The sequence below is a fragment of the Carassius gibelio genome, chromosome B3 (genome assembly GCF_023724105.1).
Source record: "Carassius gibelio isolate Cgi1373 ecotype wild population from Czech Republic chromosome B3, carGib1.2-hapl.c, whole genome shotgun sequence".
Taxonomy (NCBI): Eukaryota; Metazoa; Chordata; class Actinopteri; order Cypriniformes; family Cyprinidae; genus Carassius; species Carassius gibelio.
The window spans coordinates 28,893,720-29,004,570 of NC_068398.1; the positions used below are offsets into that span (position 1 = coordinate 28,893,720).

A 110,851-nucleotide genomic window follows, 5' to 3' on the forward strand; every position below is an offset into this window, starting at 1 on the left:
ATGTGCAGCATGACGTCAAAAAGTAATTAGAAGATCTGTGATGCTCAGGGCTGGCAGTCAGAACCCACTTGTGACCTTATGGTATATGGAAGCAAATAAAATACGTACTTAGTTTACTTCCCTGTAGATCAATATACAGCAAGTAACTTTGAATAAAAGGGCACATCTCCAAAACATGTATTAAAAATAAAATAAAAAAATGTTTCGGTCTCAAAAGGAAACATCAAATTGAAATAACACAAAAGATATAAATAAAACCAAACTAAATAAAACAAATGTTAAAAGTAAAACAAAACTATATATATGTATATATATATATATATATTTTTTTTTTTTTTTTTTACTTTTAAATAAAACAAATGTCAAATGTAAAAACACAAAATAAAAAAAAAGTTAAAAGTAAACTAGAAAAGTAAATTTCAAACTAAAAAATTTAATGTAAAATGAAACTAAATAAAACAAAAAGTTACATTTTAATTCATTTTGACACAAAATAAAATTATACTTTTTAATAAACATAAAACAAACAATGCAAAACACATTCTTTTAACCTTTTTACAAAAACATTAAGGTATTAAAATAATGAAAATGAATTCTTTTATTTTTTTAAATTGTGCTTAATTGTCAAAATAAACAAATAATGGTCTTCATTATTAATACAAAAATTTGGTTTGCATTTATTTTGATTTTGTGGATCTGTTATCCTTTTGCTGGCTATAATATAGGGGTAAAAATTCAAAAACAAAACCAGTATCTTAAAAAACGCATTGCATAGTACAAGAAGACCCTTAATAATCCTATTTAATATCACTCTGAAACTTGTCAAACCAGAGGGTACACGTTTTCTTAATGGATCATTTGCAAGCCAGGTCAGGGATTTAATTATAGCAGAAAATAACAGAAACATGCCATTATATATGGGCATATGTGACGGCCTGAAGGGGCAAAGCACTCCAGCATGTGTGCTGATGAGCTGATGGGATAGTGAAGGTGACCAGAGCTTCATGATGCCCCCGATCTGCCAAAATAATGTGTCTCCCACCTCGATCAACCGCTGACTGAAAAAATACACTGGATATAAGAAAAATACATCAACCTCAAGCTTGCAAACTCTCAAGAATATATAACCCATGTGGCTTTATAGACTGAAACACACACTGCATCAATCACAAGCTCAATCTTTTGAACTCTTGATTTCTTTCAAAAAATACTGAAAAAAAAGCACCGCCCTCTGCAAGAGATCAACTCCTGCTTCTACGTCACGTCTATTCAAACAGAGCTTTCTGATGAAGGGGTTAAAAACAGGACAGAAAACAGCCTATTACTTCTAAAGCATTATGTTTTTGATGTAAAAATATTGATAACATTATATAAGTAGACCTTAGAGAACAGTACAAAACAAAAAACAGAGGCAGTTCATGACTCCTTTAAATAAGCAAAAATGTCCTGTTACAAACTTACAATGGCCCTAAACATTAAAATACACTTTGAAATGTGTCTGCCACTTCTTATATGGTGAATTACACACATTAATATGGTCACCACAGTGCGTATTAAAAAAACGCGTATTAACCTCAATGGGCAAAAATATTTCCGGACTCCTGTTAGGAACATAAACAACGAAACATCAAAAAACGCGCAGGAAATATGTCAGTAAGTTATAACTGAAAGTTCATGGAAAGTTCTACTGAAAAAGCACATCTATACTTTTATATTCAGCATACAGGTGCTGGTCGTATAATTAGAGAATTAGAAATAAAAGTTGATTTATTTCACTAATTCCATTCAAAAAGTGAAACATGTATATTATATTATATTCATTACACACAGACTGATATATTCCAAATGTGTATTTCTTTTAATTTTGATGATTATAACTGAAAACTAAGGAAAATCCCAAATTCAGTATCTCAGAAAATTAGAATATTGTGAAAAGGTTCAATATTGAAGACACCTGGTGCCACACACTAATCAGATAAATAACTCAAAACACCTGCAAAGGCCTTTAAATGGTCTCTTAGTCTAGTTCTGTAGGCTACACAATCATGGGGAAGACTGCTGACTTGACAGTTGTCCGAAAGACGACCATCGACACCTTGCACAAGGAGGGCAAGACACAAAAGGTCATTGCAAAAGAGGCTGGCTATTCACAGAGTTCTGTGTCCAAGTACATTAATAGAGAGGCGAAGGGGAGGAAAAGATGTGGTAGAAAAAAAGTGTACAAGCGATAGTGATAACCGCACCCTGGAGAGGATTGCAAAACAAAACCCATTCAAAAATGTGGGGGCGATTCACAAAGAGTGGACTGCAGCTAGAGACAGTGCTTCAAGAACCACTACACACAGACGTATGAGAGACATGGGTTTCATCGGTCGCATTCCTTGTGTCAAGCCACTCCTGAACAACAGACAACGTCAGAAGAGTCTCTGTCATCTGCTGGTGTTGGTCCACTGTGTTTTGTGAGGTCCAAGGTCAACACAGCCGTATACCAGGAAGTTTTAGAGCACTTCATGCTTCCTGCTGCTGACCAACTTTATATAGTTGCAGATTTCATTTTCCAACAGGACTTGGCACCTGCACACAGTACAAAAGCTACCAGTACCTGGTTTAAGGACCATGGTATCCCTGTTCTTAATTGGCCAGCAAACTCACCTGACCTTAACCACATAGAAAATCTATACAGACCCAACAAGTATTTCAGGCAAAAGGAGCCCCAACTAAGAATTGAATGCTGTATATGCTCATACTTTTCATTTTCATACTTTTTAGTTGGCCAAGATTTCTAAAAATCCTTTCTTTGTATTGGTCTTAAGTGATATTCTAAATTTCTGAGATACTGAATTTGGGATTTTCCTTCGTTGTCAGTTATAAACATTTGAAACATATCAGTCTGTGTGTAATTAATGAATATAATATACAAGTTTCACTTTTTGAATGGAATCAGTGAAATAAATCAACTTTTTGATGATATTCTAATTATATGACCAGCACCTGTATATTAATCTGTTTTTAAACCCTCCAGAAAGTCTTGCTCCATAGACTCCCATTTGATTTTGGTTTGTTTTTACAAACTGAGGGATGGAGTTATGGATTACTAAGAATGCTAAAATGAGAACTGATCAATGAATGAAGAAAAACAGAGGTACAAAAAATATATATTTAATGTTTCATACTTTCGTTTCCTGCCAGTTGTTTAATGGGCTCTGTTATTGGTGTGAACAAGTCATGTTACATATTCATGATGAGTAGATGAAAGACGTTTATGATTTTACGCCATGCAGCAGAGAAAAAAAAACTAAAAAAAAAAAAAAATGGCATCAGTTCTTTAGTATAACGTGCAGCTTGAAAACAATGGGTTTAAACCCCAAAACACAAATTTTTAACAGTTTTCATAAGCAAAAGTTATGAATCCACCTTGCAGTGCAAAAATTGAAATGAAATGCTATGCCACGGCTGTTCATGTAATAAAAGAAACATATTAAATGAACAGATCCTGCATCTTAAACTACTACCATGGTCTGGATTTCCACTTCGTCGGGGGAAGTGATGACATACTGCTCCTCTTGCTCCATCGTCTCAATGTTCTCCGCTGTTACCATGGTCACTGTCTCCACGGCGCCCTCTGATGTCGTGGTGAGGATGGTGCCGTCGCTCAAGGCGTTTGCGAGTGTCATGGCCACCTGCTCGGTCAGGCTCTCAGGCGTGGCGATGGTGATGGTGTCTCCACAGTCTGAGATGCCTGGGGTCTCGTCTGCGGCCACGTTACGCACGATGATCTGGTGGCCTCCGTGTGATTGGCTGACGATCTGCTGCACCACCTTCATGATGTGACTGTCCATCTGAGGTCAGACACATCGAGCACATCAGTTACTCCATTTAGATCTTGCTAATATTTGCTATAAGTTGACATTGATGCAAGGGAGATTGTAAAAATGAAGAAAAATTGAATTATAGCCACCTCCTCCGCTTGAGCTGCTTCCTCAGCTGGTGCCTGAAAGAAAAAAATGATAAAATCTGTATTTTAAACTAAATTATAGTCACTGTGTTGCAACAACTATCTTTATTGTATATATTTTTTAATCTTTAGTTTTGGCCATCCATATTATTTAGTATAAAATATAATTAAATGTACACTAGTGTTTGGAAGTCTGGGGTCAGAATGTCAAAAATATGAAGCAGCACAATTGTTTTCAACACTGATAATAATCAAAATGTTTTCTGAGCATCAAATTACTATATTAGAGTGATTTCTGAAGGATCATGTGACACTGAAGACTGGAGTAATGATGCTGAAAATTCAGCTTTACATCAAAGAAATCTATTACATTAAAACAAAAATGCAATAATATTCCACTGTATTTCTGAGCAAAGACATGCAGCTTTGGTGAGTTTAAGAGACTTATTTAAAAGAAAATTACTCCAGCTTTTAAATGATAATGTAACAAGTGGTGAGAGATTACGATTAAAAGACATTAAACTGGTTAGACTTTCCTTCATTATCAATTACACCAATTTTAATAATTGTATTGATCTTTTCTGTTTAATGTATATGTTGTTCATATAATCATTTTCATATCATTATATCTACACACACACGATCGACAACATATTAGTCCCCTCAGCACATCAAGTCACATGACAAGCAAACACAGCCCAGCGTGCATCGGTTTACCCCTATGATGTATTCCTGAGTGTCGGCCACCACTGAGGAGAACTCCACCAGCACTGCATGAGGGTCGTCTGATACGACCTCCTCAGAGACCCCCGACCCCTCAGAGTCCTTCTGCTGCACCGCAAAACAGCCTCCTGACACACACACACACTGTAAGACTTCATCATGTCTGAAAATAGCTTAAATGAGTCTCTCGAGTGTATTTCAGAGAAGAATTCCAGAATGATATGTGTAAAAGTTTTGCTAGACTTTTTCATTATTTTTATTATGCTCAACAAGGCTGTATTTATAGGATCAAAAACGCAGTAAAAACTGTAAAATTGTAAACTATTACTTTAATTTAAAATAAGTTTTCTATTTGAATATATTTTAAAATGTAATTTATTCCTGTGATTCAAAGCTGTATTTTCAGCATCATTACTGCAGTCTTCAGTGTCACATGATCCTTCAGACAATAAGGTGCTTTCAACAAAAGCGTCTTCTAAATAAATGCATGAATGTACATTTTCAATTACTTGACAGAAAATATTTTTAAAAATGCTATAGTTACAATTATTTAGTAAGAATTCAAATTTATATATTAATAACTACAACTAAATAATAATAAATACTATATACTGTAGACAACTAAAGAAAAAAAATGAAAATTTACAAATGAAATCTAATTCAAAATATTAACAAAAACAACAAAACTATATGAACCATACACTGGTTTACAGTCCATTTTGTCATTTCACATTTCAAGAGAGGCCTTAAAAATTAGTTCAATTCAATACAAAATACTTTCTGATATTAATATTCTCCATTATAAACAAAACAATTTTTTAACGTACAAAACGTTCATTTTTTAATTAATAATAATAAATGTTAATTGTGCAGCAAATCAGTATATCAGAATGATTTCAGAAGGATCATGTGACTCTGAAGACTGGAGTAATGATGCTTAAAACTCAGCTTTGCATCAAAGAAATAAATGTCAAAATATATTGAAATACAAAACTGGTATTTTAAATTGTAATAATATTTCACAACATTACTGTTTTTTTTTTTGGTGAGCTTAGATTTTCATAATTATTAACTACTATCAATTTTAATAATTTTATTAATAATCAAATTAATAATCATTTAATCATTCCAAATATCCACATTCTGGATATCATAAAAAATAAAAAATAAAATTTTAGGATATCCATATAGCTAATCTTTTCTTTATCACCTTGTATGTAGGACTTTTTAATATGCCAGAAAACACATTATAAGTCCTCCTTATGTTTACCAGTTGTTTTCTAACATTCACTTCAGTTGAGACATGTTTTAAAATGATTAATTCATGCATTATTTTAGTGAATCATGTTAATGAACCTTTAGCTCGCATGTGACGGTTGAGCGTGCCATGCTCGGCAAAGCCCCGGCCGCATTTGGAGCACTTAAAGGGCTTTTCTCCCGTGTGATGTCGGATGTGCCGCACCAAAGCACTCTTTTCCCGAAAGCCACGGGAGCAGTGCGGACACACGTATGGCTTTTCCTCGCCATGAGTGCGGTGGTGGACCTGCAGAGCATTCTGGAACACAACAGACATGCGGTGGTTTAACAACCGAAGGACTGTGTTCGCATATTGCTTTTGCATTTTGACCTCACCTTGGTCTTGTAGCTCTTGTCACAGAAGCTGCAGTGGTACGGCCTCTCGTCTGAATGCGCTCTCATGTGTTCCCGCACGTGTCCGATGGCTTTAAACTGCTTGCCGCACTCTCCGCATTTGTAGCGCCGCTCGCTGATGTGCGTCTCCATGTGTTTCTTCAGCACGTGGCCCGTCAGGAACTCCTTCTGACATGTTAGGCACTTAAACGGCTTGTAACCTGAGGAAGGAAACAAACATTCAGAGACTCAGCTATTCCACAAACATTAGAGATTGTTAAGGAATAAACTGCTTTGAATGGGGCGCACCGACATGCCCTTTGACATGGAGCCTCAGGTAGGTTAGTGTCTTGAACATACGCTCGCAGTGAGGACATTTGTATAATTTTGACTCCACAGGTTCGTCCTCCTTCACAGACGAATCCTACAGTGGATAAAAAAAATAGTTGGAAGTCTCATTTGTGCTGTTTTATGGAAATAAAACATGCCGTCACAATCTAAGAAACTCACTTGTGTTTCCTCGGCCACGGTCTCCACACATTCCTCCGTCACCTGGATCTCAGTGAGTCGGGCGTCAGTCTCAGGAGTCTGCAGGACTGCTTTAGGTGACCGTGCCTCTGCCTGCTCGGCCGCCTCGGTGGCTTCGGTCTCCAGCGCGATGCCAGAGTTTATGATGGCCTGGCAGATCAGATTGTCGGCTTCAACCAGTGTCGCAGTTTGAGGCTGAGACACGACCTGTTACGGACAGAGGAGCTTCAATAACGCTAGTGTGAAACGAGACACAACTTCTGAACTTATAAACAAATGTCCTTGTACTTGTCCGAACAGCTACATTTGTACAAGTTACTTCTTACAAAGATTATTTTTGGGGGGGCTTTTAGTTTAGCATGTTAGCCATTTTAATAATATTACGTATGTAACACTTAATAAGGTTAAAATTTTTTAACATTTGTTATTGTTTTAGATGTTAACATTAGTAATGATTTGGGCAGCCTTAACTAAAAATGAATAACATTTTTCACAGCATTTATCTAGATTTATCAGTGTTGGGAAGTTTACTTTGGAAATGTAATAGATTACAGATTACATGTAACCCTATTCAAGATGTAACGGGTAGTGTAACGATTTCAATTTCTTTATTAATGTAACTGATTACATTTGATTACTTTTCAAAATTTCTAATGAACGTTTTTCAGCTCATTGTGAAACATTTAAGGCAGGCAGGGTTAACCTTACAGTAGTGCTCAGCACTGATTATTGTCAGACTTTCAAATCCTTCATCACTTCATCAGTTTTAAAGCACAGCCACCACAAAATTAGACTTTAGCGCCTTGTTACTTTGAGATTATTCTGAGGTTAAATACAGATTTAAAAGCATAAGATATAGTTTAATAACTATGATACTGTTTTTGAAATCAAATCAGACAGGAAATACTGGCATCTAACAATGACTTGAAAAAAAGTCTTAAAAATTATTTTTAAAATAAAGCATATACATAAACTAAAAATAGAAATTAAGAGTTGTCAAATAGTTCAATTCTGTATACTACACTCCTAAAACATTGGTCGCTCATATTTTAGAGTAGGGCTGCCCCCTAGTAGTCGACTATACATTAGTCAACCAAAACTATATTAGTCACAGAATTTGTTTTCTTAAAATTCACATTGGTGAAGTGACGGACAGATCGTTAACGGCTGGTCTTTGTGGTAATACAGTGCATTGTGCAGGACATCCAAACTCTCGCCTATCATTCTTCGACCTCAAATATGGCTTATCGTCTGAAATATTTATTAGCAACTTTACATGGCTGTTCAATCAGAAAAATGTGCACTGTTCAAGTGTCCGCGTGGAGTGTGGAGCTGTACAGTAATTCGCAGCAAAGCCTATATAGCATCAAAACATGCTTTTGTAAAATAAAGCCACCAGGATGTGCTTTCTGCCATCTCGGTCTCTGTGAACTTGAGCGCGAAACTCTGTGTATATCTTTGCCTTACAGATATTGAAAAACTATATCTATGTTAAGTGAAATGTTTACTTTAAAATGAACCAGTTAAAATGGAAAACAAATATACTCCGATTATGTAATCTGAATGAAACATGCATACAGGCGCATCACTGCTGCGGAAACGATGAGTCAGTGTCGCCGACTTCATCTCTTAAACCTAAAGCGAAGAAAGCACTAATTTATCAAATTATTAAAAATGTTAATGCAGCGTCCTTACTGTTTTTCCCTGACACATTCATAATCATTACTTCTGCCGGAGTGCTGTGGCAAGCTTTATGCGTGCGCTTGAGCCCTTATTAGGCTATGTAGCCAATCAAAGGCTCATTATAATGATTGTAATGTTTTATTAATAAACATGCGATTAGTCGACTAATGGTCAAAATGAACAACTACTAGTCAACAAAAAAATCCTTAGCTGAGGGCAGCCCTAATTTAGAGCAGTCAATGCAATTTGGGAAAGAAATCAAATCAAATCTGTATGTGAAAATATTCAGATCTAACCACCTTTGTAATGGTTAACATTTTCATAAGTAACTGTAATTTACCATAATTATACATTTTTCCATTTATTCTGTAATTAAATTACATACCTCTGTTACATGTAACTAGTTACTCCCCGACATGGTTTAGAAAGATACTTTTGTTATTTGTTGAATTATATTTTCTCATAATTTATTCAACCTGAAATACAAAAAATTGCAAGAAAATTGCAAAAAATTGCTTCTTGTTAGTTCATGGAAATCCAATAGATTTGTTTACAACCATGGCACAATTTCGACACAGAATTTTCAGAAATATTAAAACGGTGCTGTGGCGACTGTATTGGATCTGATTTCACACCACAGAAGTGTGAGTAACTGTTTTTATTACATGCTCAATATAGCTTTGTCTTATCAATGTTGGGAAGGCAAAAAGAAATATCAACTTTTGGTCCTATTGTTGAGACTTGCTTAAATGCATAAAACATTTTTCTTTAAATTCCAGCTCCCTAAAATACAATAGAACCGTTATGTTTTTTTTATTAATTAGTGACACTAACATGCTTTTCTGCACCATGAATATTTGTAATCAACATGCTAGTTTTGTTAGTGTCTTACCTGTTGCACTTGTCCTACCACCTGGATCTGGATGATTTCCTGACCAGCTTCCACAACCCTCACGACAGGAATTTGCTCCTTCTCAGGTTCAGGAGGCGACGGCTGAACTTCTAGAATGATAACAGCAAATCAATCAGAAAGCCTCTTGCGAAAAATTTATCTCTATCATGGTATGAACAAACCAGCTAAAAATGTCAGCCTGAAATGAACATTCACCATCAATTTCTGGATGCACGTTATAGATTTGATCTATTCATGCATTTTTTGACCTTGCAATACTAAATAAAAGGTGGTCATAACTGATCTTCCCATGAAAAAATAGACACATGCAACACTTAACCAATCATTTAATCCACTTGAACCCTGCAAAGTCCCGTTCATCCGTCACATCTCAACCCCCCCATTTTCTATTCAATCATCCATTACACTCTTAAGGCGGTCGCACACCGGACGAGAAGCGCCGCATCGCGCCAAATGTAGGACAACTCGAGGTATCGCACACCGGACGCGCACATTCTATATCGCGAGCTCAATTTCGCAGCAAGATGGGTGAGTTTTAGCTTCATCTATTATTATTATTTTAAATATAATTTTTTAATTGATAAAAGCTTAATTGACAGGCAAATGTTACACAGGCCAATACTTTAATATTTCGCGTATGTAAAAATGTCTCAAGAGAAAAATAAAATATTAAAAGCACTACGTTTATTATACATTTAATTATATATGTTTACATTTTAATTAAGCTGTACAACTAATATAAGTAGTATTTTGCAGCAGTGGTATCTTGGTGTAATGTATGAACAACGATTTGAAACAAATATGATGTTTTTTTTAATATAAAACTATGCAGATGGCGCTCTGTGGCGCGGCAGAAATTTGAACAGCGTTCTCAGTCGTAGCTGGGCACCGCGGACAGACGCCGAATGGCGCCGCCGGTGTGTGTACACTCATAGAGAATAATGTGTTCGAATTTTAAAGACGTGGCGCGACGCGGCGCGGCGCTTCTCGTCCGGTGTGCAACCCCCTTTAGGCTATGTTTACACAACAACTATGTAGTCAAAAACTGATAAGTTTTTCCCTTGCATTTTTTAAAGGTTTCACATATACACAGCAACATATTTTCAAAAATGACCAAAAACGCTGTATTACATGTGCCAAGCCAGTAGTTGGCGCTGTGTGGCTTGTGGCCGCTATTGGTTGTAATGTTGTTGCAGTAAATCCTCACTATTAGCAAACTCTTAATCAGCAACAACAGTACTATGTACTCCGCCATTGCTGTGTATGTATGTTCGCTCTTGCCTTTAAAATTGACACGAACTGTGCATGTCTACATTCCTAACACGTACTACACACGCACATGACGTCACCGTTTTTAAAGATTCCCATACTGGGTGTTTATACGGAAATGATAATGGTGGCGTTTTCAAAAACTTGTACTTTCAAACCCGTTTTCATAAATATGTATTTTCAGTGCCCAAAACGTTGTTGTCGTATAAACGAACAGGCAAAAGGCATTCAAATTTTCCCCTTTTTGGCTGAAAAAGATGTCGTGCAATGGCCCCTTAAAAGAAAACATCCATTGCAACTTTCCTTTTTTGTGACTTTAAGCTTGTAGCAACTGTTAAATGACACCCACCTATCACTGAAAAGGTAATTATGAAAATACCTTTCCGAACGCCATCCTTGCTGACAAGTATCTCTTTACACTGACTGTAGCGAATCTTCTCAGTGCAGGGCGTAAGAGACTTCAGATGTCTGGTTAGAGCTCCGGACTCTCTGAACGCCAGGCCACACTGACTGCAGCGGTACGGACGCTCATCTGCCAGAGGAAATGATGGCAAAATAGTCGCTGTGAAAGACTTGCATAAATAACTTTCCCAACTCAGCAGAGTCCAATACAAGAACACTAAGTTTTACCTGTGTGCCGACGTTTGTGTCGGATCAACGAACCCTTGGTCCTAAAAGCAGTCTGGCATATTTCACACTTAAAGTCCTTCTGGTCAGTGTGTGTGAACATGTGGGTTCTCAGAATATTTGTCTATAAATGGATCGAATGTATAACTGGAGTGAGTTTTCCTTGCATATTCGCAGACTGGGTAAGTATTCAAATGCATAAAAATGATCTAATGTTGTACCGTTTTAAAGGTCTTCTCACATATGTCGCAGATGTATCGTCCCTCTGCGTTTAACTTCCAAACCAATTTTGCAGAACTGGTACTGTCATCCTCGCTTGCAGAACGGCTTCTCTTTTTTCCTCCAGCTGCTGCTTTTTCTCTCTTGTCTAAAGAACAAAGCGACTTCATTTAGTACCCAAACAAAGACAGATGGATTGGTAAATTACGTTCTTTTCAGACCCAAATCTTCCCATTGTACAGTTTGTATATAGATGTCTTGTTTGGCCCTGGTCCTGTTCAGTTAAAATGGGGACATCTAGTCCCTCAATACAATGAAATTGATATTATATTGACTTTAGTGCGGTACCTGCTTTCGATGTGCCCCCTTCATCAGATGAACTATCATTTTCACTCAGTTTGACATCAGTGGAAGCCCCTTCATTTGGGACAACATTTGCCTGAGGGAAGAGGCAGACAGAGGAGCACTGATGTATCCTTAGATTACATTTTACACAGCTTCTTGGGTCTATGATGCAGATACACAACTGTTCAAAAGTTTGAAATATTCTCACTATCTGAAATGGATATCTTCTATCGTAATACATTTTAAAATATAATTAATTTTTGTGATGCAAAGCTGCATTTTCAGCATCATTACTCCAGTCTTTAGTGTCACATGATCAATCACTCTGGATATAAAATGATGCAATAAAAAGAGGAATGATATGATAAGACACAAACCTGATGGTCCTGCTGAGGATGCTTGCAGCTCCTGCTGAGTTTATGTTGGATGAAAGCATCCAGAGCGGAGAACTCCTCCAGACATCTCCCACATTTATGAATATCCTCATCTGAGAGGGAAGGCAAAAAAATGTATCTCACTTCAGCTTGACAGATCATGCATATTGCAAAAGTATCTGCATGAAATGTACAAATATTTATCAGTCTAAAACTATAAAATTTCCCCACAATCGTGGCATCAATTTTGCATCCAATATTTTGTATTTTATTATATATATATATATATATATATATATATATATATATATATATATATATATATATATATATATATATACAGTATATATACAGTATATAGAAAGATTTTCATTACAGTTTAAAATAAGTGTTTTCAATTATATATTTTTTGCATCCAATATTTTAAAATAAAAAATAAATGTATAAAAAATAAATGTTAACATTTTAATTGTTAAATATTATTATTTATTAATAATAATAATATAAATTAATGTTATAATACAAATGCTATTATAGATTTATTAATGAAATATAAATAAACTATAATGTTTTTATTAATATCTCGGATTCATTTTTAGTTTTATATTTTCCATTATGACTTTTTGTATTATTATAAATTCTGTTTATTATTATTATTTATTTCATATACTTATATATTACATATTTTATTTCATTTACTTGTTTAAAATGCCTTTTACAAAGAGAAAGCAGTTATCAATAAATATTTAAAACGTCATTTCGATCACAGAGTATGCTATTATTAATATAATAAAATATATATTTAATTTGAGGTGCAAAGGACTTTGATGTGTTTGCACATTGTTTTGTTGGACAAAGATTTTATTTTAAATATACATAAAAGTAGCGTCTGCTAAATTAAATTAAACTTTAAAAGTACATTATGCATTTAGCAGACGCTTTTATCCCAATAAAATAAAAATGTATTCAGGCTAAAAAAAATTTACCTAACTTTTTTTTTTTTTTTTTTTGCTAAATGACTAAATGTAAATGTAAAAGTGAAATTCCAGAGTGGGCCAGAGTGTCCGTACGTAAATAAACGCCAAAATTCTGTTAAAAACGGTAACATTTGACAGTGTTGGTGTTGTGAGCTCTCCATCAGGTACAGATCGATGCTGAGCAGCATTAGCAGCAGCACAAACATGCTTGTCAAATCTAACATCGCGGCTCCAGCAGACTCTTCTAGAGTGACTGAACGAGCCGAAGTCAGGCCCACACATTTAATCTCGCTCTCGCTTCATGGGGCCGTGTCCAATCGCACTGTTTCTACCTTCGTCTCCGAGTGTGGTCTGGATGGTGATGATGTTGCTATGCTCCGTTTGGTCGGTCTCTGTTGCTGCCGTATTATTATTTTCTTCAGTCATGTCGTTCCAGATCTCCGTCTTCTGTCGCAACGCTTCAACAGGGAAAACATGGCGGATTTACGACCTCGTCGTCATAACAACTGAAGGGCGGAGAGGGGAGGGAGAACGAGCACGTCATAAGAGATTCAAAATAAAGGCGCGCTCATCTTCTCCAGTCAAATCGGTTCTTTTGAATGGATCGTTTCAAAGAGTCGGATCAGCGATTGGCATCCATAATCTAAAAACACTGCTATTAATAACGCATTATTTTATTATATTTGTAAGTTTTAAATGTAATTTCATGTGTTCCAGAATTAGTTTGTGTAGTTATATCTTGTAAACCGATGAGGGGAAATTAAAAGTTACAACAACGTGTTATTTACGACTTGATTATAGTTTTATCAAGCACAAATGAAACAGAGATAGCTTTAATAAAAATGATTAGTTTGTAAATCTTAACAAGACCGAACACGAATCGGACTGGGTTTGTGAACATGTTGAACTATTCAGAAGATCTGAATGGGAAAGAATGATTCGATCGCGAGTCTGACTATACAACAGTAAATATTCTTATATTTACATTCATTAAATACGGTAACTTAATCTCACACCACAGAGTAATATATCTGATTAGGCAAAAACTTGTATAACCGATGATAATCACTTGTTGAATGTATTATCTGAATTATACTGAAAGCATAGACACCAATCAAAGAGTTAGCAATAATAAAACAGTACAAAAAACATTACCCTTTATTTTTTTTAATGTTGTAAACACACACACACACACACACAAAAATTAAATATAGCTAATTATGTTGCATAATTGGCATTGTGATAAAGCTCCTTAACCACTTAGTCACTTAACCAGCAGGTTTCCAGTTTTAATGTTTTCTGAGGTAAATGCTTCTATAGCTACTTTAGGACTTTATGTGTAACAGTGATAAAAACACTAAATATACTTTACTCAAGGCTCTCAGTTGTAACCTGATTCCACATTCTGCAATTGTACAAATTTTAAAACCACATTTTAAACATTTCTGCATGTCAAAGACATGAAGTTTGGTCATGTTCCATCCCTAGACATATGCACTGAAAAAAGAAAGAGAAAAACATTAGCTCTACCAGTGTAGTAAGTGCAAAGGCAAATCACTTTCATTATTTTGAGTCAACTCAAAACCAGATTAAATAAATTCATAGATGCAGTTTAGTGAGTCCACTTCTTCAAAAAGTGCATGCCCAGTGTAATTAGAGAACATTTATGCAACATTTCATTATCTTTTCATCACTTCCAGCGAAGCCTTCAGGAAACAAGGAAGATCCCTGAGGTAGAAAAACTGTAGGATGTGTGAATGCCACATTTTGGAACGTCTTTCCTGTTGGTCCTCTTGTCTGTTTCACCTCTCTTTCGAAGGATCAACCTTTGGCTGTCCGTTGAGTTTAATGATTCGTTCTACATCAACCACCATCTCATGAAGTCTGTCTATGTGTTCGTTGACATTCTCCTCCAACCACTCCTCTAAAGTGTCTGGGTAGAAGATTGCCTCCATATTTTGCCGGAAAGTCAGTAAAAAGGAATCCCATTCATCCATCAGTCTGACAAGATGGAAAAAAACACAAAATATTTAGGTTACTATATTTCCGTTTATGTACCTAACAGCATAATCAAGCTTAACCAGAAATTCTAGTTCATGGTTTATAATAATCACCTGCACAAACCTGCAAACATTCAATGTTCATCACTAATAAATGTTTATAATTTGTTTTACTATATCTCGGATTAGCTTTTAATTTTCTATTTTCTGTTCTCATTATAATTTCATTTAAAATTTTCAGTTTTTTTTTATGTCTACACAAGTTTTAATTTTGTTTCAGTACTTAACTTAAAGTAGTAGTTAAACTTTAGCTAAAACGAACAAAATAGTTCTAATGGTTTTAATTTCAGTTATCATTTTTGAAAATTTCCATGAATTTTACAAGACTTCTTGAGTCAGACTGATGTATTTATTTATTTTTCTGATATAAACTAATACATAAATGAATTTTTTAGACATTATTGATGAAAAATCTCTGACGAATTCATTGACACAAAGTGGCTCACTATGACTGTGGGAACCCTGTCTCCAAAAAATAATAACCAATGTTTTATGAGAAATATAACAACAATACTTTTGCCAGTAAATGCATCAAATAATATGCCAGTGCTAAAAAGAAAAAGCGTACTTTTTCAGTCCATCTTTGAAAAATGCAAGATTTCGAGGGTTTCCAAAGCTACGTTTGCGATGATATGGACTGAAGGATCCCTTGACGTGGCTGCAAAACACAGGACAAACAAAATGTTAGCACAAGCTACAAGATGTTCAAGACAAAGGATTGAAAGCTTATGCTCATTTGAGCTCAGGTTAGGTCACTCACTAGTTCTGCATGATCTTTTTAACTGAACTCTCGAGGTCATCCTTGATCTTCTTCACCATGTCATAAACATCTGAGCCAGGAAAGGATGCACCCTTACTGCAGAACGGTCAAGACAGTATCCATTACATACCTCACAATCGATTCACATAGGTCTATATATGAACTAGTTCATACCACTCATTTTTGCTCAGCTCAATCTGACACCCAAGGAGACGCTCTACCTCCTTCTTTGCCTCCGAATCAAATGAACCTAATGCAAACAAAACCCTTTGTAGTATATCACATATGATGTGATTCAACTCATTTATGAAACAGCATGTTAGACACTCAATAAAACCCGTTGCTTCAGACACTCACCGTTTTTCAGCGTCTGAAGACAGACAGACAGAGAAGGGATGGCCACAGGGAGAAGCTCACACAGCACAGTGTGATGCTCATACCTTCAACACACATACGTTTATTAATGCTCTAGGTTGAGAAGTTGGTATAATGGCATTGCATGTTCGATGGCACAAAGTATTTGAAGAAACAGTTCTGTAAAACTGCAGGCTCACCTCTGCCAGCCAGTCAGAGCAATGCCTTGGTATCCCACAGACTTGTACTGCGGCATGGATTGAATGACTTTCTGCCACTGAAGGTGGTTTTTTAAATGGTGACTGATTGGGGTCCATTTCTGGTCAATTCCAGAGGCTCCTTTGAAAGCGCTAGCAAACCACACACCCTTGAATCCAGCCTGTTCATACTTAGAGATATAGTTGCCTACAAACAATATTTAAACACAATGTTTTTAAATGATTACTACGTTTTTCTATACAGATTTTGTATAAAATTATATGTTTATTAAATATTCAGTGTTTTTTTTATAAAATGGATACACCTCTTTGTTTACGTCAGAGCATTCATCAGAGTTTTGATCCAGTGTAAGGTTACTAAAGCGTGTCACGAAGCAGCCAATTGTTCCAAACATCCCATTCATTTCAGGGCTTCTCAAGCACACTCGCCAGAAAGTTAAAGAAATTACAGCAGTTTTGGGCAAGAATTGGGCAAAAATTTTGTAATTAATGACTCACCCTCAGGTCGTTCATGACATCAGAGGGTCAGTTAGAATTTGTTGAAGCATCGAATATACATTTTGGTCCAAAAATAACTGTCTTCTCTTTCGATTCTGTTCTAACTGACCATCTGGTGTCACATGGACATGATGTCACTTCAGTCTAGTGTTATTGATAGTTTCGTGACAGAGCCCTGATACTCTCCTCAAGTGTTGTCTTGTATTGTTGCACGCAGCTCGAGTTATCAGCTACGTGCTTTCTTGTTCTACTTTGTCTTGTGCTGTTGCACGCAGCTTAGTTTTCGTTGGCTTATGGGTATGCTCATTAGCTGCTGTTTGTGTCTAATTCAAGCACACGGCTTGTGATTGGTTTGCTGACCATGTGCTTGTGTTTTTGTTTTGTGTGAGCAAATGGCTTTTGTCCTAGTTTCGATCTGCCATGTGCTCTCGTCAATTGTCTTGACCCCACCCATCTTGTTACCTGATTATTGATGTATTTTCCCTCGCTACCCTCCTCATCAGCACCCTATTTATTGTCCTTGTGTTTGCAGTCTGGTTGCTAGTTCGTTGTCAAATATTTGTCTGTGCACATCGTGCCTTGACTTTCCTTGCCTGTCAAGTTTTCTCTGTTTCCCTACGGGGTAGTTTATCTTTGTTTATTTTATTATTTTTACAATGAAAGAACCCCTTCTCTCTGCATCATTGAGTCCACGCCTCATCCCTCTAACTGAACCCTGACAATGGACTACTTTGTTTTTCTTATCCTTTCTGGACATGGACAGTAGACCGTACACACAGCTTCAATGGAGGGACTGAGATCTCTCGGACTAAATCTGAAATATCTTAAACAATGTTCCAAAGATAAATGGAGGTCTTAGTTATTAATGACATTCAATTTTGGGTGAACTAACCCTTTAAAGTTTAGTTTTAGATGATAGGCAGTTATGCTATATTTGTAGTTCGATAGCGTGAGAAACACCTTAATAGCGTATTGTCCTATATTAAAGTTTTTAGTCTTTCTGCAATCTTTCTCTCCCTGCAGGAACTTGAATGAGTTTCAGTGAAGACTGCTCATTAAAGGAATACAAGAAAGAGTTTGTCTGAATGCAGTTGGTTGCCTTGTGCTTTTTAAACATTACTTAAAATTTTTATTGGGTTAAATTCCATCTTTACTGGCCTTTTTTAACATTACCTTATATTTCCTTCTCACATAAATGTCATAAAATAATACTGGGATATGAGTAATTGATATTTTTAAATTCAACGTAAAAAAAAAAAAGACAATATATGAAATGACCGTTTTCTTGGGGCTTATTGCTTTAGTAATTTATTTTGCAATACCTTTTTCAGGATTCTTTGATTAATAAAGTTCAAAGAATGATTTTCCCTGTCACATTAATTTAATGCATCCCTGTTGAATAAAATTCTAATTTATTTCTAATTTATTTAATACAAAAAAACAAATATATTTTATATATTTAAAAACATAACTCCAAAACTTTGAACCATAATGTACATGTTTAATTGGTCATATGGCCTATGAGTGTACTGATAAGTAATGATGTGTGCTGTATTTAAAAAATACAATTCTTAAGTCAAACATTTAAAAAATGTTTTATAATATATTCAAAACTGATCTCTGAAACGATTTTGATTGAAAGATTACCAAGGGAAACCTATTTCCTCTGAATAATTTGCACAGATGACTCTTTCACTGTAAGTACGATGTTTTAAGCGAATGAATCGGGTCGCTATTTTCATACGAGAAGCAGAACAGGGCCTTACCGATCTCTTTCACATCCATGTTTGGGGTGTACTTCCATATCATTGGTGATGCAAGGTCCTGCAAACCTGATTCTAAAATGTAAAAACCCACATCATGACCAAAAAGCACTACTTTGTTATTGCCACTGTATTTTTGAAAGTTTGAAAGTCTTTGTCCTGCCATGTTAAGTTACCTCTCACTGTATATTAGTACCCCCCCACCTAAAACTTTACAGAAAAAAACGTTAGATGTCACTGTAACCCTAACCCTAACCCTAACCCTAAGTCTTAAAAATTACAGCGCACCTGTAACAAATCCTAACACTAATATCAAGTACTGTACATTACAGTAAAAGTGAGTTTTACTTGTAATAGCTGGTATTTAAATGGCAAACATACGTTCACTGGCTTGCAGACTCTCTCAGTGTACCTTTGATTGTGTCGGAGCTAACTTTCCGAAACATGTCGTCCCACAAGATCAGCTTGATTCCTCGCTTCAGTTTGTTCATGAATCTCCCAACTGCGGTCACATGATTGAGAAACAGCTTTCCCAAGTCTCCTTTGTTGGTTTCCAGCCAGCGCTTCGAATCTTCACTTTCGCCCAGGCCACGTACCTACATGTATTTCATCCACAGTAGTAGATATGAGCTTACATTTGAAAGGAATAGCTCAATCAAAAACGAAATGAAATACAACTATTTTCAATGATCCGTAGGGAATAAAGCTCCACCGACCTCATCAGCACCGATGTGGAACCACTTTGCTTCTGGGTGCTTCTTCATGACCTGCGTTAACATGTCTTGAACCAGATCCATGCTTCCTTGGGCCTGGGGGTTCAGGCTGTTGGGAAACGTTTCCACTTCTCTTAATTTGAAGTACTTCTCGTGTTTTAAGACAAACTGTGAAATGTGAACAGAAAGACATCAACATAACCACCATCACTGGTTGTTCCTTCTACTGCTTTCCTAAAGTGAAAAAAGCTACAGTTTCTGTGAGAGTGAGCTTCTTCTGCACTTGCCTCCAAGTGTCCGAACACCTGCACCAGAGGAATCAGTTCAAGCTTGTGCCGTTTGGCCAGAGACCTCATTTCCTCGATATCTTCCACACTTTCCCAGAAACAATTAAAATAAGCAAGAGAAATAAGGATTAACAAATCATCACCTTATGATCTTGGACTATAATAAAGCAATAGTTCACCTAGATGTCAATCTGTTCCTCGTGTAAGTTACTGTAATTAGCTTCAGTGGACTGCTTTTAAATGTTTTGACTATTTCTATGGTATTTATATTATATTTCATTTCTTTTTTGGTTCTCTTTGAGGCTTGGCATGCGTGCTAATGTTCTTTAGTAATTAAAATGAACCTGAAATAAAATTAAATGTAAATATAATATATATAAAAAATTGGTTAAAGCTAAATGAGATTATTTAAAATAAACAAACAAAACATAAAAATGAAAACTCAAAATATTATATAAACTTAAAATATTCAGAAGTACTAAAATTCTAATAATATACTTAAAACATTAAAATATATATATATTTTTAAATGAGAACATGCAACAGAATAATTTAAGAAGAATATAAAACAATACATAAATGGTACTCTGAGTTTGAAGAGAAGATTAAAAAACATATATAACATATTTATAACAGCATTTATAATAGGAAATAATTCAAATTAAGTATATAAATAATACTGGTGATTATTATTCACCGTCATTCTTTGGAAAAATGTTGCATACGGTAAATATTCTTCAAATATCTCCTTTTGTTTGCAGCAGAAATAACAGCGTACAGGTGTAGAATGACACGAGGCTGAGTACATAATACCAGACCTTTCATTTGTGGGCAAACTGAGTCGAATTAAGCCAGGTTTAGTTAATCAGATGCTCAGAATCACCTGTATGCAAAGCTTGATTTGAGAATGCTGAGCTCCCCCTCGTAAGGAAACATATCCTCATATTCCAGCAATATCCCAGTAGCACCCAGAGTTGACAATAGAGGGAATATCTACAAAAGAACATCAAAGCAAACTTTGAAAAAACAAACTATTATTACGATTTACCACTTGTCTGCACACATTCCTACCTTTTCGAGGTATTTGACTTTAGGTGCGGCACCTTTCAGATCTAAGTGCACAATTTTTAATGGAGCCACGGGTGTATCATCGGGAACTTCTGGTTCTAACTCCTCTTGGTTTGAATGGATCATCTCTTTTTCCTCCGGCTGAACCTCTTTTTTGTCTTTTTTGACAGGATCCTCCTCATTGTGACCCAATTTCAGCTGTGGGATATGCTGGTTAGCCCAGAAAGGACCACCTTGTATGATTTGGTGGGAGTCTGAACTCGTGCCTTTGCTTGAGCTATGAATAGAGGGTAAGTAAAGTTTAATCACAAGCTTGTTTGGGACAGTGAAGCATGGCTTGATGCTGAAGCACGTGTACAAGGAGAGCCCACGAGAACTGCAAACCTCACCTGGGACGAAGGAACATTTTCGCCATGGCAACAATCACCAAGCAGCCCACGATCAACCTCATACACCTCTGAGTGTTCATGTCTGCTTCTGTGCAGGCGAAGGCGATAAACCATAGAAATGAAGACAGGTGCTGAACTCCGGTGACCTTCAAAACTAAATTTGCATTGGAAATCAAGAGACGTAACGAAAAACTTTAGAATCTTTCCCTGTTTAAATGACAATGGAAAAGCCTGCACCTCTAAACACATCAGGGGTCAGTTGCATAAACTTAACCTCTATATTAAGAGAGCGCCTCAAGTCCGACTAGCAGTTGCTTTTATGTAACTGAATAACTTATAAGACCAGTCTAAACCTTTCATGCAAATGGCCCTAGTTTATGCATTTAAAGAAATCTATTTAATGCTAAAGAGTACGACAAATAATAATAATAAAACACTTTACAAATGCAAATGAAAACTTGGTCTTTTTAAATAATAATAATAATAATAATAATGTGGGAATGCATCAATAATCAAAATAGATCAATGACATAGCATGCATTTAATATATTTTCTCACAATTCGTACTCTTTAGCAGTAAAATAGATTTTGTTTTTATCTTGCTCAAACAGCTGACACGACTCTTTATAAATAAATGAATGTTATCGTAATGTTTAAGAAACAGTGAAATGTATACTTACTCTATTGATGACCATTAATCTTTAGGTAAAAGACTTGATGAACTTATGAAGCATATAAGCGGACATAGATTTACTTCCGTATGAAGTGCATTAGTGTGGTTGAAAAACGCGACCAGTTCAACCTGTTTAACGTGACTTGCTTTCAAGAGGTTATTTGAATTGATAATTTGGTGACAGATAGTCGGCAGACATCTTTTCGTACTTGACCGAGCGAGCACCTGGATGATGACAGCATGATAGTGAAAGTGTGCGCGTCACGTCGACGCTTTACGGCGCCCGGTGTCCAGAGCATCAAACAACGAGGGACCGTAACATCACGAGTAAAGGCGCACTTAAATAAAGACAGTGGATACAGTCTAAGGTTGTTATATCATATTACTTAATTTGGTTTAAAAAACAATTACATCTGGTTAGTTGCCATAACATGTCAAGAAGTGACAGCAGAGTCCTGTTGTGTTACAACATATATTTATTTTAAAACAGCCTTGTATAATTATTAATTTTACATGCAGTTTTTTATGTTTTCATAATTAAAGGACTACTATATATAAATGCTTTCTTACCATATGATATATGCTTACTTTTCAAGACAAAACACATATAAATAATATATTTTACCAGTTATATTTTCTTATATTGCAGATCCAATGCATTATTTTAATTTTAAATACGATTTCTCTCTCGCTCTCTCTCTCTTTCAGGATTTTAAAATAAGGTGTCTTTAAATTTGAGTCTTATATGAAGATATGGAAATCTTAAAATGAGACATATTCAAATTTCTCTATCCTATCTTTTGAATGCAAAAAAAAACCTTCGAAATGAAAAATCTTCGATGTTGAATCGATTTCAGCAGCAGTAAGACATGTGACACCTTTCATATTTGCCTTTATCTTTAAGTCCCGCCCTTAGCCTCTCACTGTTTGCTTCGATTGGTCAGAGACACTTTCAAGCGGCCTACGATTGGACGGTTCAGAAGTCATTCACAGACCCCAGCCAACCGCTTCACAGGAATACGGGTCGCAGCAAACAACAATGGCGTCCCATTTCAGTGGAGTGCTTCAGCTCACGGATCTGGATGATTTTATCACTCCGTCTCAGGTTTTAACCATGTTTCTGCATGTAACATTTGAAACAGACACATTATTATCAGTTCGTTTACTTTATATCGATATGATGGGCAAATAACACCGGTCAGCTGACCATAAGCTAAACGCATGTAACATCGTGTAGATAACGACACAAATTACAAAATGTTTCTGACAAGTTTTTTTGATAACGTTAAGTTGTGTAAATACCATAGATGCTAATTATCAAGGACATTCATTTAATTAGATCTCCCAAGTTCAGGCTCACTTTATTTGCAAAGTCAGATACTGGAAGCTACTGGAATGTTACACTTCAGCCACGTTGAAATGTCTGGATGTCACTGCATTGGATAACAAAACAGCGAACCACATTATTTATATGTATTAAATAATATATTATATCATTATTATAGACTACTCAAAATGTTTTTAACACTAATAATTACTGCTAACGCAGCAGTTAATTAAGAGTCATTGCTGATGTAAGATTTTGTTTTTAAAATGTAAGTCTCTTATGCTCAACAAATCTGTATTATTTGATAAAAAAAATACAGTGAAATAATAATTATATAAAAAAAACTGTTTTCTATTTAAACATGTTTTAAATGTAATTTATTCCTGAGATCAAAGCTGAATTTCCATCATCATTACTCCAGTCTTCAGTGTCACATGATCCTTCAGAAATCACTCGGATTTGATTTGCTGCTCAATAAACATTTCTGATTATATATTGCAAACAGTTGTACTTTTTGTGGAAATGATGACACTTTCCAGGGTCTTTTGATAAAAGAGAAAAAACGTATCGAATAGAATTTTGCAACATTATTAATTTATTTACTTTCACATTTGTTAAATTCAATTATCGACTAGGCTAAAAGTGTTGACTTCCCCCATCTTTCGAACAGTCGTGCTGAAATATAATTTCACTGGTGTCCATTTGTCCAATTTATCAGGAATGCGTGAAGCCTGTAAAAGTGGAAAAGAAGCAGGGCAGATCTGTGGCTAAAATCCAGATTGAAGATGATGGCAGTTACTTCCAGGTCCATCAGGCGAGTACAAACGATGCGACTTTGATTTTCAGCCTGCATTGTGGAAGCCCTGTCTGTGTTTCAATCGTCCGATATGATAAATGAATGCTTGTTCCCCAGGATGGTCAAAGGGAAAAGTTGGAGAAAGCGAAGATAACTCTAAACGACTGTCTGGCCTGCAGTGGCTGCATCACGTCTGCGGAGAGCGTCCTGATCACCCAGCAGAGTCACGAGGAGCTGAACCGCGTGCTGCGTCAAAATAAGGTGCGCGTTTACACTAATGCAGCTTCACTCCGAATGAACGTTCCCCCTTCAGCGTGTTTGTGTCTGTGTGAGCAGCAGGTCAGCAGTAGCGAGCAGAAGGTGGTGGTGGTGTCCGTGTCTCCTCAGTCCAGAGCCTCTCTAGCAGCACACTACGCTCTCAGCAGCAGCGAAGTGGCTCGTAGACTCACCAGCTTCCTGAAGAACTTGGGTGAGATTGAGCCCACCAGTCAAAGACACCGTCCTGTCTGTATTGAGATCAAGGAAACAGCATGTTGCTCTTTCAGGTGTCCATCACGTGTTTGACACCAGCTTCAGTCGCTCCTTCAGCCTGTTAGAAAGCCAGAGGGAGTTTCTAGAGCGATTCAGACGGAGGGAAGTAGACAAGAAGGCTCTACCGATGCTGGCGTCTGCCTGTCCAGGTAGATGCATCGGTTTTATTATGGGTCCGATATGGATTCATTCTTGTTAAATGATCGTTTGTGATTGGTTCAGGCTGGATTTGCTATGCTGAGAAGACTCACGGTGACTTCATCCTGCCGTACATCAGCACGACCCGCTCGCCGCAGCAGATGATGGGGTCTCTGGTCAAGGGCTATTTTGCCTCTCAGCAGGTACTGAACAATAAACATCTGTCAGAGAGGGAGAAACGGCCCACGATGCTTTGTGGCAAACACAAAGTCTCACATTAAAAACAAGTATTTTTAGACTTGATTAGAGACCGCTTCATGCGTTATAGTTGTTTTTGTGTAGTTTAAATATATAGTTATTTTATTTGTTATTATAAATCCTTTTTGGTCTACTCACACAAAGCTAATTTACTAGTAAACATACTTTTAATTTACATCAGATATTAATGCATTAAATTTAGAGACCCTTATCGCATTCAAAATAGTTGAATAATTGAAAAATGTTTACATAATATATGTGTGTGTACTGAGTATATTTATTATTTTTATATAAATACACACACATACAGTATATAATAAGGAAATATATGTTAGATTTATATACAAAATATTTAAATTTGTATGTAATATAAATTACATACGAGTATAAATGTAAATACAAATATTTAAAAAATGTATACGTGTGCATATAAATAATACATACACGCATATAACTTTTATTTTGAATGTAATTAAGCCCTATATGAATTAAATTATTATTCCAGTAAACGGCCAATAATCAAGCACATAGAAATCAATTAAGATCAAATGTATTTATTTCTTTTATTTATTGTTTGATTTAATATTAACAACATAACATAGACTATTTTTCAGGTCATTTTTTTATTAAATTAGTAATAAGGTTTAATTATGATGCATTATTTGAAGGATATTTTTTATTAAAATATATGTAAATGCAGTTTTATATAAGTAAAAGTTAATTAAATGTTATTTAACGCCCCCTCACACACACACATACTTATTACATTTACATGTCAAATCAAGATCAAGATGCATTCTGAATCATGAGAGATATCAGTGCATTAGAATGAGACTTTGACTCTCCTTCTTTTGCTTTGACAGGGCGTCTCCCCACAGCAGATCTACCATGTGACCGTGATGCCCTGCTATGACAAGAAACTCGAGGCTTCCAGACCTGACTTCTACCTCAGCGAGAACGAGACCAGAGAGGTGGACTGTGTCATCACTTCAGGTGAGGGAATCCAACAGGGTCAGAATCAGGAACTGAAGGAAAACGGGTTAGATTAGAGCCATAAGACCTCAGTGTTTATGTGTCTGCTTCACAGGTGAAGTGCTGAAGATGCTGGAAGAGGAGAAAGTGTCCTTGAGGGACGTGCAAGTGGCACCTTTAGACACGATGTAAGTTCTTCTGTTTGGCAGGGAAACCCGGCTAGCACTCGTGACTCATCTGACTGTGAATGTGTTTCAGGTTCAGTAACATATGTGGAGAGGAGCTGCTGCGTCACGCAGGAAGTGGATCGGGAGGATACCTTCATCACATCTACAAACATGCCGCCCAACAGCTGTTCGGGATTGAAGTAGATGAACTCACTTACAAGACGATGAAGTATGTCTGAACACAGCAGTATTGTTACAAAGATCCCAGATCTCTTGTTTCTCCACCACTGTTAAAAAGAAACTTTTGGGTCAGTAGATTTTATTTTAAAGAAATTCAAACCTTTATTTAACAAAGTCGCATTAAATGTATCTAAAAGACTTTCATGTTGTTACAGAAGATCTCCATTTCAAATAATAAAAATGCAGATCTTTTAAACTATCTATTAATCAAAGAATACTGGAAAAAATCTTTCAGCATTGATAATAATCAGATTTTTACGTTTGTATCAAATCAGTATATTAGGATGATTTCTGAAGGGTCATGTGACACTGAAGACTGGAATAATGATACTGGAAATTCGGCTCTACCATCACAGGAATAAACTTAATAAATAAAGTTTTTCCACATTAAAATAGGCGACTTTTATGTAATTTAGTATTACAGTTTTTTCTGTATTTTTGATCAAATAAATGCAGCCTTGGCGAGACTTCTTTCAGAAATATAAAAAAAAAAATCTTACTGACCTAAACTAGTGTAAAGAATTTATTGATATTTACTGTAAATAGTTAATATTCATTTTATTAAATCATTTTAAAAGTATTAAATCATGCTACTATAATTTCTAAAGCCAATATAATTTTTCATTAATGCTTAGTTCTTCTAAAGAATTGTTTTGACTAGAAATTCCTAGAAAGTAGTTTTGAAACGACTGATTATATGAATTATATGACAGTATAATAACTAATAAGACAGTCGTTTGGCTTGTAGTATTAACATCTAATAAATGACTCAACCATGATGATACCGCAGTACTGGTGATTTAAGGAATAATGCATCACTTTTCACATTTTATTTAAAGAGAATAAAAAAATTCTTAAAAAGAATCAATGTTTTTGTTCACCGTAACACTTCCAGAAATACCTATAGTGCTACTATAGTTTATTGGTCACGTCTCATTTTTTGATTTGTCTCTGTTCCCTCCCCCTAAAAAAAAAAAAAAAAGGAACAAAGACTTCCAGGAAGTCACCCTAGAGAAGGACGGTGAGGTTCTGCTGCGGTTCGCTGCCGTCTACGGCTTCAGGAACATCCAGAACCTGGTGCAGAAGCTGAAACGTGGAAAGTCGCCTTACCACTTTGTGGAAGTGATGGCATGTCCGTCAGGTCAGAAGTGACACCCATAAGTGCTTAAAAACCTTCTTTCTGTAAACTTCCTGCTACCTCTCAACACATGCCATGTGATGCCTCCATGTGAGAAAAAGTGTTGCTTTTTAACATCACTGAAGGAAAATATGATTATTTCACTTTTGTATTACATGTTGTAGAATTAGAGGTTTTTCGTAAGCATAGAGTGAAATTCTGTGGGCCACGGTTTTGTCACTGTTGAATTTGGATAATATTCTGATCCCGTTCTCTAGAATGATATCTGTTCTACATGTGCTTAACCTATTAATGGTAGAGCGTAATGAGACTTTGGGTTGTGTTCTGCAGGATGTCTGAACGGTGGCGGTCAGCTGAAGCCTTCATCAGGTCAAACTAACAAAGAGCTGCTGCAGCAGGTGGAGGAGCTGTACCACGGTGAACGTGCCTCGGTGCCAGAGCAGGACTCACGAGTGGCTGAACTCTACCAGAGCTGGATCGAGAGTGTGGGACGGGAGAGAGCCAGACAGCTGCTGCACACGCAGTACCACGCCATAGAGAAAAACACCAGTGGACTCAGTATAAAGTGGTGAGGAGCCACGAGACACTGTTTCTTTGCCTTCTGATAAATGTTTGACGAAGTCGAGTTAAACTTTAACAAGTCAAGGTGCATTTGACACTACACCAGCTAAACACTTATAGACAGGCCATTAGCAAATGTGATTATGTTTGATAAAACAGATGAAGTTATATTTCCTTCAAGTATGCTTCTATAAAGTATCCGCTGAAAAAGGTTGAGGTCAAACTGGTCTTTGTGTGTCTTATAGCAGGAGGCAATTTTTCTGCGTCCATGAGTGTTGCCTTGTGTTGTTTCTTTCTTTCGTGTATTTGTGAGTTTGTTTCTTTCAAAGTGTTGAAGGCAAAGAAAATACAGTAGATGTTACTATGTAGTATGCACTGAAAATTATACCTTTTCTTCTTTTTTAAATATTCTTTGCTTTATGATGATAATAAATATATAAGTCATTCCATGAATGTAATTCTATTTATGGAGAAAATAAACTATAAATATATTTTAATTCTATTGATTTATACACACACACACACACACACATATATATATATATATATACTGTAAATGAGATGGTTTTACTTTTTTCATTAATATAGGTATCTTGATTGCTTTTTTTATGAACAAAACAAAAAAACGTATTGCATATTAAATTGGAAGTATTTAATTAGTCTGGATACTGCTTTTTTTTTTCATTGATACGTGACATTTAAAACAGTAATTTCATACTTTGAATTCTTATAATTTTATTATGCACAATTGTATTTAAATCTTTTGGTAATTCAACCGATTCAAGAAGGTTGGAAGACTTTTATTGCAACAAGAAAATTCATACTTAATATTGTTTTATACAAAATAAGGTAATAAAACAACACATCATTAATCAAGATTGTAGCTGGATTTATGAAAAAAACAAACAAAAACAAAACAGCTATGTCAGTTTACATTAAGACTTTATTTTTTTCGAGCACTATAATTATAATTAATAATATCTGTTATTTTTCATGACAAAAAGTGCAAGTTCAGCTGAAACAATAACTGGATAAGCTAAAACAAGACGAAAAGCTGAAACCAGTCTACAGTGTTCAATCATTTCTACATTCAAAATCATTCAGGGACTTCAGAATATATAATATAATCTTGCTGGAACACCTCGCTTTGTTCATAACATCTTAAAAATAATTACTTTTGATTTACAAAATAAATTGCACATTTAGACAAACACTTTTCGAAACAGAACTAGAATTGAACCACATTACATTGGTTCATGGCCAGTATCTTCCCAAAAGCTGAAAATGTCCAAAACAAAACCTGCGTCATCTTACGTAAATAAAACTGCCTACAAAACGTTTTCTCTAAATGCGAATCAATGGCATAAATGTATTCATAAACATCTTTGTCTGATCTATTGCTTGCAGCAATGTTTTAAACAACATTGTTTTACAGGTTAACAATCCCGTGTATTGCTCACTGAAGACGATACGCTTCCTTAAAGAAAAGACATGGAAGAGACAAACCAGCTCAATGATTGTGCTTTTGCTTTTTTTTAGTTTCTGCATGTCCAGCTATTGTTAGTCAAGTGATGAGCAGATATAAGCGTAGTGCTGATGATGACCATCGCAAAGCTCAATTCTTGGGGACTTTAAAGGCGTCCTTCTCCTTACGGATGCTTCTCATGGCTTCAATCGGGTCACTGGTCCCAGCATGCTCTTGTACTGACTTCTCTCTGAAGTACAAACACAAAGTATTGATTTTAAGTTAATTTGTGTAGATGGAGCAAGACGGCTTATAATATAATATGATGTACAGTCAGGAATTATTTCTCATACCTCACTCTCATGAAGGGGTTAAATGTGAACTCCTCCGCCACCGTAGAGGGAATGGTTGGCTCTCCGTTATCATATTTTTCCTAAGCAGTGTAAGAAAAGGTAATTCAAACACTAGCGCTATGATCATATTAGTGAATGCATGTTAAAGAAGAGTTAATAACCTTAGCCCATGATAACTTTTTCAGGATGGCCTCGTTATTTGGCTCAACATGCCGTGCAAACTTCAGATTATTGATGGTGTACTCGTGACCGCAGTATACACGCTGAAACAAAAGCCCACTGTGACTTCAGAACAAGGGACTTTTGATGACCTAAAACAACTATTTCAGTGACTGAGAGGTGTTTAAAGAGTTCAATAGCGTTTACGATTTAAGAATCGGTAACTTTTTATAGCACTAGGGCAGAGATTTTCTGTTTACCGTCTCTGGAGGAAGACGGCCTAAAACATCGATCAGGTTTTTGTACATCTCATCAGCGGTACCCTCGAAAAACTTCCCACAGCCGGCCACGAACAGAGTATCGCCTGTTTATAATGTGAAGAACATAACGAAAAACAAATGTCAGACTGTCGAATTATTGCTTTATTTATTATGGACACACTGATCAAACGTCACATTAAAGACACTTATAATGCTACAAAAAAAAAAACTTTTCTGATTCAAAGAAAAGCTGTTCTTTTGATCTTTCTATATCAAAGAGTCCTGAATGGATCCCGCTTTCCACAAACATATGAAGCAGCACAACTGTTTTCAACATTGATAATAATAAAAAAAATCAGCATATGAGAGTGATTTCTGTAGGATCATGTGACTCCTGGAATAAAGATGCTAAAAAGAATCCATCACAGGCATTACATTTGAAAATATATTAACACAGAACACAATTATTTTACAGTTTAATGCATCCTTGATGAATAAAAGTGTTAGCTTCTTTTAGAATTATTATATTTTTAATTCAAATTAAAATCGTACAACTTTTAATTAGTGGTGTGTATAAACGATGTCTCACCTGTAAACACAGCTGGGGGTTCAGTGCTGTTTTCTTTAGTTACAAAATAGCAGATGTGACCTCTGGTGTGACACGGCGTGGACAGACACTTCACATTCAGAGAGCCCACCTGCAATAATCACAACAATAACTGACAGCATTTCTTTGAAATAGAAATCTTTTATAACATTATAAATGTCACTTCATTTGATCATTTGAATCCATCCTTGCTGAATAGAAACATCAATCACACTAAAAAAAAATCCACACTAACCAGTAGTATATATATGATATTAATCAGCCTTACTTTGAAAGTGTTGTAGTGAGTGACTTTCTGAGTTAAAGCTCCCACTCGGTCATCTCCGCCGTACACTGTCAGTCCCGGCATGAGCTTCACCAGCTTCTCATTACCTCCTGCATGATCCCTGCAAGTTACAGAACAACTTCTGTCATATCAGTGCATATAGACTACATACGTACATACAGACACACATATATAAAACATAGAATGACTGTGGTTTGCTCCAGGTGTGACTCACCAGTGATGGTGGGTTGTCAGGACTGTTTTGAGCTTCACGCCATGCTTTTTGACTGCATCTACAACCTGAGACGGATGACAATTATAAATCTATTGTACAGTTAGTAATGTGTGATGCGCACAGTGACATTTTCTTACTTTCTGAGGCTCCACTGGATCGACTATGGCTGCTTCCTTCGTGTCTTCATCGATGAGGAGGTACATGTAGTTGTCGGTGAGCGCGGGCAGCAGTTCTACCTTCATGTTGCTCTGTTCCACCAGAGAGGATTTCCTGAGAGAGGAGTCAAACAAGGCTGTGGGAACTAGAAAACAGAGGTCCACGATCAGTAAATGCTCCAGCGTGAATAACAGATACAGTGTTTTTTTTTGAATAATTTCATTTTTAAATAAACAGTTTTAAAAGAAGAGCATTCATTTGAAATATAAATACTGTGTGACATGATAAATATCTGCACTGTAATGAACGGTAGTGCATCTACAATTAAATTTTATAACATGTATTCGTTTAATAATCGTCTAAATGCAAACTCGTGCCCACTTGGTGTGCGTTTTGATCTTAACATCAAAACATGTAGGGATCAAATCATAATCTGCCTAATTGATCTCTGAAAATAAATACATATCTATTATGCCCAATGTTTTAATGCTGGGTCATTCTCTCCATATTGCATCTATGCAATACCGTAAAAGATTATGCATGGCATATTATTGCAATACACCCCTATTAACATCACACAAGTGAGAATTAAGAAATCTTTGATAAATTGTTCGGAACTATCAATTGCACGTACAACGCTAAAAAAAAAAAGAAAGCCCGCAGTGTTTACAATTGCTTCTCTCCTCCTAACGCACGACATGTAAAGTGTTGCATTCTGTATAATGTGTATATAATGCGATCATTGTAATCGTGCATCGCATACATGCAACATGTCGTGCTCGATGACGTATTTCAACAGCCAAGATGATGTAACTCTACTCTCTGACTCAAAACTCAACTAGATCTTTACTAGATAAAAACATTGACTCCAATCGTTCTTTGACAGCGCTGACATATCGTTACATATCGACAGGCAGGTCATTATGATCATGCACGAGAAAAGATCCTCGTGTAAACATACCGAATTTGCGCGTGACAGCTCCGAGGACACCGAGAGCGCAGGCACTCGCCGCCAGCGACCTGAACCACATATCAGGACTACAGCTGTCTGACACTACAGTCAGCAGCACGGGGAGGAGGAGGTGCAAAGTCTGATTTACCGTGCAAATCAGCCCACTTTTTAACTTTGACCTCTCGTTTTAACCAATCCAAAACTGGCGAGTGTCGCGCGTGCTGCTGTAATGCGCGATGTATTTATGGTTATTTACGACTTCTACTATAGTGAAGGCTACCCTTCATATTCATTCCCTTTTTTTATTTTTATGAATATTCCATTACAGTTAAGTGCAAGGTAATTACAGCATTCATCTACATACTACAGCTCTATAAAAGTAAAATTAGAACAAAATGAGGGACGAAACATGTCGCAAATATATTATTGAAATAGATTTTTTACCAGCTGTTTTTGTTTTGTTTACTTTCCCCCATTTTTTCAAATAGTTTTGTTAACGGTCCTTGAAACTGGAGTCCCAAACAAAACAAAAACAAACAAACAACATAGGAGACATTGTAAAGTAAATCGAAATAAACCGTATGACTAGTTATAAATCGAAACTTTGCCATTGGAGAGTCTACTAGTGGCGTCAGAACAAATTCATTAATATTCAATAACGCAGCTCTTGCCATTGGGCAGGTTTCAAGAACGTTAGCGAGACGTAATTAATATTCATAAGCTAAGCCTTCTCCGTAGTAGAATTTTTAATTTCGCTTTCGGGTTTAGCCATAGACAGTAAAAGTTTTAATAGTTTTTGTAAAAAAGTTCAGAACGAATAATGTCTTCTGGTCTGAATTACACACAAGTGTTTCTTGTTCGTTTTATTTGCACTAGGTAATTCGCCCTGTTCTAACCGCCCTTCGTAATCGAGCGACCAAAGGTCATTTTATTTCCGGTTGCAGGTCTCACTGCATGGTGTTGGTCTCTAAAATGAGCACAAGGAATATCGCTCGCTTTTGGGAATGGGGAAAGAAAATAATATGCGTCGGGAGAAATTATAAAGATCACGCCATCGAACTCAAAAATGCGATTCCTAGCGAACCCGTGCTTTTCCTGAAGCCCCCGTCTGCTTACGTCAGGGAAGGGTCTCCTATCCTGCTTCCCTTCTACACCAGCAGCCTCCACCATGAAGTCGAGCTGGGGGTGCTGATTGGTCAAGGAGGAACTGCCATTCCTCAGTCTTCAGCCATGGACCATGTGGCTGGATACGTGTTATGCCTGGACATGACAGCTCGGGACGTTCAGGACGAATGCAAGTCCAAAGGTCTTCCATGGACCCTGGCCAAAGCTTTTAACACCTCATGTCCCATCAGTGACTTCATTCCCAAGGAGAAGATCCCAGACCCGGGGAACATCAACCTGTGGTTGAAGGTGAATAATATTGTGAAACAGAATGGAAGCACATCCCAGATGATCTTTTCCATCCCGTATCTCATCAACTACATCAGCCAGATCATATCTTTGGAGGAAGGTGATCTCATTCTCACTGGGACCCCTAAAGGAGTGTCAAGTGTCCAGGAACAAGATGAACTTCAAGCTGGGATTGATGGCATTGTGACTATGACGTTCAAAGTGGATCGAAAAAGAAAGTTGATTTAAATTAGAATTGAAGACAATTTGCTGCAAAGCACAGCCATTGCAATAGAAGCGACACAGTGATTTTAAAGTCAGTTGAACTGGAAACATTGTATGATGTTTTTTTATTTTCTAAATAATTTTTTGTATATTTTTTTGGAGATCTTGTGCCATTGTCTTTCTGTAAAATTATTTGAGGTTGATTGGCTTTATTTGACCCGCTGGTCTTATAAGTTATGACAGGTCACATTTACATTTTATAAGGTCTAAATGTTCTTTAATCAGAGCAGCTTTGTTTTACTCACCTCAGATTGACTAGGTTATTGACATATGTGACCCTGGACCACAAAACCAGTCATAAGGGTCTTTTTTATTGAATAAATAAGCTTTCCATTAGTATATGGTTTGTTAGGATAGGAACATATTTTTGGCCAAGACAGAACTCTTTGAAAAACTAGAATCTGAGAGTGCAAATATTGAGAAAATTGTCTTTAAAGTTGTCCAAATGAAGTTCTTAATTTTTTACTAATCAAAAATTAAGTTTTGATATATATACAGTAGGAAATTTACTAAATGTCTTCATGGAACATGATCTTTACTTATTATCCTAATGATTTTTGGCATAAAAGAAAAATAAATAATTTTGACCCATACAATGTATTGTTGGCTATTGCTTTGAATATACCTGTGCTGTGGTCCAGGGTCACATATATGGTTTATCAGTTAAAGAAAGAAACATGAAAACAGCAGCCCCAGTCTCACATTATGTAGAAAAATCTGCATGTGGTTGCACTTTTCTCGAGTAATGATACTTGAATAATGACACGGTGCATGGTTTAAGCTCAAGGAGGTCTATAATAGTAGCCAAAAATTGTTAACTATTAATAGCCATTTGTAATTGTTATACAGTTTTACAACATTCAGGCTGTTTTTAAAATCAAATGTGGTTTCACTAGGAGTAAATCAGTGTTCAGAATTAACATTAAATGTTTATAGCTAATGTTTTTTTCTTAGTTAACCCATAAAATGCAAATAAAATACCACATACAAACACAAATATTTCATTTGCAGTCCTGGCATAGGTTGCTTTTATTGACCTCTATAGAGATCTTCACTGAGGAGTTTAGACTTTGTACATCTCTTGGGTTTAATATGTAACAGCAGAAATATCCAAAAGTTTACATGCAGGCAATATTTAGTGATTGAAATCTCTGCAGTGACTGAAACGGTGATCTACAGTACAGTCGTTTGCATCTTTTTATTGTTCTAAATATGCTATTGGATGAATTATTTCAAGAGGTAAATGTGCTAAACAATATCTAAAAGATTATCTCTACATGACCAAGTGGGGCTGCAGAAATGATTCAATCAGCACTTGTGATTCTCATGTTATCAACTAACCAAATGATTTTCTTTAAAAGGTAACTACTGATCTATAACTAAGATCAAATGTACCTTTAAAAGTTTGGGGTCAGTAAGTTTTTATTTATTTAATTTTTTTAATATAATTCTATTCAGCATACAAATCAATACTCTTCTTTTGAACTCTAAAGAAGAAGGATCATGGCTTTCCAGAAGAATATGAAGCAGCACAACTGTTTTCAACATTGATAATAATAAGAAATGTTTTTTTGAGCATCAAATCAGCATATTAGAATAAAATGATTTCTGAAGGATCATGGAGTAATGATGCTGAATATTCAGCTTTGCATCACAGGAATAAATTACATTTTAAAATATTATTATTATTATTTTTTACTGTACTGTATTTTTCTATCAAATAAACACAGCCTTGGTGAGCATAAAAAGATACTTCTTTCAAAAACATTAAAACACCTTACTGACCCCAGACTTCTGTACAATTGAGTAAATCATGAATATTATAAAAGATCTCATCTTGCATTGTGAGTATTTATTGGGAGTGATCTTCTTCGTGTTCCCCACGAGGCTGTTTACACATCATTGCTCTCTGATCTTTCCTCTGTGGGCTTTTCATCAGAGCCTTTCACACGCCATCCACACACAAAACACATCCGAGCTTCTCCATGCGCTCTCACTGAAACATCCTCACATGCTTATCCAACATCTAGCTCTTCTGTTCTTCATTCTTGACTGTGGAAGAAAACAAGAGGGTCACGCACAAATCAAACATATTAAAATATTTGTATTTATATTTTATAAATCAATTTATTATTATTATTTTAGTTTTATAATGTACAGTACAACTTTTATGTATCCAATATCATATGAGTGCAAAGACGACATCTACTTGTAGAAAGATAAAACAGCATCTATAACCTTTCACCTTCAACCTGGCTGTTTACAAACGAATCGTGGAGATAAAATACTATTTTTAACGGATTAATGACATATTTGTTTTATCAAAACGATTAGAATTCAATCAAATCAAAGTCATTTTCGCTCGGTTTATTCCATAGACAGTAGGTTTATTCGTCACAGTTTGGTGACCTTTCTCGCCATGTTGTGAGAAGCGCGCATGCGCACTGTGGAGGAGAACGACGGCAGCTTGAGGTCGATTAAAGGATTTTTGAGACTTCCTTTCCAATTAATGGTCGAAAATGCCGAAAGATCACGATAAAGATGTGTATCCAGAGCCTTCCAGTCGGACCCCGCTGGAGGATAGAAAGTCGCTTCTGCCGAATCCAGCTTTAATACTGTCGAAGCTCTTCTACTACTCGGTGGATCTGCCAGTGACTACATTCAGAGGTGAAGCGCCTCCACACCAGTGCATCTGATACTGCTTGTTTACACATGCTTATTCATCCAGGCTAAGATATAGTAACCCTTGAATTGTCAAAGTGAAATTATGGACATGCATTTGTATTTTAACCTTTGTATTAGGGGACGTAATTTCTGAAAACTCACACTTTACGGCATGTGCAAGTGTCCATGAGTCCATGTTGTTTGATATTAAACACAAACGTTTAACCCTTATGTTAAGTTGCATCAGTTTGAGTTATGAGTATTGGAAATATTCGCTAATCTATTTAGATTTTCTTGGAGTTTTTATTTTTATTTTTATCGGTTGCGTGTGTTTTTGTAATGGCAATGCATGTTAGTTTAGTTTCATTTATTGTCTTATCAGAATTAAATAAATAGTTTATTGAAGAAATAGTCTACCCCAAAATATTCTGAAAATTTACTCCCGCTCAGAACCATCCAAGGAACAGATTTGGAGAAATGTACCAATGCATCACTTGTTCACCAATGGATCCTCTGCAGTGAATGGGTGCCATCAGAATGAGAGTCCAAACATCTTATAAAAACATCTACAAGTAATCCACATGACTCCAGTCCATCATATTGTCAAGTGGAAAGCTGTGTTTTTTTAAGAACTAAATCCATTGAGGAGTTTTTGACTCCATAATCCTTAATAATTTTTCTTGTAGTGAAAAAGTTAATACCCTGTTGTCCTCCCACATCAAAATCCACCAACACATTTGTTTAGATCTGTTTTGCACTGTTATCTGTTCTTATAGACGGTGCATGATCTGTGCATATTTTTCTCCTGATTCAGACAAGACACATTTTACACCAGAGAAAGCAAAATTTTAGCTGGTGTTAAGTTAAAAACATCTTGATGAATTTGTTTGATATAAACAAAGCTTTTTGCTTCATTAGACATTAATTTATTATCTGGAGTCATGTAGATTAATAAAGTTTATTTTAATCAGATGTTTAATCATCTCTCATTCTGACGGCACCCATTCACTCCAGAGGATCCGTTGGTGAGCAAGTGATGTAATGCTGTATTTCTCCAAATCTGTTCCCATGAAGAAACAATCTCTTGGATGGCCTGAGAGTTTCCAGCTTATTTAAAGTTTTTAGAGTACCATTCCTTTAATGACTCAAACGAAATGGCAACCAAAGTCTGCTTGGCTTGTAATTCACCAGCCTTATTTAATTGCCCTGCTTCTTGATGTACCAGAGGCCGTCGAAGGCATCCAGAGCGGGAAGAAGTCTCACTACTACCACCAGAAGTTTCGCCGTGTTCCTGAGCTGACCCAGTGCCAGGAGGGAGATTACGTGTGCTATTATGAGGCCGAGATGCAGTGGAGAAGAGACTAGTATGTTGCTTCAGAAGGACTTGTAGTACTATATCATTAAGCACTGCATTACATAATAAAGTATTTTTCTTTGTCTGCAGTAAGGTGGATCAGGAGATCGTGAAGGTGATCCAGGAGCGTCTTCGGGCCTGCCAGCAGCGTGAGGGTCCCAGTTACAGACAAAACTGTTATAAAGAATTGCAGCAGTTTGAGCAAGTTTCCAAGGCCTTTCAGTCACGCTGTGAGTATCATGTCTGCCAGAAATCTTTTTCATTTGTTATTAGCAGTGTCATTTAAATACATTCAATATATAACACCATGGGAGCAGGTAAGTTGTACTAGATGTTGCCTACAGTGCTTTTAAGTTGACAAGGAAATCAAAAGCGTTTATAGAAATGTCCACGAGTTATTTTCTGGCTCTTAATATCTTTAATTCTTCTAGATGGGGATCTTGGTGCGTACGCTAGCGGACGAAAGTGTCTGATGAAACAGAAGGAGAGAATGATGGCAGAGCAACAGCAGGAATAAACCTATACAGCTCTCCTTGGGCTTTCTATGTCAGTCTCTCTCACCGGTGTATCAAAGTGTACAATAAAGCTTATTGGAAAGAGACTTCTCAGTAGCTGTTCTTATCTAATGAACAAGTCCGTTTCAGAGTGGTTATTACTACTTGTATGACTTTTCTGTACATTTATTCACATTTATGCTTCTGTTTAATATCAATTGTGTTATGTATAAATGTTTCCAACATTTTAAAAAACGTATTATAGTTTATTTGATATGTAATGGCTTATTGGCATTTGCGGCTCAAAGTCTATAAATCCACGATACACTTTTCTATAAATATCATTTGTTCCAGCCAATTTCAGATTTGGTTTCTGATTTACTGAAATCAGGGGCAGCTACTGGACAGCAGGTACACATTAAAGGGATAATTCACCCCAAAATAGATAAAAAAAAAGATTTGATCTGTTTACCCCCAGAGCATCCAAGATGTAGGTGACTGTTTTATCAGCAGAAGACAAATGAAGATTTCTAATTCAAACCGCTGCAGTCTGTCAGTCACATAAGGGCAGTCAATGGGTGTTTATAAAACCGATAATCTGAGTTAAAGTTATAACTCTAGTTAAAAATCTTAGTTTGTGTTCTACGGAAGAAACAAATTCACCTACATCTTGGATGCCTTTGGGGTAAGCAGATAAACATCAGATTAATTTTTTTGGATGAACTATCCTTTTAACATTGTACAAAGAGGGTTAACTTAACCCATTTAATCCCAAATTTTTCCCAGACATGAAAATATCCAAATGATGTTTCAATAGTAACCCTTTGAAATAATAATAATTTTTATTAATTATTTTTGGAAAAGTGTGTGAAAAAAATGTGTTTTTTGTCCGGTCACAATTGGGATACTGTGTGTACTGAAATAACATATTTCTGCAGTCATAAAAGTAAGAGTTCGATATCTAGATAGCGATTTTAAACTGTATGATCACATTCTAGGGTTACTATTATGCATAAAAAAACTTGGGAAACATGGACAGGAACACTGAGTTTAAAGAAAAAATTGGTTACTTTTTTTTTTGTAAAATATATATTTTTTATATCAATACTTGGAGTATTACAACATCATTTTTTTCATTTATTGTAACATTTGAATTTTTAATTTATTATATTTTGTCACTGAAACATTTTATTGTCATTTTCACTAGCAACTGCAATTAGATTGATATAAGTCCCACCGGCCACCATTGTGACCATCATAGTTTTTACTCATTCTATGATCACTCAGCAAAACTAAATATATGTGAACGCATACATTTATACTAGACACCCTAAAAATCATGTGTACCAAACAGCTGTCATTTTTATGTTCAGACACTTTACTAGCCTTTAGCTTTGATGCAGCCCTCATCTTCTCAAGGTGCAAACAGGAAGTAAACTGCTCTGGTCATGTGACAATTTGCACTAATCACTTGAAACTGCACATATTTGAGACCCTTAATTTTTTCCATGTTTTGCAGGAAGTACACGAACACAAGGTTTTTAGAGCTTTATAAATTAAAACCTTTTTACCATCACCATAGTGACCAGTGGGATTAAACCCAGTCTTTTTTTTTTAAGGTCTATGGATTAAACTAGTTAAGCAAACAAACAGTAGAACAAATATTGAATTAACAATCATTCCTTTGTGTATATATTAAGGGTTTAATGTCTTTCAGTAATAAACTCAAAAGGCAATCAAAGCTATGCTTTGCTGCATTGTCACTACAAAGGTTTAAAACCCCTTCAGCTATAGACAACATCGCAAATCTCTTGGTAATTATAAAACACCTGATAACACCGGAGAACTTTCATTTGCCCACTTTGTTGGGACAGTTTTGGGCACGTAAATCAAAGAGTTCTTAAATCATTTGCTTTCACAATGTCAAACAACAGACCACAGACTGAAAGTTGGTTCTTTTTCTGGACTTTTATTTCAATCCATTGTACAAAGTTTAGGAGGCTGGCTGTGGAGCTCCCGCAGTCCTCTGAACAGAGACCCTGGTGTGAGTCTTGGCCAGATGATCAGTGAATTCCTGAAACAGACAAACACTTCAGTTTCAACAACACCATGATGCATTTGTGAACAGGAACATTGTGTGAAAACACACATTACCTGGTACGGAGACTTGGTAAACACTGTCTCCTTCCAGAGATCAGGGGTCAGGTAGCTGTACGTCTTTGAGATCGCGTCGAAGGTGGCCTTGGCTGCGATGAGAAAAGACATTGTCGAAATGCTCAAGCATGGACTTTTATCCTGAAACACTGGTGTTCAAATGAAAGACCCTTACCAAAGTTGCCCAGAGTGGCGGTGCAGCCCCTGGCCGAGGTGTAGCAGTCGTCGATACCGGCCATCATCAGCAGTTTCTTGGGCACGGGAGCGGACACAATGCCAGTACCACGGGGAGCGGGAATGAGACGCACCAGGACCGAACCACAGCGACCGGTCACCTGAGCAGACACACACTCGGCCATTAAAAACCTTCCAAAACAAAGTCAAACGGAGCGAGAAACCATGTTTGAAGACTCACTTTGCATGGCACGGTGTGTGGTTTTCCGATCTTGTTCCCCCAGTATCCTCTTCTGACGGGAATGATGGACAGCTTGGCCAGGATGATGGCGCCCCGGATAGCGGTCGCTACCTCTTTGGAGCACTTCACTCCCAGACCAACATGGCCATTGTAGTCACCAATAGCAACAAAGGCCTAAAGGATTGAGAAACATGAACCATTAACAAGGATAGTTAAAATTAAAGGGAATCGGACTAGTATATAACCCTCAGGAAGTAGGAAGTGTCACCTTAAACCTGGTGCGCTGACCAGCCCTGGTCTGTTTCTGGACAGGCATGATCTTCAGCACCTCATCTTTCAGCGCTGAGCCCAGGAAGAAGTCGATGATCTCGGACTCCTACAGGACAGAAACCCAACAGGTTTTACAAAAACCAAAGTCACCTTGTGGAGGTTTTTTGGTAACTTTAAAGTCACAATGAACTAAGTAACAGCTATTCTTTCCTAGTGAATATATTATTTTGCCAACTTTACCTTGATGGGCAGAGAATACAGGTAGATCTCCTCCAGGGTCTTGATCTTCATGTCCTTCACCAAACGACCGAGTTTGGTCACAGGCACCCACTATATGAAACAGAAATCGTCCATTAGTTAATGAACACAGACCACACTACTTACAACAGTATTGAGAGAACATGCAGTAAAGCCATTATAAAAGTCCAACATAACAGTACATGGTGTATGATAGAAATTAGAATGCATTTATTTAATAGAATACTGTTTGATGCACATCTAGAAACCGTCACAGAGCAGGAGCTGGGTTTGGCTGTACCTCCTTGTCCTCAGACTTTCCTCCGCGGGCCCCGCGTCCTCTTCCGCGGCCCCTGCCTCGACCACGACCGCGACCCCGGCCACCGGTGCCGAAACCCCCACGAAAACCTCCTCTACCACCGGCGTCGTCCGCCATTTGCTGTAAGACACGAAAAAAACCGTCAATTCACGAACAAGTGACTAGAATGTCAGAAACATGATAAAGACAAACGCACGTGTATCTCACAACTCCCTTTTACAATCGCCTAACATGACATTAAGCCAACATGGACTTAATAGCCAAAGTGTGTATATGAAATTGAGTAATTAATAAGAATCGTATAATACAGTTAAGTACATTAAGAATAAATTGCTAGCTACATCAGTGCCCCGCCATTTTTGAGACCATCTAACGCTACTTAAAATTGCTCTAAAAATAACCCATTCGCTTAATTCACAAGATTCATTTCGCGATCATAGTGTTACTAAGACCCACACAGACGTCTTCTACACAAATGAAGAGTTTTTATCTCGCGATGTCGGTGATGTTGACAGATGTTGTTCGGCAAAGACAGACGCCCGTGCTCACTTACGTGATGTGTATGCAGGAAGAAGAAGGCCCTACGAGAGTTCGCGGAGTATTTATTCAAGTGCAAACATCGCGATATTTGATCGCAGCCATGATAATGGCGACCACTAGCGGCAGTCGAGACGTCTGTTCTAGCAGAGACTTTGGACAATATTAGAAACAGAAAAGCTAAAAAGACGTATGAAGCACTATGTTACTTTAATTTTATATGATTTTATCTAATTATATAATTGTATATATATAAAATATTAGATTCAACTTTGTCACTGCACATGTAAGGCACAAGGCAACGGAATGCTGTTAGCATCTCAGAAGTGCAATAAGCAGTGACTACAGAATATACAAGGGCTACAGTATGTACAATAACTATACAGATATTTATTATGGACATAATTCACAGATTTTAAATACTATCTGTATGATATACAGATAGGTGCACTATGAACATACTATACAGATGGATTATATAAAAGTGTATATACATGATAGGCAGAAACTATGAACATATGAACATCATTTACACTATTGCAATGGACAGTACAGTATAGAAAATATTTGCAAAGTGTGCAAATGGATTACTTAGTGTTCCTGAATGAACAAACAGTAGTGCAAGTAGAGTGCACAGTTTTTTGCTTGTTGTAAATAAATAAATCAGTCAGATGTAGTTATGAGAGGGGGAGGAGTATGTGTGAATGGTGTGTGTGTATGGTCAATCACTGTGGTGTCGTCTGCAAATTTAATGATAGAGTTGACTTTTTTAAAGCAAGAACATCCTGAAACGTGTAAATTATGATGGTCTAAGGTTGTGCTGAATCTTCTGCTAGTTCTTACCTGAGACTTTTAAAATGGTTCCCTATCCGATTGCCTGCGCCCACATCCAGCAGAGCTGCTGCACGGTTATGAACCCCAGAGTCTGCTTCTGACAAAAAGAGCTGATGATCAGGTCCTGGTTCTACAGTGTGTATTTCCATAAGTGGCTTTTCAAATCAAGCTGGTAGTGAAAGTCTTTATTAGAAATTGCAAAAAAAAAAAAAAAAAAAAAAAAACTAAAACAAACATTGATTTAAATGTGAAACTTTATTTATTTCACAACAGTTTTTACGATGTATAAGAAGTTACGATAGCTTTAAAAATGCATCCTCTAGTCTAGACTAAAACAATCCAGTTTCTGTTGACCTGTGCTAAATAGAAGAAATGCGATGTTGAAGAGGAAAACAAAGTTCATCTATCTATTAAAAAAAACTATATAATATTATTTTGATTAGCATTTTTTTATGTTTGTAAGGAGCCTCAGTGGGCACGGCCAGAGTCGCATGAACTACTATTCCCAGAATTCATAGTGGTTTCAGTTGGCCACGTCACGTCCAGCGGCCACGTCGCCCCTCGTTCGCCATATTTCGTGGAGGAATGCTCTGGAGGAGAGCGGCATTGAGCCGGTTCACAGATATCGCACTCGCCCCGAGCTTTCTTTCACACCACTAAACCCAGCCAGAGAGAGAAAGACATCATGAACATCTTCAGGCTGACCGGAGACCTGTCTCATCTGGCTGCCATCATCATCCTGCTGCTCAAGATCTGGAAGACCAGGTCCTGCGCAGGTGAGCTAACGTTAAACTCGCACGAGAACACACTTTCCTCATACGTGTCGTTCTCAATATGTGTATTTACGAATGATAGAGGAGACTTTAGACTGGGTTGAGCTGTCGGAAAAGTCTTGTGAGTTTATAATTCAAGCATGAAGCATAACATGAAGTGCAGTTCGTGTAGCCTTCAAGCTAGTCGGTTAGCTTGACTTGAAAGCTGTTGAAGGCTCGGTTTTTGTTGAAATTGACAATGAAAGTTATGTTTAAATGGACCGATCAGTATGTTTTTAACATGTTGTGATCGTTAATGTTTTGCATACTGATTCAAAGGGTATCAAACATCACAGGCTTGTTCTGAGTGACTGAAATATGTGAAACTTGTGGCCTAGTTACTAACTACAGTTTAATAATAGTTAAAAGGTATTTTTTTCTTATGCTTGAAGTTATTCGTTTTAAATTCGTTCTCCTTTTATTTGCCATACGTTCCTAAAATGCACTGCATTCCTTGGTTTGACGTGGCAGTGCATGTAGTTGTGTGTGGGTCATCTGGGTAGACTAGATACATTGACATCAGACTTTTGATTTACAAAGATCTAGAGGACCTAGATTCAACTCTTTTGCACCGTTTATGAGTTTGATATTCTGCTGCTGTGTTCTCTTGTTTACTTGTAAGTTGCAGTTGTCTGAGTGCAAATATTTCTGCCCTCAGGTATCTCTGGGAAGAGCCAGATACTCTTTGCCTTGGTGTTCACCACTCGGTACCTGGATCTCCTGACATCCTTCATTTCTCTGTACAACACTTGCATGAAGGTAAAGGCATAGAATGAACTCTTACATGCACACATCAATGGATTTTTCAATCTTAGATATCAGCGATCGCACAATCAATGTTTTGCCACATCGGCGTAAATGGGTTTATATGTCCTCTGACCACTTGTAGTCAAACAGTTTCTTTGTTTCTGTTCTGTGAAAACAGATAATTTACGTCGGATGTGCGTATGCCACAGTCTACCTGATCTATGCAAAGTTCAGGGCAACTTATGATGGAAACCATGACACTTTCAGAATTGAGTTTCTTGTGGTTCCTGTGGGAGGTCTTGCCTTTCTGGTCAACCACGACTTCTCTCCTTTGGAGGTGAGTATTGGAGTCTTCACGGCACAGTTGGGCATTCGACCATCATAAATGTTATTCTCGTCAGTTTTGATTTGGACCTTTATAAGACATCTGCAAGTAACGACAATCATAATAATTCCAAACACTATACACAGAAAGAGAAATATACATATACACACACACAAATAAAGTGTATTTAAAAATGAATAAGAGCAATTAGTTGCAATTAATAGATACTGAAATAAGCAAATTACAGTTTGTTGTAAATTAAGTTTAAAAGAGACGGTTTGTTTAAAAATGAAAATTCTCTCATTATTTATTTTTAGTTTCAAACCTGTATGAATTTTTCATTTCTTATCAGATTCTGTGGACCTTTTCCATCTACCTTGAGTCTGTGGCCATCCTGCCTCAGCTGTTTATGATCAGCAAGACCGGTGAGGCGGAGACCATCACTACCCACTATCTGTTCTGTCTGGGGGTCTACCGTGCCCTCTACCTCTTCAACTGGATCTGGAGGTTCTACTTCGAGGGCTTCTTTGACATGATTGCCATCGTGGCTGGGGTGGTCCAGACTATCCTCTATTGTGACTTCTTCTACCTTTACATCACAAAGGGTGAGTTTTAACCTTTTTAAGGATTGTGGGTATGAGCGACATCTACTTTGTGTGGTCCTGAAGTTAAAGTCTTAAAGTCAGTGTGATTTTTCTTGAAACGCACAGTGAATGGGTGCCGTCTAAATGAGTTTCCCAATAGCTGATAAAAGCATCACAATAATGTAATCCACATGACTCCAGTTCAACAGTTAATTTGCATATTTGTAAGAAACAAATCCATAATATTGCTTTCTCCAGTAAAAAAAGTTGTCAGTTGTCTTGTCTGAATCAGAAGAGAAATATGCATAGATCAAGCAGCAATGCAATACATGCAAAAATGGTCCCAAACAGTGTGTGCTCCTATATTTTGAGAGAACAATAGGTTATGGACATTTACAACTGAGGAAGAGTTATGGATTGCAGTTTCCATATTTTGACCAGACTTAACAGTTAAAAGTTGAAACGCATTAATAATTTTTTTTTTTTTTTACAAACATGCAGCTTTTCACTTTATAATACATTTATTACTGGACTGGAGTCATGTGGATTATCGTGATGTTTTAACCAGTTGTTTTGATGGCACCCATTCAACTTCATTTGTGAGGAAGTGATGTAAATGTCTAATTTTCATTTTAAGGTGAACTATTACTTTAGGAAAGGTACCTATGTGTATCCCTCAACAGTAATGCATGTATTAATTAAAGTATTAGCACTTGTTTGGCCTCCGTTTTTAGGATTTGGCATGTTTTAATAGAAGAAGAAAAAAAATCATCTTCCTGCTTAATTTTTCTGACTTTCTTTCGTCTGCTCCACAGTGCTGAAAGGAAAGAAGCTGAGTCTACCAGCTTAAGTGCCAAAGAACAGAGAGCTGTGTCTCCATCAGACTTCTAGAGGGGCACAAGCCAATGATGCCACCGCAAGATGCCCAAGACAAAGACCGCATAACGCCAGTTCAATCACTGTTTTATTTCTCTCCGCCTGGATGCCAACCACCCCCTTACAGAAACGAGGACGTTTTTGCAAACTTTTCTTCTGTCTTTAGCATCTTGCAATACTTTTTTATTGCCATTGAAAAGAAAAAGAAGAAAAAAAACACTTTTCTATATGCAAGCTGTATTGAAATATTGAACAGTGTATTGTACACATTAACAGTTAAATGCATAATTGTAAATTTGTCCATGATTATAAAATAGTTCCCAGTGTCGAATAAGTTTGTGGTTCTTTCCTGATTTAAGGGGGGAGGGGGGATTCATGAAATGTGTGTTCATGAATTCAAATGATTATATCCCTTTTTTTATTTCCCCACATTTGTACATGTGGTAAAATCATACTTTGTTTCAATGAACAGTTTTGCCACCAATGAAAATTGTGCTCAAAAAGAAAGCCCTTTTCATTTTTTTTTTTATCTACATAAATGCCTTATTTGTATTTTAGTTTATGTACTCAACCATTCTTGCTGATTCCCCCATAGCAACGAGTCAACTGTAAATAAGAGCGTGTTTCATTTAGCACAGTTCTCTTTGTGTGACTCGTATTTTTTTTAGGATGTCAACATTTATCAATGATATGTGATATTTAAACAACCTTGCTGTAATATTCAGTTATTACCTGCAAACATCAGCTTGTTGAAATGCAGTAATGTATGGTAAGATCATTAAATCTAGTGATGTGGATTCTGTCAAAGCACATTTTGGAGTGAGTTTTGTAGTGTAGATTTTTTTTTTTTTTATACATGGACAACAACTTGTTTTCTTTAAGTTCAACACCCCCAATGTTTTCCCCTCTCCAGGCATTGCTGTAGGGTTTACAGTTATTTTTCTAGTTTTTACATGTCTTCAATAAATATTTTAAGGAACATGATCTGTGTGTTATTCCTTTTATTCCACTTTTTCCATGACTTTGAATAATTAAGGTCATATAAACTGCATGAATAATTATGAATAAATGTTGAACATGCTGTGGAGCAGCATATTACATAAGTTTAAATTCTTAAAAAACATATTTTTAAATTTAAAAAAATATATATTTGTACATTTATCATATAATCTATATTAAATTTGAATGAAAGATGGTAGATTGCATAACCCATTTAATGGCAGAATGATATTGAATTAATTAACAGTATGTTGTGGTCAAGCATACGATTTATTACATCACAGTTCATTTGAAACAAATATTGAGTTCAAAATGTGTCTAATGCCTCTTAATGTGTATTTTTCATTGTAATTTTATTTTCAGTAGCCTGCTTTGTACAATGCATTAAAATACATAAATACGCTCTTTTTTTTGCACATATTTGACAGTTCAGGTGTATCATTTGAAATTATTAAATAAAAATAAAAATAAAAAAATGAAACGTGCCACCAGTAACTGACACTTGCCTATAATGAGTTACATTTAAATATAAACTGTCATGAGAAAATGCCACAAACCATTATAAAGTGATGTCTACCATTCTAATGTGCTTTATGAAACTCACAACCGTTCAGAAGACACTATAGCCTTTTCACAACTCAAGTAATGTAAGTCTGCAACGTAATGTAAGGTTAGATGCTCTTGCTCTATTAAACAAAGTTTACTTATTCCAGCTTAAAGTGGGGAAGATATTTATTTGATCCTCTGCTGATTTTGTAATTTTTATAGTAGGATTATTTTAACAGCTAGAGACTGAATACTAAGCAAAAAATCCATTGAAAACATTATATAAAGGTCAGAAATTGATTTGCATTTTAGTGAGTGAAATAAGTATTTGATCCCCAGCCAACCAGAACGATTTTTTGCTCCCACAGACAGGTCATGTGCCCCTGTGGAACACAGATTAGTCCTGTCACTTTAAGAACTAATGTCAGCTCAGCCCAGAAATACACGGGAGGAGCTTGTTAATGATCTTAAGGCAGTTGGGACAACAGTTACGAAGCAAAACATTGGTAGACATTGGCTTAGGAGAAAGGTCTGTGGTCAGATGAGACCAAAATTTAGCTCTTTGGCATTAACTCGACTTGCCATGTTGGGGGGAGATAAATGCTGACTATGTCCCCAAGAATACCATCCCTACAGTTAAGCATTGAGGTGGATACATTATGTTTTGGGGCTGTTTTTCTGCTAAGGGTACAGGACGACCTCACTGCATTGAGGGGCCATTGAATGGGGCATGTAAAATATTGGATGAGAACCTCCTTTCCTCAGCCAGAACACTGGAGATGGGTCATGGATGGGTGTTCCAGCATGAGAATGATCCGAAACATACCACCAAGGCATCAAAGGAGTAGCTCAAGAAGCAGCACATTAAGGTCATCGAGTGGTCTAGCCAGTCTCCAGACCTCAATCCTGTAAAAAAATCTGTGGAGGGAGCTGAAACTTTGAGTTGCCAAATGACAGCCAAGAAACCTTAAGGATTTAGAGATGATCTGTACAGAGGAGTGGATCAAAATCCCTCCTGAGATGTGTGCAAACCTGCGATCAACTACAAAAAACATCTTACCTGTGTGCTTGTCAACAAGGGTTTCTTGCTTGGCGATCAAATACTTATTTCACACTAAAATTAAACCCATTAGTGCACAATTTTCCACACCACAATCAGTCAAGCTCATATCACCAGCAAACTTACACTCATTTACATCCTTCTCTTCACTCTCTGAGGCAGAAGTGTCAGAACTCATCCTTTCTAATCACCCTACAACTTGCCCGCTTGATCCAATTCCATCTCATCTCCTTCAAGCCATTTCTCCTGAAGTTGTACCTGCACTCACTCACATCATCAACACTTCCCTCCACACTGGTGTTTTTCCCTCATCATTTAGACAGGCACGTATAACTCCACTACTTAAGAAACCCAACCTCAACCCATCTCTTTTAGAGAACTACAGACCAGTTTCCCTTCTTCCATTTATTGCAAAAACACTTGAACAAGCTGTGTTCAAACAAGTCTCTACATTTCTCACACACAACAATCTCCTTGACAGCAACCAATCTGGCTTCAGAAGTGGACATTTAACTGAGACGGCCTTGCTCTCAGTTGTTGAAGCTCTAAGACTGGCAAGAGCAGAATCCAAATCTTCAGTACTTATCTTGCTTGATCTGTCCGCTGCTTTTGACGCGGTTAACCACCAGATCCTCCTATCAACGCTACTGGCGAAAGGCATCTCAGGAACAACACTTCAATGGTTTGAGTCTTACCTATCAGATAGGTCCTTCAAAGTATCTTGGAGAGGTGAGGTGTCCAAGTCTCAACATCTAACTACTGGGGTGCCTCAGGGCTCAGTTCTTGGACCACTTCTCTTCTCTGTCTACATGGCATCATTAGGTTCTGTCATTCAGAAACATGGCTTTTCATACCACTGCTATGCTGATGACACTCAACTCTAAATCTCATTCCATCCTGATGATCCGACGGTAGCTATTCGCATCTCAGCTTGTCTAACTGACATTTCTTCCTGGATGATGGACCATCACCTTCAACTCAACCTTGCCAAGACAGAACTGCTTGTGATTCCAGCAAACCCATCGTTTCATCACAATTTCACCATCAAGTTAGGCACATCAACCAAAACTCCTTCAAAAACAGCTAGAAGCCTTGGAGTTATGATTGATGATCAGCTGACTTTCTCAGACCACATTGATAAAACTGTCCGATCCTGCAGATTTGCTTTATTCAACATCAAGAAGATCAAGCCCTTTCTTTCGGAACATGCTGCACAACTCCTTGTTCAAGCTCTTGTTCTGTCCAGGCTGGACTATTGCAATGCCCTCTTGGCAGGTCTTCCAGCCAGTTCTATCAAACCTTTACAATTAATTCAGAACGCGGCAGCAAGATTAATTTTTAATGAGCCAAAAAGAATACATGTCACACCTCTGTTTATCAATTTGCACTGGCTTCCGATAGCTGCTCGCATAAAATTCAAGGCATTGATGTTTGCCTACAAAACTACCACTGGCTCTGCACCCATTTACCTAAATTCGTTACTTCAGACTTATGTGCCCTCTAGAAGCTTGCGTTCTGTAAGTGAACGTCGCTTGATTGTGCCATCCCAAAGAAGCACAAAGTCACTTTTACGGACTTTTAAATTAAATGTTCCCTTCTGGTGGAATGAACTCCCCAACTCAATCCGAGCAGCTGAGTCCTTAGCTATCTTCAAGAATCGGCTTAAAACCCATTTCTTCCATCTTTATTTGACCCTCTAAGTTTAACACTCACTATTCTAATTCTATTCTTTTAAAAAATCTAACTACCTTTCTAATCTTTTTGTATTCTATTTTCTTTTCATTTATTATGCAATTGTATATGTATGTGTGTGTGTATGTGTAAAGACCTCTAACTAGCTTGCTCTATTCTTTTATTTTTTTATTCTATCCGTTTTCTTTTTATTTATTATATTAGTTAAAATCCCATGCTACGTGTACTGTGTTAACCTAACTGAGACTTGTTATAGCACTTATATATCATTGCTCTTTTTGTTGTTTTTGATTGCTTCCACTGTCTTCATCTGTAAGTCGCTTTGGATAAAAGCGTCTGCTAAATGAATAAATGTAAATGTATGTAATGTAAAATGCGAATCAATTCCTAACCTTTTATATAATGTTTTTCTTTTCCCTGTATTTTTTTGGTCTCTAAACATTAAAATAAACCTACCATAAAAATCACAGACCCTTCATTTCTTTGTAAGTAGGTAAACTTAAAAATTCAGTAGTGGATCAAATATATATTCCCCCACTGTATTGCCACTTGAGGCAACCTGACGCAATTTTGACGCAACATGACGCAATTTTTTTATGCGACTATTTATTACTATTTTTTTAATTAACTTGTAGTTCCTTTGTGGACTGAATATTAATCCCCATAATTCGTATCTTGCCATTTTGTCTAGTTCTTAATTCATTATTATCAATTATTAATTGATTCATTCCAAAGTGGGATCTGTGCTATTATATATAACATTATATATGAAACAAACAAACAAAAAAAAGTAAAATAATATAATGTCAGGTAATGTTGTGGGACAGGTTTTGCCCTATCATGTCTCACGGTACCGAGCGTGACGTCAGCGCGCGATTGTCTAGTCAACAGCTCAGCTGTTGTATGCGACCGCGGGAAGAAAAAAGAAAAAAAACATACTCCACGTAATACATCGGCCGGGTCCAGGGAGGGACTCTGGACTTCCGTGGGGCCATTGTGGCCGTGTTTTGGAGAACAGAACATAACGGGAATACAGCTATCATTCTTCAGATATAAACCGAGACACGTTGGTGTGAAATAGCGGAGGTTTAACGTCAGATCTAGGACAGTCTCTCTGGAGAGGAAGCAATATGGAGCTGGATGACGGAGTTGTGTACCAGGACGATCCGGGCACGTCGGCGATCATGTCGGAGCGGGTCTCGGGCCTGGCCAACTCCATCTACCGCGAGTTCGAGAGGCTCATCTGCAAATACGACGAGGACGTGGTGAAGGAGCTGATGCCGCTGGTCGTGGCGGTGCTGGAGAACCTCGACTCGGTGTTCGCCGAGAATCAGGAGCACGAGGTGGACCTGGAGCTCCTCAAGGAGGACAACGAGCAGTTGGTCACTCAGTACGAGCGCGAGAAAGCGCTCAGGAAACACGCCGAGGAGGTGAGTGCACGAGGAGGCTGAAGTTAGCGCCAAACATCATCACCGGGAGCCTGGCATCTTTGTTTTCTTGCAGCATCATCACAGCTGCAGCCGCCACGTATCACCACCACCACCATCATCATCATGGTTTTGTCATGCCTTGTTTAGCCAGTTCTGACCTTTGAGGGTGAATCAGCCTTAGTTGGACCTCAAGTGAATGAAGATATAAATATGCATTAAGGTGCTTCGGGTCATTATTATGCCCTCTGAGGGTCTGTCTGGTCCGTGCTGATGGCTAGAACTTAATGTACAGACATTTCGTTTAATAGAACTGGCGCAGTCATGTTGTTTGCTTGCTCGTAAGTAAAGACCAGAGATCGAAAACAACGTAAACAAGCAAGCAAACAGCATGTAACTACAGAACAACATGCATGCTACAGAGACAGATGCTTTCCTCTGTGTCATACGGGAGGAGAGACCGGGGCAAGTTGTCACAGTGTTCTGCCAATGTTATGAACAAACGTACTTTTCCAGAATGTTCAAGTTATCTGGTCTAATTATGTTGTGAAAACATTGACACAAGGGCGTTATTTATTCGTTGTTCATAAAAAGTATTTTCCGAAACATTTCAGTTGGATGCTCATCCGTTTTTTTACCTGTTTCAGAACGTTCTGAGAACGCTAATAGAATGTTCGTTCAAAGTTATCTGCTATTTAATAACATTAGCACAAAAACGTTATTTTATAAGTTTTTCATAGAACGCTTTTTAGGAAACATTTTAGTTTGATGTTCTTCTATCACTTTAAGTTACCTGTGTGAGGTAATGTCCCCATAAAGTTAGCTAAATTATAAAATGAAATGTTTGCATAACCAAGAAGTTTTTTTATTTTATTAAAAACTGGACATTTCAAACATTCAGAGACCATCCAGAAATAAAGTTTTCAGAACATTAGCAGAGTGTTCTTAGAATATAGTTTTTTGTTTGTTGGCTAGCTGTAGGTTTTGATTCAAAAGTCTTATAGTTTTAAGCAGTGGTTTTGTATGTGGATTTAAAAACATCCCATTATTATACTTATCATTTTGGTGTCTGCGTGTTTTCAAATTAGCCAGGCTGTCACAAGCTTATTCATTTCTAAAAATGGCAGTATTTTAATGATCACAACATTTGTTGACCATGAATTGCGCTATTCCATTAATTTTAGGCTAATAAGCTAAAAATAGGATTCGCTTTGACCTCTTACCCCATCTCATGTGACAGAATGTTCAGTGAGTGTAATTTAGTCCAAGTAGTCCATATATGGCATGGGTTTGACTGATGTAATAGTCTGTCATCATGAACAGAAACACATGTGCACTGCTTTTTTAGGTGACTTTTTCCACATTAAACTGTTGAAATAGTATTGGGTGTGTCATTAGTTTTAAGTTATGAACCTTTCACAGTTGAAGTGTGTGAGTAAATGTGACTCTAATCTGTTTTGGAAATAAGAGTATACTACATTGTAAAGTTCTCTTCTCAACGTGTGTTAGCCTGAATTTGGACAGATTAAGGCTGCCCAATGGCTTTATGTGTTCCTGACACAGCAACAGTTAACTGGGATTATGAGCAATATGTCTGAGCTATGAGCTGCATTAATCCGTGAGTGTACTGATACAGGATCTGGATGCATCTCATTATGACCGACAGACTGCACTACCAACAGCAGAGTGACAGAAGGCTCAGATCAATATTCAGTTGTGCTGAAAACACTGAACTTTCTCTCATGTCTCAGTTCACTGGTATACTAGAGAAACCTTTAAGACCATGTGGGATCTTAATCGGGTTTCAGGAATAATGTGGTAAATTTTTACACTGTAATAATTGTTAAAATAACACATTGAACTATTATGTTATCTCAAACCAGTGTAGTTTTTCTATTAAAATATTTATTTCATATGTTACATTAGCTTTATATTTGTAGTTTTCATTTTAATTTGTATAAAAATTTTAGTGTTTTTGGTGCTTTGTGATTTTGTAATTTTTATTAGCTTTTTAAACATTTCTATTCAGCTTTTATTTTAATTTATATTTTAGTTTTAGCTATTTTAATAATTGAACTTACACATTTATTTTATCACTTATAATTTTCTTTAAGAAAAAAATTAAGCTTCCGCAGGTCCCCCAAGGTCTAGAATCGGTCCTTCTCCACAATCTTCCTCAGGGTCCGGTCACCTCTTCTCGTTGTGCAGCATTTTTGCCAAACTTTTTCCTTCCCACAGACTTCCCACTGAGGTGCCTTGATACAGCACTCTGGGAACAGCCTATTCGTTCAGAAATGTCTTTCTGTGTCTTACCCTCTCGCTTGAGGGTGTCAGTCATGTCGGCAGTCTTACCCATGATTGCGGTTTTGAGTAATGAACCAGGCTGGGAGTTTTTAAAAGCCTCAGGAATCTTTTTCAGGTGTTTAGAGTTAATTAGTTGATTCAGATGATTAGGTTAATAGCTCGTTTAGAGAACCTTTTCATGATATGCTAATTTTTTGAGATTGAGAATTTTGGGTTTTCATGAGCTGTATGCCCAAATCATCAGTATTAAAACAATTAAAGACCTGAAATATTTCAGTTGGTGTGCAATGAATCTACAATATATGAAAGTTTAAATTTTATCATTACATTATGGAAAATAATGAACTTTTTCACAATATGAAAATTTTTTGAGAAGGACCTGTATACTGTCATTCCTTGATAATTCAATTGAATTTAGTGAATTGATTTAATTTGAGTTTTTCCATGGATGATGATGATATTTTTGATATCTAGAGAGAACAGTGTCTGATATAATGCAGATATATATAGTACAGTTTATTGACTTAAGATGACATGACCCCATGTTTTACAGAATATTTACTCAGATAACAGAAACTGTATATATTATCATGTCATTGTAGTGTATGTCTTGTCTTAAACTTTGCAACTAAAACTGTGTTTGTGAGAGCTTTGTGTGTCACTGAAAATGAAGGGGAATTGAATGTGACTTGAACCTTATGTTTGTTGATCTCTGCGCTCAGGGGGCCACTGAATGAGTTTTTTCGTGCCAGTGTGACAGGAACCTGAAGTGACACTGAAACAGCTCCCCTTTGTAAGATACTCACACTGCACCAGGCTCTCCGGGAGACCCCTGTACTCCCGAGACGGAGCATGTGTTCTTTTGGGATTTGCAGGAGAGAGATTCCAATTGGGGAAAATGCCTCAAAATATGACTCTCAGGTCAAGGGGTCTTTTCCTGCGACCAGCTATAAAAACTCTTGCTGGATTCACACAGTGTTTTGCTTGAGAAACTTACAGTTTTGTCAATAGATGATGCACCTTTTGCCATTTTCTTACACTGTGCCACTCAAAAGTTTGTGGTCAGTAAGAGTTTTTGAAAGCAATTCCTATTTTTATGCCGCAAATATGCATTAAATTGATCAAAAGTGACAGGAAATGCATTTATAAAATTACAAAAGATTTCTATTTCAAATAAATGCTGTTTGTTTGAACTTTCTATTAATTTACTGTAAGCAGCAAATCAGCATGTTAGAAAGATTTCTGAAGGATCATACGACACCGAAGACTGGAGTAATGATGCTGAAAATTATTGTGTTTTTGATCAAATAAATGTAGCATAGATAAGCAAACTTCTTTCACTAACAAAAAAAAAAATGTTGCTGACCTCGAGGTTTTGAATTTGGTTAGTGAATTTTTACACTTAATTGTTAAGCACATTTTCGTACGTTAAACAATGTTGTAAATTTGTTGTCATTCAGTCATTTATCTGCAGTCATTATATCAACTTCTGTACTTTATATATTTCAGCATCAGCTTTTGAAAAAGCATCAGCCACTTTGGTCAACCATGTATCCATATTTCACATAATAGATTATTGTTTTTATTATTTGCACATGTTGGATGTAGTTTAATAAAATGAATCCTTAGAACTTTTCTGCCTTGTTTGTGTGAGTTTTAATAGATTTGACATTTTAATTTTGGTCCTCAGCTCATAAAAAGGCATGAAGTGCTGAAATATCCATAAAACTGAAGATAATGTGACTTCACATTTAAACTATTCCTGATCCTATTTTTGATGCATTCTACTAATTTGCAGAAATCCTTAAGTGCCTTTTCCGCTTGAAGTTTTGTAGCTTTTAGTCTGTTTAGTGTATAATCATTATGCTAGCTTACTAAAGTTCATTTTAGCAGACACACACAAGACCAGAAATATTGATGACTCATCCTTGAAGACTGAAAATGTCCCCTTCCTTTAAATGACAAATACCACTTACCGTTGATTTTAATGATGTAACAAAACAAAATCCTTTAAGGCCTGTTTGTTATTTGAAAAATAAATGTATTCTGCAATATTTAATTTGTTCTTTGTGTTTTCTGTGAGCAGAAGTTCATTGAATTGGAAGATTCCCAAGAGCAAGAGAAGAAGGATCTGCAGACCCATCTGGAAAGCCTTTCATCACATTCCCGTCAGCTGGAGCTGAAGATCAAGAACTATGCAGACCAGAGTAAGAATCGCCTGATTTATTCCCTCTTCTCATTCAATCTGACACTTCCATGATCTGACAGTATTTTAAACCTTCACATATGTCTTCTACATGTAATATGTCCATGCATCTGCTCTTGAAGTCCTTCTGTTTTAGTATAAAATAGCTAATGTCCATAGTTCTGTGCAGATTTCCATTAAAGTGAAGTAGTTGGGTGCTAGTTATCTTACACAGATATGATTTTCAAGGTATATTGCTATGCATTTGTGTCAGCATTCAACAGATTAATTCAAAATCATAGTCTAATTTGCTTCTGGCATGGATATGAATGTAAAACCTGCTGTAATGGTTTCTGTGCATAGTCCACTAGTGTAGCTCATATCTCCATTTACATTTGTTCATTAAAGGTACTGGATGTTTTTGACTCTACTAAAGCATAAAAATACTATAAGACACCATTTAAGAAACATGCTAACATACTTGTTTATTTGAAAAACAATGTTACAGTTAGTTATTCTACTTTGTGTGTTCCAGGCCTGAATGTCGATCTTTGTTTTGGTTTATGAAACCTGCCAGTTTACCCAGTTTACACAGCACACCTCATTTAAAATTCACTGTCAAGTGCACTAGTTTCTGTTTGTGTCATCAATCTGGCAACCTGCATGTGTCAAGTCTGAGGAGGAGGGGCCGTGTGAAAAAACCCTCTCCAATATTTTGAATTTGGACTGCAATACCTAAATCAACCACTCAGTGTCAATCCTACATACAGCACCTTTAATCTAAAGGAACCGGTCACCCAAAAATGAACATTTGCTGAGAATGTACTCATCTTCAGGCCACCCTAGATGTAAATGAGTTTGTTTGTTCATCAGAACAGATTTGGAGAAATTTAGCATTACATCACTTGCTCACCTGCAGTGAATGGGTGCCGTCAGAATGAGAGTCCAAACAGCTGACAAACACATCACCATAATGCACAAGTAACTCCACACCTCTCCAGTCAAAAAAATATTATCTTAAGAAGTAAAAAGCTAGTTTTATAAATGAATTTGTCATTTAAGCTTTAATCTGTTATTTTATGCATTCCATAATAAAAAAGACTCTGAATTGGGAGAGAAATATGCACATATTGAGCGATGTTTACATGTACTATAGTGCTGTGGATTATTGTGATGTTGTTATCAGCTGTCTGAACTCTCATTCTGACGGCACCCATTCACTTCATTGGTGAGCAAGTGATGTAATGCTACATTTCTCCAAATCGGTTCTGATGAAGAAACATGGAAGCCTGAAGGGGAGTACATTTTCAGCAAATATTTGGGTTGAACTACCCCTTTTTGAAGAGTCATTTACTGTGTACAGGTAACAGTAGCTGAGTGTGTTTGTGCATGCACGGTTTAAAACAGTACGTACAACAACTTAAAAAAGTACAACAACCTTTATTAATGTAACTTTAAAAAGCAGTAATTTTCTTTCCAGATCACATGCATACAGAAACTCTCCTCTCCGTATTTTAGAAAAAAATTATGAATCACATCAGAATAGCCAAATGAAAGTTGTGACCAAATTTAGTGATGCATTGCATCTTTTCCAAAAGAATCAAAAACAGAATTTGCTTGTAGTATTCTGACTTTGAGTTAGGGAGTTTTGTTCATGTGATTTATCTCTTAATTCTTATTAAATGCAGTGTTTTCTGTGGCCCTGAATAGCATTAATTGTGTTCTCTCGCTGGAAAGTAAATCTAAACCAGAGTCATTTCAGACTGCGTGTGTGCTGGAATAGGCCAGTGGGTGATAATGATATTAGTCAAGCACCAAAACGTGCTAATTATGGATGTCTGACACTAATGAATTAATTCTGCAACTAATTAATAGTGCGTTTCCAGCAAAGCCTTTTCTGAGATTTGAAATGGATATCAGTTCTACTAGAAATCATGGTGCTGAAATGAAGTCTGTACAAAGTGAATTAGCCGGTGTGATTGTGGGACACATTGGGCAGATCTGCTGCAGGCTTAGATTTAAACCTGACAGCTAAAAGTGGATTACGTCTTTGTGCCACCTCTTAAATCAAGCCTGTTTAATATCCTCTGTGGATATTCTCTCTACAGAACTGCAAGTATTTGTAAAGGCCTCACTGAAAGCATCAGCTTTGCCTGATCAAACTAGATTTAAATCTGGCCAGAGGGAGGCTGGCTCGCATGGTTTTTGAGAGCTGTACAGTGAACTTGGGGTCGTCATCGGTCATTTGGGAGTTTTCTAACCTGTTACGACAATGGCTGTGATAATTAGCCTCGTTTCTCTGTCCTCATTTATCTCAAGGCCCTTGTTCCAAGCTTGTACTTTGTGTTTACAAGACATCGCAGACTAACATTTTGCATGCAAAAAAAAGCCAAAATATTGCCTTTCAAAGTTTTTAAAAGCAGTTTATTTAGACATTATAAGAAGACATCACTAAAGTCTTTGCAAATTACTCTTGTACTGTTGAACAAGTTAATCTTTCCGGATTTATTTAATATATTTCTTACTCCTCTTTTCTCAGTAAGTCGATTAGAGGAGCGAGAGGCTGAACTGAAGCGCGAGTATAATTCCCTTCACCTGCGCCACACAGAGGTAAGAAAGAGAGCAAATGATAATAAATGTTTTTGATCACCAAATCAGCAGATTAGATTAATTTTTCTGAACGATCATGTGACTCTGAAGACTGGAGTAATGATGCTAATAGGCAGCTTGGGTTCCCAGGAATTATATGAAATAGAAGTTATTTTAATAAGAGTTCACAATATTAATGTTTTTACTTTATTAATTAAATGCAGCCTTGGTGAGCATTACAGACTACCTGCAACTCTTTAAGGGCAATTAATATGCCTACTTTTTGTTCATTTGTTCTTCAGATGATCCACAACTACATGGAGCATGTGGAGCGGATCCGGATGCAGCAGACGGGAGGAGATACCTCTGACACCGGGACACTTGGCCGAGTTCGGTAAGATCAACTTGATCCTATTATCTGTGCTAAAAAAAACACCAGACACCATCAGGTAGTTGTTTCAAGTTTTCATGATTGTTATGTAAACTTAAATTACATCAGAACAAAGATCGATTGAATTCCACATTTATGTTAATACATGATACATTAGTTTCGATCCTTTTCTCATTAAATTAAATAAATAAATTAAATAAATGTATGCATTTAGCAGATGCTTTTATATTTAGTGACTTACAGTGCATTCAGGGCTGACATTTTTTACCTAACACGTGTTCCCTGGGAATCGAACCCACAACCTTTCGCCGCTAACATTAAACAGGAAAGAGCGTCCCAAGTCTTTGGGAGTCTTCCCCATGTCCGGCGGTGGCTCTTCACTGACGCCTGACATCCAGAGCAGAGCCGAGACTCCTGGGACGGAGGGCTGGAGATTCAATAACCTCAGTCATCAGCGCTCTAACGCCAGCCTCAAGGTACAGGAACATCACAACTTCATCAGAGTTCATTGTTTTATCACCAAAACATATTTCGAGGGAATTTACACCAGGCCATGAGAAGAAAATAACTGATATAATAGATAGATGATATGAAAGAACTCTGGGGAGAGAAGATGATAGATAGACATTTGATGTCTTTGTTTTGTGGGGATATCCTCTGCTTTTGTAAAGGTACATAAAATATGAATATAAAATATGAGCAGTGGTTGGTTGAAAGATGTTGCCATGGAAACATTAAGCATTGATGACGCATTTTTAAACATCCTTGAACGTCTGCAGTGACCTATTTTATCAAATTTACTACCAAAATACAAGTTTAAATTAGAATTTAGGGCTTGCGATTACAGTTCATTGACTTGAGGGTCAAAGTTACTATGTTAACACACACACACACACACACACATATATATATATATATATATATATATATATTAGGGGTGTAACGGTTCACAAAATTCACGGTTCGGTTCGATACGATACACTGATGTCACGGTTCGGTTCGGTTCGGTTCGATACGTTTTAGATACAGCAAAATGTAAAAACATCTCAACTTTTCAGAATGCCGCAAGCGCACCGCGGGTCATGTGACAAGAACCAACCAATCAGCTTCATCCTTTCCCGTAACAACGTTGAGAGCTCAGCCAAGATGAAGGAACAGCTGATCATAGTTGTATATGGATTGCAATTTTGAAATAAATTCAGTAGCAGAGCTACTGCAAGCGATTTTTAGAGCTGCAAATCCATTTATCCTTCGCTGAAATTTCCACGTCTCATGGAGAGAGCACGTCATTGTTGCTTAGCAAAGACAGACGCCTCATGAGCGCTTCTGCCCGAGCGCTTTGGAAAGGAGGAGAAAGACGCGCTTAGCGTTTTCCATGCGTTTTTAGGAGCGATATGTGAACGGCCCCTAAGGCGCTCGCTCACTCAGCACGCGCTGAAGGCTCGTTGCTAAATGTCTAATGCATTTAACAGACCAGAAATATAAGATCCTAAAATAACCAACAGGTCTGGTGTTTGGGTTGGATTCCCTGTAAGCTATAGTGTCTAAATGCTGCAGGGATAGTTTGCTGCGTGCATGTTTCTCCTTTTTTTCGTCTTTTCCCAGATAGTACTGACGCATATATCCCAGATATTCCCGCTGTTTTTTTTTTTTTTTTTTTTTGTAATCCCGCTGGTGTACCCTGTCATGTTGCAGATGCGACATACCGTTGTTTTTTTATCCACCACTCTCTTGCCATCACCATTATAGCTTAAAGGGAATCCAAAGTGCACCCAAACACCAGACCTGTTGGTTATTGGAGGATCTTCTCATTTCTAGTCTGTTAAACGCATTGGCTATTTTGCAACGAGCCTTCAGCGCGTACTGAGTGAGCGAGCGCCTGCTGAGTAGCCTAACATAAACATATAAGATGGTGTTTTTTTCTTCTTCCGGAGTGTCAGGGGCGTTGCCTGTTACGTTGTTTGGGTTATTGGGCTACCTTGTTGAACGCATATCATTATATTTCTTTCTCTCTCTTTTTTTTTTTTTTTCAAATATAATTAATTACTCCAACGAACCGTTCGGTATACATAATGCGTACCGCGTACCGAACCGAAAGCGTCGTACCGAACGGTTCAATACGAATACGCGTATCGTTACACCCCTAATATATATATATATATATATATATATATATATGTGTGTGTGTAATATGCAGTAATATGCAGTGTAATATGCAGTAATTCTGAAAATATTTAGCAGTTCATCATATGAATGGTTTGAAATGGATTCAATGCTTACTCACTTTTAGCTTAGCTTAGCATAGATCATTGAATCTGATTAGACCGTTAGCATCTCACAAAAAAATGACCAAAGAAATTCAATATTTTTTCTATTTAAAACTCTTCTGTAGTTACATCGTGTACTAAGACCGGCAGAAAAGGAAAAGTTTCAATTTCCGAGGCTGATATGGCTAGGACCTATACTCTCATTCTGGCATAATAATCAATCAACTTTGGGTGTACCAGGCGCAGAGAAATTAAGCAGCGCCTGAAAATAGGCTTATTGTAAGTGACCTAGCTGGGACTATTTTCAGGTGCTGCGTAATATCATTGCACCTGCTGTACCCATGGTACGGCAGAAGTAAAGGTTCTTCTGCCAGCCGTGGAGATCAGCTGAATGGATTCAAAAACTGTAGAACTCAACTGTTCAACTCTAGGGCAGTTGGAAAATGAGTCTACCGTATTTTTCGGACTATAAGTCGCACCTGAGTATTAGTCGCATCAGTCCAATAATACGTCATGATGAGGAAAAAAACACATAAGTCGCACTGGACTAAAAGTCGCATTAATTTAGAACCAAGAGACATTACCATCTACAGCCGCGAGAGGGCGCTCTATGTCTTCAGCGCCCTTTCGCGGCTGGAGACAGTAATGTTTTCTCTTGGTTCATGTCTCTTAGTTCATTTCTCTCGATATATGTCAAATTAATTTTGATAAATAAGTCGCACCTGACTATAAGTCGCAGGACCAGCCAAAGTATGAAAAAAAGTGTGACTTATAGTCCGGAAAATACAGTATAAAAAAAAAAAAAAAAAAAAAAGTGTAGTGTCAAATGGACCCTTTTCACATTTCCAGGTTTCTCAGAACTAGGTGTGTGCAATACTGACAACAATTTTTTTAATCTCTTTTTGTTTTTATTGGGATTCTTTCAGTAACAATAACTAAACAATTTGATATTATTGAGGGTGATTTGTGCTGGTACCTTGGCTGGTTTAGGCCTTTCATGGATGAATAAATAGGACACTAAAACCGCCAGTAGGAGGCAGTAAGTCCCTGTCGTAATGAGCAATTCATTGACTCATTCATTCAAATGATTCATTCATTACGGCTGAGTCTTTTTTTAGAAATGAAGCAAGTTACTAGGTTATTACCAATGGGTTATTAAATCATGGACTCAAATAATCTGTTCAAAAATAGATACATTCAGGAATAAAACACTATTAATATTACACATTTGCGATCACACTCACTGTTGCTTGTGTGATATTACTTAACTATACAAATACAAACACAAACACATACAGCGATACTTTTTGCTTTCACCACTTTAATTATATGGGCATTTTAACTGCATTTAATATGCTTCATGCATATAGGCTTTGAGATTTTCAAGACATATTTTGTTTATTTTATGCAAAGTAAGTGGTGCACTCGATAATGTCAGCTAGCATTTCATTAACACAACAATTACAATATTATTGCAGATGATTAATATTGCACAGCCCTACTTAGAACAGGAAGTTCTTCTATAGAGGGTAAGAACATTTGCTCCAATAGTAAAAAAAAAAAAAAACATAATATTTTTGACTATGACTTTCCAAAAGAAATGCATCATGTGAAAAGAGTCAATTAAGCAGAACATTCATTCCATTAATGTTACAGCCCTCTTTACGTGAACTGATTTGATGCTTTGACATCCACATTCACCTGCATGAAACATGGCAACATTAAGAATCTCAAGCTCTCTTGTATGGATCGCTGCTTTAAATGTTCTCATGCATAATAATGTTACATTAGAGTTGTGTTTTCCCAACCACCAATGCTAGATCACAGCACAAACACATGAGAGCGCTGTTGTGTTTTGTGTTTCAAACAAATATAAGATGCCACATCCCAATTTTCTTGTCCAAGCAGTTGGAGGCGGAGGACACTCCAAAGAAAAGGGATGGTAAGGATGTTCTGGATGCTTGGGACTCGCTGGCAGACGATTGCAAGGTAGCAAGGCTGTGTGCCGGCGGACAGTGTGTACTGCAAATCACTGTTGTCCTCTAATAGTCCGAAAGTTTATTCACAGAACGTGGTTTGGTGTCTTAACTGCATGCAACTACAGAGATGTAGAAAGTCCAGATTAGTAGTCGACCGATATTGTTTTTTTTTTTGACAGCCGATGCTGATATCTTGGAAAGCAGGGAGGCAGATATAATTATATATTTTTTATTATTATTAATATTAAAAACATTTTTAAATCATTTGACAGTGTATTAAAAAATGTGTCCCACAAAACCAGTCTTAAGTTGCTGGGGTATATCTTTAGCAATAGCCCAAAAAACATTGTATTGGTCAAACTTATAGATTTCTCTTTTATGCAAAAAATCTTTTTTCATCTCATAAATCGTTAGAATGTTAAGTAAAGATCATGTTCCATGAAGATAATTTGTAAATTTCTTACCATAAATATATCCAAACTTAAGTTTTGATTAGTAATATACATTGCTAAGAACTTCATTTGGACAACTTTAAATGCAATATTCTCAGTATTTAGATTTTTTTTGCACTCATTCATTCAGCTTTCAGATGATGTATAAATCTCAATTTTAAAAAAATTACACTTAACACTGGTTTTGTGGCCCAGGATCACAAATAAATGTGTAAAATAAACATACTTGTACATTAGATGACTAATTAATTTTCACAGACAAATAGATATTTAATAAAAATATAATTAAAAGGGAAGTAAACACAGGGCGCTCAGTATTCTGGCAAGTTTGTGTGCATTGGGAATCATATTTTTCAAATAATGCAAAGGCAACGTTCATTTTACATGCGTTACACAGTGAAAATGACATGAATATGACAGTGGGCAAATGCATAAAGTGCAGCATAATTTGAAATAAAAAGTTGCTATCAACGGCGTCAAAATAAATGTCTGGAGTGCCGTCAAAATAACACATTAACCAAGAAGAAAACTTATCGGCTGATGCCGATATTTGAAAAATGCCAAATATCGGCCGATATATTGGCTTTGGTGATATATCGGTCAACCACTAGTCCAGATTAGTAATAAATCCTAAAAACAAAAAAAGAGCATGTTACCATGGAGTAATGCACAAATATTTTTTGTTATCTAGCATATAGTTGCATACAGCTAATGCATGGTGTTAATTTAGCTTTTTCACAGCATGTCATTTCATTTTCTCCCTGTTTTAGATTTCATTTATCATTTGCACATTTCTAATATGGTGCTCAGCTGACAATGTAATGTCTGTAGTTGTAACACATACTGTCGTTATGAATTGGTTTTAACCAGGGTTGGGGAATGTTACTTTTACAGGGGACATGAACTGCCTTTTTTTAATATTGTTTGTACTGTTCTCTGAGGTCTACTTATAATGCTATCAATATTTTTACATCAAAAACATCATGATTTAGAAGTAATAGGCTGTTTTTTTCTGTCCTGATTGATGATGGATTGATTGTCTAACAGTTGTGTATGTTTGACAGCCTACATCCTTCACAGATGGACGCTGCTGTGATTTAGGTTAAAAATGTCTAAATACTCAGTACATATCATACGATAACGTACAAAGCAATAGTGCCTATGTAATGAAAACAGTTACTCACACTTGTGTGGTGCGACATTACTTTCAGATTCAATATATTCGGCACAGCATAGTCTTTTAGTTTCAATCTTTCTGAAAATCCTGTAGCAAACTGTGCCTTGTTTGTATATGAATCCGCATTGAAATAAACGAAGGACCAAGTTCCAACTGACACGGTCTGGAACTTCCTCAAAAATAAAGTTCATCAAAAAAAATAAAAATAAAATAACTCTTTAAGAATAAAGTTGATCAAATAAAGTTTATTGTTTACTGCATAGACCTGCGTTCGCCTCACTTGTTATTCACACTACATGTGTGAATCGGTGGGCGGGGCTAAACTGGCAGTGATGTAGAAGCAGGCTTTGATGATCTTCTGTGGAGGCGGTGCTTATTCACACTATTACATCATGAAGCAGAGCATTACCCAAGCTGTGATTTTGGCAGACTGGCTTGAATATAAGCTGTTTTTAGACTAACAAGAAAGTTTAAAGTTCTGAAACCTACAGTACAATGACCTCTTACGTCAATTTTGGTTTCTCAGTTCATGAACCCCTTTAAAAGAAATGTTACGTTATTTCTTCACTCCTAATAAATGTAACTGTTGATTTTTGTATAGTGGGAAAATAATGTTAGTTTTACATTATTTTGGAGTGTTTGGGTACATAGAACAAGGCAAAGGTGGTCAGTTTTAGTAGATTCATGTACTGTAGACATGGGTTTTCTACAGTATACATACCCCCAACACTAGTTTTTCTTCGTTTCTATTAAATACTGAATTAATTTCAATTGTGTTGCATTTACAGCAGTGTTTTTACCTATTTTACTAGTGTAAATAATATTTGCTTTGTTGTTTGGGCTGTGTTTTTGTAGTAGTGTTTTGTAGAGATTGACTGATAATTGGTTTGGATTGATTTTTGGGTCACACTTTATTTTAGGGTCCAATTCTCGATATTAACTAACTATTAACTATGACTTTTGCCTCAATTAACACCTTATTTGCTGCTTATTAATAGTTTATAAGGTAGTTGTTAAGTTTAGGGTATTGGGTAGGATTATGGATGTCATGCATTATATGTACTTTATAAGCACTAATAAATAGCCAATATGTTAATAATAGACATGCTAATAAGCAACTAGTTATTAGTGTGAATTGTACCCTATACTAAAGTGTTTCCGATTTTTGTTCTTCTCTTCTGTTATCAGTTCTTAAGTATTGTGTAGTACCTGTATAGATCACTTTATTTAATATACAACATTAATAATTTTTTAAAATATGTATCCTAATAATCAGACTGCAGTGTTACAAAACAACTTTGCATTAATATAATAGCATAACATAGTTGTATTTGGAAAAAAAGTAAATGTGCTTATTATTTTCAAAAAGCAGAAATTTTAACTTTAAAATATTATTAGTAATATTTAAAATATTTCAGCATTTTAGTTATCAGACACTTGAAAAAACAAAAATGATCTGTATCGGTCGATCTCCATTTTTTGGCATTGTTCTAATCGCTGTTATTTTGTTATTTGTGTATCATTTATGTTTTCTTGCAGTTGCATCAATGAGCTGTCAAGTGTTTGCCTTTTGTGTTTGCAGTCTTCTATTTTAATACTTTTAGCCTGAGCTGACACTGATTTGTCTGGTTATTATTTGACACTAGTTAAAAAAAAATTTGATGTCTACAATCCGTGCCATCCATTCTATATTTTGTTGCGTCTGTCCTGTGTGTGTTTGTTTGCCCGTTGGTCTCACCTCAGTTTGTCAAATATTCAGAGTTTAAGTGAATATCCCGACCCCGTTTGTGTTTTCATGCTGATTTCTCTCCTCTGTCCCTGATCTCTGACCTCTGACCTTCAGGTAATGAGCAGTGTGTGTTGAATGATTTCAGGATGAGCTATCTGACCTCAGCCAGGGCGGCTCAAAGTCTGTCACTCCCATGTCCACCACGGCCTCTGATCTGGCCCTGGACTCGCACAGAGAGGATGGAGAGGGCTTCTGGAAGAACACAGAGGTTCAGGCTGTTCCAGGGACCAGGAGCGTCTCTGCGGGTTAGAAGCTCTTTTACTGTGCATGGAAAGGGCCACAGCTTTAAATTACTCTAAAATTGCACTGTGTTACTCAAATAATTTAGAGTAGTCTAAACTTCATTTAGAGTTTTACAATACCTTTCAGAAGTTTAGGGTCAGTAACATTGTTCTTATGCTCAATGAGGTTATATTTATTTGATTAATAATACTTTAAAAACAGCAATATTGTGAAATATTTTTGCAATTTAAAATAACTGTTTTCTACTTAATTATATTTTTAAAATGTAATTTATTCCCGTGATGTTAGGCTGAATTTCCAGCATCATTATTCCAGTCTTCAGTGTCACATGATCCTTCAGAAATCATTCTGATGATATAAGGATTTGCTGCTAAAGAAACTATTATTTTTAAATCGTTGTGCTGCTTAATATTTTTTGTGGTAACTCAAACAAAAAATAATTCAGGATTCTTTGATAAATAGAAAGTTCAAACAATGCATTGCAGATCACATTTTAAATGATCATTAAACACGCATTTGTCCATTTTGATTATTCAGGTCTGGCTGATAATGAGGAAAAGTCAGATGTTCAGGCCATTATTGAGTCCACACCAGAGCTGGACATGGACCTCGGATGTAAAGGTTCAAGGTAGCCAATAAACCATCGATCAAACAGTGTGTCTAAAACATTTGAATGTGTCTATGATGCCCAGATATATTGTTTAGGTTTAATAGGATTCTGGTAACTGCATTTTTATGCTCTCATATTAAAGTGTCAGATCCTAAATGCAGGGCTGGCCTATAATTGAATGATGTAACGTGCTCGTTGCTGATGTGTTGAAGCACCCCGAGCCGAGGGATTGAGAACATGGCGTTTGACCGAAATACAGAGTCTCTCTTTGAAGAAGTGTCATCAGCAGGGACAGGTTTGATTGGAGATGTGGATGAAGGAGCAGATCTGTTGGGTACGTTCATTGCTGTTAGTGTTTTAGATATTATGAAGGGGAAAACATATTACACAAGCATAAAACAGTTTAACTTGAGCTTGATTTTTATTAACATCAAAGTAATAATTTGTTAAAAGATTTGCAGAGAGTTTACTCATCTTCGGGACATTCAAGATGTAGATGAGTTTCTTCATCAGAACAGATTTGTATGTACAGATAATGTATTATTTCATGACTAGCTCACCATTGGATCCTCTGCAGTGAATGGGTGCCGTCAGAATGAGAGTCTAAACAGCTGATGAAAACCTCACAATAATCCACAAGTAATCCACGCCACTCCAGTCTATAAGTGAATGTCTAGTGAAGTGAAAAGTTACACGAATGTAACAAATTCAGAGTCCTCTATCATTAATATTTCTTTCTCCAGTGAAAAAATCATCCTGTCTGAATCAGGAGAGAAATTTGCTCAGATCAAGCACTGTTTACGAGCAAAAACAGTTTGAAACAAATATGTCTGTGAATTTTGATCATTATAATGGATTATGGTACTTTGGCCACAAGTAATGGTTTAAAGTTAAAATGCCTTAAAGGGTTAGTTCACCCAAAAATTTAAATTAGGCTGCGTTTAACTCAATCCCAAGGCATCCTAGGTGTATTTGTCTTTCTTCTTTCAGACGAATCCAGAGTTATATTAACAATTGTTTTTGATCTTTCAAGCTCGTTGCAGTCGGTGGGTTTTGCATTGATTCAGTCCAAAAGAAGTTAAATAAAAAGTGCCCTTCCCTTGAAAAATAAACATCTATGTGAAAGAAAAATATCCATATTCAAAATGTAATAATCACTTTAATCCTTTGTTCACCCCCGGAGTCATGTGAGACACTTTTTTTTTTTTTTTTAATGAAGGGCGTTTTTTATTTCATGTCTTTTGGACTGAAGCAATGCAACACCCACTGACTGCAATGATAGAGCTTGAAAGAACAAAAACAATTTTTAATATAACTCACTAACTAACTTAATATAACTTAATAAAGAAGAAAGTCATGTGCACCTAGGATGCCTCAGGGGTGAGTAAAACAGCCTAATTTTCACTTTTGGTTGAACTATCCCTTAAATGATGAATTTATTTCTTACAAACATGCAGCTTTTCATAAGATGTTAATTGATTGGCTGGAGTGGTGTGGATTGTTGTGATGTTAAATCAGCTGTTTGAACTCTCATTCTGACGGCACCCGTTCACTGCAGAGCATCCATTGGTTAGCTAGTGATGTAATGCTAAATTTCTCCAAATCTGTTCTGATGAAGAAACATCCTCATCTAGGATGTTCTGAGGGTGATGACATTTTCAGCAAGTTTTAGTTTTTAGGTGAACTATTCCTTTAAATATGTGTCATTTGCCATCATAATGAGATGAGCTCTGTGATGGTGGCAAAGTACCATGATGCTCTTTTTTGCATGTTGAACTGACCTAGATTTCTCTCTCTATGCCCTGTTGTCCTGTTCTTCCCTCTAACTGCAGTGGAGTATTCTGGTGTGTAATACCTTGCTTCTTTCTGTCAGAGAATCTTTGCTTGTGTTTCAATTAGCATCATTTTTGTATCTAAATCTTTCACTTGTTCCTCATACCTCTCCATACTTCCCCCTTTAATGGAATCATACAGTAGCAAATAGTGCCAACCGTATGGCAGCAACATGATATGAACATTTTCACCTACGGTAGCATGATGTAGCACAGAATGGGGTGATGGTGTTAGACTCAAGGCTACACAGAATCTGCTGACATTTTAAAATTTTCTGCACTGATTATGATGTATCTCGTAATTGTGATTACCCACCCACAATTCTTACTTTATAACACGCAATTTTGAGTTACTAAGTCAGAAATGTGAGATAAACTTGCAATTCTGATAACATATACATATTTTCCCCCTCAGAACTGGAATTTATGACTTAGAATTGCAAGTTTATTTCTCACAATTGAGAAAAAAAAGTCAGAATTGTGAGATACAAACTCACCTTTGCTAGAAAAGTCAGAATTGTGAGAAAATAAGTCAGAATTGCGAGATGCAAACTCGCTTTTGCGAGAAAAGTCAGAATTGTGAGAAAAGAAGTCAGAATTGCAAGATACAAATGCGCATTTGCTTAAAAAGTCAGATTTTTATGTAGCAATTTGGACTTTCTCAAATTTTTTAGTTCATATTCTGCTTTTCTGTCTTTATAACTCACAATTGTGTTTATATCATGCAATTCTGAGGAAAAAAAGTCAGAATTGCGAGATGTAAATTTGCAATTGTGAGAAAACATCCAAATTTTAAGATTAAAACACAATCAACTTAATTATTTTTTTGTTCATTGGCACAAACAGACTGCCATATCTTTCTGCTATGTTTTGAAATATAAATTAATGTATATTTTAATAGTAATAGTACAATTGATATTCACTTAGAAATATTTAATTCTAATATTTAAGTTAACACGAGAAGTTAAAAATGTTACAATCATCTCCATTGAGGTAATTGTTAAAAAAAATTATAACACAAAATTATAATTGTCTAAAATTTAAACACACTTCAAAGTAATAATATGATTTCCTTGATACCATCAATTCACTAATTCCTTTACATATAAAAATAGAATGAAAACTTTAATAATATGAGATATTATTGAAATTAGTTTTGATTTAGTATGTTTAAAAAATGACATTTTTCTATGAATAAATGTATTTAATTTTGATATTTTTTTCACAATTCTTTGTTGTATAAAAAGTTAAAAAGAACAGAATTCAATAGAATAGTAACGATAACATTGAGCGTCCCAAAAATAAAATGAAATAATAATAATAATTGTATACCCCAAAATGACTTACTTAAAATGACAAAATTACAGTTTTTATTAAATCTTTTTCACAAATTGATGCCTGGTCTCCCCTACTACACTCAATGTTAGTAGCTGTCTTGTAGGTCACATTAGCCATAATATTAAGTGAACTTGGCTCAGATTCTGTGTGGGTCTGGTTATAGCTAATCTGAATGTGGTTGATCTGTCAGTGGTCTCTCCACTCTTTCCAGCCCCTCTTGGTTTTTCTGTGACCTGTTAACTCTCACCTCACAGCTGTCCATTCCTGTTTCACTCTCCATGTGTCTGTCTCTCTGTCGAACACACGCAGTGCATGCGCTTTCACACCCGAGTCTGTCCGGTAAGACTATTCATATGGCCCGTCTAACCTGAGAAACACAGGGCACATAAATCTCATCTCCAAAGTTTTTACCACATTATTGCTTTGTCATCAGTTTGCCTCGGTTGTTCTGCTATTAGAGTTTTCTGTGATGTATTTTGCAGGCATGGGTCGTGAGGTAGAGCACCTCATTCAGGAAAATGTGCAGTTGCTTGAGACTAAGTGAGTAATATTGTAACTCTTTACAGTTTATTAACTGGTTTATGTCACTTTGTTGTTGACACTGCATTGTTTGTGTGCACAGAAATGCATTGAATGTGGTGAAGAACGATCTGATCGCTCGTGTGGACGAGCTCTCCTGTGAGAAAGAGGTCATTCAGGGGGAGCTGGATACGGTTTTGCAGGCCAAAGCCAAACTAGAGGAGAAAAACAAGGAGCTGGAGGAGGAACTCAAAAAGTGAGTCATTGTTTCAACCAAATAATACAAAAACACCTGAGGGATGCATTCATATGCAGTTGTCCTGGATCTAGTTATCATGCAGTAGCAGCCGAATTTTTAAATAAATCAAACACGAAGTATTCAGGTTAATAGCCGCAGGTGGTTTATCACATTAACGTGTGTCTTTTTCATGAGAAGCTATTGCTATTTGGACTGTGTTAATTAAATGTGTAACTAGATTGTGCAAATGCACTGAAAACGGGGGACTTATAAGAATATTTCATAACACAGAGTGAAAGCAGAGGCAGAGGTGGCCAAACAGAACAATACTAAAGAGGAAGATGAGGTATGTATGAATATTCAGTGAGGTGAGGTTAATGCTATATAAAATTAACAATTTGATATACAGCAAGGATTGTTGCACTGTTACAGGAGACATTTGTTACAACCAGTGTTGTAGGTCCTTTAAGGTCCTGGACCTAACTTTATTTTTCTTTTATTGATGGTCAATTGGCAGCTAGTTATTGTTTACAATATCATGACAGTGTTTGTTGCTGCATAAAAGCTTTTGAATCGAAATAGAGACACAGTTGTGTTGAAATAAAGTTGCATTTGTGTTTTATATATTTTGGTTAAGTTTGTTTCCTATACCAGCTGTAAAAAATTGTCTAGTAAATCTTTTATTGATTTTAGTCTTATTTTAGTCGACTAAAATACCAAGCAATTTTAGTCGACTGAAATAAGACTAAAATTAAAACAATACAGATGACTAAAACTTGACTAAAACTAAAAAGAATTATAGTCAAAAGACTAAGACTAAAACTAAATTAAAATTTCGTGTCAAAATTAACACTGGTTACAACTAAGTGCTGTTCTTTTAAACTTCTTTTATTCATCAAAGAATCCTGAAAAAAGCAAATCATGACTTTTTGACAAAAATGTTAACTGTTTTCAACATTGATAATAAAAAGAAATGACTCAAGAGCAACAAATTTAGACTTCATTTTCTAGTTCATTATTTTATTTCAAACAAAATTCATTGACTAATGCATGTTAAAATAATAATTGTTATGCCCAAATGGTGTACAGTATGTAACTCGTGTCCCCATGTAACCTCGCTGGGTGTCCGCAGAGCGATGTGCCCACAGCTCAGAGGAGGAGGTTCACGCGGGTGGAGATGGCCCGAGTCCTGATGGAGCGAAACCAGTTCAAGGAGAGACTGATGGAGCTGCAGGAGGCCGTCAGGTGGACGGAAATGATCAGGTAAACAGTGCTTTGAAGAACGGATAGCTTTAATTTGCTCTACAGCCCTTTTCTTTCCTTTTTTAAATTTCAAATGGTTATGAGTATTTATTTTATTTTATTAGTAGGTCTAAAATTACAATATAACTGTTAGTACGGCAGCCAAGCAAATCACATTTTTAATGACGGTGTCTGACCAGACCTTGCTTTTTATGCTCAGCTTGAGCTCTGTTCTCAAACTAATTGTCCAAGAAAGTAGGCCAGTTTTTCCTGGCTCTTGAACAAAAGCCCCGTGCCGCCACATGGAGACTGTCTGCTAGCTCTCGGCTCTCCTACAGTGATGTGTCTTGTTTTTCCACAGAGCTTCAAGGGAAAGCTCAGAAGTTGCAGAGAAGAAGAGGTCAAGCATCAGGCAATTGTGAGACCTCATCTCAACTGCTAGTCACACAGATCACAAATGTGAGCTCGGGCTCGTCACAGCCGTTTTTATCTATGTCTTGTTTCAGCTTCAGTCGCCTGTTCAGTTCCTCCAGTTCCTCAGCGTCCACCAACCCAGCGAGAGGTTTACCATCCAACGTCAAGTACAACCCACCCAGCATCATGAAAAAGAGCAACACCTTCTCCCAGTTCCCAAGAGAAAAGTCCAAAGCGTTCGACTTCCTCAAAGAAGAGTAAATCATCTATTTAACCTTGTTAAAAATATTATGTTTTTAAGTCAAATCAAATCAAATTCAGGATGCAATTTTTGTATGTGCATTACTGGCAAACCAATATAGCAACAAAGATGTAGTAAAACCAAAATGTTCCTAAAATTAGAACTTGAAATGCATGTATTTGGGTCAAGTGTCATATAACTAGTTGCATTTCATAATATGCATTTGGCATTGTTTTCTCACATACAGTGTTTTGGTATCAAGACCCACCAGTTAAAATCCATGTAAATCTAGAATATGAAGATATTCTTGTCTGGCGTTACGTAGCACACCAATGTGTTAATTAGCATTTCATAATTCATAAGCGTCCCCTCTTTATTTATTTTTTTCTTTTTTCCATCAGGTTGGACTCGAGTGTTTCTCTGTCCCGCCGGGAGCAGAAGCGTGCCCAATACGAGCATGTGAAAGCCCATGTGCAGAAGGAGGATGGCAGGGTTACAGCACATGGCTGGAGTCTCCCTGGAAAATACAAGGCAATACTATCTTATTTTATTTTATTCTATTTTATGCAGAATTATAATATATTTATTAGTAGAGCAGCCAAGCAAATCAAAATGCTGTTATGTGCGTATGAGTATACATAATATACATTTCATTTAATTTTATTTTACCTTATAGGTCCAGTATTATAATATATTAATTAGTACAGCAGGCACCTAAGTAATCACAGTGCAATTTTTTTTTGTGTGTATGTTTTTTTTTTACCTTATCAGACCATTTTTTTATTTTCAGCTAAAGCGCTGTTCTCAAACTAATTTTTTTTATTTATTTATAGAGCACAATTAAGTAACACAAGGTTGATCAATGTGCTGTACAATAGAAACTAATAAAAAGGAGACCAACAGCACAGAAGGAAGAAAGCAAGTAAAACAAACATCGTGGCAAAGAATGACTCTATGGGTGTTATATGCTGGTGTCTATTAACACTCATCAGTAATCTAGCAGTAGCAGGCTGCATTAGTTGTAAGCAAGTTAACAGCAATTGGCCAACACCCGCATACAAAGAATTACAGTAGTCAATTCTTACAGAAATAAAGGCATGAATAAGCTTTTTAAAATTGCTAGGTGACAGAAAAGGTTTTACCTCAGCTAGTAACCTCAGTTGACAGAAACAAGACTTAACCGATTAGTTTATCTGTTTATTCAATTTCAGAGATACATCAAACTGAACCCCAAGATTCTTAACTACAGATTTACAGAAAGGGGCCCCAAATCAGAGAGGATGTGAAACTCAGAGTTTCCGAACCAAATTACCTAGGTATTTCTTTAGTTTAAATGTAAAAATTCTGCTGACATCCATAGTTTAACTTAAAGTGTAATTGTCCTTTTGTCCTGTTTCCGGTAGATGCATCTTAGTATCATCATAAAAACAATGAAAAGTTACTCCATGCCTTTTAAAAATAGAACCTAAGGGCAGCATGTAAAGTAAGAACAAGATTGTACCTAGAATTGAACCCTGGGGAACACCACAATTTAATGGAGCAGATTCAGATTACGATTAAAGAATCACACATCTTTTATTCGATTGTTTTATTGTTTACACATTTTCTACTTATTTTTATTATTGTTATTTTGTTGGTTTATTTATTCCATATTTTCACTGATCTTATTTATATATGCATATAACTTATTTTATTTTCATGTTTTTACATTTTATTTTATTTATAACATTTTCAAATTGTACTTATCTTGCACTTAAGAACTATTTGTAACATTGCAACATTATATTTTATTAATTCCACATTTTCTACTTTTAATAAAAAATAATCTATAATTGTACTGTTATCCTGTTCTTTTTAGGCTGCTAATGGTGGCCATGCAGAGAACAAAATAAACCTTCCTGTTCCTGTGTGTCTCCGGCCACTGGAGCAGAAAGATGCTTCTATGAAGGTGAAGAAAGATAAATAAATTCAAATCATAATTGAAATCAACTGTTTTGTTGCCTAACTTCAATAGGTTTATGAAGTCTTATGAAGTCTAATCAATATGTAATATTTGCGCAGCTCCTGTGTGCAGCTGGAGTGAACCTGTCAGGAGGACGCTCATGTAAGGGAAGCTCTGGCATTTCTGGTGAAGAGTCTTTGGTGGAGACAGACACCTCCAAACAATGTAAAGACTCCCAGAGCAGCCTAGATCAGCTGGAGCAGGAACAGAAGGTAAAAGATTTCCATAGTCATATTGTGGAAACCATGGACTTGTTTGAAATAAAAGAGTTGATGTAGAAAGTAGCCATATTTTAACACAATACTAGTCATATGTATGAGCTCAGTCATTAGCATTTGACCACCCACAATTACATACCCTGTCATGTAACGTATTTGAAATGCGAAGAAACTATAATAAAGTTCATTTACATATAGAAAGACACTATGGCAAAGACCTATAAATCACAGAGTGTGTGCAAAATTGTCATAAAAACTACATAAAATCTGGTTTGATGTGAGAAATCTTGACTTTCATTGTAAGTGGATTTTCACTAAATAAAAGCTTAAAAAGTGGTCGTTTAAACTAGGTATTTAGGCTTGAATTCTCAATGAGAGAGTCATTGTGATGTATAAAAATGGATCAGATCCACATAAAAACACACGTACCTCTAAAAGCATTCGTAGGCAGCATTGACAGTGTTGGTTCTTCATGCAGTGATATTGTGTGTGTTGACAGGAGCAGGAGCGGGAGCAGACGGTGCATGTGGAGATGTCCAGTCGCGTTTGGATCTGTACGAGTACACACTCCTCCACAAAGGTGATGATCATGGATGTGACGCGGCCCGACGACCTGCTGGACAGCTTCTACGTCTGTAACTCATGTGTGCTGTGCATCGCCAGCGTACCAGGTCAGAAATGTATACCCCTTGTAACAGTATAATACTAGTACACCCCTTGTGACAGTATAATACAGTACAATAAAATAATAGTAATTATATTAATCATTTCATTTTCTACAAGTGTAAAATTAGGAAAATGGGAGTGGAAAATAATTCACATCAGGATTACAATTCACTTCAGGAAACTAATGTCAATGGCACTAAATATAAATGATCCCAGTAATGTTGTCTGTGTATTTTGTTGTGATTTCCAGGAGTCTTGGAGACAGACTATCCTGCAGGGGAGGAGATTCCTCAGGACCTGGAGGCGGGGCCAGACGCTCTATTGGCCAGCAGCAGCTCTCAGGGCAGTGAGGGGTTGTTGAGTGACGTGTCAGCGGTGGGCTGCAGTGTTGAAGAGTCCAGCACAGGATCTCAGGCGGGCAGCACAGGCACCAACGAACAGTCAGCAGAGCAGAGTCCAGCCAGAGGAAGTGGTAAGAACTCTCTTAGACATCAGTGAGGTCATGTCATTTTGACAACTCTTTATAGAAGTAATAGTCCAGACTCTGGTTTTTCCAAAAGTTATGTAAAATCCTGGGACCTACATACTTAAAGGTGCTGTATCTAAAATTTTGACTCTACTAAAGCATAAAAGTACCATACTATGTTTGCAGATATTTACGAAACATGCTAAGTTAACATGCTTGTTTATTTGAAAAACAATGCTACAGTCAGTTATTCTTCTTTGAAAATGTGTTCCAGGCCGGAATGTTGATCTTTGTTTTGGTTTTTAAAAACCCGCCCACTGCCAGTTTACCCAATTGTATTTCTGCACCCCTGGTTGCCAGTTGGTGGAAAACACAATGTATTCTATTTCATTTATCGTCAAGTGCGTTCTTTCTTGTTGGTGTCGTCAATCTGGCAACCGGGATCTTTAAGTCTGAGAAGGAGTGGCCGGGTGAAAAAAAAACACTCCCAATATTTTGAATTTGGACTGCAATACCTAGTTCAACCACTCGGTGTCAATCCTACATACAGCACCTTTAAAGACAGGAGTCCATATCTTTATTAAACGCATCCATTTTCCTTTTTGACCAGTAGGTAACATATTCCAATGAAAGAAAATAAAATATTACTTCATGCCATTCTGACACTGTCGGCGGTTTATCAAAGTAAAATACTCTTACGAGCAGCATAAGTAAGAAGATTAAACAACTTCCTGTCCGAAATGCTCTTTATATTCTTATCAGCAACACCTAAAAACAATAAAGTGGATTGAGGTCGCATCCTATATTTAATATAAGAGAGAGTCTCCCACAGATTTGCTTTAATATGTTCACATTTCCAAGTACAATGAATAAAGTCACCCACTTCTATTTTACACTTTATACAAAATGAAGAAAAGTTTTTGTGCCTGCGTAATGGAGTAATTTGGAGATGATATAAAAGTTTGAACTGTAGTTCTTTAGTTCTCTTACAAATTGATATATTGTCGACATACTGCCAAATTTGTGTTCAAGTATCTGTATCAATTGACAGCCCAAATTCTTGCTCCCAAATAGCTAGGGTTTCCTCATTATTGGCTTTTTTCCCATTCAAAAGCACTTCATAACATTGCTTTATTAGTGACCTCTGTTGTCCAGGAGCACTTACTCTGTTGGAGTGGGGCAAGAAGAAAAACTAGGGATGCTATGTTTCTGCACAAAGCTCTTTATCTGTAAATACCTGAAGAAGCTCTCAACTGTTCCAGTGATAACAGCACCTCCTTTTGAAGCAGATCTTTTATAGTGCTTATACCAGCTTCTTTCCAGAATGTGAAACCATTGTCCATTATTCCAGGCTGTAAATCTAAATTTCCTTTTATTGGAGTAATAGATGACAAAGTTTTGGCTTTCCCTTCCCAATCCCTGATTAATTTCCACACTCGTAATGTGTTTCTAATAATACTGTTCTGCCCTAGACCGGAAATATTTTTAATGGGATACAGGCCAAAAGGGACCGGCAGGCCATCACCCAAATTAAATGCTTCAATGTCTAACCAAACTGAATCTGGATTATTTTTCTCCCATTGAAAAAGATACAGAAGCTGGGAAGCTAGCTGGTACAGCCGGAAGCACAGGAACTCCTATATATCTGGGAAGTTGCATCTTAGTCAATTTTAATCTGGGTTTCCTCCGGTTCCAGATAAAAGATCTTGATCAGAGCTATCCTTAGACAATGGAAGTGGAGTCCATCTATCCAAATCTCCATGCACCCATCACAGAAGAGGTTCAGAAGAATTCCTATACATTTGCTGTAACAGTGGAGTAATAAATATCCCAAGATAGGTAAAGCCTAGTCTCGCAAAGCCAGACTTTCAGACTGAGGCTGAAGGTCTGGAATCTGTGGCTGCTTTCATTGGCCAAGCCTCGCCCATGAGGCCATTTGACTGACATGTCAAACAACCAATCACAGTTTGTTTCGTTCAGCATCACATTTCAGGACTTGGAAATGTCGCCACAATAACAGACCGGTGTGTAAAACTCTCAGAAGTATATTAAATATTCTATGCTGCGAACTATAAATACTTTTGAAAATCAATCCTGATAAGTGCTCGTCATCACAGTTTTAAACACAACGGCTTTCTTTTTAGTGAGGAGGTTTGGCGCCACAGCATTTTTGTTTCCAGGTGGAACGTTAAAAAAACGTATAATTCAACCAAACAGATGACGACTTTGACACTCCTGAAGTGTTTCCACTTTTGTGTCCCATATGCATCAGACGTTTAGCCATCGGTCCATGAGTGTGATATCTGAGGCTAAGGCTAGGTAAAGACCTGCCTAGTCCATTTAAAAGGAAAAGGTTGGGGAGAAATAAAAAAAAAAAACACTTTTAATCAGCTCAGCCCTATTCAAATGAAGTCAGTGTAAAACTTTTTGAATGTAAGATTAACACTCTTCGTATTAAATAGTTTTTGGCCAGAAGAGTCTTTGCAAGTATTTTGCAAGTCAGCCCTCTTTTTTTTACCTGGGAGGCTAGATATTTGCTTGGCTTGTTGCCAAGCTCATACAATTTTTGTTTGACAAACCAAATATTGTGACGTGGTTTCGGAGTAAGAAAGGAGTTGAGTGCAGCTCTTAAAGCAAAAGTTTTATTTAGCTTGGTATTGGAGGTATTTCATACAGTATGTACTCTCAGCCTCAGCCAGCTGCAACTCCAGTACTCACTGTTTTTCTACACTCTCTAGTTTCTTCTTAAAGACTTGACATGTTTCCCACAATGTTGAAGGAGAAATCTCTGTGGTATGAGTAATTGTGTAAAAAAAAAGTAAATTCTGAATGAAAATATGAAATGAAATTAGGGTCTTTCAGTAAGTAGGCATGAAATCTCCATCTATTAGATTGAAGTGCTTTTTCACCATGTAGGAGCTCCATAAACTGGTGCATGAGCAGAGATGGTGATATTACCAATCGTGCATGAAACAACTGAGGATAGTAAAGCTTTAGGGGCATTTTTCAAGTTTTGATCATGTTGCTAAAGGCCCTAGGAATTTGCTTATCACATATGATACAGCAGGCTTTATAGGGTTAAAAGTAAAGTGACAGAAGTGTCTCTGTTGTAGATCTCTCCAGAGCTCCCAGTGAAGATGGGCTCCCTGCAGCCGAGGAAGCTACGGAGGCCACTGAGGAAGAGCAGGAGAGCCCGGGACAGGACACCAGTCAGCCAGGAATCTACACGGAGCACGTGTTCACAGACCCACTGGGAACAGAGACTTCTGGGGCTTCAGCAGACAACGATAACCAGAGGTGAGCCAGGCGCAGTATCTTTATCAGCACTGATTTATATCCAGATGGGGATGGGAACTCATCCTTGGTTGGGTTCCTTGTCAGGGAGTCCGATCAGGACAGGGACGGCACGGCCTCAGCAGGTGGAAAGACGAATCTGGCAAAAGAAGATATCCAGCGGATGAGCAGCGCACTGCCCACCATGTGGCTGGGGGCTCAGAACGGCTGGTGAGACACACACACACACACACACACACATAAAACAGCATCTGGCCACAACAGACTTTGTAAAATGCCATCATTTAGTAAAAGGAAATAGGTCTGTCAGGGATAGTAGTGTTTTTCTTTCTATTTGCCATACTGTCTTTCAATCTCAGTTTGACAGCCCGTGTTTCCTGGAGTATTTTTGTTAACTTGAAGTTCGTGGTAAGTCCAATTAGGGTCCTTTGAGTTCCGTGATGCAAAAAACGCTGATGAAGTGATACTGTATAACTCAGAATGTCACAGAATCAGACTAATTAAAAGTAGAGCTGCACAATTAATATGATTTTAATTGCAATATGAACTTGGATCTGTGACTTTGTTTTAGATATGCAGTCTGTCTGTTCTGTTTGTCTCTGTGAGAGTGAGCAGCACGCTTTTCATTCACTACACATGTGTTTTCAGCATCTGTCCTCTCACTGCATGAACCACATCTCCAGATGTTGTGGATTATTGTCAAATACACACAGAAAAAAACTGAAAGGTCTTCTATACAAACTGACTAAATAAAAAGCTTGATTAAAACTTGAAGAAATTGACGTAAATATCTTCTCAAATTGAACAACAATAATAATAATAATAATAAAGCAATAATAATAATAATAATAATAATAAAACGGTTAATTAAAATTTGTGCTATAAATTATTAATTGCGATTAATGGCATCCAAAATAAGTTTTTGTTTACATTATATATGTATGTGTATATTTATATATAATTAAACACATACAGTATATATTTTAAAAATATTTACATATACAATTTATATTTATTGTATTTTATATTATATATAAATATATGTAATATATAAACATAGTTTTCTTAAATATATACATATGTATATGTATTTGTATTTATATATACATAATAAATATATACAACGCATACTCGTATATAAACGAAAACTTTTATTTTGGATGCGATAAATCGTTCGACAGCGCTAATTAAAATTGATTTTATTAAGACATTTTCTCATTGGTATTTAAATTCTAAATTAACGTTTAGATATTTCATAGGGTGCTGTCACTGTCAAAATATTTATAAATCATTAATTTGTTAATTAGATATGCTTTTTTTGGATGATTTGAAATGACTAATTAAATCAGAATCCAGTTTATTAAAAAAGTCAGCTTAACAATCAACGTGCCAAATTAAATGTAGTGTACTTTGACCAAGATCTACAAAACAATGACTGCACATCATTGAAAAAAAATATGTAGATTGATGTTAAAAGCACACACTATCAGAGCACCGGTGTTTTGCAATCTGAGAGTTGAACTTTTCTCATTTACAAATGTCTTTGATGTAGTTTATACGTGCACTCGTCTGTCGCTCGATGGAGGAAGTGTCTTCATGCTGTCAAGCTGAAGGATTCCATCTTGAACATTGTGTAAGTTCAAACTCAAGAATACACTGTAACTTTTGAAATTTAGTTTATTTATATATATATAGATATATATATATATATATATATATATATAACATGAGTTGTAGTGATCCTTACCATTATTTCTCTACTCAGACATGTGAAAGGCCGTGTTTTGGTGGCTCTGGCTGACGGTACGCTGGCCATCTTTCACAGAGGTCTTGGTAAGACACTGTCAGTTTACTAAGGAACTCCTTTCAGTTTGACTTGAATTGTTAAAACCATTCTTGTTCTGCTTTTACAGACAGCCAGTGGGACTTAACCAACTACCACCTCTTGGACCTCGGCCGGCCGCATCACTCGATCCGCTGTATGACCGTCATGCACGATGGTGTGTGGTGCGGCTACAGGAACAAGATCTATGTGATTCACCCCAAAGCCATGAAAATAGAGGTTCATAATTATGTCTTGGTCTTCATATGCATATTGTGAAATGTGTTGCATGCAGTATTAGATAGATAGATAGAATTTGATGAAATTATTTGTGATTGTCTCTGATTTTTCTGTGTGTGAGACAGAAGTCTTTTGACGCCCACCCGCGTAAGGAGAGTCAGGTGCGTCAGCTGGCCTGGGTGGGGGACGGTATCTGGGTGTCCATCCGGCTCGACTCCACCCTCCGCCTCTTCCACGCTCACACCTTCCAGCATCTCCAGGACGTGGACATCGAACCTTACGTCAGCAAAATGTTAGGTGAGAATACTGCGAATATATGTTTCTAGGTTCATGGGGACCACCTCTCATATCAAATCATATCTCATATCATATCCATATAATGTCTTATCACATCTTGTTTCATATCATATGTCATATAAAAAATCATCAATATTGTGAAATGTTTTTACAATTTAACATAACTGTCTTTCTATTATATTGTAATATTGTAAAATGTCACTACTCCAGTCTTCAGTGTCACATGATCTTTAGAAATCATGACGATATTTTTTTATGTTTTATTTTTTGGAAACCTTTTAGGAATCTTTGATGTTTAGAAAGTTAAAAGAACAGCATTTATTTGAGATAGAAATATTTTGTTACATTGGAAATGCCTTTGCTGTCCCAAAAGAGTGTTACTGAGCCCAACACTTTGAATGTTGGTGTATGTCGACAAAACACTAGAAATAAGATCTGAGCTCTTTTATATTGCCCTTTTCAATAAATGAACAATTGAATGCACTTCCTCGTGTCTTTAACAGGAACGGGAAAACTGGGCTTCTCCTTTGTGAGGATCACGGCTCTAATGGTTTCCTGTAACCGGCTGTGGGTGGGAACAGGAAATGGTGTCATCATCTCTATCCCTTTATCAGACTGTAAGCCGATATCACACACACACACACACACACACACACACAGTATTCAATGTTGAAGGCAGCATTAGTTTCAGTCTCTTCTTGTCTATCTCTTGTCTCCGTACTCTTGCTTTGCTTCTTTGCTGGATCTGGCTCAGCTTCGTTCAGTATTTCATCCTCAGGTTCTTAATTCCTCTCAGATCGTCCACTCTCTCGACTGTTTTTCAATCTTTCTGGGCTGGTCAACAGTGAATCTGCATCTAGCCCAAATTTGCTTTAATATTAATGAGTGTCTCCCAGTAATTTAGCATTTGCTCTGTGAGATACGGTGTCTCCGGTGCTCTATTAAACCCTTTAGACACGTATGGTCAAGCATCTTTTTGTTTCCGCAGCATCTCATAAGAGTGTAGGAGCGATGGCCGGACGTCCAGGTGGGGCGGTGCGAGTCTACGCCGATGACACTGTGGATGGTGCGCTGACGGGCTCGTATGTACCCTACTGCTCCATGGCACACGCTCAGCTCTGCTTCCACGGCCACAGAGACGCTGTTAAATTCTTCGCCACTGTCCCAGGTTAGATATAGTGACACAGTGCCTCAGTATTGATTATACAGACTGACGGGGAGGCCTCATGACGGATGAAATCAGCTTCACGAAGGGTCTGTTTAGAGCATGGTTTTAGAAGTTGTCCAAAGCTGATATTTTAGTAGTCAACTGTGTGGTTAGTTACGCGTACACTGGCTCCTACAGAATGTGTAAAGCGGTGGTGTTTGATGTAATGGCTGGTGAAGTGCAAACCTGTGCTCATGTGTTAACGATGTGCTTCAGGTCAGGTTATTGTGCCAGGAGCTGAAGGTACGACGGAGAACTCGGACTCTTCAGCCCCAGACGGCAAGAGCATGCTCATCATGAGCGGAGGAGAGGGATACATCGACTTTAGGATCGGTAAGAGCTCCAGTGAGACATCTCTCCTTCATGTTTTAATGTCAACATGTAGTTGTGCACATTCTGCAGTTCACTCATAAAGGGCTCAAGCCACATTCATATTCAAAATCACAGTAAAAGTTATGATTGTGAAATGTTATCATACCTTTGCAAACATTATTAATTAAGCTGTCTAGTTTTTAAAGTGATACTACAGATACTACTGAGGGGACGTAATAATAGTGGCTCTCTTTTCCCTCTCTCAGGTGATGAGGATGGTGGTTTGGGTCGAGATGAAGAGGAGGAATCGGCTGAAGCCACTCTGAAGCTGCAGTCGGCTCCTGCCAGACCTGAGCGCAGTTATGTTATAGTCTGGCAGGTTGCTTTAGGCAGTGACTTATAAATCACTGCTGCAGCTTCAACCGAGAACTCTAGGTCAACCCACGTGGGCTTATTATTTTACTTTTCTTATTAATGCAGATATTATTATTATTATTATTATTATTATTATTAATAGTGTTGCTCTTAATACCTACATCACAATGAGTTCTAATATCTGTGCGTAGATGTTCATTTCATTTTACTGTTTTATATGAGTCTGGCGTTGACACAAAATAGATCAGTGTTGAAATGAAGGAACCAAACATTGACATGAAGCCGTCCACAGCTATGTTGCAACTTTATACGGAAATCCTAAATGAAGATTTGATCAAAATGTACCCTTCCAAGATGGCCTGAAGTTTTTTGTCAGATTTGGTGAAATTTTGTGTTGCATCACTTGTTCAGCAGTGGAGTGAATGGGTGCCGTCAGAATGAGAGTCCAAACAGCTGTCTGTTCGTAAGAAACAAATCCATTATGACGGAGTTTTAATTTTAAACCATTGCTTCTGGTCAAAATATAAGACCTTCTATCCATATTGTTGTTGTTTTTTTCAAATAAAAATTTGTCTTCAAAGTGTTAGCATCGAGTGAATGGGTGCCGTCAGAATGATAGTCCAAACAACTGATAAAAGGTAAAAAGCAGTTTGTTTGTAAGACACAAATCCATCATTACGGAGTTTTAACTTTAAACCATTGCTTCTGGTCAAAATACAACACCTTCTGTCCATATTGTTTTTTTTTTCCAATTAAATACTTGTCTTCGAGAAGTGTTAACATGGATTTTGGTGTTTTGGTCAGAAGCACCAAAAGTCTGTTGACTCTCATTCTGACGGCACCCATTCACTGCACAGGATCCATTGGTGAGCAAGTGATGTACTATAATGCTACATTTCTTCAAATCTGTTCTGATGAAGAAACAAACTCCTCTACATCATGGATGACCCGAGGATGAGTACATGTTTAGCAAATTTTCATTATTCGGTGAGCTACCCCTTTAACAGTTTACATTACATGATTACTTTAGGGCCATGTTTGTTTCTTGATGTAAGCTGCTTGAGATGATTTGTGTTTTTGTTCTTCACAGAACTGATCGGAGGTTTTTCTGTGCACTATGGCAGTGGTAGCATTGTGTAGTTCATGTATATAGAAACTCAGAGAGCTATTTTTGCTATCTGTACGCCGCTGATCTGGTGAGCGATGGTGTCTCAGCACCTTATGGCATCTGTACGTGTGTATTTGCATGAGTCCTGTATCATTCCTGTACGGAGCCCCGGAGCTCCCTCACACTAGAGCTTGCTGGCACTTTAAAAACATACTGAACATACAGTAGACATGCCTAATTTCTGGAAAGAACAACATGCGCTAGTGTTTATAGCCGTTGAGAAGATCCGCCCTTTTACCAAAGGATGAAACGTAGAACAAATAACAAATACTAAACAGCCTAGTTATCGATTATTAAGCATTGCCAAGGCTTTTCGATGTTCTGTGATTCTCTTCAATGGACAGAAACGGACTAAATAATGTTAATTAAAAAAATACTAATAATTGACAGGGATTGTATAACAAATTATTTGTAGTGTGTCTGATTTAGTTTTGTTTGCTTCAGCACCAAGCATCTCAGATAATTAATGTGGGTTTTGTCTGTATTGTGTGTCCCAGGCTTGGGTTCGAGTGTGTTGAGTTTTCTAATGCGCTCCTTTTGTATCTGGTCTGTACAACACTTTTATTGTACCTTGATGTCTGCTGAAACAAATGCAACATGATATTTGACTTTTTATGTGGAAATGGGTCGGGTTATGGTCTCTTGTTTTGTTTTCAGTTCTGACACATAAAGGGAATCTTTATATCATTGTCATTGCCGTTCTAAGTATTTATTTTCATAATGAACTTTGCGGTTCAGAATGTAACTTTTTACATGTTTGTGAACAAGGACGCTATCGTTGTTTTGTTTGACATCAGACACCTTTAGGAAGCGATGTTTTCATGTTGAAGGAACTGACTTATAATGTTGACAGTATTAGACCGCATCACCTCCGGAGGTCATTGGGAAATACACCTTTATTGTATGAAGCTATGCATGTTTTTTTTAAAAGTCCTCTGCAGTTTGTTTGTTCAACTTTGTTTATAGCCATCTTTTTGGGTGGTTGTGTGTATATGTGCGAGTGTGTGTGGAAATGATTGAGAAATATTACCGCATTTGTGTGTGTGTGTGTGTGTGTGTTGTCGCTTATTTCCATTAAATCTTACTGGACTGGCTGTGTGTGTGTCACAGCTTGTCATTACTGTTTGCTAAAACTGCATCATAGCCTTATTTTTAAACTCTATTAAAATCAATTTCATGGGGAATTCACCTTCTGTCTTAATTTTATTCTCTGGTTCATATGTCTATGTTGTGATGTCTCATTCACAAAAATGTTTGTGTGTTTAAACCATTTCTTTAGTCTTTCCCGTTACGCATTACATTTATTTCATATCCCAAATTAAATGTCTCAAAATATTCAGGGTAAAATTTAACACAATTTTTGAAATTGAAAAGGAGTTAATTTTATAGGTAGATTTTAAGATAGATAATCCAGGTTTTCAAAAAAAAAAGAAAATTAATAATAATAAAAAAATTAAGTAAATATATAATTTAGAAATATATAAATATATTAATATATAAAGTAAATTAAATGTTTAAAATAATATTTTTGGTAATAATTATATTAATACTGGTAATTATTTCATAAACTTTTCTATATTGTCAGTATTAACCTGAGATCCTGTTGGAGGACTAGGAATGATACTATAACAAATAGAAATCAAAAATGGAAATAAATGTTTTTTTAAATGGGCAAATGAATATAATTTTTTAACGGTTTATTTAATTCATGTTTTAAACGTAGAGCTCGTTAAATATAATGTTAAAAATTCATCATTTGTAACACTGAACATTATGAAAATTTATTTATTTATTTATTTTTGCATTTCATTTCTCTTCAATAATTTATTTTTTTTTTTTTTACAAAAAGAAAAAAGACGTTCTTAATGACATCATACTTCAGTAAGTGACATCATTTTGGAGGGAAATCAACAGTACAGACACCTCGAAGTATTGCCAATACCTCTAAATAGTTTTGAGGTATTCGTTTTTTTCGATCTAAAACATCAGTCCTTGTGGATATATTTACAGAAATCGGTTTGATAACTTTCTGCTGACACCCTCTGGTATTTAAACCATCAGGGACCTATAATGCGCTTCAGAGTAATACATTAATTTCGATGTTTGACTCTGTGGAATTACAGAATTGGTACTTTTTACGTCGCTGATCCATATAGCTAAAAACACCATTCCTCGTTTGTCCAGCAGGTGGCAGCGCAGGCCCAGAGCAGCACGTGCTGATGGGAACCGAGCGCGAGATGGACAGAAACAGAGCTGCAGCGCTTACATAAGAGAGGCTCTTCTGCTCAGCTGCCCACTCGCACTTAGAGGACAGAATCCCACACCTCCGTCATTTGTTGTTATTGTCGTCATATTTTAGCTGTGTTCATTTTAATATCATTTGCAAACTCATCAAAATGCCGTTTTGAACATGCAACAATTTTTGAAATACAATTTTTTAATTATTGTTAAACATAACGATATTCCTTAATTAACATAGCATATTAATATGGCAATGATTCAGGTCTTTGGTTTTACCATCTGGTACATGTTAAGGGTTTTTGTTTTTGTTGTTGTTGCAAGGATTTACAATGTGTGATTTGATTTCATAATGTCTCCAGGCCTTTCAGAAGCTACACAGTTATTTAACATCTTTCAGATTCCTTAGCTCAAGGTTAGAAAGTACCAAGTGTGTACGTGAGTATTATAATCTTTTAATGTGATTTAGACCGTGTTAGGACTTTGCACGCTTCAAATGTACACCAAGTACACACAGTCCTTTGGGGTTCCTTGTGAAAAAGAAGTACACTTTTAGCATAGAAAAAAAGAGAGAGAGCACTTATTACCAGTGGGCACTTACCCGTCAGATTTTTGAGCCAAGTGGAGTTTCAATGCAGTTTCTATAAAAGACAAAAAGTAGGACTTATGTAATACACATTTAAATGTAATTTCATAATTACATCTAGCTATTGTATTTGAAATATGGTTAAAGTTTCCAGCCTGTTTAACTACAGTTAAAATGAAATCAAGTATTTTATTTGTTCTTTGTTGTGTTAGTCAGCATATCAAACCAAGCGTGCATGTTTCAAAGCATGTCAAAAGATTGTTAAACCAATTAAATAATGTGCAATTTATTTCAAAATGCACTTTTAAAAGTGTACTTAAGTGTGTTAAGCGTGAAACATAATCATAAAAGTGGACTTAAGTTTATTTTGTTAATGTTATATTATCTGCAAGTGCATTATTTTTTTTTTATATTCTTTTAAGATTTGAAGTACACGTCCAGTACAATTAAGCTTACTTCTTTTTCACAAGGGTTTGAGTATGTCCTTCTACAGAGCGTGCAAAAAGTATTATTTCAGATGAGTTGGACACGGGTCAAAGGGCAGCGCTAACATTTCAGGCGTCCAGGAAAATGTCAGGGTTTCCCTGCGGCTGAATCGAGAATTATGAATCACATGGAGTGGTGTGCGTGCAACAAACGGTGCATGTAAAGTTTAGGAGCACGAGGGCTATGAGGGGACGTCCTTCCCCTGCTCACCGCAGGACGTTCCCTCAGGAGAGCCATCTAAACATAGAAGTGACCATGTGCTTTTGAGTGCTGTATATTTAGGTGAGGTGTTAGTGTGTCTGGCCAGGATCACGAGCTCATGTGTGAGCTAGAAGAGTGTGAAAGGTTTGTTCATTGCATTGGTATCTCTATATTTATATCAGCTCAAGTGTTGCCCAGTGCTTTGTTTATCATCACTTGCACGGCTGTCTATTTGTTGCCCATATTCTTACTGTAGAAACATTTAAAGGGATAGTTCACCCAAAAATGAAAATTCTGTTCTCTTGTTCCAAACCCGTCGACTTTCAAAGGGAATTCAGTGGCTATCGTTAACTGTTTACTTGCAAACATTCTAGAAAGTATCTTCTTTTATGCTTAACAGTTAGAAACACACAGGTCTGGAACAACTTGAGGATGACTAAATGATAACAGAATTTTTTATTTTTGGGTGTACTGTCACTTTAATAACATAATTATTATATTTATCTTAACCTATTTTATTTTAAAGCACCACCTTAAAACAACAGACATTTTAGGTTGATTAAAATAAAATAAACCTCTTTAAAACGTTATAAAAGGGCATTTCTTAAGGGAACAGTTCATGTGTTATTTAAAAGTATATCCTTATTTGCTCACTTGGTTTTCAAATGTCATTCATTCTTCTGCATGTTCAAAATTGACATGCAGGAGCAGATTTGGCACTGACGTCAAACACCCTATAATGATAAAAAAAAAACACCCCTTATTTTTTATCCCTAAAAATCATGAGCAGTGTCTCAGAACAAGCTGTTCACAGAATCTGTCAAATGTGACATCACATTTTACAAGCCCCGCCCATGACTGTTGACTGACACTGCTGTATTAGCAGAGACCCTGTCCTAAATGAGCCATGTTGATCTTCACCACAGAGCTTTTAAAAACAGCATTCAAGTAAGAAATGTCCGTTTATTAAATCTATATACATTTTCAGTTCAGAGCATTGAGGGGTATTATGTTTTTACTTTATTGTTTGGGTCATATTAACCGCGTGATTGTGTTTTTGTAACTTTTGTTTTTAATGTAAACTTGTGTGTATTTGACAGTTTAAGCACAATAAGACATGAAAGAGTACTCCAAAAAGTACAAAAGTTTTACTATTCACATGCTGCTTACTGTGTGCATATTTAGTATGTGTGCGCTCTGAAAAACATATATAGGAAGTTTGAACTCAAATGTTTAAAATGCATGATTTCAGCAGAATAGACAATCAAATAGATTGATTGATTGATGAAAAACAGATAATCAAAACCAAGCAGATGTGTTTTTTAGCAGAGTATCTGAGGTATGATCTGTAAAGGCACAGCCCTATTCTGGAAAATATGCCTTTAGGGCTTGCATTTAATGAGACAATCATGAAAAGAGCTTGTTTCTGCTTCCAATTCAAAATGATGTAATAAATTATCTTAGTGGTATTTTGTGCTGTAACTTTACAGACACATTCTTGGGACATCTGACACTTATATTACATTTTGTAAATAGGTGCCCTTTAAAACATCGTGACAGAGCTTTCAAGTGAACTAGTCAATTAGTCTGTACAACTCCTAAAAAGGAACAGCTTGAACATTCTTCAAAACATCTCTTTTCATGTTCCACAATCTCCTACAGGTTCAGATTGCCATGAGGGAGAGTAAATGATGCAAGAATTATTCCTTTAACAAGGTATAAAGCCTCTGCTGTCTCTGCTCAGTCTGTGTGTGGTTTCAGTGGGCTATTAATGAAGTAAAAGTGAGTCTGAAGTTTGTTATTCCTCTCATTACTGTCCATCCGTTGACCCATCCGCCCTGTTATGTGTCTGTAATTTATCAAGGCCTCTGAAGGCTGTAATGAGTCACGCTTTTTAATATCCCTGCACTGCAGTCCTCCAAATTTAGAGGTAGAAAGTGAGTGAGTGTGTGTGTGTGTGTACTCAGCATGTTTTTTTCCGCCCGGCTCACAAAGGCGCCCCTAAATTTATCCTGACAGTCTCTGGGGAAATGCCTGGAGAACAGTGCTTATAACCACAGCGGGGCTCGCAGAGCACAAAACTAGAACAAGAGCAGCCGAGACGTTTCTCTAGAACAAAACCTGTCGCGGGACGTTAAAATTCCAACAGACCTGCTCTGTGATTTTGACAGGTCAAAAGTACACAACATTTCCCTAAGAGCACAAGTAGACTACCAGAAGTAAGACAGAATATAAAAAGCCAGGTATATTCTCACATCTGATGCTGTGTTACCGGGGTGGATGTCCGGGGAGCTGCGATGTGGTTCTAAGTCATTACTACCGGTACATACAGCACCTATAACAAATTGACCCTTCGCTGGGGGTTTGACTGACATGCGATCTGACCAATCAGAATGCTGAATCTGCCATTTCTGCCTAACAAACGAACTAAACAGGAGAGTAGATTAACTTTGGTGGACTTAAACTTGAAAAAATAATGCATATTATTGACGACTTTCCTTGATTGAAATAAAATACCTTCTGGTGTTCATTCATGTTTATTTCATGCTATAACTTGTAAAGAGGAAGAGATGATTGATTCACATGACGCTTGAACTGAGGCTCTACAGTGATCTGTCAAGACACAATAAAGAGCCACAAAATATCGATTACATTATTTTTTTTTAAATGCCAAAATTTGATCTTGAAGAAAAGTAGAAGCACAACAGTTCAATTCAAGTGTATTTATTCGAATAGCGCTTTTTATGATACAAATCATTACAAAGCAGTTTTACAGAAAATTAAGTTTCTACAATATTTAGTAGTAACTTATAAGTGGCGACTGTCAGTTTATGTACATATGGCAGGATTTTTCAGAAAAAATTAATACAAGACATAGTCAACCAGAAGATGAACACTATTAAAAGCAATTATAATGTGATTGCATAGTAAGTAGCAATATTTGTTAGCTCTGTTTGTTGATTCAGGGTTAGCATCATCTGGGGTCCTCTGAGGGGTCAGCATCGTCTCTTCTCAGGTGTTCTGGATCCAGACTGGAGCTTTTGTAAATCCAGAGAAACAAATAGAGACATCATTAGCATAGCTGCTGTTCCAAAGTAAAATTCATTAGTTTAACCCAAGCTAAAGAATAAGAAAGCACATTTGATCAGATAGAACTGCAGTCACAATTTAATAGATACATTATTCGTATGCTTGGCAAAAGAGATGCGTTTTTAATCTAGATTTAAACAGAGAGAGTGTGTCTGAACCCCGAACATTATCAGGAAGGCTATTCCAGAGTTTGGGAGCCAAATGTGAGAAAGCTCTACCTCCTTTAGTGGACTTTGCTATCCTAGGAACTACCAAAAGTCCAGCGTTTTGTGACCTTAGGGTGCGTGATGGGTTGTAGCGTGGTAGAAGGCTAGTTAGGTACGCTGGAGCTAAACCATTTAGGGCCTTATAGGTAAGTAATGATATTTTGTAACTGATACAGAACTTTATAGGTGACCAGTGCAGAGACTGTAAAATTGGGGTAATATGATCATATTTTCTTGACCTCATAAGGACTCTAGCCACTGCATTTTGGACTACCTGTAGCTTGTTTATTGACGAAGCAGGACAACCACCTAGAAGTGCATTACAATAGTCCAGTCTAGAGGTCATGAATGCATGAACTAGCTTTTCTGCATCAGAAACCGGTAACATATAACATACAACAGGCGTAATTATTGATGTCTTTCATGTCTGTAGCATGAAAGGTGTAGGATGGGATAATCAACACAGTTTTTAAAACAATGGGTTTATTGAAATCCCTAACTGAAAAAAAAAAACTGCAAAAGTAATAGTGGTACAGTAGTTGTCTTAAAAGTCCCCACTAAGGTACAGAATGTGCTCTTTAGAGTGAAACGTGTCACATGTTTCCTGACGTCCTCAACAAACCTCCTTCATTCTACCCAGGAGGAGAATGAAATGTAAAAGGTCTTGTCCCCTCAAGAAAGCTTCTGAGGAACTACGCTCATCTTGGTACACTTTTGTCCCACACCAGGGAAGTGTTTTAGAGCTATTTTGAGCACAAGAGATTCCATCAGCGAGGTTGAGCAATCCTTGTAGATGCACTGCAGAGGTGAAACAGTTGTTGTGTTAAATCAGTCCTGACGTTAGTAGTACAACATTTTTAGTGCGACACAAACTCACAACTGTGACATGTGAATTGAAATAATACCCTCATGTTGAAAAGTGAGGGATATTGGACTATATAGACGGTTACTTCCTGGTTTTTGATAAGCCAGGTCAGTCATTTCCGGTCAACTGTCAAAATCATCTGTGCTATAAGGAGTGCCCTGTCTTTATAAATGCATCCAAATGCCACAGTTTCTTCTACAGTGGATAGATAGGTTTTTTGTTACTGGTTTCATTTGATTGTACAGCCATATATTGTCATATTGAAGTGCCCCTATTATGGGTAATGAAAGGTTCATATTTTGGGTTTGGTAGGCCCCAACAACAGTTTGAGATGCATGCAAGGTCAAAAAACTTTCATTGTCTTATAATATGCATTTATTTTGTTACCTTATTTCCTCAGCGACTCCCAAAAGATTGGTTTAACCATTCTTTTTTTCAAACCCTTCCTTTGCGTGACTTTAATCTTTGGTGATCTGTCTGAATGGTCTCATTTTCATTCATTATGACTGTAATGCCTGATAAAGCAGCGTTTGTAATCAATCACTTATCGGCTAGTGACAAAGATAGAATTAGCATTTTCTTTCAGGTCAACAAATATCAACAAGTGGGCGGGCAATATGCTAATGTTTCATGTTGACGTCAACATGAAATTGCTTGGTATTCGTTTAAAAAACAACTCGTTTCAGTGACTCGATTGAGTCGATTCAGATTTAAAACTTTGCTGGATGTTTTCATTCGTTTATAGCTGTGTCACACACTACATGAAATTACATTTTTTTTTTTAATCCATAACATAGGCACTTTGTGAAATTATATATAAAATTTAAGAATTTGACATGAAAGATGACGCATATATGTACAGTTAGGGAAAATGGCATTTAAATCGGCGAAAATCTTTTTTCTTTTTTTGTTTGCAACTGACTACAGTCATAGAAAACATTATTTCCCAACAAAAAAATTGTGGCCAGTGAAAATGCTGAGTAGCTAGTAATTTTGGATAACCGCTATCCACAGTGGCTACTGAGCAAAAAGTTGATGTTAAAGCCTGTGTGTGCTAATTAATTTGTTATGCTTCTCATCGCACACTTCCTTTGCTAATTCCAAAACTTCATTTTAAACCTAGTAACGGAGGCTTGAGCCGTTGATGACAGGCTAATGCAGTCATTAATGCTGTTTTTAGAGAGAGAGAGAGAGAGAATAAGCGTGTGTGCATTACCTGAGTCTGTGCATCTCTCAAGAGCGTTTAGCGTCTCTACAAGTAGCAAAGATGTTTATCTGTTTTAGGAACAGAGACGTTTTTACATCGCTATTGAGAAAGTCATGTAGCCTTAACTGCTAAAACCGTCGAAGTATCGCTGACAACACGTGTTCATATGTATGCTTCACGATAAAACATAATTTTGTGGCAAATTACGTTTATGGAAGCAATTGTCACTTTTAGGCTATTTGAAAATAATTGCACACCTCAGAACACTTGTCAGCCAATCAGATTCAAGGGTTCAGCAGCCCCATAGTATGATATTTTATAATGCGCAGATACACTATAGATATACAGGGACATGAAAACAAGAAAATCTATATTTTTGGGAATGAGAGACAGGTGCATCTGGAAACTGTGTGTTTAATTTATCACTGTAACTCAGCACCTGTGCTCTCGGTATCCTTTTTCATGGATCAGTGTGTTGGCTTTCACAGCATCTCTCTCTTTCTCTTTCCTATTCCCATTTGTCTCCTCCTCCTCATTCCATCAGCACCATCCTGCTCTCTCTCTCTCGCTCTGATGTGCGTCACAGGCTGGGTAAACACGTTTGCTGTGGGGCCTTCTGCTCACCTGCTTTGAATTTTACATAGTGAGTGGGCTAGAAGCTGAGAGAGACACTGTGTGTGTGTGTGTATGTGTGTGTGTGTGTGTGTGTGTGTGTGTGTTAGATGAGCTCCTCTGATCTCAGAGGCATGAAAACACATGCTTCATTAACCATGTGTCAGAGACGGTCCTTCAGAGATCACTGACCACTGCATCTCGACACTATTAGCATCTGTTTGCACATTTCAGGATTCATTTCATATGGCAGATCACAAGTTTATTTGTGTCTCATAAGAAACTGTAGCAGAGCCCCTTTAAAGTAGTTATTTAAAAAAAAAAATTGGTCGTTACTTGCTCACCCTCCTGTCACTTCAAACCTGCATTAGATTTATGTGGAAAATTTCAGAATATTTTTTTATTTATTTTGGAGAGTTTTTAAAATATGCAGTATTTAAAACAGGGGAAGAATTTTTGTAAATGACTTACATTTTGGTTTGTTCCCCACATAAAGCTGTTGTATGTCTTAAGAAAACTTGAAATGTTATGCTTAATTTTTTTATTTTATTTTTGAGGCAGTTTTATGTCCCAAAGAAAAAAAAATACAGCAAATGGGTTTAGAAAAAAATAAATAAATAAAATCAGTTTTAAGGGAAATATTCGCTTAATAAAAGAATCCTGAAAAACACACAGTTTCCATAAACACTACTGTTTCCAGAATTGATACTACTACTACTACTACTTCTACTACTACTACTACTACTACTACTACTAAAAAATGTTTCCTGAGCATCAAATCAGTATATCAGAATGATTTCTGAAGAATCGTGTAACACTGAAGACTGGAGTAGTGATGCTGAAAATTCAGCTTTGACATCACAGAAATAAATTATGGTTCAAAATACATTTAAATAGAACTTGTGATAATATGTCACAATATTTCTGTTTTTACTGTCTATTTGATAAGAGATGCAGCCTTGGTGGGCATAACATACTTCTTTTAAAAACATTGAAAAATCTTAACTCTAAATTTTGAATGGTAGTGTATTTTGTTTGAATATAAATTTTAATATGTACTTGTATTTTTTAATTGATCAGTTTTATTTCAAAATTATTTTTGAGCATACAAAACATTTTTAAACATTTTTCTCTTAAGGGAAAATAGATTAAGAAAATCGGACTGACTATCTGCCTTTTTAATTATCATAAGCCGTAAGTGAGCCTTTAACCCCAATATTAATATCAGACTAGTTAGCATCTCTGTTGAACACAGCACAGGTTCTTATTTTCCACCTGCGTTAATGTCATGTGCGATGGTGAGCTTTCTGTATCTACGTCAGCATTGTTCTGGATTTCACCGTTCGTGTTTTCAGCACCGTGGACAGCGGCCAAACAGAAGCACGTCGCTGAGTAAGCGCGGGAGATTCTCCTGTCCGCGTGCTCTGATTGGTCCGATTTTGAGAGGCTCTATGACTCATCACAGCGACAGAGTGATTAGCTCAACCATGACTGATCTGGGCCTCTCGAGTCTCGACAGACACACAAAGACTGACCAGCACCTGCATCTGTTAGTCCACATCGCCACTGTCCCAACACAATAAAACCAAACACCCTCTCCTTTTCTTAATGGAATGTTCCCGGCTCAATACAAGGTAAAAAGATTTTTTCCAAAAATTACAAATGGTCATAATTTGCATACTGCCAAATTATCGTTCGAAAGTTTGGGGATTTTTATTTTATTGTTTTTAAGAAAAATCTCTTATGCTCACCGAAGATGCATTTATTTAATCAAACATTATATATATGCATTTATTTATTTAGTAAACCCAGTAATATTGTGAAATAGATTACAATTTAAATAACTGTTTTCTTTTTTAATTTTAATATTATATATATAGCTGAATTTTCAGCATCATTACTCCAGTCTTCAGTGTCACATGATCCTTCAGAAATCACTTTGATATACTGCTTTGCTGCTCAAAAAACATGATTATTATCAAGGTTAAAAACTGTTTTATTATTACAGTTTCATATTTTTATGGAAACTGTGATAACATTCAAAACAACAGCATTTATTTGAAATATAAATCTTTTGATTTATTTTATAAATCATACATTAATCAATCATACATACATCAATCCTAAATTATTACATTATAAATATATTTGATTAGACATTATAAATGTCCTTACTGCCACTTTTAATCAATTTAATGTATCATTGCTTAATAAAAGTATTAATACAATTTAAAAAAAAAGTCTTAATAACCTCAAACTTTTGAATGGTAGTATATATTTTTATTTTTTCCATAAAATACTAAATGAGATGTTAAGAATAATGTCCAAGCTGCTCTTCACTTCTGAAGACTTTAATTCTCGCTGTGGAGAAGCACTTTTGATGATGGATGGATGCATGTTTTTGGGCTTCAAAATCTCAACCACCATTCACTGCCATTATAATGCTTGGAAGAGCAAAGACATTTTTTTTAAAAATATAGCTCTAATTGTAGTTGTATGAAAGAATATCATATACACCTATATGATGGCTTGAGGTTGAGTAAATCATTTTCATTTTTGGGTTACCTATCCCTTTAAAGGTACTTATTAGTACTTTAAAAGTACATTAGGACCTAACTTGTATCAACCCAGGATACCAACCCAGTGACAGTTTTGAACCTTTTTTTCTGAGTGTGTATAAAAAAAGTGGGTCTGATTGGGACAACATTGAAAATAGTTTGTCCTGGTTCCCTTGCAACAATCCCTCCCTTGCTCATTTACCCAAAAACCCTCAAAATGATTAATTTCCTAATTACACACATTATTCTTCTCCGCTGTTTTCTGATTAGTTCTTATTAACAGTTCATTTACATTTTCCCTGTTTGGTAATTTGTCGCAATGACCGAAATAGAAAATGCAATTGTGCCTTTGAAGCGTTGCTGTGATGACTCATACTCCAGGCGTGCAGAAAACGACTGTGAATTTGTGCTTTACTTCTGCGTGTTTGATTTGACTGCTAACAGATGTGATGCTTTTTTCTGAAGTCGCACATCACAAGAGCTGAAAAGAGCCAAAAAGTGTGACAAAATCCAAACAAAAGCAGTTTTGACACTGCTGTGTGATTGCAAGACATCTGATTAATCCTTCCTTTGTCTTACAGACAGATCTGAAGTGGCCTTAAATGCCTGTTGCCTTCTCATAATCAGACAACACAGTGCAATCCTGTCGTTTGACACGTGGAGGGGAATCAGACCCCGTGGGATGCGGAGGGAAGCTCGCTTCGAATCGCAGCACAGTTGTGTATGTGAGCCCGTCTGTGTGGGTGGATACGACTGCAGCTCATATTCCAGAAACTCTGGATTTGTTAGCAGACTCTTCCTTGAGGTCGCTCTGAATTAAATATGAGGAGTCTTGTGGAAAAGTTTCTGCTGGACAAGCAGTTGTCAGGAGGTGTCTCACTGCTAACTTTAAATCTACTTTTACCTGCTTGACTTTAATTGATTCTGACAGCTGCAGAAAAGTTGAAAATGTCACACTGAGTGCAAAAGGTGGCAGTTAAAACTAGAATGCGTACTAATTGATACATTATTATATCATTTTTTTATATTTATGTTTTAGGTCCTTTTTGGCTAACCTAGGCAATTCTGTGCAGATTGCAGAAACAGTACGATAAGTATGATAATATGAACATCTTAAATTCCCATTCTTTCATAGTGTACTGATTTCTTGGCCTTTAATGAAGCATGTGCTGTATGTACATGTTTGATATGACAGATTGCTTTTTGTTTGAAGCAAGGAAGTTTGCATATTCAGACAGCTATATTCAAAATATTAGACAACAATATTAAACAACACGCATTATGTTAAGATAAACATTTGAAACTGTAGTGTGCAATGTTGTTGATTTAATGGCATATGGCTGTTTGGCAGAAATAGTAAGAGTATACAATATACACTACTGTTCAAAAGTGTAGGTCTAGTAAATCTTTTTTTTTCTGAAAGAAATTAATAATTTGCAAGGATGCATTAAAATGATCAAAAGTGACAGTAACAGACATGTTATGGTATTACAAAATATTTCTATTTCAAAGAAATGCTGTTCTTTATTGAAGGCCGCCATGGAATAAAAAAAAAAAATTAAAAATGGTGATCATTTATGAGTTTATATCTCACAATTCACATTTATTTATATATTTATCCATCCATTCAATTGTGAGAAAAAAGTCCAAATTACAATGATTCTTATTATGATTCTAGTTTATATCTCACATCTATGACTTTTTTTTCTCCGAATTCTGAGTTTACATCTCATAAGTCAGTGTTTTTTTCTTCGTCTTTGTTTTAAGGTTTTTGTTTCCACAATAAATCAATAAATCAGTAAATAAAGGTAATTAAATTAAATTAAAAATTACATTTATGCATTTAGCAGATGCTTTTATCTAAAGCGACTTACAGTGCATTCAGACCATCAATTTTTACATATGTGTTCCCGGGGAATCTAACTCCCAACCTTGCACTTGCTTGTTTGCTAGCGCAGTGCTCTACCAGTTGAGCTACAGGAACACTAATTGGAACATCTAACAATTTAGACTTCTTTATCTTGCAATTGCGAGTATATCAGACTTCCGAATTTTCTTATAAACTCGCAATTAGACATTTTCTCGCTAGTTCATATCTCACAATTAAAAGAAAAAATTAATATTTATCATAATTGCGAGGGGGGAAAAAAGGTTGGAATTGTGAGATCAAGTTTAACTGTTACCTCATAACATTTGTCCACCTCGAGCATTTAAAAGCGGCAGATGACGTAACTTCAGAGTGCGCTTATAATGTTAAACACAATATTATCATGCTCAGGTGTGGCCTCTAATATAGTAATCGTTCTTGGAGTGAACGGCTCTTTATTCATGATGTACTTCACTGGTATGTACTGTATATAGAGACACTTTCAAAAACACGAAGAAGTGAGAGTGAGTGCTACCTCTCACAGAGCAGTAGAGTAGGGTAAACTTTATGATTGCTTGTTGTGTTGAAGAGGTAATGAACTCATTGGGGAATCTACTACTACTCAACTCTGCATGGTGAGCAGGCAAGACTCTCTCCTTCCTTTCCTGTCTTTGTCTGTGCTGCGTGCTGATATCGACTCTCAGGTTCCCTGTGGAGTGTGTGGCGCTCCTTAGGGTTCAGTCGATCTGGATCTCCTCATGTTCTCTGGCCTGTGCTCTGGCTTTCTGCTAATGAACTCCCATGACATATATATATATATATATATATATATATATAAACATCAAAATAACAGCTGAGAGAGCAAGAACGGTGTCTCCATCTTAAACCGAGAGCGCTGAGACGTCGGCTAGCCGGGTTAGCATTTGGGACACTGCTCAGTTTTTGTGAAAATATAGCTATAATATAGCTAATCCTTCACTGGTATTCTGTGTCCTCCAAGAACAAAAACAAACGCTCACATGCAATGAGCAAGCTTTCTGATCTAGCCGGGTTGCAGAGGGTAGCTGGCAAACAGGATGAGCTCAGCTGGATTTTGCGGATGTGGGTGGGCGGAGCCTAAGGATTTGGAGTTGTATTAATAGTAGTTCTAATCAAGGGAAAGCTGAGCACTAAGAACAGGTGAATAAGAGCCACATGAAAAGAAGATTGTCCATTCTGACCCACAGACATGGTATAGTAAGGTATTAGGGTCAGCTTTCCTCTATGACACCACCTAAGAATGGTAATGTGATGCTAGGCGGTGCTAATGTGGTCTGTGTACACTATTAGCGAATAATGAGTTTAGCTTAAGCTTTAGTGTTCATTTGTGCTATTTTTGGGGCCTGAGGGATTTGTCAGTGATAATATGACCATGACCTTCCTAATGTACAACTGGAAGCTACAGGAAATGTTTTGAAATGTGGAATTGTGCGCATTGGGATTGAGATAGAGGACAACTTTTGATATTCGGAGAGAATAATGTTTTTTTTCCTTTTTATATCTACCAAATATTTTCTGTAAAGGAATAGTTTGGCTAAAAATAAAAACTGAATCAGGCCATTAAAGATGTGGATGAGTTTGGAACAGATTTGGAGAAATGTGGTATTGCATCACTTGTTCACCATCGTATCCTCAGCAGTGAATGGGTGCCGTCAGAATGAGAGTCCAAACAGCTGATAAAAACATCACAAAAATGTGATCCACATGACTCCAGTCCATCAGTTAATTATGTTTGAACTTAAACCACCAATAATGTAATGCTAAATTTCTCAAAATCTCTTTGGATAAAGGAACAAACTCGTCTACATCTCGGATGGCCTGAGGGTGAGTAAATTATAAAGAATAAATAAAGTAAAAACTCATCAAACCTATGATATAACACAAATGGTGGTAAGAGAATGATGTTGTGACCAACAAACATTCGAGCTTCTCCGTCTATTTCTAGATTGCAGTTTTGCATAGCATTTCACCTTTTAAAGAATTCAGCCATATTTTTAAGATTATAAGAAGCTAAATAAAATGTCTCTGCCTCGAAGTGTAATATTGTGTTTGCACTGAGGATATATAACCAGCATTTACAGTGAAAATAAGGAAGTCACCAGGACAAAGTCTTAACTCATCCTATTACCTAAATAAGCCGACTGAACTACAGGAACTGATTTGAATCTAAAGAGTCTCGAAGCTTAAAATAATGACTCGATTTCTGTTGTGCAAAAACTCCTCAGACCAACAGCACAGTGTTGCCATTTATTTTTGTATTGTCCATAGCTTGACATATCTTGCAAAAAATGTGTCAATCAAAGCACTCTATGACAATATTACACTTATTAAATGACCCATAAAATCTAATGTGTGCATTTACAACCAATTACAGTGACTGAGTATCAACTGACAGAGTCGTTTAAAGTACATTAAACACATTCTGAAAAAATAAAGTTATGTATATATACCCTTTAACAATACAACAGTATACAAACTTGTTTTCTATATAAATATACATATTTTGCAAAGGTTTCATAGCTTTCATTCATGTGAAGTCAAAGCTGAAGACAAATACCCCGCAGGAGATTTTCAGTTCAGTTTCTTAAAAAGCACTGCACTGCTGAAACATTTTGGAAGAGGAAAATCTATGTCCTCTAAAAAGTGCTGCATCATTTTTTGGAGCGCTACTGTCGTTTTAGTTCTCTGACTTTGCTGGCAACTCCAGTCACTGAGCCTCTGACTGCAATATCAACACAGCTCCCGCTGCAGTGTGTGTGTGTGTGATTTAATTCTCAGGAGTGTGTCCGGTCTCTTGTCTCAACTAATTCTGTTTCCTGTGCCTCATCAGTCTGCGGTGTCAGCGCTGGTTACCATGCTGTTGCCTGGGTTTACCTTTTCCTGTGCATGTAAAACCACTGATCAGCTTTCACCTTCATGTATTTAGTCTGCTTCCACAACCTTATATTGTATTTCTGACTTAAGAGTAAAGAGTACACAATATATGTCAGGAAACAAGATAAGCATCTTGTTTACAGGGCTGTCCGGAAAACAAAAACAACTGGATATCTGGTCACCTTGATGAAATTCTAATCTAATCTGTAAAACTTCCTTTTTTAAAGATAATTTTGCCAGCACAATCTTGAGAGGAAAAGAGCAGCAGCAACAACATGACCAAGGTTAAAGCTACAGGCTAGTCTGCTTTCCATCTGCTTTCATTTTTTTACTCCATGTATTGAAGACAATCTCTTTTTTTGTGTACTAATTCATTTCCATATGAATGTATTTAAAGATGAATTGTATAAATTCTGTGAAATTAATAGCAGTAGTCACTCAAACATGGAAACTCACCCTCAGACCATTCAAGATGTGGATGAGTTTGTTTCTTAGAACAAATTTGGAGAAATCTAGCATTACATCACTTGCTCACCAATGGATCCTGTGCAGTGAATGGATGCCGTCAGAATGAGAGTCCAAACAGCTGATAAATACATCAGAAAAATCCACAAGTAATCCACACCACTCCACTCCAACAATTAATGTATTGTGAAGTGAAGATCTCCAAGTTTATAAAGAAATGAGTGCGTCATTAGGTATTTTAAGTTAAAAATTGTGGTTTTGACCAAAACACCTATTCATAATAACACTTCCTCCAGTGAAAATGTCCATCCCCTGGTGTTTAGAACAGTTTTTTTCCTGTTTTCGCTTGTAAATGGTGCTTCATCTATGCATATATCTCACCTGGTACAGTGAAATGTCTTGATGGATATGTTTCTTACAAACACAGCTTTTTGATATACACAATATTAAATCATAGACTTCAGTCGTGTGGATTATTTGTGGATTATTGTAATGTTTTTATCAGATCTTTGGACTGAGGGTGTGTAAATTCTTTTAGCAAATTAGAATTTTGGATGAACTATTCCTTCAACATCAAAAATAATATTTTCAACCAGGATTGCTGAACGCAGACCCCTCAGTCTGTTTGAGTCAGATCTCAAACAAAATAGGTTAAGCCAACAGTCAGGCTAAAGTTGTGATGCTGAAACAGAGCTTTTGTTTTGACACCACCGTCTTTACTGAGAAATAAACCTTTAACCTTCACCTTTAAACAAGGGCAGTAAGAGTGCTGTGCCCATTATGTGTCACTAGGTGGCTAAAAGTGGCTGTTTCTAAAGCAGTCAAGCAAGACCAAAGATAGACACTCAAAGTAATTACCTTGTTCTTTCTGGCCAATTCCACAGCGTTCTGCTATTCACTGAAAGCCCTGATACCTGCTACACGCAGGCTCTTTAAAAACAAGCCCATTAAGCTGCAAGCCAGCTAAGGTGACCAGATTTCTGAAATGGAAACCAGAAACATTTCCTAGTTCAGTGGTCAAAACATAGCTGAAATATGATATAAAAAATAGGGACAGTATATTTTTGTATTTGTTTTTATATATACTGAGTTCTAGGTACTTTTTTTATAATTAATAAATATTATGATGCTGGCACGTCAAGCTAACCCTAACTCTGTGCAACATTGTGAAAAATATTTAATAGCAACTATTGCACATCAAAACAGTATTATATAATAACATAATTATGAATGATCTGGTCCTAAACTGAGCTAGTGTCTTTTATTGCATGGATTGCATATGCTGTATATGCTGAGACAGCTTACTTTACTTTCTGTTTTTAAAAACTAATCATGTATTATAGCTCAAATATTTAAAGTCATGGAGATGTTTGCATAGTCAGTTTGCTTAATGTCATTTTAGCAAACACCCCTTATATTATGGAAGCATATGGGTAGCATTATTCAATTTGGGATGTAATATGCAAAATGGCAATGCAATATGTAAAATGGCAATGCATTTCTGTATATACATTTCCATTTTCCAATACATTTGTGCAACGTTTGGTGCAAAATGAAAATGAAAATTAAATTACATAATTTTCATTTGCCATTTACTACACCAGTTTTAATATGTAAAATGAATATTAATTTTAACGCTTTATAAGTTGCAAAATTAAAATGAAAATGTATTACAGAAATGATTAGATATGTCTAACATGTTAAAGCAAAAACTGTGGCAAAATGATCATTTAAATGCTATTTTTCTTAATTGCATTAACACTCACAGTCAAGACACTTACGATTGCATTTTCATTCGGTGTCCCGCAATGAATGTAGCAAAATTCAATGTGCACATTGAAAATGCATTCCGAGCCGATCACGTGTCCCCGCCCTCGCGCCACGTCAATCATTGTGTGAACAAGGCGGGGCTTACAGAAGGTCAGAGACTCAAATCTCAAGAAGAGGATTCAATCAAGTGAGACAACATGGACAAGACAGTTGGTCCGTGTATGTTTTGATCATTTCGGTTTATGGCTTCAATATTTCATTCGCACTTGTGGGCGGAGCTGAAACGCTGCTGTCATCTGATTGGTCGAATCGGATCGGTTTTCATCTGACAGCCTTCAGCTCGGTCTTGTCATTCTTTCAGGCAGAATAAGAGTCAGTGCGAGTGAAGCACTGAAATGTCTGAAACCACCGCTCACTGTTAATTAGCATAATATTTGAATCAGATGTAGCTGGGCACATAATTCGTGCTGCTGAGACCTGCAAATTATTTATAGGTTGTAGTATTGTATGAATATTGTCCCACTGATAAAAACAGTGCAAATAGTTCTGTCCCTTTGGATAACAGTGAAGTGGAAATAAATATAGTTAAATTTATGAAATAAAATTAAATAGGATTTTTTTGGGGAGGTAAGTCTGGCCAGTTATACAAGCAACACGAGTCGGACGAGTCTAAAGATATGAGCTGAATTGGGTGAAACATTAAAGTTCTAGTCTGTGTCAATTACTCTCATAATAAATAATAATAATAATGTTAACTGTATTTTTCGGTATAAGTTGCATCAGTCCAAAAATACGTCATGATGAGGAAAAAAACATATATAAGTCGCACTGGACTATATGTCACATTTATTCAAGACCAAGAGAAAACATTACCGTCTACAGCCGCGAGAGGGCGCTCTGGGGTAGGCTACAGGAGCACTGAGCAGCATAGAGCTAATTTTACTATTTTTATTTAGAAATGTAACTATATTCATTTTTACAATTATTTATTAATGTCACACACACGCAAACACACACACACACACACATACCTAGTGCCTTATGACTTAAAAGATGAGAGTGGTAAATGTTACAGACATGGAACTGTTCAGTCTATTATTGATTTTAATTTCCACTTCACTGTTATCCAAAGGGACCGAACTATTTGCACTGTATTTATCAGTGGGACAATATTCGTACAATACTACAACCTATAAATAATTTGCAGGTCTCAGCAGCACGAATTATGTGCCCAGCTACATCTGATTCAAATATTATGCTAATTAACAGTGAGCGTAGTTTCAGACATTTCAGTGCTTCACTCGCACTGACTCTTATTCTGCCTGAAAGAATGACAAGACCGAGCTGAAGGCTGTCAGATGAAAACCGATCCGATTCGACCAATCAGATGAAAGCACCGTTTCAGCTCCGCCCACAAGTGCGAATGAAATATTGAAGCCATAAACCGAAATGATCAAAACATACACGGACCAACTGTCTTGTCCATGTTGTCTCACTTGATTGAATCCTCTTCTTGATATTTGAGTCTCTGACCTTCTGCAAGCCCCGCCTTGTTCACACAATGATTGACGTGGCGCGAGGGCGGGGACACGTGATCGGCTCGGAATCCATTTTCAATGTGCACATTGAATTTTGCTACATTCATTGCGGGACACCGAATGAAAATGCAATCGTAAGTGTCTTGACTGTGAGTGTTAATGCAATTAAGAAAAATAGCATTTAAATGATCATTTTGCCACAGTTTTTGCTTTAACATGTTAGACATATCTAATCATTTCTGTAATACATTTTCATTTTAATTTTGCAACTTATAAAGCGTTAAAATTAATATTCATTTTACATATTAAAACTGGTGTAGTAAATGGCAAATTAAAATTATGTAATTTAATTTTCATTTTCATTTTGCACCAAACCTTGCACAAATGTATTGGAAAATTTAAATGTAAATACAGAAATGCATTGCCATTTTACATATTGCATTGTCATTTTGCATATTACATCCCAAATTGAATAATGCTACCCATATGCTTCCATATTATATAACTATCACAAACGAAATGCATAAGCGTTCACCATATGCAGTGTGAAAAATAATATTTATCAGGGTCAAATGACTATTTGTATGGCAATAAATGCCCAAATTCTCATTTCAATGCAACGTGTCAATAATGTGCTTAGAAATAAAAGATTTTCAACATCTTGTTATATTTTTTGGAAGGGAAGTTATTTTGTCCTTTTCTCTGGTGGGTGGCAGAAAAAGGCTAGTGCCTGTAAATGCTAAAAAAACACAATGCACATCTCCACATACAGCAGTTGCCCCCTGAACAGGTCTGTAGACATGTGCTATTCATGTTGATCCATCACCGAAATCTCCATGTACTAGCTGTTTATGGGTCTGTTCAAATACATCGTGATCAAGTGTTTATGCTGAACCTTACATGACACACAGCTGACATGCTAATTGCACTGCAAACGTCCTGTAGAAGTACTTTTGACTACAGTCTAGTAAATGATTGCCACTGACCTGAATCCTGCGGGGTCAGAAGCACACCATGCTCCGGCTGTTTGCATTGCAAATATCTGATAGGCCTTATCCAACTCCTGTTGATTTTTCCTCCTGCACGTCTCCCTAATTATCTTTGCACCGCCTGTGAGTATAGCAACAGATGGATGGACCGGAGCGAAGGGGTGGGGGAAGGATTTGCAGTGAAAAATGAAGAAGGCGTGCACATGCTTCACACCATGTGCTGCGAATGACCCTCTGTTGAACAGCTTTGTGTTTTGCTGGCTGTGATAAGATGGATAAGATTAAGTTTTGATTTATTCATTGCAGATACTTTGACCTTTAGCTGATTAGAGAATGACTTTCGCTTGCTTGTTCGCTATTTAACAACCATTTCTCACCTTTCTGACACTGAATAATGGTAAATGTGACATTCAAGGAAGAGTTCAACTACAATCGAACTTTCTGTCATCGTTTTCTCAACCTTATGATAGATCCAATCCCATTTTACTTTATTTCCCCAACTTTTTATCATTTGAATGCTTTATTAGACACTATATTAGAAATATAGAGCAGGATATTCTGTAAAAATTAACCTGTTGTGCTCCACAGAAGAAATAAAGTTAAATGGGTTCGTAACAGCATGATGGTGAGTAAATAAACTGTGCTTCTTCTCATCTATTGTCTAACGCCAGCTTTAATTTACTGGCAGGCGTGAGTTTGTTCAGCAGTGTTCAGTTCACAGAAGTTCATGCTTGCTGTTTGTTTGTCGTGTTCTGATGATCTGGAAGCCAAGTGTGGGAGTGCACCTGTGTTTTAACAGGTCCTCCAATAGAGAGTCTTAGATACGGCTGTACTACGGTATGGACTTTCACCTCGGAAGATATTTTTGGGCTAATGTGTTTGTCATGTTGTAGAGAGCTTTAAACTCTTTGTGAAAAGGTTTTCATTCATAAATTGAGTCACAAGTAAAATATTACATATGTGAATTAAAAACTCTAAAAGTCTTTATTTATTTATTTTAGTTTGAAGTTATTTGTTTTATTAATATTAGTTTATTTGTTTGTTTGCGTTGCTTACTATGGCTATAGTTTAAAATGTAATTACTTGGTTAATCGCAGAAAAAACTGTCTGTGTTCATGACGGAGAGTAATAGCTGGTTCTTGAGGTAATTACAGTAGCATATCTGGCAGGAATCCTAACATTCATCTGTCATTCATAAAGTTAAATATGGCTTTTCATTTGAAATAGAAACATGTACTATGTAGCAGCTTTACATATAGGTCGTTCTAACATTAATCGAGTTAAATGTGCACTATTTGGCAAGTGTTTGTATGGAGTTCAGAAGCGGTTAGTGTGCTACATGACATGGAGGCGCTGGAAGCATTTTTTATGACAGAGGTGAACACAACTTAAAATACACCATCATTTTTGCTCATACACATAAGAGTAATACATCAAACTGTAAAGGGTCTACTTTTATTTGTGTACAGATAATATCAGTAAAACGTTGTGCTTTTGTAAAATAAAGAAGACAGACAGGATGTGCTTTCTGCCGTCTTGGTCTCTTTGAACAGGAGCGTTGCACATGAATGAATTGAAACTACAGCATATAGGCTACTTGCCTCACAGACATGAGAAATATATCTATAGAAAGCATTAAATGGCAACTATTACTTAGGGTAACTAATAATTGAAAACATTGAAAAATAATTAAGCAGTCAGTAATGCAATAAAAAAAACTTCAAAGGACAAATGCAATGGAAAAAAAATATTTAACAGCACTAAATTTTATTAATGTATGTATAAAATATACAGCTAACACTCTACTAAAGAAAATGAATAATCACATATAAATTAAAACATCATAGTCTGTTGCTTTTTAAAGCTATAAAAGCAGTGAGTGATACTGTCTTCGTCTTTAGTTGTTTAATTAATATTAAGCACAGAGTCGGCTGCAGATATATTAGCATGTTGTCACTTTAACGTATGTTGGCAGTGTGTGAACACAACCACCGAACAATGATAAAAACCCACCCATTCCTTTTCTAATCCCCATGAATTCATATTTTGAGCTGAAACTTCACAGACACATTCTGGGGACAACTGCGACTTATATTACATATTGTAAAAAGCGACATAATAGTTATATTGCTAGTTAAACTGTATTGTTACAGTAGCTACATTACACAGATCTGGTATAGCTACTGTTTCACACATATTTCTCATTCTCAGCTGTTTATGTTCAGTTAGGATATAACCAGCAAAGGTTTATGTGAATAATCATCAAGCACCACCTTTTGACATTTATTTGTGTGTATTTGACCATTTAGGCATACACACTAAACTAAAAGTTCACTTTACATGTCCCTGTCTACTGGAAAGAGGTGGAATGGGTCACAATAATCATCTTATCTAGATTTTTCCTAACTCATTCATAGATTTTGACTTTTTGCCAGTGCTTAGCTGAAAGCTTTATGGCTGAAATGAATTACTACTAATTAACTAGATCAATCTTCAGTCGAGAACAGCCTAGTAAAGGGATAGCAACACGTCAGCAACCACCCATACCACCGTATGGTAAAATTTTTTAAAAAGAGCTCCATTTCAGCTAGTGTTGGCCTTAAATTCATTCGCTGCATGTTATTGAATTCCTGCTATGCTAAAAGTGCAGTTTACTGCCAAATAATCACTTTACATACTGACCTCTGCAAGCAGCGATGCCAAAATGGCCTCAGTAATTCATCTCTGACTGTGCACTCAGCTGTTTACCCTCTTA

General features: G+C 36.6%; 9 protein-coding genes and 1 long non-coding RNA gene across 15 annotated transcripts; 5 read left to right on the top strand and 5 right to left on the bottom strand.

Annotated features, from left to right (window-relative positions):
* Nucleotides 1-3,143: 3,143 nt before the first annotated feature.
* LOC127953881 (transcription factor E4F1) lies at nt 3,144-13,733 on the bottom strand. The gene is made up of 14 exons (XM_052553241.1): nt 13,575-13,733; nt 12,269-12,378; nt 11,895-11,985; nt 11,549-11,694; nt 11,331-11,451; nt 11,080-11,232; nt 9,411-9,520; nt 6,818-7,042; nt 6,617-6,731; nt 6,311-6,528; nt 6,035-6,233; nt 4,673-4,806; nt 3,959-3,991; nt 3,144-3,839 (listed from the first exon to the last, which is right to left on the bottom strand). The coding sequence occupies exons 1-14, from the start codon at nt 13,666-13,668 to the stop codon at nt 3,501-3,503; spliced, it is 2,088 nt and encodes a 695-aa protein (XP_052409201.1). The 5' UTR covers nt 13,669-13,733; the 3' UTR covers nt 3,144-3,500.
* A 644-nt stretch (nt 13,734-14,377) lies between these two features.
* zgc:113333 (beta-N-acetylhexosaminidase) lies at nt 14,378-22,490 on the bottom strand. Of its 2 annotated transcripts, none has more exons than XM_052553247.1 (14): nt 22,033-22,490; nt 21,353-21,440; nt 20,967-21,240; nt 20,779-20,888; nt 19,896-19,983; nt 19,612-19,776; nt 19,308-19,491; nt 18,899-18,970; nt 16,617-16,821; nt 16,420-16,502; nt 16,237-16,312; nt 16,063-16,158; nt 15,871-15,960; nt 14,378-15,243 (listed from the first exon to the last, which is right to left on the bottom strand). In XM_052553247.1, exons 2-14 carry the CDS (start codon nt 21,430-21,432, stop codon nt 15,045-15,047), a joined length of 1,722 nt encoding a protein of 573 aa, XP_052409207.1. In that variant the 5' UTR covers nt 21,433-21,440; nt 22,033-22,490; the 3' UTR covers nt 14,378-15,044. The 2 variants fall into 2 exon arrangements, with proteins under 2 accessions (XP_052409207.1, XP_052409206.1); XM_052553246.1 differs by having other exon boundaries at nt 21,353-21,506; nt 22,033-22,486.
* A 477-nt stretch (nt 22,491-22,967) lies between these two features.
* Nucleotides 22,968-28,650, top strand: narfl (nuclear prelamin A recognition factor-like). The gene is made up of 11 exons (XM_052553258.1): nt 22,968-23,130; nt 24,071-24,166; nt 24,266-24,409; nt 24,485-24,617; nt 24,694-24,828; nt 24,902-25,020; nt 25,939-26,068; nt 26,163-26,235; nt 26,306-26,443; nt 27,438-27,595; nt 27,923-28,650. The coding sequence occupies exons 1-11, from the start codon at nt 23,065-23,067 to the stop codon at nt 28,162-28,164; spliced, it is 1,434 nt and encodes a 477-aa protein (XP_052409218.1). The 5' UTR covers nt 22,968-23,064; the 3' UTR covers nt 28,165-28,650.
* Nucleotides 28,651-28,932: 282 nt separating this feature from the next.
* On the bottom strand, nt 28,933-32,780 carry LOC127953902 (hydroxyacylglutathione hydrolase, mitochondrial). The gene is made up of 9 exons (XM_052553272.1): nt 32,615-32,780; nt 31,635-31,798; nt 31,498-31,562; nt 31,266-31,383; nt 30,980-31,088; nt 30,391-30,494; nt 30,133-30,234; nt 29,972-30,051; nt 28,933-29,868 (listed from the first exon to the last, which is right to left on the bottom strand). Exons 1-9 carry the CDS (start codon nt 32,682-32,684, stop codon nt 29,769-29,771), a joined length of 912 nt encoding a protein of 303 aa, XP_052409232.1. The 5' UTR covers nt 32,685-32,780; the 3' UTR covers nt 28,933-29,768.
* Nucleotides 32,781-33,359: 579 nt separating this feature from the next.
* fahd1 (fumarylacetoacetate hydrolase domain containing 1) lies at nt 33,360-34,878 on the top strand. The gene has a single exon (XM_052553282.1). The coding sequence runs from the start codon at nt 33,560-33,562 to the stop codon at nt 34,244-34,246; it is 687 nt and encodes a 228-aa protein (XP_052409242.1). The 5' UTR covers nt 33,360-33,559; the 3' UTR covers nt 34,247-34,878.
* A 1,836-nt stretch (nt 34,879-36,714) lies between these two features.
* Nucleotides 36,715-38,901, top strand: ndufb10 (NADH:ubiquinone oxidoreductase subunit B10). The gene is made up of 4 exons (XM_052553291.1): nt 36,715-36,949; nt 38,172-38,310; nt 38,391-38,530; nt 38,732-38,901. Exons 1-4 carry the CDS (start codon nt 36,802-36,804, stop codon nt 38,815-38,817), a joined length of 513 nt encoding a protein of 170 aa, XP_052409251.1. The 5' UTR covers nt 36,715-36,801; the 3' UTR covers nt 38,818-38,901.
* A 1,842-nt stretch (nt 38,902-40,743) lies between these two features.
* On the bottom strand, nt 40,744-42,772 carry LOC127953904 (40S ribosomal protein S2). Of its 3 annotated transcripts, none has more exons than XM_052553274.1 (8): nt 42,743-42,772; nt 42,172-42,309; nt 41,874-41,963; nt 41,632-41,739; nt 41,364-41,537; nt 41,124-41,283; nt 40,949-41,040; nt 40,744-40,868 (listed from the first exon to the last, which is right to left on the bottom strand). In XM_052553274.1, the coding sequence occupies exons 2-8, from the start codon at nt 42,304-42,306 to the stop codon at nt 40,788-40,790; spliced, it is 840 nt and encodes a 279-aa protein (XP_052409234.1). In that variant the 5' UTR covers nt 42,307-42,309; nt 42,743-42,772; the 3' UTR covers nt 40,744-40,787. The 3 variants fall into 3 exon arrangements, with proteins under 3 accessions (XP_052409234.1, XP_052409236.1, XP_052409235.1); XM_052553276.1 differs by lacking the exon at nt 42,743-42,772 and adding an exon at nt 42,386-42,732; XM_052553275.1 differs by lacking the exon at nt 42,743-42,772 and adding an exon at nt 42,646-42,731.
* Nucleotides 42,773-44,042: 1,270 nt separating this feature from the next.
* Nucleotides 44,043-47,888, top strand: kdelr2a (KDEL endoplasmic reticulum protein retention receptor 2a). The gene is made up of 5 exons (XM_052553284.1): nt 44,043-44,336; nt 45,031-45,131; nt 45,298-45,456; nt 45,797-46,049; nt 46,844-47,888. Exons 1-5 carry the CDS (start codon nt 44,246-44,248, stop codon nt 46,876-46,878), a joined length of 639 nt encoding a protein of 212 aa, XP_052409244.1. The 5' UTR covers nt 44,043-44,245; the 3' UTR covers nt 46,879-47,888.
* A 4,148-nt stretch (nt 47,889-52,036) lies between these two features.
* Nucleotides 52,037-87,693, top strand: LOC127953876 (C-Jun-amino-terminal kinase-interacting protein 4-like). Of its 3 annotated transcripts, none has more exons than XM_052553230.1 (30): nt 52,037-52,631; nt 57,019-57,139; nt 59,657-59,727; nt 60,009-60,100; nt 60,423-60,573; nt 64,270-64,353; nt 67,847-68,006; nt 68,542-68,632; nt 68,827-68,948; nt 72,267-72,324; nt 72,407-72,559; nt 72,833-72,887; nt 73,674-73,804; nt 74,145-74,201; nt 74,290-74,454; nt 74,840-74,969; nt 76,297-76,386; nt 76,500-76,652; nt 77,158-77,329; nt 77,575-77,796; nt 80,904-81,087; nt 81,172-81,294; nt 82,637-82,717; nt 82,850-82,917; nt 82,998-83,146; nt 83,272-83,443; nt 83,947-84,060; nt 84,432-84,611; nt 84,867-84,983; nt 85,229-87,693. In XM_052553230.1, the coding sequence occupies exons 1-30, from the start codon at nt 52,332-52,334 to the stop codon at nt 85,363-85,365; spliced, it is 3,903 nt and encodes a 1,300-aa protein (XP_052409190.1). In that variant the 5' UTR covers nt 52,037-52,331; the 3' UTR covers nt 85,366-87,693. The 3 variants fall into 3 exon arrangements, with proteins under 3 accessions (XP_052409190.1, XP_052409192.1, XP_052409193.1); XM_052553232.1 differs by having other exon boundaries at nt 64,273-64,353; XM_052553233.1 differs by lacking the exon at nt 64,270-64,353 and having other exon boundaries at nt 52,038-52,631.
* A 5,031-nt stretch (nt 87,694-92,724) lies between these two features.
* On the bottom strand, nt 92,725-108,224 carry LOC127953923 (uncharacterized). The gene is made up of 3 exons (XR_008153366.1): nt 108,094-108,224; nt 104,658-104,779; nt 92,725-93,054 (listed from the first exon to the last, which is right to left on the bottom strand). It is a non-coding gene; the product is annotated as an uncharacterized LOC127953923 (long non-coding RNA).
* Nucleotides 108,225-110,851: the final 2,627 nt, after the last annotated feature.

Bases quoted from the DNA above. Each gene is read 5' to 3' on its own strand.
- LOC127953881 (XM_052553241.1), bottom strand. From the start codon at position 13,668: ATGACTGAAGAAAATAATAATACGGCAGCAACAGAGACCGACCAAACG. The intron at 11,233-11,330 runs GTAAAACTTAGT...TTCCTCTGGCAG, and splicing joins ACACAAACGTCGGCACACAG to ATGAGCGTCCGTACCGCTGC. The intron at 6,529-6,616 runs GTGCGCCCCATT...TTCCTTCCTCAG, and splicing joins CCATGTCAAAGGGCATGTCG to GTTACAAGCCGTTTAAGTGC.
- zgc:113333 (XM_052553247.1), bottom strand. From the start codon at position 21,432: ATGAACACTCAGAGGTGTATGAGGTTGATCGTGGGCTGCTTGGTGATT. The intron at 19,492-19,611 runs GTCGGTGGAGCT...AAATACATGTAG, and splicing joins TCCACATCGGTGCTGATGAG to GTACGTGGCCTGGGCGAAAG. The intron at 15,961-16,062 runs GTGAGTGACCTA...TGTGTTTTGCAG, and splicing joins AAAAAGATCATGCAGAACTA to CCACGTCAAGGGATCCTTCA.
- narfl (XM_052553258.1), top strand. From the start codon at position 23,065: ATGGCGTCCCATTTCAGTGGAGTGCTTCAGCTCACGGATCTGGATGAT. The intron at 24,618-24,693 runs GTGAGATTGAGC...TTGCTCTTTCAG, and splicing joins CAGCTTCCTGAAGAACTTGG to GTGTCCATCACGTGTTTGAC. The intron at 26,236-26,305 runs GTAAGTTCTTCT...AATGTGTTTCAG, and splicing joins GTGGCACCTTTAGACACGAT to GTTCAGTAACATATGTGGAG.
- LOC127953902 (XM_052553272.1), bottom strand. From the start codon at position 32,684: ATGTGGTTCAGGTCGCTGGCGGCGAGTGCCTGCGCTCTCGGTGTCCTC. The intron at 31,563-31,634 runs GTAAGAAAATGT...CATCCGTCTCAG, and splicing joins ATCCAGTGGAGCCTCAGAAA to GTTGTAGATGCAGTCAAAAA. The intron at 29,869-29,971 runs GTATGAGAAATA...TTTGTACTTCAG, and splicing joins AACCCCTTCATGAGAGTGAG to AGAGAAGTCAGTACAAGAGC.
- fahd1 (XM_052553282.1), top strand. From the start codon at position 33,560: ATGGTGTTGGTCTCTAAAATGAGCACAAGGAATATCGCTCGCTTTTGG.
- ndufb10 (XM_052553291.1), top strand. From the start codon at position 36,802: ATGCCGAAAGATCACGATAAAGATGTGTATCCAGAGCCTTCCAGTCGG. The intron at 36,950-38,171 runs GTGAAGCGCCTC...TTGATGTACCAG, and splicing joins GCCAGTGACTACATTCAGAG to AGGCCGTCGAAGGCATCCAG. The intron at 38,311-38,390 runs GTATGTTGCTTC...CTTTGTCTGCAG, and splicing joins ATGCAGTGGAGAAGAGACTA to TAAGGTGGATCAGGAGATCG.
- LOC127953904 (XM_052553274.1), bottom strand. From the start codon at position 42,306: ATGGCGGACGACGCCGGTGGTAGAGGAGGTTTTCGTGGGGGTTTCGGC. The intron at 41,964-42,171 runs GTACAGCCAAAC...TGTTTCATATAG, and splicing joins GAAAGTCTGAGGACAAGGAG to TGGGTGCCTGTGACCAAACT. The intron at 41,538-41,631 runs GTGACACTTCCT...TCAATCCTTTAG, and splicing joins GTCAGCGCACCAGGTTTAAG to GCCTTTGTTGCTATTGGTGA.
- kdelr2a (XM_052553284.1), top strand. From the start codon at position 44,246: ATGAACATCTTCAGGCTGACCGGAGACCTGTCTCATCTGGCTGCCATC. The intron at 45,132-45,297 runs GTAAAGGCATAG...CTGTGAAAACAG, and splicing joins TGTACAACACTTGCATGAAG to ATAATTTACGTCGGATGTGC. The intron at 45,457-45,796 runs GTGAGTATTGGA...ATTTCTTATCAG, and splicing joins ACGACTTCTCTCCTTTGGAG to ATTCTGTGGACCTTTTCCAT.
- LOC127953876 (XM_052553230.1), top strand. From the start codon at position 52,332: ATGGAGCTGGATGACGGAGTTGTGTACCAGGACGATCCGGGCACGTCG. The intron at 60,101-60,422 runs GTAAGATCAACT...AACATTAAACAG, and splicing joins GGGACACTTGGCCGAGTTCG to GAAAGAGCGTCCCAAGTCTT. The intron at 76,387-76,499 runs GTGAAGAAAGAT...ATATTTGCGCAG, and splicing joins AGAAAGATGCTTCTATGAAG to CTCCTGTGTGCAGCTGGAGT.